This window comes from Gorilla gorilla, chromosome 23 (assembly GCF_029281585.2).
Source record: "Gorilla gorilla gorilla isolate KB3781 chromosome 23, NHGRI_mGorGor1-v2.1_pri, whole genome shotgun sequence".
In the NCBI taxonomy this organism is placed as follows: domain Eukaryota; kingdom Metazoa; phylum Chordata; class Mammalia; order Primates; family Hominidae; genus Gorilla; species Gorilla gorilla.
In genome coordinates, this window is record NC_086018.1 from 27427322 (window position 1) to 27539043 (window position 111722).

Here is a 111722-nt window from a genome sequence, read left to right on the forward strand (position 1 = left end):
CTCTGCATGCAGGTTGGGACCCTGCTTGAGTAGTGCCCACTTCTAGTTGGGTAAAGAGGCATGTGGAAGCTGAGCTTCCATCTGGGGCCGAGCTGGACTTCATGACACCCAGACTCTCCAGCCCGGGCCTTGGCTAGTTCCCAGGGGGCTCCGAGGCCATGTCCAAGGGGACAGTGATGGCCCTCAGTGTGACAGGGTGGCTGGGAAGTGGGAAGAATCCATGGAAGGGGGGGTTGGCATCTGGCTTGCCCGAGGGGTCTCCCACATTGAGCAGGGCAAATTCCCCACGCAAAGCAGCCAGCTGCACCTGTCAGAGTTCTCAGTGCTGTGGCTCATCCGCTCTACCCTGGGCAGCTGGTGGTACGAAGCTGGTTAGTGCCATCTGAGACCACCACTGGGGCTGCACTCATGGGGGTGTGGGAAGGCTGGAGATGGCAGGCCTCAGCCTCATGAAGATCTCTGTTACTCCTTTGCTAATTACCAACAGTGATCCACTGACCCCAGTTCAGGCCTCAGTTTCCCCATCTGTACAACAAGGGGACTGGACTGGATGATCACTCATTTGGCTTCCAGCTAGGACTCATAATAATGGTGATGATGGTGACGATGATGGCGGTGCCATTTGCCAAAAACTCACCACGTGCCAGACTCCATGCAAAAATCATGAAACTGGACTGGCTCCCTTAATCTGCAAAATATCCCCACGGGGCAGGCACAGTTGTTATCCCCATTTCGTAGTTGAGGGCATGCGATCCTCGTGCAGTTGGAAAGGAGCTGAGCTGGGAGGAAGATAGGACAGCCACATGGATCTAGGTCAGGACCCAGGTTCTGCTGTTTCTAGCCGTGTGACCCTGAGCAAGTCACTTGCCCTTTCTGTGCCTCTGTCTCCTCTGATGCCCATTCCTCGGGGCTGCTATGTGGCCTAAAGGAGGCAATGCACTATGCATGGTGCACAAAGAACACACCGTAGTCATCAATCATTGTGATGATTATGGTTTTTCTTTTAGTCTCCCGTGTAGCTAGGTATGGCCATATGACTAACCTTTAAGCCAATGATTTGTAAGCACTGTGCTATGTGGAACTTCCAGAAAATCTTCCTTCTTCTTCCTGTCCTCCATCCTGCTCTCTGGAACGAATATACAAAAGCTGAAGATCAACAGCCACCCTAGGCCACAAAGATAGCAGGGATGGGCCACACTGTCTCTTGACTCCCTTACTGGAAGACAAGTTACACAAGAACAGAAATCTTGTTTATCTTGGTCAAAGCGACCTCCAGAACACTTACAAAGTGTGTGTCATGTGCTAAGGGCACAGGTATTGAATGACTATTGAATGAATAGGTGAATAAATGAATTTACTCCAGACTCACCAATAAATAAGGTTTCAGCTCCCTTCACAGAATTAAAGTATTGATTAATTTAAGTCACATTACTTCTATTTGCTTTCCTTTGCTCTCCCAAATTTGCACCTGTCATAGAAGGATAGTGTTTTGTTTTTTTAAATGTGCTCCAGAATTCCCCTCAAAAAAAAAAAAGTTTTAAAATCTATTTTCATGACAATGCTTCCCAGTATAGTCCTGCTTAGCAAGTTTAAAATTCTTCAGTTTTCTTGGTCACGGATACGTATTTTTGTGCACGTCTGTTGTTAAATGGAGGCACTGATTTGGAACAAAATAGACCTCACCTCAAGTCCATAAGAATCATCCAAAATGGTATCTAATGACATTCCTGGGACCTCAGCCAATATTATTATTGACATAGAATGCAGTCACTGGGTCCTGAGGATTTCATCGGATGTTGGTTGCTGAAACTGAACTTTATCGGGTCTTTTCCCCTTCCACTGTGGTTTTCCACATTTCAACATGTCACCTAACTGTCCTCAAACTTTACTTAAATCTTTTCAACTAAATGGAATCTTTATTACCCCCACTCCTCTGCTTTTTGAAGCGACTCTTTTCTTCCTGTGATAACACTCCCTGTGGTCTCTTTTGTGGTCACAGGGTTTGTAAACATTCATACTTTTTGCAACTACATATACTTTTATTCTTATTTTTCACTCTTCTTGCAGTTGTTGCTTTTTCTTTTAACTCTTTGAGGGAGTTAATTAGCCCCCTCTTCAACTTTTCTGATGCACCTATTCATATTTGAGCCTCTGGGTTTTTGCTCAAATTGCTTTTCAATTTACTCACTGTTGAAGAAAGCCATTATTTGGGGATTGTAAGGTGTATCAAGTTTTTCTAAAATGTAGACTTCTCTATACATAATTGCCTCTTTCCTAGAGTAGTTCTCTGACAAGTCTATTCAAACAGAGAGCTGGTCATGAAAAGAGCTTTTTGTAAACCTCTCCTTTAGAAGAAATGTCTCTAGTCACACAGTGCTTTCTCCCTTCTTGATTTTGTATCAGCCCGAAGCTAATCTGTCCTCACTCTGGATTGCATGAACTTGTGCCTTCTTGGGCATCATGTGTTATTAATTCTCCCTCTCTTCCAATTGTAAACCTGTTTTCTTTATTGGTTCTTACCATTTAACATAAAAGTATACTCATCTTTATGGGGGGGGAATGAAAGCTTTCTTAACCATATATCTCCCTTTAACTATTCCCACATCTCTCTTTTCAGCCAAACTTTTAGGAGGAGAAGCCCTCAGTTGATGTCTTTACTTTCTCACCTCTAGTTCACTCTTTCCCCACTGCTGACGCTCAGCTTACTCACACACATCCCCAATCACTGAGTTGCCACAGGCAATGGCATTTGTGGCTTTTCTGCCTTCTTGGCAAAATATGACTCTGTTGATTGGGGTATTAGGTATAAAGCACCTACTGACCAGGCCCTGTGCTAGGTGAGGCCATTACAGAAATGAGAAGCAGACACCACCTCCATTCCGATGAGACCCACCAGATCAGCCATTGCTGATGAACACTCAGGTGGCTTTACTCTCACTTTTCACTTTTGCAGGCTTTACTTCATGCCACGTACATTTCCCTATTCCCCAAGCCTCCTTTCTCTCCAAACCCCTCCCCTTATTAGACACAGTTTTTAAAGCAGTCACGGTCTTACCCATGGCTTCAGTTGTTTTCTATATGCTGTTATGACAATAGAATTTAAATGTTGTTCTTATATAACTGTTTTAATTTATGTGACACCTCATTCGCTACAACCATAAATTCAAAGTTTCCCTAAGAAAGTAATCACTAAAAAACTATTATATTCTTAGTATGTAAATTTTAGGAAATTTCCTTAATGGTTTGAGTTACTGTGTGTGTGTTACTTTTGAAAACATGAGTTGGGATGTCACAGAATGCACTTAGCCTACAGAGGTTTATATCCAATTTTCAACCAGACGGTTCCATTTCAATGTGACACTTAAAGAGTTCAAAACTGTCTCATTCCCCACACCTCTTCCTCGTCCTACATTCTCTGTCTAGGGGAGAATCACTGCTATTTACACAGTCCATCAAACTAGGGCCTTAGCAGCCTGTTTTTCCTTCCCCTCTTCTTCCACGTCTAATCACCAAGCACTTCCTCTTCTATCTCCCAACTGATCACAAAACTTTTCCTTCCACTTCAGTCACTGCTGCTGCCTTTTTAGCCTTACTGTTCTCCAGATGAACATAGAGTATCTTAATTAGCCCCATTGCTTTCATCAAGCCCTCTCCATTGCACAGAATGACGTCACTGCAAACACATCGGATAGAGACTCTTCACCCCTGTGTGGTTCAGTGACTCTCGTTTCCAGAGTAAAATTCAAACTCTACCCCAGCATCTAATTTTGGGTCAGATAGATCTGCATTTTCATTCCAGGTTGATTCACTGTCCAGCAGTGTAGCCTCGGACAATTGAATCCTCTAAGCCTTTGTTTGCTCATCTGCCTGAACCCACTGAGGGTTGGGACTGTTTCACACGTGCAGTATTGGCACTTAGACTTAATGTTGAATGAAGGGGAGGCATTTTAAAATCCACATCAAAAAACTGTTATTCTTTAAAAAAAATACTAATCTACAAGGTCACTGCCCCTCCAAGCATGACGTCTACCTTTACTTTCTGATGATCATGATTGGCTTATGGGGATCAAGATTACTCAGGATTAAATCCTAGCCCCATCTTGAGCCGTCATGGAAACTTGGAGAAAGCTACTTAACTTCTCCATCTAGATTGATTCTGTAAAATCCATAAAATGGAATGGTTTCTGGGGGTTAAATTAGTATACCACAGTTGGAACACCGTCAGTCTTGCCAGATATTTACTATTCATCTTCATCAAATGAGGACAGTGGTTCCCAATTTTGTATAAGAAAAACATGCTTTATGCATTGTTAGTAAAAGAAATATCTGAATATCCCTGCCATGGAAGAAAGAAACAGAGGGAGAAAAGAGAGTTGGTAGGTCCTAGCATTTCAGAACTGGGAAGGATGAGTTCAGTCCCTATTTTATAGACAAGGAAGGGAAAGTGTGATGTGTCCTAGGGTTTCATTCAAGTCACAGTCATCACGCTTTATCGAGAGTGGGACCAGGGCTCTAGGAGTTGCTGTGGTCAAGTTGAAGACAAAAACTAACACTTGTAAGACAGGAGAGAAGCATTTACTTACAAAGCAGTCCGAAATTTGTGTAGAACTACATTTGGTGAGCAAATGAAAGCTGCCAGACTCAGAAAAACAGAGATGCTAATGGAACTGACTTTAGTAACCAGGGTTTTCTATTGATTTCATTGCCCAGGGTGACTTCCAATAACAACCCCCGCCCCCCTGCACTTTTCTCAGGACTGGAAATCTCAGGCAGCCCAGGACGAATAGTGCAGTCACCACAGAGGGACAGGGTGGCCACAAGGTGGGCAGCAGCAGGGAGGTGTGAGCCACAGGTGTGAGCCATTGGGTGGGTCTGTGGGGTCGGCCATTGTGAGCCACTAGCCTGACTTGGTTGTTTCCTGGTAACCAGGTGACACAGGAGGCTTTGTGGGTACTAGCCATTGGGCAGGGCCAGCAGCCTTCAGTCGGTAGCTGGTAGTGGAAGGAGGAGCTCTGACTACATTCTCACGACTGTTTTTGTGCCTCTTGGTTCTTGTTGTGTCCCTTTCTTTTTGAAATAAGACAGAAGGTCCCCACCTTCATAGACATAGAGAGATCTCATCTTATCTGTTTTTAAAAATAAATTGAAAAGTGAGGCGGAGCCTTGTGAGGATGATGGGAGAGGGCTTCCAGAGAGGAATTTCTTCTTTGGAATTCCTGAAATGGGAACAAACTTGTTTTGGGAAAAGGACAGAAAGACACAAAGGTGGCTGCAGCAGAGTGAAATGAATATGATGGGCTAAGGCCTTGTACACGTAGTGAGCATTGACAAAGAATATGGACTTTAGTTGAGATGGGAAACCACTGGAGGATTATAGCCTGGGGATTACTGTTAATTCTCCAAGAAAAAGACTGACCAGCGGCTCTGTGAGAATATACTGTAATGCAGGCAAGGGTGGAAGCAGGGAGACCAGCTAGGAGGCTGGTGGTGTAGTGCAGGTGAGAGTCAACAGTGAAGAGACAAACAATAATGACCTGAAATAGGCTGACTTGGGAATCTCTAGATTCAAGTGAACCTAAAACTAGGTAATAAAGTGATAAATAGAGAAGTCACAGAAAAAGAAATGCAGATGATCCTTAAACACATCTTCACACATAAGAGAAAGGCAAATGACAACTATACTGCAGTGTCTCTCCTATTAAGTGAAATTCCAAAAACGTGGCAATACATTCTTTGGTTTGGCTGTAAGGAAAGTTGCATGCATATATTGCTGGTGGAAATGCAAAATGGCTCGACTCCACGAAGGGGAATTTGGCACAATCTCACAACCTTGAAAATGCATTTAAACCGGAAATCCTACTTTGAGGCATTTTATCCCGAGGTATACTCCATAAATATGAAACAACCTATGCACAAAGTCCTTGTTGCATTATTTTCAATAGCTCAATATTGGAAATAACTGAAATGTCTAGTAAGGGACTAGTAAAATTAACTGGTACTTCCACCTAAAGGAGAACTATGGAGCTGTAAACACGGGTAAGATGTCTTTTTACTGCTATGGAGTGATTCCCCAGATAGGTTACACAGAAAAGCAAAAAGGGAGAACATGCAGTAACATACATGAAAGAAAGCAGGAGGAATAATGTGTGATTATTAAAATAAACAAAAAAACAACACTGGGGAATTCTTGATGCTGACCTGTGACTGTTTTCTCCTTAACTTCAGTGGGTAGCCAAAGTGCGTGTTTTCTCAAAATGTTATTTTGCTATGGGTTTTCCAAAGGATGTTAACTGTTTACTTTTTACCCAGAAGCTTTGCTTTGTAATTGATTGTGCATTATGTAGTAAATAGACTGCTCTTGCATTTTATTTGATCCTCTCAATGTTTTAAGTTAGGTGTAATATGGGAATTTTCCTTGTGTCACATATGAGAAGGCTGGTTCTAATAAGTATAAAGTGAGTTTTTCAAGGTTTGAAAAAATAAGAGTCAGATCAAGAATGTAAATTCTAGACATGGCATATAAAACTAGAATTTATTACAAGGTGCATATGAGCTGCTTTGGATACTACCTCTTTTAAAAAAATTTTCCTTTAGTTTATTAAAGTAGTTAAGCCTCAGGATTAAAACAGTAACATTAGATAATGAGAAATAAAATGGAGATACTTGTAACTCAGTAATGCTTTTTATTTTTAAGAGACAGGGTCTTGCTTTGTCACCCAGGCTGCAGTGCAGTGGCCTGATCATAGCTCACTGCAGCCTCAAACTCCTTGGCTCAAACAACCCTCCCACATAAGTCTTCCACGTACCTAGGTAAACAAGAGCTCACTACCACACCTGGCTAATTTTTAAAACATTTTTTATAGAGAAGAGGTCTCACTATGTTGCCCAGGCTGGTCTCAAACTTCTGACCTCAAGCAATCCTCCTGCCTTAGCCTCCAAAAATGTCAGGATTACAGCCATGTGCCAGGACACCCAGCCCAGAAATGTTCCTAAAACTCTGAAAAATGAAGTTAAATGCTATTAACAAATCTATAAATGGATAAAAATATACTATGATATATCAAATGTCACAGCTAAGTCATGGTCACAACATTGATTAAAACGTTAAACAGTTTAGGCAAGTCTGAGAACTGAGAGAGAAGGACAGGATTGCTTTGGAAGCCAGAATTAGGATTGTCGGAGCTGGGAAAGCAGAAGCAAGGCGTGAGAGTGCACAGGACTGGGGCACGCAGCAGCTCCATGGTTTGCTGTGTGTCCTCTTACATGGCAGGCCACCTCCAGGCCAGCAGATGAGAATCACCTGATGGGTGGAAAGAGTGGATTTAGGTAAAATCTCAGACTGTGCATCATAACTGAGAGACTTTAAATGTTTGTCTTATGGGTCATAAAGCTAATCAAAGTGAAAATGCAGGGATAATAGAGCAGGTAGAGTAAATGCAGAAAGCCACCTGCCACCTCTCCAGGGCATCAACCATCCCAAAGAAATACTGGGGCAGCAGGATTTGACAAAGCTTTTGAGAAGAGCTCTCAGTTCAGGGTCCAGGGCATGATTTAGAGGACTCAGATGTTCCTGGATCTCTGTCCCCAGGGAACCAACTACATTCTTGCCCCAGATCTTCATGCCTCACTGTGGTAACTCTGGGCAAGTCACTCAAAACGTCTAAGTTTTAAATCATTGAATTGGAAAATACGGGTTGTAGCCCCTGCTCTGCCCGTCCCTCGGGGCTAATGTGGGGATCAAAGAAATAACACATCTCTTTCATGAGCTGGAAAACATCATGCCCATGGAAACAGTGAAGTCACTTTCCACCCTCCCCTGCCCGGGAGCCATACACGCTCCCTCTCTGTATTCAACCACTACCAAGTATCTGGATTATTCTTCCAGACATTGAATGATTGAACACTGTTGGGCATTTACAACCCATGAGTCTTCTTAAGCCTTTATCTGTATCTCATCCTTTTTAGCCCTATAGATCTTAGTAGGTCTATAGCATAGATCTACTAACATTCCCACATCTCAGAATAGGGAACTGAGGCACAGAGGGGTTCATTTCACTCTCCCAGGTATGTGCAGATTCTAAGTAGGATTTGAACCCAGGCCATTCTTGGTGACTTGGATCTGCTGCTTTTCTATATTGTCTCATCTAAATAAAGGTATCTGCCTGCACAGTCTGTTTTAAGTGCAACGAACCTTGCAAAATCTTCCTAGAACCCAAATCTAATTTAGGTAAAGTTGAAAAGCAGACGGTGCAAACCGGGATCAAAACTTTCATCTGTGAATAAGTTTTTACTAATTTCTCTGCTATCCTCTGCCAGCAACATGTCAAGCACTGTCTTTATTATAATACATTTCCTAGAATCTATAAGAAGTCTGCTCTACCTTGCTGTTTGGATGCCTGCTCCAAGCGCTGTTTAAAAATAATATGGAGACGGCACGGAATTTGGCCTCTAGAAAATATAGGTAATGTGGAAATTAAATCATTAAGTTCATTTAAGCAAATAATTCCAGTTTCTTCATTCAGTGCTCCATATTAGAGAAACTCAGTAAATGCTATGTCATGTTCTTCATTTATTTCATTTGTGCCAATTTAAATGCATTAAATCAATGGTAGATGATACAACTACACAAGTAAAGTAATATTGACAACTTAGAGTTGTTCTTTTGTGTGTGTGTGTGTGTGTGTGTGTGTGTGCGTGCGTGTGTGTGAAAAGGTCTCATTTGTCGCCCAGGAGTGCATTGGTGCAATCACAACTCACTGCAATCTTGACCTCCCCAGGTTCAGGTGATCCTTCCACCTCAGCCTCCCAAGTAGCTGGCCATAAGGCACGTGCCACTATACCAAGCTAATTTTTTTTTTTCATAGAGATGGGATTTCACCATGTTGCCCAGGCTTAGCTCAACTTTGATAGTAAAGGACATCTCAAATATTTAGACATTTGCTTTCAGTTTGGTCAATTATGAATACAGCTATTATAAACCTTCCTGTGTCTTGTTTGGAAACACAATTTTTAAAATGTAACTGAGGAAATACTTAGGATTATGATTACTTGCTTGTATGGTAAGACTACATTTTTCTTTGTAAGAATTTCGGTAGAATTTACCAGTGAAATCATCTGAATATAGTGTTTTAGATTTTTGAAAAGATATTAATCATTGACTCAATTTCTAAAATAAATATAGGCCTATTCAGATGATCTATTTCTCCTGAGTTTTAGTCTTCTAAAATAGATTTTAACAGTCAGCCCATTTCATCTACTGTATCCAATTGTGAGCACAGATGTGTTCAGGATATCCTTTATTATTTACTATTTTTTGATTTGACTCTTCTTAAACAGATATTATTAGTATACTGTGACTTCTTTCTTTCCTTTGTGGGTAGCCAAGGTAGAGGTTTATCAATGTTACTGATCTTTTCAAACAACTGACTTTTGGTTTTGTTGATTTTCTCTGAGGATTTTCTGTTTCCTATTCCATTGTATTCTGCAATCGTTATTTATTTTTCCTCTGTTCTATATTACACTGCTGTTTTTCTCTCATTGCCCAAGTTGAAGCTTAGATTATGAATTTAGACATTTCTCATTATTGACACAGCATCCTGAATGTAACTCATTGAATGTAATCTCATTAAAATGCACACTTAATAATTAAAATGATAAATATGCATGCTTCACTACAATTTGAAAAACACAACAGGGTAAATGATCAATGTAGTGGCAGGATATGTAGATCCACAGAAGTTAAATGATCTTGTAACATTTAATAAAATTGGGGATTTGCCTGGACCTTCAAATGGGGAGGAGGTGTGATGAAATGCTGTCGCTGAACCATACAGTGCCTTTCTGTATTAAACTGTTCTTAAGGTGACATTGATGAGGTGGCCCTAGCTGGAAAGCCAAGGCTCTTTCATTTCTTTCTGCCCCTCTTCTTTGCCTTCCTTCAACACCAAGGAGAATGGTCCAGCAGCAGCTCAGTCCATGCCTGTCAACCGCCCACCTCCACACTCCAGACCCGGTCCACATCCCCCAAGGCTCCTTGTGGGATTCCTCAGCAGCACCAATGCACTGACTGTCACTCTATGTTCTCCTAGGTCCCATTGAAGATGTGCAGGCATCTGCACACGGCGGTGTGGAGGAGAATATGACATCAGATATTGTAAGATGTATTTCTTTCTCTGGAAGAGAAATGCTTTTTGTTTTTTCAGGGGCTTCCAGAATATCAAGTGAGTATCATTTTTGACTGCCATCATGATTCAGGCCTCAGTGTCATGGACTCTAGCAACCGGTCACTGGAGGTTATGACTAGCTGAGGCCTGATTGAAAATGGCAGTCAAAGGACGGCATCACTTACAAACTGTTTGGTAGTGAGTATATTTCTCAGTAGCAACCTTTTCTCCTTGAAAAATAATTTTGTATTTGCCAGCCAACATGGACACTTGCTAAATATTCCAAGAAAACCCACTGCATTTTCCACAAGCATCCTCTATGCTTTATTTGGGGGCCAGTGACTTGATCACTGTTTCACATCCGGTTTTTTATTTCACCAAGTGAATAAAGGCCTTTGCCAACAGAACCCAGCATGATCTGATCCTCATGGTGTTTTTTTTTTTCTCTTATTGCAGAGAAAGTCAAAAGCCCCGCATCAAGTCTGTATGTATACTTTTTTTTAAAACAGCTTTATTTAGACATAGTTGACATGCAAAACAACTCACCCATTTAAAGTACGTGATTCAGCGTTTTTACTATATTTACACGGTTGTGCAACAATTGTTGCAATCTAATCTTAGAACCTCTTTATTCCCCCTCAAAGAAACCCCACTAGTAGTCACTCCTCTGTTTTTCCCATCTCCCATGCCCCTGGATCTAGGCAGCCATGAATGTACTTCCTGTTTCTATAGTACAGTGCTTTTCTGTATTAACCGGTTCTTAAGGTGACTATTTCGCATTGATGAAGTTGCTCTAGCTAGAAAGCCAAGGCTCTTTCATTTCCTTCTGCCCTTCTCCTTTGCCGTCCTTCAACACCAAGGAGAATGGTCCAGCAACAGCTCAGTCCAAGCTTGTCAACCGCCCACCTCCACACACTCCAGCCCCAGTCCACATCCCCCAAGGCTCCTTGTGGGATTCCTCAGCAGCACCAATGCACTGACTGTCACTATGTTCTCCTAGATTTGGTCGAAGATCTCAGTGAACACCCATCTGTCCGTCTTGAAGACCTCATGACACCAGAGATGGTAAGATGCATTTCTCTGTCTGGAAGAGAAATGTTTTTTCTGGGTCCTCTTGCCTTATTAATGAAATGAAGATATAAAAATCTGACCATGTATATTATAGAAGACAAATACAATTTTTTTGTTGGCTGGAACATCAAGGGAATATCACATTTGATTGCTGTCATCCACCTGGTCTTAGTTGATCATGGACTCTGGCGACCGGTCACTGGAGTTTATGACCAACTGAGGCCAGTGGGATGACGGTAGTCAAAAATGAGCGCATCACTTACAAATTATTTGGTAATGAACATATTTCTCAGTAGCAACTTTTTCTTCTTGAAAAATAATTTTGTATTTGCCAGCCAACATAGACTTGCTAAATATTCCATGAAAACCCATTGCCTTTTCCACAAGCATCGTCTATGCTTCATTCGGGGGGCCAGTGACTTGATCACTGTTTGACATGTTGTTTTCTACTGTCACCAAGTGAATAATAGACCTGTGCCAACAGGGCCCAGCATGATCTGATCCTCATGGCGCTTTCCTTTCTCCTATTGCAGGCAAAGGAGAGACGCGAAGATTACCTCTGTAAGTATATATATATAGATAGATATAGATATATTGTAGATATATATATATAGATATATATTTTTTTTTTTTTTTTTGAGGCAAAGTCTTGTTCTTTTCCCCTAGGCTGGGTTAACATGGCACAATCTCGGCTCAATGAACCCATCAGCTCCCAGGTTTGAGGACTTCTCCGGCTTCCACATCCCGAGTAGCTGGGATTACGGACGCCTGCCACCACACCCAGCTAAAATCATTTTATGAATGCATATTTCCATCTGGGTGAAAAAAAAATCACAAGCCTCTCTTCCTACTGAGCACCTGTGAACAGTGACCTGCAGTTTGTGGCTGCAGCCAGTCCTCATGGAGCCTGGTGTTCTTACATTTCATTCTGAGGCTCACATTCTCAGTCACCATGCAGGAGAACACCCGCCCCATCCTGGGTCATTACAGAGTGGGCCAATCCATCTGCTGCATCTGAGGAGCTGGGTCCAGTTTCTACGGTGAATCCATATATTTCTGTATTTCCTGGATAAGGAAGAGGAAAGGAGCTGAGCTGGTGGAGGAAGAAGAGCTAATATTAACTGACTCCTTATTTTGTACCAGGTACTGTGCTAGTTACATATTTTATCTCATGTAATTCTTACCAAATAGTAAGGGGGTTGGGAGTGATGGAGACAATATTGATGTTATCTCCATTTTAGGGTGAGAAAATGAAGGCTCAGAAAGGTTATATAACTTGCCCAAGGTCACTCAGCTGCTAAGAGCCAGGATATGAAACAGAAGTTTTACATTAGAAGGGTTCAAATTTATTTTCAATTTCCCTGCTCCATTCTGAATAGGTATTGGCATTTACCCTTGGGCTATGTAGAACAAGTGCTTTGTCACCAAAACACCTATTGTGAACTCTTTCTGCCCTAGTAGGATTCATGCATTTTATCTTCTTCAAAGTAAAAACCTTTAAGAGCCAGGAATCTGCCACACTGACTCTCAACTTAAATCTCAGCCACTTTTACCTTAAAATTCAGACTTGTATAGATATCTCTAGAAGACTTGGTGGACTAATCTTTAAGAGTTAATTTGCATGAGGGAGGAAGAGGAGCCCACATTTGCACCAAAGACATGCCTAGAAGTCGGAGCAGGAGGGTCAGCAGGAAGTCTGTTTCTTAGAGTTCCTCCAGCCCAGTCTGAGTGGTAGAAATCAGGAACTGAAAATAAATCTGAAAGTGTTTGAAATGATGGTAAGACATGGGTAACATAATATATTGGGGGTTTGTGTTATAAATGAGGCTATTTTCGTATGTTTAGTATTTTGTATTTTTAGTAGAGACAGGGTTTCACCATGTTGGCCAGGCTGGTCTCAAACTCCTGATCTCAAGTGATCCCCCCACCTCAGTTGGAGTGAGCAGGACCTGGCCTTCCTGTCTGCCGAGAGTATGGTGTGAACATCATCCTAAGTGCCTCGAGAAAGCAGCTTCCTTATTGTACCATGTCTTCCCCATCTCTTTGTGTGATGATGGCAATGACACCAGCAGAAATTGGTGAGAGGGGCAGAACAGGAATCAGGTCCCCACTTTTCTGACACAGAGCAGACAGGACACGAGTCAGTAGGGATGGTCTTCAGGGTCAGGCCAGACACAAAGAGGTCCCAGACCTGATCTTCCTGGGGCTGGGACAGATAAGTTTTCATTTTTCACCTCTTCTGGAAGTCACCTGGGGAATGGTCCTTCAGTAGACACTGTTGGCCAATGGTTGTCTGGCCCAGAAATATGTTTCAACTAGACATAGCCCCCCAGTTCTTGGCCAGGGCAGTGGCAGCGCTCCCGAGTAGCAGGGGAGGTGGGGAGGGACACGAGTTCCAGTGCAGGGTGAGCTCAGCAAAGGGGTGGGGACTGACCCTAGGGTCCAGGTCATTGAATCCGCAACACCTCAGTTTCCACTTACTTTGGAGATGGTTTAACATCTTCAGTATCAAACTTGGGGTCTTCCCACAGATGGATAGAGGAGCCCTGGCCATGGGTGTTTACTGCCAGGGCAGTGACTGTCTCTTCCTCATTTGTTCTTATCCCAGAGCTCAGTCCTGGGGAAGACACGTTAGGCCCCATGGATGTTTTAATGAACACACCCCAGGGATGAGTTCTAGATCACCCCTGGGCTGGGATCTAGTGCAGGTGTGGAAAGGTTTTCTTCGCAGCCTGTCCAGCCTATTGCGCCCCACACTCATCCTGGAGCCTGCCCAGCTTATGATTCAGGGTCCCTGGAGATGAGGGTGAGTTCCTGAGGACAGCGAGTTGCCCCTACCTCTCTGCTCCTGCCGCTCTGATCTTGTCTAGACAGGGTGCGCAGGGCCATGCTCTTCCACTGGGTGCAAGAGCGCCCCCTGCTGGAATCCCTCTGGACCTGGATATTGTCCTCATGGTCATATCTCCAGCCCCACACAGTGACTGGCCCTTATGCAGATGCCCAGGAAGTAACTTTAAATGTATGCTAGGATCAGAGCAGCAAACGATTCTGCAAAAAAAAAACACCAGGATAGGGGAGTCTTGTCTTCCTCATTTCTGGATCTCTGGAGCTGTCCCGTCTAGTGTGGTTCTCAGTCATATATGTGCCTCTTCATGGTTAAATAAATTTAAATATACACAATTAAAAATTCAGAACCTCATCAACAGAGACCATGCAATGGCCCAGCAGCCACATGTTTATACAGCTCGAGTTTTCCTTCTTTCCACCCTTTGATGAGAACATGATCTTCAGGCTGGTGCTGGTTTACCGGAAATTCTAGGGGTGGTACATGTGCTAAAAGACTTTCAGTTTTGAGGGAAAGGAAAGTGGGAGATAAATCAAGTATATAATTTTTAAGAAATGGACCTTTTATTTTAAATGTAGGGACATCAGCAGTGGACTTTATAGTCCTTGGTGCCTTCTCACTGAGAAATTTCCTGTAGCACCTATTTGTATTAGTTTTTAGACCAAAGAAAGCCAAACACCATTTTATATTTGACAATGCTTCCTGTATGTTTATACCAGATAAGCTAGATTTCACCTTTATATTAGTGTTATTAATGTTAAACAGTTTTAATAAAACTTTGTAGACATATTTATTCAACGTTTAATGTCTGACCATAAGATTTTATAGGCTTTTTTAACCTTTTATAATTTTTGTCAAAGAGCAGGTTAGAGCTTTAAGAAAAACCCGTTGTGTTTTTATTTTAATGTCCAGTTCACAGAAAAACTGGATGATACCCCTTTAACTTTAGCCAATATGTTTACACACAGAATTTTGTTTACAATTAACATTTCAAAACTTGCTTAAACCTTCAAAACTATTTTTGTAACCTTTTAATGTAGGTAAAAATTCATATTCTTATGCTTCCTTATAATCCTTTTACCAAAGGCATATTTTACTTTCCTTATACACCTTGCACATAAACTGTTTCTTCAATAGTTTTACATTCAGGAGGACTAATTAATTTAAATTATACAACATTTCTTGCATAAATTTCTTTTTCTAACACTTTTTTTCATGACTTTCACAGACAATTCTTCGACATGCCTCAACTTTCTGACTTATTGGAAACATCCCTTTCTTTAAACAACTAGTTGATTTATTTCAGGACAAGAATTTTCCATACAACATTCCTTTTTATATAAATTCTGCACCCCCACTTTTTTCTTTTTTCGAAGATGATAACCATTCTTTTCCAAAGCAAACTTCCTTCATGTCTGTGGACTAGACTGTCTAAGGCCACAGATTAGAAGTTACCATAATACATGTTACACTGTTAACTTTTAGCAAAACAACTTTACTTTTGTTGAAAACCTTGTAAGTGTGGGATTTCAATTATCCTTTGCTATTAATAAGACCTTGCTTAGTCCAAATTAACTTAGAATTGGTATAGATGGCTTTTTTTTTTCCTGGTTCTGTAAGTACTTCAAGGCTTGGCTGAGTGGCAAAGTTGAGTAGACCAATTATTAGGCAATTTTCCTAACTCTGCTTCTACAAGGGTTTTCCTCAATTACGGAATACTCATTGTGTTTTTTTTTCCTTAATCACCTGGGAGGAACTATCTATCATCCTGTCCTGAAGGTAGTTCCTCCTAGGTCTGGTCAGACCTTTGTATGGTAATTAAGATTTAAATCCCCTGTTAGGAAATCTGCTGGGTTAAGGGAATTTTCAGGTGTTTATGTTAAATTTTCAGGGGTTTATGTTAAACCATCTTTTTCTAATGGAATAGCCCCATACTTTAAGATTTTTGAGTTATGAAGCTACCTTTTTGCTTTTTTTTTTTTTTTTTTTAATTAGGATACTTCTGAACTGGTAAGGTGTGCTCACAATGAGGTTTCCTCTAAAAGTTATTTTTCTACTTTCTTCTGTCAGCAAAGCAGTTGCCGCTACAGACTGAATGCATCTGGGCCATACGTGGGTTAGTGGGTTCACGGAATTCACATCAAATCAGAATCAAAACCAAAACCAAAGTGCAGATAAAGGCACGCCCGTTCATCAAGCAATTTAAGCCAAGTGAAAATCAAAACCAAAACCAAAGTGCTGATAAAGGCACTCTGTGGGTGATCAGGCCATGCTTCCACCCAAATGGAGTGGACAAGTTCCCAAGACCGGTCCTGTCAAGCAATTCAAGTCAAAATCAAAACCATAACCAAAGTGCCGATAAAGGCACGCCCATTTGTCAAGTAATTCAAACCAAGTCAAAATCAAAACCAAAATCAAAATCAAAGTGCCGATAAAGGCACACCGTGGGTGATCAGGCCACGCTTCCACCCAAATGGAGTGGACAAGTTCCCAAGACCGGTCCTGTCAAGCAGCTCAAACCAAGTCAAAATCAAAACCAAAACCAAAGTGCCGATAAAGGCACGCCCATTTGTCGAATAATTCAAACCAAGTCAAAATCAAAACCAAAACCAAAGTGCCGACAAAGGCACGCCCGTTTGCCAAGGAATTCAAACCAAGTCAAAATCAAAACCAAAACCAAAACCAAAGTGCCGATAAAGTCACGCCGTGGGTGATCAGGCCACGCTTCCACTCAAATGGAGTGGGCAAGTTCCCAAGACCAGTCCTACCATGTTCCAGATATCTGGACTCCAAGCGCCAGTTCCTTCCCGGTGTTCAGCCACTGCACTGATCCTCTGCAGGGGCCTGCCATGCACTGCTCTGACGAGGCATTCCACCTGAGCAAATGCCTACCCAGGAGCACGCTCAGGAACCGCGTAGCTCAAGCTGGCCGGAGTCCCCTGCAGGGATGCTCCACAGGGCAGGCCTAAGCCGCGTAAGAGGCTGCCTCGCTTCCCGGTCAGGGAACCAAGAAATGTAGCAGGATGAGCCACAGACAAAACTCCTCAGACACCGGGTTAAACAAGGAAGAGGCTTTATTCGGCCAGGAAGTCGGCAGACTTGCGTCTCAACAACAGAACTAAGCTCCCCGAAGAAAGAGTTCCTGGCCCTTTTAAGGGCTTACAACTCTAAGGGGTCCAGGTGACAGGGTCGTGATAGACTGAGCAAGCATGGGGTACGTGACTAGGTGGGGGTAAGCAAGGCAAGTATTTTTCCACACCATTGTCTGTGATCTATAGATAGCACAAGCGATTAGGGTGGGGGTTAATCTTCAGCCTACAGGCTAAAGCAACACCAGAGAGGATGGAAGTGAGACCCCTGGAGTTGTGGTTGTGGTCAGATTGGACCTTCCCGTGGCTGCTGAGACCCTGGGGCATTGGGGACACCTGAGGATGCCCCCCTGCTCTTACTTTGTGGTCACCAAGAGATCGGGGTTACCACAACCCTACAATGTAGAGAATCCCTGTCCCCTTCCATGCCACTTCACTCCTTAGGGAAGCAAACGCCCTCCCAGGAGCTCATTCCCATTCCTGGGCCACAGTCAAAGGGAAAACCTGATCCAGACATGAATTTCCTTGGGCCTCTGCATTTCCAGACATCCTGTCATTGCATGCATGGGGCTGACTGTCTCATCTCAGCTTCAGAAGGGCAGGCAGAGTTGTGGACACCCTGCTGAGCAAATGCCCACCGGAGTCAGGGGTTCAGCTTTCCTGCATCACTGCTGCAGGTGGGGGCTGGGGAGGGGGGCATAGGGGGTCCTAGGGAGTAGTTTTTGTATGAGCCTGTGTCACAGCGCTTGATGTTTAGCAGAGAGACCCAGCTGACCGTCCTAAAGAAAGGTGCAACTGAAACTCACTTCACAGGGCCTTTATAACTGAATGAGACAACATACTTAGGTATCTGGTCCTTGATATCTGGGAGATGCTGAGTAAATGAAAATGATCCTTTCTCCCTCTCTGATACTTAATGTGGCCCCTTACATTGGGCTGCTGGTTCTGGAGGGTCGCAGGGAAGCAGGATAGCTCACGCTGCTTTCACCACAAGCTCTGGCACCCAGTAAGAACCAGCATGGCATGCATGGAGCACACACCATACACCAGGCTTGGTGCTAAGAGCTTTACATGCTTGATCTCATTTAACTGCCCTTAGAAGTCAGGGGATGATCCCCATTTCAGAGAACACTGAGGTTCATAAATGTCAAATAACCTGCCTGGAGGAGTCAGGTCTGAGAACAAGGTCCATGCTCATGACCACTGGGTGGAACCCTTCTCAACATGGTACCCGTGGTCCCAGAGTCACAGGCCTTCTTAAGATGTGAAATTTAATTAGAGATCAATTTTCTATCTCTGAAATCATCATATCCCCTCTCAATTCTTATGTGTTTATAGGAAAGGAAGTGTCAACATAGAGACTTAAGAGGACAAAGTGAACTTCCTGAGTCCCAACAGGCAGGAGTCCTGCCAAAGCCACAATGTATGTGTCATCTTGGAAGATGACGCACCAGGAAGAATGGGGAGGAGGGAGGAGGAAAAACTGCTGATGAGGCCGACTCGCTCTTTGCGGCCCATCATATCAGCAAAGCCAGCTCTTTTGAGATGGAAGAACAAAGATGTTTCTCCTCTGTGAGGAGGTGACAGTGGTGTTCTGGGTGAAGGAGAGCAGCTTTGTCCTGGAAGGAATCTGACTTGGAAGGAGGCCCAGTTGTCCAGCAGGTACCTGTTCCCTTTCTGCTCTGGCTTCCAAAGGGCTCTCTGCAGAGCCCCTTCCCGGAGCTGCTGGCAGGAGGTCCTTTGCTGGGGGGGCGATCCATGGGGACGTCTGGAGCAGTGGGAGCCTATCTTGGGACCTGGATGGGAGCTGCTCCACCTCAGCACCCGGGTTATGAGGCACAGGGCTGGGCACCACGAGGGCATGGGTGAAAGCGGCCTGGATTTGGATTTCAGAAGAACTGGGCTTGAGTCCTAGTTCTGCCATAAACCATGTGACTCTTAGGCAGTCACTTTATGTTTTTATTTCTTTGGCAGTAAAACTGTCATTACCTACAATATGGGAATTGTAAGGAACTACTGAGAAAACAAATCTCAAAATGTTCTGTGCAGACTCTCAAATACTGTGCAAATATCAAGCTGTTTTAAAATCCAGTCTCTGCCTTTGAGATTTTACAATCTGGTGAGCAGGTAAACACAAGTACACATAACAAGAGAACAGTCTCCAATTAGTGCTGGGTGATGGGAACAGAGGCAAATGCTTTGAGTTTGGGGTAGTGGGCTGGGGTGATGAGGGAAGGCAGCAATGCGGGGAAGGCAGACCTTGAATGGTTTTTTTTTTTTTTTTTTTTTGAGAGGGAGTCTCGCTCTGTCATCCAGGCTGGAGTGCAGGCTCAGCTCACTGCAGCCTCTGCCTCCTGGGTTCCAGCAATTCTCTGTCTCAGCCTCCTGAGCAGCTGAAATTACATGTGCCCGCCACCATACCCAGCTAATTTTTGTATTTTTAGTAGAGACGGGGTTTCACCATCTTGGCCAGGTGGTCTTGAACTCCTGACCTCGTGATCCACCCTCCTCGGCCTCCCAAAGTGCTAGGATTACAGGTGTGAGCCACCGCATCCGGCCTCGAATGGGTTTTTAAAGATGGGAAGACAAGCTGGGTCACTGGGCGCTCCCACAGGGGAAGCATGAGCCAAGGTGCGGCAGCCGCTCTACACACGACCTGCTTTAGCCATCGGGTGCGACAGAGGCTGCACACCGGTGACAAATTAGAGAAATGCAATCTGCACGTGTGTTTTACTTGCACCACACAGTGTTTGTTTAATATCATCTAGCCACTTAAGACAGGGAGATTTAAAATGAAAAATCCAGATTTCCCATTCTTCTTCGTCTTTTTTTTTTTTTTTTTTTTTTTGAGACTGAGTCTCGCTCTGTCACCTGGGCTGGACTGCAGTGGCACAATCTCAGCTGAATGCACCCTCTGTCTCCCAGATTCAAGCAATTCTCCTGCCTCAGCCTCCCGAGTAGCTGAGATTACAGGCATGCACCACCATGCCTGGCTAATTTTTGTATTTTTAGTAGAGACAGGATATCACCACATTGGCCAGGCTGGTGTTGAACTCCTGACCTCGTGATCCGCCCGCCTGGGCCTCCCCCAAGTGCTAGGATTACAGGCGTGAGCCACCGCGCCTGGCCCAGATTTCCCATTCTTTTTAAAAACCAGAAGACCTGGCCACACTGGGTCCTCTTCCCCAGCCAGTACTGATCCTCTGGAGTTTCTGAGAGGGTTCATGCCACACCCACTCCATCGCCTGCTGCCTTTCCCACCTACTCCAGTTAACTCACTCCATCACCACCTGACCTGTCAGTGTCTGGGCTCGTGATTCCTGTGTAAACAAAACCTTCTATTGGGAAGAAAGTTTTATGAAGGGAGCTGTATGAGGGGAGACATGGGTCCCTAGACACCCTAAAGGAGAGACTGAAGTGGACCCAAGCTATAAACCCTCCCGTCAGCCAGCTTCCAGCTGCCACCAGGCCTACTCCTGCACACCTGACATCTTTGCCCACGGTCATCGATGCAATCACTTTCTTCACTGCCTCCTTCTTCTTCTCCTTCTTGTCACTGTTGAGCTCTGCCTTCAGCTCGAAGATCTCCCCTAAGGAAAGGAGGCAAGCATGAGTGATCCCTCCCTACCCTGGCAGGGGACAATTCCCAGTATCTAACTTCCAAAAGAACCGGAGGGAGGCACGTAAGACATCCTATGCTGTTGGCTGAGGGAAGCTTCACGCGCCTGGCCTCAGGTGGGCCAGGCAACAGTGAGGGATGACTGTTAGGACAGGAATTAACAAGATGGAAACTTGTAGGCCGGGTGCAGTCACTCACACCTGTAATCCCAGCACTTTAAGAGGCTGAGGATCAGCTGGGCACGGTGGCTCATGCCTGTAATCCCAGCGCTTTGGGAGGTCGAGGGAGGCGGATCACGAGGTCAGGAGATCAAGACCATCCTGGCCAACGTAGTGAAACCTCGTTTCTAATAAAATACAAAAAATCAGCACGGTATGGTGGTGCAAGCCTGTAATCCCAGCTACTCGGGAGGCTGAGGCAGGGGAATTGCTTGAATCCGGGAGGTGGAGGTTGCAGTGAGCTGAGATGGTGCCACTGCACTCCAGCCTGGCAACAGGGCATGACTCCATCACAAAAAAAAAAAAGAGAGACTGAGGACCACTTGAGCCCAGGAGTTCGAGATTAGCCTGGGTAACACAGAACATAGTGAGACCTCGTTTTTACAAAAAAAAAAATTTTTTTAATTAGCCGGGTGTGGTGGCATGTGCCTGTTGTGCCAGCTACTCTGGAGGCTGAGGCTGGAGGATTGTTTGAGCCCAGAGGTCGAGGCTGCCATGAGCCATGACACCACTACACTCCAGCCTGGGGGACACAAAGTGAGATCCTGTCTCCAAAAAAAAGAAAAAAAAAGAAACTTAGAGGCCACTCTGGATTGAAGCAACAGGAACCATGGAAGCTACAAAGGTTCTGAGGAAGACAAAAGCATCAAAAACATGATGGCAGGCTCTGCTCAGCCAGGGAGCTAAAAACCCAGTGGAAGGCAAAGCTGTCCTCAGCTACCCTCACTCAACAAAAGACCCTTAAAAGGCTCAGTGCAATAGAACCTGAGTACTTAAGGCTTGAGGGTGAGAGGAGGATTTGTGGATTCCCACATGGAGGCCTTTCCTATTTTCCTCAAACCTCTAAGACAGCTTGCTCAGGATTTCCCTTCCTGAGACACAAGTGGTTGCTCAGCTCTGAAAATGGGAATTCAGCTGCTCCATGAGAGCTCAAGCATGAAATCAATTGTTCTGAAGAACTTCATGACATGAAAAAAACAAATGAGGAAGCAGGGTTGTCTGGCCCTGCCATGGACAGATAGTCAGGACCCTAATAACAGGTTAGGAGGGCAGATGTCATTTCCTGACTTCTTCTCTCTCTTTTTTTGAGATGGAGTCTCGCTCTGTCACCCAGGCTGGAGTGCAGTGGCCCCATCTCAGCTCACTGCAACTTCTGCCTCCTGGGTTCCAGCAATTCTCTTGCCTCAGCATACCGGGTAGCTGGGACTACAGGCACGTGCCGTCATGCCTGGCTAATTTTTGTATTTTTAGTAGAGATGGGGTTTCACCATGTTGGCCAGGCTGGTCTTGAAATCCTGACTTCGTGGTCTGCCCTCCTCGGCCTCCCAAAGCCTTGGGATTACAGGCATGAGCCACCGCACACGGTTTTTTTGTTTGTTTGTTTGAGACGAAGTCTCACTCTGTCACCCGGACTGGAGTGCAACTGTGCGATCTCGGCTCACCACAACCTCCGCGTCCCGGGTTCAAGCAATTCTCCTGCCTCAACCTCCCAGGTAGCTGGAACTACAGGCGGGCACCATCATACCCTCCTAATTTTTGTATTTTTAGTAGAGACGGGGTTTCACCACGTTGGCCCAGGTGGTCTTAAACTCCTGACCTCAGGTGATCCACCTGCCTCGGCCTCCCAAAGTGCTGGGGTTACAGGCGTGATCCACCATGCCCAGCCCCCCTGAGCCCTTCTCTAAGCCCAGTCCCATACTAACTTGTTCCCACACATTTTCTTATTTCATCCTCACAACTCTGCATTTCCCTCCATTTCGCAGTGAGCAAATGGAGGCTGTGAGAGGCTCAGTAACGTAAACCCAATGCCAGCAGGTGGTAGGACTGAAACTCAAAACCAGGTCTGCTAGCTCCAAAGCCCATGCTCTCAATCCCTATGCTTGGGCCTACCCAAGATACTCACTTTGCTTTCCTGAACCTGTTTCCTTGTCTCTTTGGCTGGAGCATTGAACCCAGGCATGTCTGTCCACACATCTCTCTTCCCAAAAGAAATCCACTAAAATACCCCACCCCCAAAATAAAAAAATTAGTTGGGCATAGTGGCACGTGCCTGTAGTCCCAGCTACTTGGGAGAATGGCTTGAACCCAGGAGGCTGCAGTGAGCAGAGATCTTCCCATTGCACTCCAGCCTGGGTGACAGAGTGAGACTCTGTCTCAAAAAACAAAAACAAAAAAACCAACAAACAAAACAACATAAACCCACCCCTGTGGCTCACCAGCCTCCACAAGACTGATCCCTGCGTACCTCTCCAATTGCTTTCTCTCTTTTTCAATTAGTTGCCCAGGCTAGACTCGAACTCCTGGGTTCAAGCAAGTAATCCTCCCACCCAAGCCACCACCTGGGGCGCCACTGTGCCTGGCTCTAACCTCTTCTTGTATTACCCTCCTCGGTAGCTCATGCCCACTACCTTCCTTTCCCCAAATGTGTCACAGGCACAGCACTCACTCCTTCCCCTTCCTATCCCCCATCGATCTGGCCAGCTCCACCCAGAGATCTCCCACAGTCCCCCCTGGACCCACTACACTTCAGTGTGGTTACTACTCTACAGACTGTCTTCCCTGCTCAACCTTGAGCAACACCAGGTCAGAGGCTCTGTTTCTCTTCCACTGCACATGGTAGGTTCTCAGTAAAAACCAGCTAGACCAATACATGAAATGCCTGATGAGGGGCAGACTTTGGGTCCTGGATCAGCTGATCCAACAACAGACTCTTTTCTTTTTTTTTTTTTTTGAGACGGAGTCTCGCTCTGTGGCCCAGGCTGGAGTGCAGTGGCGCGATCTCGGCTCACTGCAAGCTCCGCCTCCTGGGTTCACGCCATTCTCCTGCCTCAGCCTCCCAGTAGCTGGGATTACAGGCGCCCGCCACTGCGCCCGGCTAATTTTTTGTGTTTTTAGTAGAGACGGGGTTTCACCGTGTTAGCCAGGATGGTCTTGATCTCCTGACCTCGTGATCCACCCGCCTCGGCCTCCCAAAGTGCTGGGATTACAGGCGTGAGCCACCGCGCCCGGCCCAACAGACTCTTTTCATCTGGTCAGCAGGCATGTGTCAGTATCACTTGGAAGGAAGGAGGGAGGAAGGAAGGGCTGGCCAGAAAGATGCTTACAGGGTTAAAGCACATTTGTCAGCCACGACAACATCCTCCATTTCCTTAAAAGCAGAAACAACCAAAATATCCAACGATATAAGCCTAGCTTAGCAAATTTCAGTGTAGCTACTCAATAGACTCAATCCAAGGTGGGTGGATCACTTGAGGTCAGGAGTTTGAGACCAGCCTGGCCAACATGGTGAAACCCCATCTCTACTAAAAATACAAAAAACTGCCAGGTGCAGTGGCTCACACCTGTAATCCTAGCACTTTGGGAGGCTGAGGCTGGTGGATCACCTGAGGTTGGGAGTCTGAGACCAGCCTGACAAATATGGAGAAACCCCATCTCTACCAAAAATACAAAATTAGCCGGGCATGGTGGTGCATGCCTGTCATCCCATGACTTGGGAGGCTGAGGCAGAAGAAACGCTTGAACCCAGGAGGCAGAGGTTGCAGTGAGCCAAGATCGGTGCCATTGTACTCGTGCCTGGGCAACAAGAGCAAAACTCAGTCTCAAATAAATAAATAAATTAGCTGGGCATAGTGGCAGGCACATGTAATCCCAGCTATTCCAGAAACTGAGGCAGGAGAATAACTTGAACCTGGGAGGCAGAGGTTGCAGTAAGCCAAGATCGCGCCACTGCACTCCAGCTTGGGCGACAAGAGTGAAACTCCACCTCAAACAAAAGAAAAACATGTGCCCTTGGATAAGGACACACAGATACATGGACGGAAACACACACATACACACACACACACACACACACTCTCTCTCTCTGCTGTGAGGGTGCTGATAAGATTGTGTGTTTTCTTTCCCCTGGAAACAAAAACATAATTATTTTAGCACTTGGAGCTAATGTTCTTCCCTTTCTGAGCTCTAAAAGGAGTGGTCAATTTCTTACATCATCAACAGTTCAATTTTCTACATCTACCACAAGCTCTAGGCCATTCCTGCCACATGTTTCCAGGCCTTCATTCCCACCCCTACTCCCTACCGCCATAGGAGGAAAACAGAAGGGATAGCCAGAGAAAGCGTAGGACAAGGCCTATTATTAAACAAGTAATACCTTTCTTGGTCGTGGTGAAATGTTTTGAGTCAGTCATTTTGGTCCCTTATCTGTAGCCAGGCTTCTGCAAGACAGAGAAGAGAGGGGTGACTTTCAGTTATGCTCCATCCCATCTTCAGTTATGGTGCAGAGGGAGGAGGAGAAGGATCCAGAACACATGTGGTACAGGAAAACAGCTGCTTATCTGTTTTGATAAGCAGTCTCAAATAAATAAATAAATTTATTTTCTGGAGAAATAAATTTATAAATCTGGAGAAATGAACTTTAGATCATGGCAGATTAGATTTTGAAAAGTAATTCTGAGGAATCTATCAACTTTTTTTTTTTTTTTCTTCAGAGATGGGATCTCACCATGTTGCCTAGGCTGGTCTCAAACTCCTGGGCTCAGCCAATCCTCCTGCCTCGGCCTCCCAAAGTGCTGGGATTACAGGCGTGAGCCACCACACCTGATCCCATCAAATTTTTGAATGTGCCTCTTCTAGAAATCTTTCCCACAAAAATATCTGCACAAGGATGGACGGGCTTACAGCAGCCCCTTTGTGGGACCCACTTTGCTCAGCACTGTCCTAAATGCTTGGCACACATTAACTCATTAGAAGCCTCATCACAGCATCATCAAGGCACGATGTTACCCTATACAGTCAAATGAGATTAGAAAATACCAAGCTTAAAAGGCTAGGGAGACTTCTCCCCACGACTTCTCTAAGCTGCTAAAACAGTAACATGTATGATTCATCTGTGGAAAGGGCTAGAATCTATAGCAGTTCCCAAATCTACCTGGCCAAATTTCTTACAGGCTCTCTCAGGACATCTCCTAGAGCAAAGCTCACGGTGTAAAGTACTATTGTAAGACAATAAGGGCCGGGTGCTATAGCTCATGCCTATAATCCCAGCCAAGGCACGTGGATCACCTGAGGTCAGGAGATCGAGACCAGATGAAACCCATCTCTACTAAAAATACAAAAAATTAGCTGGGCGTGGTGGTGCGTGCCTGTAATCCCAGTTACTCAGGAGGCTGAGGCGGAAAAATCACTGGAACCCGGGAGACGGAGGCTGCAGTGAGCCAAGATCGCACCACTGCACTTCAGCCTGGGAGACAGAGTCCTGCTTTGTCTCAGAAAAAAAAAAGACCGTAGGACAAAGAAAGTAGTGAAGCTCCGCCATTCATTCAGCAAAAATTTACTGAGCATCTACTATGTACCTCAATAGTTCTTCTGGGCAACAGATGAAAGAAAAGAAGTTACACAGGAACCAAGATACCCTGGATACATGGCCAAGGCTTCTAGGATGGTTCTAAGATTTATTAAGAATCTATCATTTACCGAGCCCCTATTAAAGGCAGGGGCTTCACCCACATTACCTCATTTAATCTTGTCAGTAATATAACTGCTTTGAATCCCATTTTACAGAAAATGAAAAGGACTCAGGGATGTTGCATAATTTGCCCAAGGTCTAATGGCTTGTAAGTGGCTGGGCTGGGAGACCATCTCAGGTCTACCTGAGCTTAGTTCCTATGCTCTATAGATGAAGGAATTCTGCTTCCCGCTTCTGACAAGGAGGACAATTCCTTGATAGTGGCTAAGGACTCAGTTAAAAAAAAAAAAAAAAATTGAGGCTGGATGCAGTGGTGCACACCTGTAGTCCCATCTACTCGGGAGGCTGAATCACTTGAACCCAGGAGGCGGAGGTTGCAGTGAGCCAAGATGGAGCCACAGCACTCCAGCGTGGTGACAGAGGAAGACTCTGTCTCCCTGTCCCTCCCACCCCCCCCCCCCCAAATTGAGACTTTCAAGTACAGCCTTCCAATCCTTTTTTTTTTTTTTTTTTTGAGACGGAGTCTCGCTCTGTCGCCCAGGCTGGAGTGCAGTGGTGCAATCTGGGCTCACTGCAAGCTCCGCCTCCCGGGTTCACGCCATTCTCCTGCCTCAGCCTCCCGAGTAGCTGGGACTACAGGCGCCCGCCACTACGCCCAGCTAATTTTTTGTATTTTTAGTAGAGACGGGGTTTCACCGCCTTAGCGAGGATGGTCTCGATCTCCTGACCTCGTGATCCACCCGCCTTGGCCTCCCAAAGTGCTGGGATTACAGGCGTGAGCCACCGCGCCCGGCTTTCCAATCCTATCTGTAGTTTTATATGTTATAGAAAACCACACAACTCCAGGCCAGGCGCGGTGGCTCACGCCTGTAATCCCAGCACTTTGGGAGGCCCAGGCGGGCGGATCACGAGGTCAGGAGATCGAGACCATCCTGGCTAACACAGTGAAACCCCGTGTCTACTAAAAATACAAAAAATTAGCCGGGCGTGGTGGTAGGCGCCTGTAGTTCCAGCTACTTGGGAGGCTGAGGCAGGAGAATGGCGTGTACCCGGGAGGCGGAGCTTGCAGTGAGGCGAGATTGCGCCACTGCACTCTAGCCTGGGCGTCGGGGCGAGACTCCGTCTCAAAAAAAAAAAAAAAGAAAACCACACAACTGCAAAAAATAAAATAGGCATTTGAATGGAGAAAACCCACTTCACTTTGTCCCTTTTTTTGCATCTATGGAAGTCACACTGAACCTTGGTAAACCTTTCTGTTTAAGAAACGCCTTTGCAGGGAACACAGAAGCACAGAGAAGCACTCAGTTCCAGCTTGGGGAGGCCGTGGGCTGCATCTTGACCATGGAAAGGTCCTGGAACCAGCCCTTAGCTCCTCAGTTTCTGCCTTGCAAGGAAATTAAAAACCTATTAGGAAGATACCTGCAGATGGAGCAGGCCTAAAAACACAGCCACCAGTCAGAATTTCAAACCATATTGAATTCTCATAGAAATGAAATGCAAAAGCACAAAATGACAACAGCTCAAACTAGTGAAAAAAAATGCAGGACATTTGTGAAGCATTTGATGGGAAACATTCTTTTTTAATAGGAAATAATTATTGATATGGCTGGGTGTGGTGGCTCACACCTGTAATCTCAGCACTTTGGGAGGCCGCGGTGGGTGGATCACTTGAGATGGTGGCAGGTGCCTGTAATCCCAGCTACTTGGGAGGCTGAGGCAGGAGAATTGCTTGAATCTGGGAGGTGAGGGTTGAGGTGATCTGAGATCATGCCACTGCACTCCATCCTGGGCCACAGAGCAAGACTTCATGTCAAAAAAAGAAAATTATTGATAATTTTTATTTAGGTTTGTTATGATGTATTTTTTGTCCATATTTTTAGAGACACGAATGGAATATATGGACTAATAGGATATCTGCAATTTGTTTCAGACAACTGTGTAAAAGAAGTTATTTGAGGCCGGGTACGGTGGCTTATGTCTGTAATCCCAGTACTTTGGGAGGCCAAGGCGGGCAGATCGCCTGAGGTCAGGAGTTTGAGAGCAGCCTGGCTAACATGGCCAAACCCCTTCTCTACTAAAAATACAAAAATTAGCCAGACGTGGTGGCGAGTGCCTGTAATCCCAGCTATTTGGGAGGCTGAGGCAGGAGAATCGCTTGAATCCGGGAGATGAGGGTTATGGTGATCTGAGATCATGCCACTGCACTCTAGCCTGGGCGACAGAGCAAAACTTCATGTCAAAAAAAAAATTATTGATAATCTTTATTTAGGTTTGTAATGATGTATTTTTTGTCCATATTTTTAGAGACACGAATGGAATATATAGACTAATAGATATGATATCTGCAATTTGTTTCAGACAACCATATAAAAGAAGTTATTTGAGGCTGGGTGCAGTGGCTCACACCTGTAATCTCAGTACTTTGGGAGGCCGAAGTGGGAGGATCGCCTGAGGTCAGGAGTTCAAGACCAGCCTGACCAATATGGTGAAACACTCTCTCTCCTAAAAATAGAAAACTTAGCTGGGCATGGTGGGTGCCTGTAATCCCAACTACTCGGGAGGCTAAGGCAGGAGAATTGCTTCAACCCGGAGGCAGAGATTGCGGTGAGCCGAGATCGTGCCATTGCACTCCAGCCAGGGTGATAGAGCAGACTCTGTATCAAAAAAAAAAAAAAGTTATTTGATTGTGGGTGGGTCAACATTAGCTGTATTATCCTCCTGTTTCCTTATTTTTGTCCTGTCAGTTTTCTGTAATATCTTACAAGGCAGTAAAGAGAGGGCTTAGTCTTGGGACAGCACCCAGGGGGACATCGAGAGAGGAGTCTGGCGTTCTATCCAGCAGGGCCATTGAGAAGGTGGAGACAAACGTGGTTCTCTTTGCTGCAGAGGCTCAGCCTTTACATCCATGAAATGGGGCCAGAAAGAGTGGTGAGAATCAGGACCCTTAAGTTTCCTTCCAACTTGTAGGTTGTGATTTGGGGTTGGGGTGGCTGTGATTAAGTTCCAAAAGAACACATTTATCTGCCACCAGGTAGTTCTGTCCAGGCCTGGCCTGGCCACCCAGCAGCTCTGGTGAAGGCATCGGTGCTGGAAACACTGAGGGGGGGCCTGACAGTGCCCAGGACTGATGAGGAGGGCTGGGAAGTACATCCCCCAAAGCCACCTCACCTGCTGACTGGTACCCTAGGATGAATGTGTCTCTGACCTCAGGCTGTAGGGGCACAAGGTGGGGGCTGAGCCACATGAGTGAGGGAGAAAGTGGGGCCTGGTGAGATGGGGTCTAGGGTAGCTGAGTCCTGTGAAAGCCTGTTCCTGCCTGTAGCCCTCAAGTCACGTTTACCCTGCCTTGACCTAGTGTCACCTGGCCCCGATTCCTAACTGAATAGCATTCTGACACAGCCTCCATCAGACAACCAATGAATGCCCATTCTGTGCTGGGGATGGTGCCTTTCTCATTCCAAGACTAGAGATGATTCAACAGCTTGTGATTCTCCCTTATTTGGAATCCCACTGGGCCCAATCTGTTTTCCATTGCCAATGCCCTGCTGCTAAAAGTATACCATATCAAGCATCCTCCCTAAAGACTGAGGGCCCATCGTGGAAGAGGAGGGCACATGAGATTGTAAGAGCTGGACTGGGGGTGGGGGTGAAGGGTGGAGGCCAAAGCAACTCTATCTTGGGTGCTGATATTTGCCGTGTTGGCCTCTGATGAACCCCTGTTCCAGGAGGCCTCTAAGAGTTCCAGTTTCCCTGTCGTTCCTGTGTAAGAGCAGGTACTTGCCATGAATCCTGCCCTTTGGTCAAACAACCTTGATGTTACTCTACTTCAATTATCCTACACATCCCTTGTAATTCACCCTTTCTATATGGTATATAAGCCCTAGAGGGTCTGGGGGATAATGGTGCAGGGATTCACTATCTTCTCTTACCACAACCGGAGACATAGACAGGGCTTCTGTTCATAAGTCCATATTAAATGTTTCTAAGAAAGTGGATTTGTCAGCTTTCTTCAGCCTCTCAGCCTCCTGGGACTTTTAGGGATACGTTTTCACAGCCCTGTCCCCTAAGAAACAGGGATTCATTGCTAATGTTGAAAAACGAAAGGTTCACCAAAAGCATGCAGGAGTAGCTACACTTGTGTCAGACAAAATAGACATTAAGTCAAAAAACATAAAAAGAGACATAGCAGGTCATTATATAACGATGAAGAGATCAAAGCAGCAAGAGGATATAACAATTATATATGCACCTAACTCAGGAGCACCCAGATATAGAAAGCAAATATTATTAGAGCTAATGAGACCCTAATACAATAATAATTAGGGAGTTCAACACCCCAGTTTTAGAAATGCCTAGATCATCTAGGTAAAATAAAATAAAATAACATAAAATAAGTCAGACTGAAGCTGCATTATAGGCTAAGTAGACCTAACAGATGAACAGTTGCAGAATCTACGTTCTTCTCCTCAGCACATGGGATCCTCTCCAGGATGGACCACATGTTAGGTCACAAAGCAAGTCTCAAAAATATTTAAAAATTGAAATCATATTAAGTAATCTTCTCAGACCACAATGAAATAGAACAAAAAATCAATAACAAACAGAGTTTTGGAGCCTACGAAAAGATATAAATTAAGTCACATGCTGCTGAACCATTGGGTCAATGAAGAAATGAAGATGGAAATTGAAAAATGTATTGAAACAGATGAAAATGAAAATGAAAACATAATATACCAAAATCTATGGTGTATAATAAAAGCAGTACTGACAGGGAAGTTAATAGCAATAAATGCTGACAGCAAAAAAGTAGAATGCTTTCAAATAAACAAGCTAACAATGTACCTCATAGAACTTGAAAAGCAAGAACAAACCAAACCCAAAATGAGAAGAAAAGAGATAAAAAAAGATCAGAGCAGAACTAAACAAAATAGAGACTTAAAAAACTCACAGTGAAAGGAAAAGTTGGGTTTTTTGTCTTTAGTTTTTTTGTTTTAGATAGGGTCTCGCTCTGTCACCCAGTCTGGAGTGCAGTGGCATGATCATGGCTCACTGCAGCCTTGGACTCCAGGCTCAAGCAATCCTCCCACCCCAGCCTCTAAAGTAGCTGAGACTATAGGTGCACACCATCATGCCCTGTGAATTTTTCTATTTTTTGTAGAGACGAGGGTCTTACTATGTTGCCCGGGCTGGTCCTGTACTCCTGCTGCAAGCAATCCTCCTATCTCAGCCTCCCAAGTGCTGAGATTACAGGCATTAGCCACTGTGCTCAGCCAAGAAGTTGATTTTTTGAAAAGATTAACAAAATTGACAAACTGTGAGCTAGGCTAACTAAGAAAAAAGAAGAAGAAGAAGACCCAAATAAATTAAGAAATCAGAAATGAAAAAGGAGACATTACAACTGGAAACCCAGAAATACAAAGGATCATTAGAAACTATTATGAGTGACTATATTTTAATACTGACAAATTGGGAAGCCTAGAGGAAATGCACAGATTCCTGGGCACATATAACCTACCAAGATTGAATCAGAAAGAAACAAAAAACCTGAACAGACCAATCGCAAATAATAAGATTGAAGGCTCTCAAATTGGAAAAGAAGTCTTACTGGCCTTACTTGTAAATGATATGATCTTATATTTAGAAAAACCTAAAGACCGCACCAAAAAACTGTTAGAAATGACAAACTTAGTGAAGTTTTAGGATATAAAATCAACACATAAAAATCAGTAGCAACTCTATATGCCAACAGAGAACAACCTGAAAATGGTGAAATCCCACTCTTTGCCTGTTCCCACATTTATTCCCAGTATGGTAGCCAGAGGTCGTCCAAGGAGAGCTCAGGGTGCAAATTGACTTGGTGAATCTCTCCGGTCTCTCTTTTATTTCTATTTTGAATGCCCACTTTGGACATTCCTGAGGTTATCAGAAACAATGTTTCCAGCACGTTGGATGTATCAGTATACTATAGAAATATGATGTGACTCATCTATGTAATTGCATGTTTTCCAGTAGCCACGTTGAAGAAAGTGAAAAAAAATCAAGTCACAATTATTTTAATTGGCAAAATGTTTTGCCATTTAAACATGGGTTTACATGATGCAGTTTTCAAAGATGATTTTTGGGGGGCAGTGGGGTGGTCTCACTATGATACCCAGGCTGGGCATGAACTCCACGGCTCAAGCAATCACCCCATCTCAGCCTCTCAAGTAGTTGGGACTGCAGGTGTCTGACACTCAAATATCTTAATGAGATAATTTAATTCTTTTTCAGCCTTTCAAATCCAGTGTGCATTTAAACAAATGTATCCACACATTTGTTTATAAATGTATATATACGCATTTAAATATGTATACTTTTATGTTTATATATATTGTGATGTAATGGAAACAGTAAAATTATCAAAGTTTTTAAAAATCTTAGTATTAATACTGTAACTAACAAAACAACAAAAACAGGATCTTGTAAGGCTCTGCTTGATTGTATGTGAACAGTTTTAGGGTTTCTTTTAAACCAAACTTCTAAATGTGCATTTTCACAATCTTGGAGAAAAAGTCCCTTTAAATAAATGGTCACATGAGTGTGATTTTAGCAAAAACATCTTAGTAAGTTTGATAGACTTCTTTGATCAAAACATGAGGAGATATTATTCTCATGAGAAAACTACTTGAAACTAGCCCTATTCATAGATTAATCTTAATGCCAGATATTTCGTTGTAACAGTTTCAGCCCTAATCCTGGATCTTTTTATTTTTCCTAAGCAGATAGCTACAGAAATCCCAAATCTTATCAACACCCATAATATACATGGCCTAATTTAGAATGAGGTGGCAATATTAGTCTATATCAATTTTTAAAACCCTTAAGTTAAAATAATCTTTACTTGGGGTAACCTGTTTACAACCTCAGTTAAAATTACGGCATAATTAAATCAAAATCTGATTGGGTTAAGGAAGATAAGCAGGATGTAAATGAGGGGGGAGGAGAGGCTCTGGCAATAAAAACCCCTTGTAAGTGGAGCTCACTCACAACTGAGCTGTCGGTGGAAGCTGCTGGAGGCCAGGGGAGAACCTAATGGAGGAGACACACATCCAGGCTTATGTAGTTTTTCTCGACTTACTAGATTCCTACCAAGGGCAGGTATTAGAGAGCAAGGGCTGCAGGATGGAGTCACTATGAATTCGGCAACATTGTTTGAGGGCAGCTCAATGCCAGGCACAGTGTGTGCACTTAGAGAGACCCTGGCTCCTCTTCTAGAAGCAGACAGCAGAACTTAAATCTTCAGTACCCAGTCTGGAGAAATGACAGTCTTCATTTTCCTTAATCATAGTGTGGCCAACTCGATGAGATGATGATGGAGTTTCTCTCTTTGACCTATTCAACCTTTCAGCTACTTAGGAGGGGCTTTTGCCACAGCCAGATTAGAACGATTTTGCAGGGGATAGGGGTGTTGGAGGGTCTCTCAGTCTAGTACATAGCTGTCCAGTAGAAATATAATGTAATCCACATATGCAATTATAAGTTTTCTAGTAGCCACATTAAATTACAAAATGTAAATTTTAATACAAAAAAGAGTTATTTCAGCATGTAATCAATCTTTAAAAGTTCTTTTTTTTTTTTTTTTTTTGAGATGGAGTCTCACTGTGTTGCCCAGGCTGGAGTGCAGTGGTGCGATCTCAGCTCTCTGCAACCTCCGTCTCCCGGAGACAATTCAAGTGATTCTCCTGCCTCAGCCTCCTGAGTAGCTGGGATTACAGACGCGTGCCACCAAGCCCAGCTAATTTTTTTTGTATTTTTAGTAGAGATGGGGTTTCACCATGTTGGTCAGGCTGGTCTTGAACTCCTGACCACGTGATCTACCCACCTCGGCCTCCCAAAGTGCTGGGATTACAGGCGTGAGCCACTGCACCTGGCCAAAGTTCTTAACAAGATAACTTACATTCTCTTTTTCTCACACCTCTTCAAAATCCAGTGCGCATTTTACACTGAAGGTGGGATACCCTAACTCACATTAACTTGATTGACTCTCTCTTAGCTAAGAAAGCTGGATGGATTCCATTCGGCTCCTTCATTTGCAAGACATTAAGGGCTCCTTACCCACTCCCTCCCTCAAGGACTTAACTTGTGCAAGCTGACTCTCAGCGCATCAAAGAGTGCAATTAACTGATAAGATACTGTGGCAAGCTATGTCCGCAGTTCCCAGGAATTTGCCCAGGTGATAGTACTCTAAAGCCCCCCGCATTTGTGTCTGGAACCCCCCCCTCTCAACACCCTGTGATGAATTTAAAGCCCCTGCACCTGGAACTGTTTGTTTTCCTGTAACCATTTGTCTTTTCAACTTTTCTGCCTGTTTTACTTCTGTAAGATTGCTTCAGCTCAATTCCCCCTCCCCTTTCTAAACCAAAGTATAAAAGAAAATCTAGCCCCTTCTTCAGGGCCGAGAGAATTCCGAGCGTTAGCGTCTCTCGGTCGCCGGCTAATAAAGGACTCCTGAATTAGTCTCAAAGTGTGGCGTTTCTCTATAACTCGCTTGGTTACAACAAAGGCACATCTCAATTCCAATAAGCCCCATTTGGGGTGCTCAAGAACCACATGTGGCTGGACCGCTGGGCCTAGACCCTTCACGACACCAGCTTCTCAACTGAAGAATCACGTGCTTCATTCCAACTGGCATTTCCGATATTAGACGTTCAAGGCCATGACTCTTCTTATATGTATTTTATAGTGTTTTTATCACCTATCACTAGTGATTGTTTATAGCAGGCACTGATATGTCTCTATGCATGTAAAAGTGAAAGAGCCTAAAGGAGTATTGTCATTCAGTTCATTGAGCTCCAATATCATGTACCGTTTCTGCAGACATTGGCCACGGCAGAACATTTTAAAGAAGCAAGTCGATGTGTCGGCTGCCTATCTGATCCTGAAAACCCCACTTACTAGCCAGGCACATTGGCTCACGCCTGTAATCCCAGCACTTTGGGAGTCTGAGGTGGGTGGATCTCGAGGTCAGGAGTTAAAGACCAGCATGGCCAAGATGGTGAAACCCCGTCTCTTCTAAAAATACAAAAATTAGCCGGGTGCTGTGGCAGTGCCTGTAATCCCAGCTACTCATGAGGCTGAGGCAGGAGAATCACTTGAACCCAGAGGCAAAGGCTGCAGTGAGCCAAGATGGCACCACAGCACTCCAGCCTGGGCAGCAGAGAAAGACTCCGTCTCAAAAAAAAAAGGAAAAGAAAAAAGAAAATAATAAAAACCCACATACCTAGAGTGTGGATATCTCTGCTGCTTCCGCTGTATCAGTTCATTTCCAAAGGAGCCCAATGGGTATGATGTATTGTGCGCCATCTGCTCTGTGGTCACTATAAAAGACATCACGCCCCATCTCCTGCTGGGAAAACTGGTTTCCAAAATCAAGGAAGTGGAGCCCCAGCTGAGAAGAATTCTATATTAAAACCCAAGGATGCGGAAGTTTCAAGGTCAGAAATCTGTATAACCTGTGCTCGGCCCACCAACAGCCTTGGAAAAAGCAACTGTTCAAAAGGCTCTCCATTAAATAGGGGCATTAGCTGAATTCTGGCACCTAAAATGTGTATGCCCACACAACAACAGTTCTCAGCTGTGAGTATAGATTAGAGACAAGAGAAGATTTTGAAGAAAATATAACATTTAAGTCATACCCTAGACCTGTGCTGCCCAATATGGTAGCCACCAGTGGCTATGGGGCCCTTGAAACATGGGTGTACCCCATGTGGAAGTGACAATAATTCTGGATATACAAGCTTATAATATATTATTTAAAGTATTGTTGAATTTTTTTTAATGTCTACAGAAAAATTTAAAATTACCTGGAGATCTTTTATAAAATGCAAATTCTCATTCTATTGGACTAGGCTGGTTGAGAATCTGGATTTATGACACACACTCACACACACACACACACACACACACACACAAATTTTTTTGAGATGTGGTTTCATGTTGCCCAGATTGGTCTCAAATTCCTCAGCTCAAGCGATCCTCCCACCTCAATCTCCCAAATTGCTGGTATTACTGACATAAGCCGCCGTACACAGCCTGATCTAATAGTATAATAAATAGTTTTTCCATCATCTAGATATTCATTAGATATATATATTTGAACAGAGTCTGCTAACTTTTATGATTTTGAGAGTAAACAACAGACATGGTTTCTGCCTTCGTGGATCTCAAGAAATCTTAAACAATCAAAATGTAAAAAGAAGGCTTACTATGAACAAGAGGGATTTGTTACAATTCTATTTCAATTTTCTCTAAGAAATTCTACGGAATCAGGGAATGCAGGGAAGTTTCTATTTGCTGATTTACCTTTTTTCTTTCCACAGTGGATATGACGTCAGATATTGACACAGCCAACAATCGACTCATCATTTCTGAAGACCTGTGGAGTGTCCATTGTGGATTTCTTAGAACTGCAGAGAGTATGCTGAGATTCAAACAAGTCATCTGTGTCCTGGGCTCCCCTCGCTTCACCTTTGGATGCCATTACTGGGAGGTAGACATGGGGACAGGCAAATAATGGGATTTGGGTGCCTGCAAAGAATCTGTTAATCGACAAGAGAATTGTGTGGTCTTCAGAACTTGGCTTCTGGACTGTGGGTGTGAGGAAAGAAAAGCTCTTTGCAGCCAGCACTGTGCCTTTAACCACCCTCTGGGTGAGTCCGGGGCTATGCAGGGTAGGCATTTTCCTGGATATGGGTATGAGAATGATTTCCTTTTATAACATTAATGATGGGACTCATATCTTTACATTCACTAAGATTTCTGCTGCAGAGCCACTGTGCCCATTTTATGCTCTTGCAGATTCAATTATCGATGACTAAGGCTTCCTATCTGTCCTGTGATTAATCTTGGCATTGACAAATCTACAGTTTCTCCTGAGCAGGGCAAATAAACTTTTAGCCACAAAACCATTTAGACAATCACTTTATGCTCAATGCAAGAAACTTTTCTGCTTGCTACAAGATAATGGAACATCTCAGACCATGAATGTCAATTAAGTAGATTAATAAGAAATTGCCTTTTAAATACTAAAAAGTATTGTTACAGTTGTCCTTTGGGTTTTATGGGCCGTGGCTCCGTGTCCTTCCCACACCTGTCTGAGTGGCTTTTGCTGCCTCTCTGTGCCCTGGCTGCCTCACCCTGCACCGTGCCGCTGTCTCATTGACATCACATCTCTTCTGCAAATCTATCTTGTTGTCTGTTCCTTCTTCCCTAGAGCATCTGAAAGGATCATCTTGTGAATTTGACTCATTTCCTAAGTCATTCTCACACTCTTTACGTTGTATCCAGCCTGGTTTTGGCAGAAAGTTTTTCTCACATACAGGATACACCAGGGCTGGACTCTGTCTTTACATGTGGTTGTGGAGTGACCCAGAATCCAGCAAAGAGCAAACCCCAAATGATTGCTTTATGACCGGATCCAATTCATTCCAATCACGTAAAGTTAACTTGGCTCCCTACACACTGTCTCCCAAGCTTTGTTTTCTTGCTCAGACACTGAATCCCGAGGAGTGATCTCATCCCACTGTACATTATTTTTTAATAGAACTAAATGTAGGTCTTTTAAAATATATATACAAAGAAAAAAATCTTTATTTAATATGTGATACATTTTAGGAGGGGGAAATAGATTATATTCAAGTTATTTGAAATTTGAAAACAAAGCTGTTATTTTATGAATTAAGTACAAGTTAATCACTAACCTGGCCATTTCCATGATACCTGCAGATTCATCAGTTTTCTGGTCAAGACCTGAGTTTCAGCCTGGAGGACATTATGTTAAGCAAAATAAATCAGGTCCAGAAAGAGAAATACCGCATGTTCTCACTCCTATATGGGAGCTAAATGAAAAATGCTGAGCTCACAGAAGCAGAGCATAGAATTGTGGGTATAGAGGCTGGGAGGGTAAGGGGCAGGGGAGCTTGGGGAGAGGTTGGTTATTGGATACAGAATTACACCTAGATGGGAGGAATGGGCTTTAGTGGAGGCTGGGAAGGGTAAGGGGGAGGGGAGCTTGGGGAGAGGTCGGTAATTGGATATAAAATTACAGCTAGATGGGAGAAATGGGCTCTAGCACAACTGTGGGGTAAATATGGTCACTTGTTCATGACTGCATATTTTCAAAAAGCTAAGAGGATTAGGAAGGCTCCCATCACAAAGAAATAATAAATGTTGGCTGGGCGCGGTGGCTCACGCCTGTAATCCCAGCACTTTGGGAGGCCGAGGCAGGCGGGTTACCTGAGGTCAGGAGTTAGAGACTAGCCTGGCCAAAATGGTGAAACGCTGTCTCTACTAAAAATACAAAAAAATACAAAAAAAAAAAAAAAAAAAAAATTAGCCAGGCATGGTGGCACATGCCTGTAATCCCAGCTGCTCAGGAGGCTGAGGCAGGAGAATTGCTTGAGCCCAGGAGCTGGATGTTGCAGTGATCCAAGTTTGTGCCACTGCACTCCAGCCTGGCTGACAGAGCAAGAATCTGTCTCAAAAAAAAAAAAAAAGAAAGAAAGAAATGTTTAGAGTGTGCTAATTATCCTGACTTGATTATTACACACTTTATGCATGTATCAAAATATTACTGTGTGCCAGAAATATGTACAATTATTACATGTCAACTGAAGGTAAAGAGGAAAAAAAAGTAAAGCAAAACAAGACCTGAGTGTCTCAGAGTCCTCTAATCCCATGAGGAATCGTATTTAAAGCTGACCAAAATTAGGTCTTAATTTTAATTATGCAAAAAGAGAAAATTCCTTTAATATGTGCCAAAGGGGATACGGAAAATGATAAGATTATATTCAAATTATTTGAAATTTGAAAACAAAGCAGTAAAGATCCCACTACACAGAAAGGCATGAAAATGAAAACATTCGGGGTTGATTCAAATGGAAGAAAGCACAACTCACTTCACGGGTAACAATTTTTATTTGAGAACACAAGTTTCACAAGAAAATCATCTTTTTTTTTTTAAATTGTGACTTTTATCTTAACACTCTGTGAAGTACTCAAGGTCCAAAAAGCTTAATGGTCATCTGTCAAAATAGTAATTATCCAATTTTTTCCTATGAATTATGAAATTTTTTCAAAACCAGAAATAAACCAATGAAAATAAATAAAAATTCCCTAGAATTTCCTCAATGGAATGCATGCCCCTATTACCTTTGAGTCCGATGTATATGAATTTAAACCATTTTGTAAAATTGCAAATCCAGTCATACTTAATACTTTAGGTTTCCAAGCAAAGCTTGAAGCCTACAACATATTACAGGAATTATCTTTACTGACAACTGATGGAAACATCTCTAAAATAAGCTTTTGAAGTTAGTACATTAAGCCTAATTTAATATAAAGGCAATTTAATCTTATCTTCATATGAAAGAAAAATACACTGTCAGGATGAAGGATTTACTAAAGTTACAATTAACTGGAGATATATCACCAGTAAAAACCTAATTCCCTGTTATAATTAAATCAAAGTCTCATTAGGTTAGAGGGTGTGGAAGGGCGTGACCCAGTGGGAGGTGGGAATCTCACCAATAAAAGGCCCTCATGTGCCCCTTCCCCACAAGACCTGAGCTCCCAGTGGAAGCAGCTGGAGGACAGAGGAGCTTCCAGCAGAAGAGGTGAGCCCATGCCTGTGTGTGTGTTTTTCCTCCTTAGATGCCTAGAAATGGGGGTTATGCCTTGGGGGATGAATGAGAGAAATTCGTAATTAATGAATTCAACAAAGGCTGTCTGAGTGCTGCCTCAGAGTTGAAAACCAGTCACCCTGGATCCCCAGATCCCCAGATCCCCAGTCTAGGAGTGGTGGCAGTCAATTTGGTATTTATTTCCAAGGCTGGAGAAGGATGTGATTTTTTTTTTTTTTTTTTTTTGGTGAGACAGGGTCTTAACTCTGTTGTCCAGGTTGGAGTGACCTGGTGTGATCTCTGCTCACTGCTAATTTTTCTATTATTTGTAGAGACGGGGTCTTCCTGTGTTGCCCAGGCTGATCTCAAACTCCTCGGCTCAAGGGATCTTCCTGCCTTGGCCTCGCAAAATGCTGGGATTACAGATGTGAGCTACTGCATCCAGCCCCTCTCTGTTTTTTTTTTTTTTTTTTTTTTTTTGAGATGGTGTCTCACTCTGTTGTCCAGGCCAGAGTGCAATGGCAGGATCTTGGCTCACTGCAACCTCTGCCTCCCAGGTTCAAGCAATTCTCCTGCCTCAGCCTCCCAAGTATCTGGGATTACACGCGTGTGCCACCACGCCTGGCTAATTCTTTTGTATTTTCAGTAGAGATGGGGTTTCACCCATCAGGCTGGTCTCGAACTTTTGACGACCTCAGATGATCCACTCACCTCAGCCTCCCAAAGTGCTGGGATTATAGGCCTGAGCCACCACGCCCGGCCTCCCAGCCCCTAATTCTTATGTTCATCAATCAGTCTCTTGCTGGGGCTCCCCTAGGAGGAGGTGAAATGACCCCAGCTCGCTGTTCCTCACATGGGTGCTGCCGTGTCACTGGCTCAGGCTCAGTTGCTGGGTCGCCAGTAGAATGGACCCTTCCTCCACCTCAGCTCAGAGCACAGTGATGATTCGTGACTTTCTTTGCCAATAGAACTTCAAATCTCTGAAGACGGGGGGTGGGGGGATGTGCTTGAGTGTTTGTACTCATGGTCTTGTTCTAGAAGTGACAACGCTGGGACACAATACCTCTATGCATGAAAAGGTTGTCACTTGTCACAACTAACAGGCTTTCACCTCACAGAAATTTTCTTCCCTTGTGCACTTTTCCCCTGGCAGTGGACATGGCTGCACTCTCCCAAGAAGCAAGCAGCTGTCCCGTCTGCTCAGACTATCTAGAAAAACCAATGTCCCTGGAGTGTGGATGTGCTGTCTGCTTCAAGTGCATCAATTCACTGCAGAAGGAGCCCCATGGGGAGGATCTACTTTGCTGTTGCTGTTCCATGGTCTCTGGGAAGAACAAAATCAGGCCCAATCGGCAGCTAGAGAGGCTGGCTTCCCACATCAAGGAACTGGAGCCCAAGCTGAAGAAGATTCTGCAGATGAAACCAAGGATGCGGAAGTTCCAAAGTAAGGGATCTGTATACACTGCCCCCTTCCCACGACCAGACCAGGAAAAATCATCTGTGCAACTGGCCCCTCATTCCATATGGGGATTAGCTGCTGTCTGGCACCTAAAATTGAGATGCTTCTTCATCTTCAGATTCTCAGCCCTGACAACACATAGAATCACCTGGTGATCTCCAAAAAAAAGGCTGACTGGGCATGGTGGCTCATGCCTGTAATGCCAGCACTTTGGGAGGCCGAGGCGGGTGGATCATGAGGTCAGGAGATCGAGACCATCCTGGCTAACATGGTGAAACGCTGTCTCTACTAAAAATACAAAAAATTAGCCAGGCGTGGTGGTGGGCGCCTGTAGTCCCAGCTACTCGGCGGCTGAGGCAGGAGAATGGCATTAACCTGGGGGGGCGGAGCTTGCAGTGAGCCAAGATTGCGCCACTGCACTCCAGCCTGGGTGACAGAGTGAGACTCCGTCTCAAAAAAAAAAAAACCTGATGTCTATGTCATGGGTTAGACAAGGGATTCTCTAAACTTAGTGTGCTCAGATTACCTGGGGATCTTGTTAAAATGCAGATGCTGAACTGGGAAGTCTCAGGATTGATCCCGCTGGCTTGGGGACTTTGCTGAGTAGCAAAAACACAGAGTAACTTAATTTGAATTTGTCTCTAGCAAAGGTTCCCAGGACTCTGACATTTAAATGGGCCTGATAATTCTAATGCACGGTGAATATTGGCACCCATTGTACCAAACAACCTCACCCCAGGGTTGGGAAGAGTTGGGAATGGAGCACCTATGGTGTTTGTTTCTGTGAGTGGGGAGAGTTGCAGATATTGGTCTCCTCATCCATGAGCCATGGGCTTCAACAGGGGTCCTGGCTACAGAAAATACTATCACTCTCCATAACTCTGGGGAAAAGGGACATTTACATGAAGAGGTTATGGTCAGCCTGGGCAAAGAATTACACCTATAAATGGTGGTGGGCCCCTATTATGTCCCCGACACTGGTGGCTTCTGCCCTGACACCCATGATCTCTACTCATCCACCTACCCATACCTGACTGTGTCTCTGCTGAAATATGGAGGACAGATTCACCCTGCCTAAGTCATGTTTGGAACCCACTTCCTCCTTCCTTGTCCATGTCCACTCATCTCATTTCATTCCCTAATTCACCATCAAACAGCACAGTCTCCTCAAGTCTTACTGTAATCTATAAAATCTATATTGGTGATCATATCAGTTTTTTGACTTCAAGGATCATATGTTCTGTAGATTTTTTTTTCAGAATGCTCTGGACAATTAATTTTCTTTAGGCCAGCTCACACTGCCTCCTCCATGAGAATTGGCGGCTTCACCTATCAACCACATACCCAATGCATTAAATTGACCTTTGTATTTGCTGCCCTTATTCTCTACAATCAGTCAGTTATGACGAACAACTTTTTTTTTTTTTTTTTTGAGATGGAGTCTTGCTCTGCCGCCTAGACTGGAGGTGCAGTGGCGCGATCTCTGCTCATTGCAAGCTCCGCCTCCTGGGTTCATGCCATTCTCCTGCCTCAGTCTACCGAGTAGCTAGGACTACAGGCACCCACCACCATGTCCGGCTAATTTTTTTGTATGTTTTTTAGTAGAGACAGGGTTTCACGTGTTAGCCAGGATGGTCTCGATCTCCTGACCTCGTGATCCACCCACCTCGGCCTCCCAAAGTGCTGGGATTACAGGTGTGAGCCACCGCGCCCAGCCAACAAACAACTTTCAAATACCTTTCTCTTCGCTCCAAAATTTACCATTGTTTTGCTTAAGGTCTCACCTCCCATGTAGGATGGAAAACATTCTTTCATCTAAGGCCCCCCTCCTCCTCCTGGCCTTGGAGCCTCCTAATGTCCAGGACCGGCACCTCTGTCATCACATTGTCAGCTGCAGAGATACCCTATCTGCTGTCAGAACCGTGCACAATTAATTTGCTTACAAACATGGAAAACAAAGGCCTGGAATCATGCTCTATATACTGAGTTGAGCAATACAAGGTGGAAGCAGAAACATATTTAACATCGACCATTTGCATTGTCTTAATTATCATTTACTTGTTCACACATCACGGTGGTAGAAAGGGGGGCATGGTGTCTGCCTTCAGAGACCCTCCACTCTAAATGAAGAAAAGGCCAATGAAGCAAACACGTGACGTAAAGTAAAATAATTGCTACTGTGAATAAGAGTTGGGTATTGCCACAAAGCATAGCTACGAGAATTTGAACTAGTCAGGGAAGTTGCCTCATGAAAAGTTTTGATTTTGGGGGAAGAAGAGAATTAAAGAAACCAAAGTCAAGAGATATTTGGGCCTTTGAAGTAGAGGAGAGGCATGGGGTTGGCTTCTGTCCATTTGCTGATCAACTTGTTTTCCTTTTCACAGTGGATACGACCTTGGATGCCGACACAGCCAACAACTTCCTCCTCATTTCTGACGACCTCAGGAGCGTCTGAAGTGGGCGCATCACACAGAATCGGCAAGACCTTGCCGAGAGATTTGACGTGTCCATTTGTGTCCTGGGCTCCCCTCGCTTTACCTGTGGCTGCCACTACTGGGAGGTGGACGTGGGAACAAGCGCAGAATAGGACCTGGGAGTCTGCAGAGAATCTGTTTACCACAAAGGGAGGATCCATCTGACCACAGAGCTTGGATTCTGGACTGTGAGTTTGAGGGATGGAGGTCGCCTCTCTGCCAGCATGGTGCCGCTGACTTTCCTCTTCGTAGACCGCAAGTTACAGCGAGTGGGGATTTTTCTGGATATGGGCATGCAGAACGTTTCCTTTTTTGATGCTGAAGGTGGTTCCCATGTCTATACATTCAGGAGTGTCTCTACTGAGGAGCCACTGCGCTCGTTTTTTGCTCCTCCAAGTCCACCTAATGGTGATAAGAGTGTCTTGAGTATCTGTCCTGTGATGAACCCGGGCACTACTGATGCTCCAGTCCATCCTGGGGAGGCCAAATAAGCTCCCACTGCAAAAAAACAAACAGGTTAAGAAAATTACTTGGGTGGGCAGACTTAGGAACGCTCTACTCGGTAAAAGCATTACACAAAGTCATAGGAGAAAAATATGGGACAATTCATGATTATACTTAATCTAATTTGATTAGTTTATAAATTGAGTCCTAAGTATTAATTATTGCCACCATCCAACTCATTGAGTCTTATGGTTCACATCTTGTTTCCTATAGGAATATTCTGTATTCTGGGATCAATTTCCAAATGCTTTTTTATTTCTGTAAGTTCAAATTAATGTATTATAGAAGTTATGAGTTAAATAAACATTGGAATATCACCTAATGGATTATGTGACTTTCTTTCCTCAGCCTACTGAGTAGCTGGGATTACAGGCACCCGCCACCACACCTAGCTAATTTTTTGTATTTTTAGTAGAGACAGGATTTCACCATGTTGGCCAGGCTGGTCTCGAACCCTTGACCTCATGATTCACCCACCTCAGCCTCCCAAAGTGCCAGGATTACAGGCATGAGCCACTGCACCCAGCCAGATTATGTGATTTTCTAAATGATAGGAGTACGATAGATTTTATTCATAGTAAATGTGTGAGCGTGTGTATGTGTGTGCGTATGTATGTGTGTATTTGGACAGAGAGCTGGATAAATGCCTATGTCCTATCCAGAACTGAAAAAACAAGTTGTTGCCATCATTGCTCAGTATAGGTAACATTTTCCTGGATGTGCATTCATCTACATTAACAATGATAATTCCCCCCAATTAATTATTATAATTATTAATTATAATTGTTACAATTAATAAACCTCTGCAGGCTAACAAAGCAAAAAAAAAAAACAAAAAACACACATTACTCATATTAGAAATGAAAGAGGGGCCATGTCTACCAAACTGTTGAGCATTAAAAGGATAATCAGGGACTGTTATGGATGATTCTATTCTCACAGTTTGATAACCTAGGTGAAATGTATCAATTCCTTGAGAGACATAATCTTCCCAAGGTCACACTAGAAACAGACAATCTGAACAGCCTCTGCCTATTAAATGAATTGACATTAAGAACATTCCAAAAAGACAACCCCAGAACCAAATGATTTCTCTTATGAAATCCACCAAATTCTTATGAATCCTAACATATTTTCACAATATAATCCAAAAATTGTGCTCCTAGGTATGTACTCAGCTGAAATGAAAAGTTATGTCCACACAAAGGCTGCACAGGAATGTTTACAGCAGCTTTATCTATAACCACCCAAACTAGAAGCAAGATGTTCAAGAGGTGAATGAAAAAAAATAATCATCCATAAAACACAATATTATTCTGTGATTTAAAGGAGTTCTCCAACAAGGCATAGAAAAGACAATAGCATGTATCAGAAAGACTGTGAGGGCATGCCTTCATTGGATGAGACACACAGAAAGGCAGCAGAGCAGGGTGACTTTATGTTAATTAGTGAAGTAAGTTCATCTGAAAAAGCTACATAATACTGGGTTGGTGCAAAACTAGTTGCGGTTTCTGGCATTTAAAGAATGGGAAAACCACAATTACTTTTGCATCAACCTAATACATGACTCCAACTACATGACATTCTGGAAAAGGCAAAACCAAGGGGATGGTAAAAATATCAATAGTTGGTAAGGTTTCTGGAGAAAGAGGACAGAGATTCACAAGTAAAGAAGAGGGAAGTTTTGGAGCAGGGAGAGTATTCCTCATGAGATCAAAATGGTAAACATAACATCATAAATATTTCAAAATTCATAGAAATGTGTAACAGGAAGAAAGAACACTATGTGAATGACAGACTTTAGTTACTAATGTATCCCTTTGGCCTTTCTCTTCAAGGATCCCTGAGGAGACAAAGCCCCAGTGCCCTCAGGCATCCATGCTTAGAATGAAGCCACACCCCACCCCTGGTATCCAGAATGGTCCGGTTCCAAATGTCCCTGGGAGAACTGTGAGCAGAAGGTCCTGTGCGGCAGAACCCCAGGCCGGAGGGGTGGCAGGGCTGACCCTGCACATCCAGCAGTTCTGTTTTCCCTCCCTCCCACCCCAGGCTCTTCTCCTGTCATTTCCCTGCATCTCCCTGTTTCTTCCTGTCTGGATCTTTCTCCTTCCCTCCCTCTCTCTCTCGCGTTGAGTGTGCGTGGTCTCTGTCACTGCTGCCTTGGCCACCTGCAGACGTCTCTCTCTGATTCCACCCCTGGGTTCACTGACATCCGACATGGGATGCTCTTGGTGCTTCCTGGCACACCAGCCCAGTCCTGAGAGGGAACTGGCAGCCACAGACACACCGACTCATAGGGCACAGGAGCCTACGAATACATGGCCCCCTCTTCCGAGCTGCAAGTGGACTATTCTATTTATTTTTTTTATTTTTTGAGACGGAGTCTTGCTCTGTCACCCAGGCTGGAGTGCAGTGGCCCAGCTACTTGGGATTACAGGAGAATTGCTTGAACCTGGGAGACGGAGGTTGCAGTGAGCTGAGATCACACCACAGCACTCCACCCTGGGTGACAGAGCAAGACTTCATCTCAGAAAAAAAAAAAAAAAATTAGCCGGGCATGGTGGCCACACCTATAGTCCCAGCTACTTAGGAGGCTGAGGTTCACTTGAACCTGGAAGGCAGACGTTGCAATAAGCCAAGGTCATGCCATTGCACTTTAGCCTGGGGGACAGAGTCAGACTCATCTCAAAAAAAAAAAAAAAAAAAAGTCTCCTTTAATTCCCACAATCACCCTACAAAGTAGGTATCATTACTTCCCCCATCTTACAGAGGGAAACAGACTCAGGGAGGGAGGGGATTCACCCAAGATCACACAGCTGGCAAGAGGCAGAACCTGGCTGCCTGATTCCAAAGCCCATACCCTTAGCTGTCATGCAGTACAGCCTCTGCCTATTCTGAGCTCCTCAGGAACACAGACGACATCTTTCCTGACTGTGGGTGCCACTCCTCAGCATGAGAAGTGTTTGCCAAATGAATCCGTGAATGGTCGTGCAGAAGAAGGTGCGCTCCAAGAGGGCACAGGCTATATTGTTTTATTCCTGTGTCTCAGCAATATCCAAAAAGAGCCAGGCACGGTGAGTGCCCATTAGACATCTACTGAATGGATCAAAAAATGGTTTGGGCCAGGTGCGGTGGCTCACAGCTGTAATCCCAGCACTTTGGGAGGCTGACATGGGAGGATTATTCGAGCCTAGGGGTTCAAAACCAGCCTAGGAAAGATGGAAAGACTCCATCTCTACAGAAACATTTTTTAAAAATTAGCCAGGTACAGTGGAGTACGCCTGTAGTCCCAGCTACTCTGGAGGCTGAGGCAGGAGGATCACTTGAGCCTGGAAGTTCAAGGTTACAGTGAGCAATGATCGTGCCACTGCACTCCAACCCGGGAGACACAGTGAAACTTTGTCTCAGTAGAAAATAAAGAAATAAATAAACAAATATTTTAAAAACTTAAGAAAATAAATGGTTTGGGGGCTCAGTGAGGTGGTGAGACTTGTGGGACATCCAGATGAAAGAGCAAACCTGAAAGGTGGCCCAGAGGCCAGGACTAAGGATCAGGGAAGCCACAGGTGGATCCAGGACAGTGGATGAGACACACGAGGTGGATGGGAGTGGGGGTGGCAGAGTTGAGTGGGGGACAGGAGACCAAAAGACAACCGCAGTCCCCCCCATTGTCCTTGTGGGGATACATTCCAAGATCCCCAGAGGAGGCCTGAAACCATGGATAGTACTGAGCCCATATATACTATGTTTTCTCCTATACACCCATACCCGTGAAACAATTTCATTTATAAATTAGGCACAATAAGAGATGAACAACAAGAGTAACCAAAAAGGACAATGATAACAACATCACGTTCATAATTTCACAGATAGATTTGTTCTTACCATAGGTCTTAGCAACCTCAGCATATAATTTTTTTCTTTTCTTTTTTTTACAAATTCAACTTTTATTTAGTTTCAGGGGTACATGTGCAGGTCGGTTCTACAGATAAATTGCATGCTTGGTATACAGAGCGTTTTGTCACCCAGGTAATAAGTACCATACCCAATAGGTAGTTTGTTTTGGTTTTTGAGAAAGAGTGTCGCTCTGTCACCCAGGCTGGAGTGCAGTGGCATGATCTCAGCTCACTGCAACCTCTGCCTCCTGGATTCAAGCAATTCTCCTGCCTCAGCCTCCAGAGTAGCTGGAACTACAGGCACTCACCACCACACCCAGCTAATTTTTGTATTTTTAGTAGAGACGGGGCTTCACCATGTTGGCCAGGCTAGTCTCGAACTCCTGACCTCAGGTGATCCGCCCGCCTTGGCCTCCCAACGTGCTGGGATTACAGGTGTGAGCCACCCAGCCAGGCCTCAATAGGTAGTTTTACGGCTCTCACTCGCCACCTTCAAGTAGGCCCGTATCTATTGTTCTTTGCATCCTTCTTTGCGTCCCTGTGCACTCAATGTTTAGCTCCCAGTTCTGAGTGAGAACATGTGGTGTTTGGTTTTTTGTTCCTGCGTTAGTTTGCTTAGGATGACGGCTTCCGGCTCCATTCATGTTGCTGCAAAGGACATGATCTCATTCTCTTTTACTTTTTTCCCTAGAGCGCTCAGCAGATTTTCTTTTTTTTTCTTTTTTTTTTTTTTTTTTGAGACAGTCTTGCTCTGTTGCCCAGGCTGGAGTGCAGTGGCGTGATCTCAGCTCACTACAACCTCCGCCTCCTGGGTTTAAGCAATTCTCCTGCCTCAGCCTCCCGAGTAGCTGGGATTACAGGTGCGCACCACCACGCCTGGCTAATTTTTTTTTTTTTTTGAGACAGAGCCTCACTCTGTCGCCCAGGCTGGAGCGCAGTGGTACAATTTCGGCTCACTGCAACCTCTCCCTCCTGGGTTCAAGCAGTTCTCTGCCTCAGCCTCCCGAGTAACTGGGATTACAGTCACCCACTACCATGGCCGGCTAATTTTTTATATTTTTAGTAGAGATGGGGTTTTACCGTCTTGGCCAGGCTGGTCTTGAACTCCTGACCTCGTGATCCACCCGCCTTCACCCCAGAAAGTGCTGGGATTACAGGAGTGAGCCACCGTGCCCAGCCTAATTTTTGCATTTTTCAGTAGAGACGGGGTTTCATCATGTTGGCAAGGCTGGTCTTGAACTCCTGACCTCAGGTGATCCACCCGCCTCAGCCTCCCAAAGTGCTGGGATTATAGGCGTGAGCCACTGTACCCGGCGATTTTCTTCTTTTCTTATTGAGAACTTTTACCTTTTCATTTAAAGGAAGCACTTCACAACTTCTCTTTGGCATATCTGAATTGCCAGCATCATGAATCTTGCTCTTTGGGGCTATAGTTAAGTCAGATAAGGATTTCTTGAACACAAGCACTGCAAAACTGTGATGGTTGATTTGATAACTGGGAGGGCTACTATGTGATTATGGGGTAGTGAAAAATAGCGTGGGTACATTGGACAAAGGGAGGATTCACACCCCAGTCAGCTGGAGATTTCATCACACTGCTCACAATGGGGCACAATTTAATAATAGGTGCTTGGTAAACATTTTAATGATGGGGTTAGTAAGGGGTGGAGCAGGGACTTGAACCTGCATCTGTAAGGCTCTTTTCTGGCTTTTAACAGCCGCCCCTAAGCTATGTGTACCTGGCCCTCCCATGTCACTGTGTGCTCTTTTTTTTAGAGACAAGGTCTTACTCTGTCACCCACCCAGGCTGGAGAACAGTGGCATGGTCATAGCTCACTGCAGCCTTGAACTCCTGGGCTCGACTGATCCTCCTGCTAATTTTATCATTTTTTGTAAAGATAGGGTCTTGCTATGTTGCCCGGGCTGGTTCCTCATCTCGTGATCTGCCTGCCTCAGCCTCCCAAAGTACTGGGATCACAGGCGTGAGCTATGCTCCTGTCTTAGTGGTTGGAAGCTCAGGATCTGGTTTTGAGAACGGATAAATAATGACAGGTGAGCTGAACAAAGAAATGGTGAAAAAACAGCAGCTCAGGGTGGTCAGGACTCAGAAATGCCTGTGGTGGACCCACCGTGGGAGCTACAGGTGGACAAATGTACACACTTTGGGATGCGCTCAGACACCCCCTGGAATGCCTGCTGAGATGAATTCTGAATATACGCTTGGCTCCTGCTAGAGGGTTGAGCTGGACTTCCTGACTGCTCACCAGTCCCATGCCAGGCTCTATCTGATGCATTCCTTTTTATTTTATTTTATTTGATTATAAACCGCCTTTTGAAAATATCTAATGCATTTCAACCCCCAAAAATGTGCTGAGCTACCCAGGGCTACCCAGCGCTGCCACTGCCCCTTCAGCTCTCTCTACCCTGGCGCCCTCTCTCCTTCACTCCTGTCACTGGCTCACCTGGGCCCTGCCTCCCTGGCCTGGGTGGCATTAACAGCCTCCAACGGGCTTCTTTGCCACCAGCCTCCCCATCTTCCTGGCCAAAGGAGTGAGCCTTCCAGTAGAGGCCCAACCAGATGCCCCTCCTAATTACGACCCTCTCATGGCTGCTGAAATCCCTGGATAAAGTGCAAAGCCCTCTCTGAGGCCTCAAGGCCCCTCAGACACAGCCCTGTGCCCCATCTGGCTTCATATCTCCACCATCCCTCCTGGAGCCAGTCCCACCATGATGAAGACAGTTGGCCCCATCACACTGAACTGCTTGCAGTGTCCCCACACACATCACCAAGTAGAGGCAGGCCCTGCCACTCTGGAGTCCTGTGATATAGGCCCACAATACTTACTTCTCTGTGCCTCAGTTTCCCCATCTGTAAATTGGGGGTAATAACAGAACCTAGAGGCAAAGTTGCAGGGAAGGCTTCCTGGGCCGATGCATGTGAAGAGCCCAATAGGGTGTGAGCTCTCAGTACGCCTGAGCTGCTGTTATTAGTAACTCTATCATCACTGGGTTGGTGCCTACTTCTCAAGGTTTTGAGGGAGAACAATAAGAATTAGTACCAGGGGCTAGGTGCCGTGACTCGCGCCTGTAATCCCACCACTTTAGGAGGCCAAGGCAGGTGGATCACCTGAGGTCAGGAGTTCGAGACCAACCTGGCCAACATGGTGAAACCCCATCTCTACTAAAAATACAAAAATTAGGCAGGTATGGTGGTGGGTACCTGTAGTCCCAGCTACTCGGGAGGCTGAGGCAGGAGAATGGCGTGAACCTGGGAGACAGAGCTTGCAGTGAGCCAAGATCACGCCAGTGCACTCCAACCTGGGCAACAGAGCAAGACTCCATCTCAAAAAAAAAAAAAAATTAGTACCAGGATCTCCGGGTCTCCCCACATGCAGGGCACGAAGAGGTTAGCCTCAGGCAGGAAGGCGGCACAGGCTGGCTCCAGGGGATAGGTGGGCAGGCGGCCAGGTAGCTCTTACCTGAAGCCCAGGTGCTTGTGCGTGAGCTTAATGTAGTGTCCATGAGATGAAGGGGTCTACGTGGGCTTCAGACATGTTGCAGGATGGGCAGAGGGTGTGCTACCCTCTCGTGGCTAGCTGAGCAGCCATCACTCTGGCATAGATGAGTGGGATGCTGTGCAGGGTAGCCTGGCTGGGCACCACCGAGTGGGTCTGTGGGGGGAAGCGCTGGCACCGGAGCTCTGATGTCTATGGGAGAGGTGGTGCCATGAAGGCCAGCAGGGCCCATGGAGGCAGGCTCCACTGCGCATGGGATGGAGCATCCCCCTTAGCTCACGCAGGCCTCCGGAGAGTTTACCCACATGGTCCAGCCACACAGCAGATGGGTATATGCCTGAAATGCAAGGATATAAACATGGTTTACTAGCACGAAGAGATGTTCGCCACACACCGTTAAGAAAAGAAAAAAGGGCCGGGTGTGGTGGCTCATGCCTGTAATCCCAGCACTTTGGGAGGCCGAGGTGGGCAGATAATGAGGTCAGGAGTTCGAGACCAGCCTGGCCAAAATGGTGAAACCCTGTCTCTACTAAAAACACAAAAAATTAGCTGGGCGTCGTGGTGGGCACCTGTAATCCCAGCTACTCAGGAGGCTGAGGCAGGAGAATGGCTTGAACCCGGGAGGTGGAGGTTTCAGTGAGCCGAGATCGCGCCACTGCACTCCAGCCTGGGAGACAGTGAGAGACTCTGTTTCAAAAAAAGAAAAGAAAAGAACAGAAAAGAAAAAAGTAAGTTCGAAAACTTAACATACAACATCCAAAACGTGGAAACAACTCAAACACCCGTCAACTAATAAATGGACACAATGTGGTCTATCCGGACAAACGGAGGATTATTCAGCCTTGCGAAGGAATAAAGCACTGACACATGCGACAACATGGATGAGCCTGGAGGGCATTATGCAAAGCGAAAGAAGCCAGACACAAAGGACAAATATTGTGTGATCCCATTCATATGAAATGCCCGAAGTAGGTAAATCCATAGAGACAGGAAGCCCATTGCCAGGGAGTGGGGAACAGAGGGTGGGAAGTGGCTGCTAACGGGAACAGGGTTCCTTTGGGGTGATGAAAATGTTTCACAACTAGGGAGGTGATGGTTCCAAAATGTTATAAATGTCCTCAATGCCATAGAGTTGTACACTTTACAATGAGTACTTTCATGATATATGAATTGTACTTCAATTTTAAAAAATTAGTAAATAGGCTGGGTGTGGTGGCTCATGCCTGTAATCCCAGCAATTTAGGAGGCTGAGGTGGGCGGACTGCTTGAGCCCAGGAGTTCAAGACCAGCCTGGGCAACACAGGGAGACCTCATCTTCACAAAAAATTAGCTGGGCGTAGTGGCATGTGCCTGTAGTCCCAGCTACTTGGGAGGCTATGGTGGGAGGATACCTTGAGCCTGGGAGGCAGAGGCTGCAGTGAGCCGAGATCACACCACCACACTCCAGCCTGAGCAACACAGTAAGATCCTGTCTCAAAAAAAAATTAATACATAAAAGCCGAGACCATGCGGTGTAATTCCAGTTTTGTTAAGTACACACAGACAAACACAGGCCCACATGTTAGCAGGAGTGGGATCATGGATAACATCTATATTCTTTTTTTTGCTTATATACATTTCCTAAATCATCCACAATAAACACGAAGAAGGAAAAAAAAAAGTTTTTAAAATATCTGGCAGAGTGCGGTGGCTCATGCCTGTAATCCCAGCACTTTGGGAAGCTGAAGAGGGTGGATCACTTGAGGTCAGGGGTTCAAGACCAGCCTATAATCCCAGCACTTTGGGAGGCCGAGGCGGGTGGATCACTTGAGATCAGGAGTTCCAGACCAGCCTGGCCAACATGGTGAAACCCTGTCTCTACTAAAAATACACAGATTAGCTGGGCGTGGTGGCGTGCACCTGTAGTTCCAGCTACTCAGGAAGTCAAGGCAGAAGAATCTCTTGAACCTGGGAGGTGGAGGTTGCAGTAAGCTGAGACCATGCCACTGCACTCCAGCCTGGGCTATGGAGCGAGACTCTGTCTCAAAAAAAAAAACCCAAAAAAAACAAATTATAGAGTACCTACTGTATGCCCAGCTTCATGTGAATCCAAGCAATAATATCTGATATTGGCACAGCCCTTGACAGTCACAGAATACCTTCAACCCCTCAGGAAGCCATTTCTGCATCCTCAGTTTCTAGGTGAGACAATTACGGCTCCATCAAGTAAAGTCACTCTGGGCCCTAGGCCTGGACACCATGAATGCATGGACAGGTGAGAATAAAGAGACACCCCCAAGAACTACAGATGCAAAGCAAGATTGCTTTCTTTTTCTTCCTCTTTTTTTTAGAGAAAGTGTCTCACTGTGTCACCCAGGCAAGATCATAGGTCACTTTAACCTCGAACTCCTGGGCTCAAGTGACCCTCCCATCCAGACTCCTGAGTAGCTGGGACTATAGCGCATGCCATCTCTGCCATCTCACCCAGGTGCCCAGCAGTACTTCTCTTTTCTCTTTCTTTCTCTTTCTTTCTTCTTTCTCTCTTCCTTCCTTTTTTCTTTTCTTTCTTTCTTTCTTCTCTCTCTCTTCCTTCCTTTTCTTTTCTTTCTTTCCTTTTCTTTCTTTCATTCTTTTTTCTTTCTTTTCTCTCTCTCTTTTTTTTTTTTTTGACAGAGTCTTGCTCTGTTGCCCAAGCTGGAGTGCAGTGGCACGATCTCAGCTCACTGCAATCTCCGCCTCCTGGGTTCAAGCGATTCTCATGCCTCAGCCCACTGAGTAGCTGGGACTACAGGTGCGTGCCACCACGCCTGCCTAATTTTTGTATTTTTAGTAGAGACAGGGTTTCACCATGTTGGCCAGGCTGGTCTCGAACTCCTGACCTCAGGTTATCCACCCACCTCAGCCTCCCAAAGTGCTGGGATTATAGGTATGAGCCACCATGCCCGGCCTATTTCTTTTTGTTGTTGTTGTTGTTTTCTTTTTTGAGGAGTCTCACTCTGTCACCCAGGCTGGAGTGCAGCAGTGTAATCTCAGCTCACTGAAACCTCTGCCTCCTGGGTTCAAGTGATTCTCATATCTCAGCCTCCTAAATAGCTGGCATTACAGGCTCCCACCACCACGCCTGGCTAATTTTTGTATTTTTAGTAGAGACAGGATTTCACCATGTTGGCCAGGCTGGTCTCGAACTCCTGACCTCAGGTGATCTGCCCACCTTGGCCTCCCAAAGTGCTGGGATTACAGGTGCTTGCCACCACACCTGGCCCCCAGCAGTATTACTTATAAGCCTCTAGTGCATACTGGGCCCTCCTGGGACAATCTTCTTATTCCCAACAACAGCTCACACTCATGCACACTTCTGAGCCTTTTTCTAGGCTGGACAGCTGCCTGGAAGGTCTCTCTGCCGCTCCCCACCGCACCTCACCCCCACCAGCCTATGAGCTTCCCCATCTGGGAAGCCTGCCCTGCTTTAAAGCCAAGAACACTGTGGAAGGAGTTTCTCCCAGCCCTAAGAATGGGTCTAAGAAAGGAGGTGCTTAGGAGAGGTTCCCACAGGCAGGAGGCCTGCAGCACCCCAGACTCAGCTGGGCTCCTGCTAACCATTTCAGAAATACAGATTTTTAGAAAAAGTTTGTTTTTCCTCTTAACTATAAAAGTGACCCATGCTTGTGGTTTAAAAAAAAAAAAAAAAAGCCGAGCTCGATGGCTCACGCGTGTAATACCAGCACTTTGGGAGGCTGAGGTGAGTGGATCACGAGGTCAGGAGATTGAGACCATCCTGGCTAACATGGTGAAACCCCATCTCTACTAAAAATACAAAAAATTAGCCGGGTGTAGTGGTGGGCGCCTGTAGTCCCAGCTACTCAGGAGGCTGAGGCAGGAGAATCACTTGAACCCAGGAGGTGGAGGTTGCAGTGAGCTGAGATTGTGCCACTGCACTCCAGCCTAGCGACAGAGTGAGACTCCATCTCAAAAAATAATAATAAAAAAAAAAGGTTGAGGCCAGGCTCAGTGGCTCACACTTGTAATCCTAGCACTTTGGGAGGTCGAGGTGGGTGGATCACCTGAGGTCAGGAGTTTGAGACCAGCCTGGCCAACATGGTGAAACCCCATCTCTACTAAAAACACAAAAAATTAGCTGGGTATGGTGAGATGCACCTGTAATCCCAGCTACTCGGGAGGCTGAGGCAGGAGAATTGCTTAAACCCAGGAGGTGGAGGTTGCAGTGAGCTGAGATTGCGCCACTGCACTCCAGCCTGGGCAACAGAGCAAAAACTCCGTCTCAAAAACAAACAACAAAAAAGGTTGAAACAGAACAAAACCCCTCTGCTCTCATCTCACAGAGGTCATCCCTGAGTCAGGGTGGCAGTCCCTCCCCGGGGGGCAGAGGAGAGTGCCTATGGTTGAGGCTGGGGACTCTGCAACTGGGGGTACCAGTATTAAATCAACACCTGCTGATCCCATGGGCCTTGGACAGGTTTCTTGGCTTTTTGGGGGCCACTGTCAAGTGGCGAGTATAAAAGGACCTCCCCACAGCAAATTAAAATCTGGCATGTGCACATACAGTGCTTGGCGCAGGGCTCACATGAGAAACCTGCTTTCTGGGTGGTGGCCGGTGTTCTTGGTAAATCTTGCATCCTCCCATAGCAGCTAGAAAAGTCCTGGGCAGTCTGAGATCCATAAAGCCTGCTCGACTGCACAGGTAATACTCAAAGTGACAGTAACAAAATGTAGCCAAGTCCTGTGTTTGGCACCCTCCCCATGGTCTGCGTGCTAGGTGTGCCGGGGTCCTGGCCCAGAGAGTACCCTCTCTCCCCTGCCCCTCACCCGCCCTTGTGCCCCAAGCCTGTCCCTCAGAGGCTTCCCTGACCCTGGAGCAGGCCCACGGCAGGCGCGGCACTGCAGGCAGTGTCCTCCCAAGTGCTGCGAAAGGCTTTTTCTCTGTAACCTTCCCAAGCTCCCGGCGGCTGTAAGTCTCCTGGCAGGGACTGCAGAGGCTCAGCCTGGTGCTTGGGCAGGCTGCCTCTCTTGTCCTCCTTCTGGCTCTGCAGAATGCAGCTCCTCTCCAAGGCCAGGGCAGGATGCCCAGGGCCAGGCGACTGCAGCATTCTTGTCCTCATCCTTCAAGGCCAGCCCGAGGACTGAGTCCCTTCCCCATCTGAAATCAAGGGTCTTGGGTCTGAATCTTTCCTAAGATTCTGATGAGAATCGTAGTCCCTATTTCTAAAGAATGCTCACATACACACAACGCACAATTTTGCATAAAACTTTACCAGCTACTTCTCCCACCAAGTTTGTCATGAATCAGCCAGGTAAAGAATTTCCACATTTCAGGAGCTACTGCTATTTGCAAAAGCAAACTGCAAAACAGAATGTATAGTGTTAATCTTTTAAAAATATAAATTTTAACATATAAATGCATAGAAAAATCTGAAAAAAATCTGTGTAAGTGGCTCTAATGCTTATCTCTAGACAGTGGCTTTCAAGAGCTTTCATTGTATACCTCAGGCATTTTTGTATATGAATTTTTTTATTTTTGAGACAAGGTATTGTTCTGTCACCCAGGCTGGAGCACAGTGGTGTGATCACAGCTCACTGCAGCCTCACCCTTCTGTGCTCAAGCAATCCTCCCACCTCAGCCTCCCAAGTAGCTGAGACTACAAGCGCACAATGACACGCCAGCTAATTTTGTTCTTTTTTTTAGAGATGGGGTCTCACTGTGTTGCCCAGGCTAATCTGGAACTCCTAGGCTCAAGCGATCCTCCCACCTCGGCTTCCCAGAGTGCTGGGATTACAGGCAAGAGCCACCGTACCCGGCCTTAATGTAGTTTTTTTTAACATGCGTGTAACTTTTAGGAATTTCTTTCCCATTTAAAATAGAATCCTATAATGTTATCACCAACTATCTCAAATTCTCCAGGCCACTGATCCTTCTGTTGAGCAAATAGAGTCGACCATCATCCCAGAATAGTCACGAGGACTCCAGCTTCTGAAGTTCAATCTACAATTGATCAATCTGACATTTACATTTACCACTGGGTTCCTCTGGGAAAGGTATTAACCTATCTAGGCCTCCGATTAGCCTTCAACGTGGATTAGTTGCAGCTCCTAAACTTCAAAGGGTTTTTTACTTCGGTAAAAAGAAAAAAAAAAGATCAATGTGTTTTGTTAATTTTTTTTTTTTTTTGAGATGGCATCTCACGGTGTTGCCCAGGCTGGAGTGCAGTGGTGCAGTCTCGGCTCACTGCAACCTCCGCCTCCCGGGTTCACGCCATTCTCCTGCCTCAGCCTCCTGAGTAGCTGGGACTACAGGCGCCCACCACCATGCCCGATTAATTTTTTGTATTTTTAGTAGAGACGGGGTTTCACCATGTTAGCCAGGATGGGCTCAATCTCCTGACCTCGTGATCCACTCACCTCGGCCTCCCAAAGTGCCGGGATTACAGGCGTGAGCCACCGCGCCCAACCTTGTTTTTTTAATTTTTAAAGAAAAGACTCGAGTAAATCAGGCTCTCAAGGACCCTGCCTGAGTCCCCAGTGGAAATGGTTCATCTTAGGGCTGCATCATTTGCCCCAGCCAACTTCTTACCAACTGGAGGGCCTCAAGGTGGGTCCCCAGAAGGTCCTGCAGGGCTGGGAGCCCAGAGGACAAATATGGCTAATGGAATCCAGCCTGGACTCTTACATCTGGCACCAGTTCAGCAAGTGAGGATATAAAAAACCAGACATCACCTCATCTCTGTCTCATCAAAAAAGGAGACTTTCTCGCTGCACATTCCTGCAGAGGACAAATTCCTGCTCATGTATTGCTTGGGAGGGAGCAAGAAGAGCAGAGTAGGGAATCTGAGGAGTTCTCCCCTTCTTGGGAATGGGAGAGCAGCCCAGGTCATCACAGCAGCCCTGAGACTGGCCTCTTGGTAACCATGACAACCTCAGCTCCCAGGCACTGTGTGGACATCTGACATGCGGAGACCCTCCTCCACTCCTTCCTACAACTCTGAAGAAGAACCTGGTTCTACGAGGTGAGGGGGCTTGTCTGAGGTCACTGAGCTGCGGTTGGGACTTGCCCCTGTCTGACGAACTCCAGCGCCGATGCTCTCAGCTTCCCAGGAGCCAAGAGGCCTGTGGTCTAAGCGCAGCTCTTCTCAAACTGCGTGAGTGAGCTTGGGCAGGTCTAAGACCCCTCCTGAGTGCTTCAGTATCCCTCTCAGGATGTCCAGAGGAAAACTCCAGGCTGCCCCACCTCTTCCTCCAGGATAGTGTGTCATCAGTTTACACGTTGGGCTTTCCTGGAAAATTTAGAACACAGGGCCTGACAGTGTCAGAAAGATAACTAAAATGAACAAACACAACCCTTACAGTTGCGTTAAGACCAGACAGTCTCTAAAAGCTACAATAGGCGCGGTGGCTCACGCCTATAATCTCAGCACTTTGGGAGGCCGAGGCGTGTGGATCACGAGGTCAGGAGTTCAAGACCAGCCTGGCCAAGATAGTGAAACCCCGTCTCTACTAAAAATACAAAAATTAGCTGGGAGTGGTGGCACGCGCCTGTAGTCCCAGCTACTTGGGAAGCTGAGGCAACGAACTGCTTGAACCTGGGAGGCAGAGGTTGCAGTGAGCTGAGATCGCACCACTGCACTCCAGCCTGGGTGACAGAGCAAGACTCTGTCTCACACACACACACACAAAAGTGACAATAGGAAGGTCCCCACAGTTTCAGATCCCCAATGTGCTCTCTCTAGAAACTGATGGCCCCATTGGATCCCCTGGCCCTGCCTGCTCAGCCCACCTGCCTCAGGGTCCTCATGGCTTCTCCTCCTCTGATCCCACCCTGAAGGATATGGGGTTCCCTCATGCCCCTCACCCTGTAGGCTTCTCAGGACTCCTCAGCAGGGGTCCCCAAGGACAATGTAAACAGCAAAACTAGGCTAAGATAGTGGACTCAAGGGAGTGGAGCCTTTGGTGTTTCAGGAGAATCTATAAATCCAGATTTTTATGCTAAATCGCCCAGTCATTTCATGCTGACAACTATAACCCTCATTTGCCATATGATGTTTTTTCTTTTTTTTTTTTAAGAGACAGGGTCTTGCTCTGTCGCCCAGGCTGGAGTGCAGTGGTGTGATCATAGCTCACTGAAGCTTCAAATTCTGGGCTTAAGCCATTCTCCACCTCAGCCTCCTAGTAGCTGGGATTACAGGTGTGTGCCACCATGCCTGGCTAATTTTTTAAAATTTTTTGTAGAGATGAGGGTCTTGTTATATTGCCCAGGCTGGTCTCAAACTCCTGGCCTCAAGTCATCTTCCCGCCTTGGCCTCCCAAAGTGCTGGGATTTCAGGCATGAGCCACCATGCCCTGCCTGCTGTATGATTTTACAACCATTTGCTGTCCCTCCTCTGCTCACCATCTGGAAAGGTGGGGGAACTAAGCCCTGCAAACTACATTTCCCAGGCTCCTTTGCAAACCGGCGTTGATTAGGTCCAGCCAATGGGAGGCCTGAAGGGAGACTGGCAGATAGAAGAGGCCCGGGTTTTTCCAGCCTTTGGGCAGTGGCTGGGTCTTCTCCAAACTTACAATTCCCTCCAGATAGACCTCTGTGGTCCCAGGCCATGGGTTTGGGTAACCCAACTCTGTCCAGCCTCCTGTTTGGTTTTTCAAAATTTCCCCCACTAGACCCCCTAAAGTGGGTTCTGTTTTTCTGACTGATAGGGCAACTAATTCAAATCCTCTTTTTTTTTTTCCCATATTTAAAATGGCTGTGTAAAGCCGGGCATGGTGGCTTACGCCTGTAATCCCAGCACCTTGGGAGGCCGACGCCTGTGGATCACTTGAGGTCAGGAGTTCGAGACCAGCCTGGCCAACATGGCAAAACCTCATCTCTACTAAAAATACAAAAATTAGCCGGGTGTGGTGGTGCATGCCTGTGATCCCAGCTACTTGGGAGGCTAAGGCAGGAGAATTACTTGAACCCAGGAGGCAGAGGTTGCCATGAGCCAAGATCACGCCACTGCATGCCAGCCTGAGCTTACAGAGCAAGACCCTGTCTCAAAAAAAAAAAAAAAAAAAAAAAAAAAAAAAAAGATGGGCAAGGAAAAGAAAAAAAATCTATAACACAAAACTGCCCATTTTTACCATTTTAAGTGTACAGGCCAGTGGTATTAATTATATTCAAAATATTGCACAATCATTACTACTATTTCCAAATCAAATCCCTTTAATGTCCTCTGTGGTTCTGCAGGCCTGTGGATGCCTGCTTGCCACCTCTGATTTGCAGATGGCAAAGATCCCCAGCCAGGTGCAGTAGCTCATGCCTGTAATCCCAGTAATCCCTACAGTTTAAGAGGCTGAAGCAGGAGGATCACTTGAGGCCAGGAGTTCAAGGCAAAGATTCTCTCATGCATTCTCTCCCCTGAGCATCCCAAATCCCATGAGGTTAATGGGGAGATGGATGATCACCCTAATTTCATAGAGGAGGGAACTGGACTCAGGCAGACCCAGGGCTTCTATGTAAGAGGGGAACCCCAAAGGCCTGGTTCCTAGCCCTGTGCTCTGTCTGTGCCCCACCCAGCCTCCTGGTAGCCTCCTCCCCACCCTCCAAACCTGTGCACATATTCACTGCTGCCCTGCCCTCCACCAAAGCTACCCCGGGCAACAGGGTGGAGGTGGGAGTCCTGGTTTCCTATTGGACATCGTAAGACTGGACACCAATAAGAGTAACAACAACAGGGCTGGGCGTGGTGGCTCACGCCTGTAATCCCAGCACTTTGGGAGGCCAAGGTGGGCGGATCACCTGAGGTTGGGAGATCAAGACCATCCTGGCTAACATGGTGAAACACTGTCTCTATGCAAAATACAAAAAAATAGCTGGGCGTGGTGGCACGTGCCTGTAATCCCAGCTACTCAGGAGGCTGAGGCAGGAGAATTGCTTGAACCTGGGAGGCAGAAGTTGCGGTGAGACGAGATCGTGCCACTGCACCTTAACCTGGGCAACAAGAGCGAAACTCTGTCTCAAGAAAAAAAAAAAAAAAGAGTAACAACAACAATCCCCCAAATATTTATGCACACGGGAAGGGACTGGGTCAGAGCCCTGAGCACAGGCCCCAAGGGTCTTGTGTCTCTGCTTTTCAGGGGTCACAGGGAAGTCTAGGATGGTGGAAAAGCCCGGAGCCTCCCTAACTATAACACTCCAGTCACCACTTCTGGAGCGCTTACTGCATTCTCCAAGCAATTCCAGGTACTGTCTCTTAATCTTCAGAGAAAAGAGGCTGCTCAGGGAGATATTATGCCCACTCGGTTCCCAGCAGAAAGGGGTGGAGCCAGCATCCCTGCCCTGCCCTGCCGTGATGTGCCCTGTGCACCCCGCCTGCCCAGTGCCTCCTCACTCTGGCCCCTGCCTTTGCTGGGCTTGTTTCCCCACACTGGGCCCCTTCTGTGAGGAATAATGAAAGCAAGTGTCAGACTGCCTGAAGGGAGGCCCCCTCAGCCCAAAGCAGCCCTTCACCATTGTAGCCCTGCCGGGCTGTGGGCCTGAGCCCAGCCTCTGCTGCAGCCTGGGGAGCAGAGCCAGGCAGGCAGCTCTGTTGAGGAGGCACAGCAACAGCCGGAGGGGACCTGGGACAGGGAGGGGACCCAGGATGGGGAGATGGAGGCCTCTGGTGGCCCAATATCTTTGCCAGGACATGGTGGGCCCTGTCCCAAGCCCTGAGTAGCCCCGGGTGAGATGGGCATCCCACAGGCCTGGGTTTAAACCTGGTTCTAAATAACACATGCTGGTTTTGTCTGGGAACACACACACTGCTGAGAAGAACACCTGAGAATCAGATCACCCCAGCTGCTTCCCTAGGAGGATTTGGGTGGCTGGGGACAGAAGAGAAGGGAGATTTTTCACTGTCTACCATTTGCGCCTTCAGACTTTTGAACCATTAATAAATAATTCAAAAAATGTAAGCCCTGGTTTGGTAAACCCTTCCAGGAGCTTGTTCTGAAATGGAGGCCATTCCAACAAATGCCAGCTCTGTCACCACTAGCTCTGTGAGTTGCGAAAATCATGTCACCTCTCTGTGCCTCAGTTTCCTCCTCTGTGAAACAGATACTAGAACTTGTCCACTACTCACAAGGTTACGATAGATCAAGATTTGGTCATCTGACCAGGCATGGTGGCTCATGCCTGTAATCCTAGCACTTTCGGAGGCTGAGGCAGACAGATCACTTGAGGTCAGGAGTTCGAGACCAGCCTGGCCAACATGGCGAAACCCTGTCTCTACTAAAAATATAAAAAATTAGCTGGGCATGCTGGCACACATCTATGATCCCACCTACTCAGGAGGCTGAGGTGGGGGGATTGCTTGAACCCAGGAGGCAGAGGTTGCAGTGAGCCAAGATCATGCCACTCCAGCCCGGGCAACAGAGCAAGACTCCATTAAAAAAAAAAAAAAAAAAAAAAAAAAAAAAAAGGCCGGGCATGGTGGCTCACGCCTGTAATCCCACCACTTTGGGAGGCTGAGGCGGGTGGATCACCTGAGTTTGGGAGTTTGAGACCAGCCTGACCAACATGGAGAAACCTTGTCTCTACTAAAAATACAAAATTAGCCAGTTGTGGTGGCGCATGCCTGTAATCCCAGCTACTCGGGAGGCTGAGGTGGGAGAATCACTTGAACCCCGGGAGGCGGTGGTTGTGGTGAGCTGAGATTGTGCCATTGCACTCCAGCCTGGGCAACAAGAGCAAAACTCTATCTCAAAAAAAAAAAAAAAAAAAAGATTTGGCCCTTCAAAATTCCCCAGTAATCTCCTCTGTACCACAAATGGTGCCAGGCACAGTGGGTGTCAAGGTGAGGACGAGGGGCTTACAGTCTGGTAGAGGAGGTAAACACATGAACAGATGTTTGCAACAAAACGGATGAGTGCCGGACAGGGGAAACTGAGAGAGGCCAGTGGAGGAGCCTAATTCAGCCTGGGACAGGAAGGGCATCAAGGAAGGCTTCCTGGAGGAGGTGATGCCACAGCTGAGTCTTTTTAATTTTTTTATTTTTCAAGACAGGGTTTCACTGTCGCTGCCCAGGCTGGAGTACACTGGTACAATCTCGGCTCACTACAGCCTGACCTCCCAGGCTCAAGTAATCCTCCTGCCTCACCCTCCTGAGTAGCTGGGACTACAGACGCTGACCACCACACCCAGCTAATTTTTGTATTTTTTGTAGAGACAGGGTTTCAATCATGTTGCCCGGGCTGGTCTTGAACTCCTGACCTCAAGTGATTCTCCCACCTCAGGCTCCTAAAATGCTGAGATTACAGGTATGAGCCACTGCACCCGGCCATACAGCTGAGTCTTGAAGGCTATCAGTTTGTTGTTCAATCAGAGGAGAAAGGGAGTCAGGAAAGGGGGGGGTGCGGTGAGCAGCAAGAGCGAAGGCCAGAGCGGGGATGCAATGCTGCTTCCAGATGGAGCAGGAAGCAGGTTGGTGCTGAGGGCAGTGCGAAGCTGAGAAAAGGCGTTTGCCATGGACTTGACAGGATGGCCCGGCTTCAGACCCTGATTCTACCATTTATCAGCTGTGTTACCTTGAGCAAAAATGATGTGACCAGTGCTTCCCCTGTAGGGTTGTCGTGAGGATAAAAGCAAGTTAATGCATGTAAGGTGCTTACAACTGTCCTCTGCAGACCCAGGTGCAGAGTGGCCATCAGGAAGATGCTGGCTAGGCTGGGTGCGGTGGCTCACACCTGTAATCCTAGCACTTTGGGAGCCCGAGGTAGGTGTTTCACCTAAGGTCAGGAGTTCAAGACCAGCCTGGCCAACATGGTGAAACCCCATCTCTACTAAAAATACAAAATTAGCCGGGCATGGTGGCATGCACCTGTAGTCCCAGCTACTTGGGAGGCTGAGGCAGGAGAATCGCTTGAACCCAGGAGGTAGAGGTTACAATGAGCTGAGACCCAGCCTGGGTGACAAGAGTGAAACTCCGTCTCAAAACAAAAAAAAAAAAAGAAGAAGAAGATGATGCTGACTAAATATGTCTGAGTGGATGAACACATGAGCAAACAGGCCACCAAGCTCTCGACAGTTCCATGCCCTCCTTGCAGACACCCAGTGTTGGGGACCACTGTGGCCTCCCCACTTCCTGCTCATGGATCAGACAGATGACCTGGAGGCACAGTGATGACCGCCACCCCCACCCCCACGTTGGCCACAAAATGCCCACCCACAGCCCATGCTCCCACTGTCTGCAGTGGCCTGGACTTGGCAGCCCCTGGGAACCAGGCTTGAGGATGCTGAGCCAGGTCTTGAAGGGAAAAGAGACCCATATTTATTGTCACCCGCTCAAGCTGTGTCTAGCACAGGGATCCACCTGCAATAGCTCAGGTCCGACTCTCCCTATTTTATGGATGGGGCTCAGGGAGGCAAGAGAGTGGCCTGGAAAAAGCCAGCAGTCCTGCCCAAGGCTGTGGGGCTCCAAAGATGGGTGTCTCCAGCACCCATCACCCCCCCAGGCCTAGTTCTTTCTTGCTCACCTGGCCTGGTTGCTGGGGTCTCCATTTAGACACATGGAAGTCCCAGTTCCAGGCCAGACATGGTGGTTCATGCCTGTAATCCCAGCACTTTGGGAGGCTGAGGTGGGCGGATTACTTGAGGTGAGGAGTTCAAGACCAGCCTGGCCAACATGGCGAAAGCCCCTCTCTACTAAAAATACAAAAATCAGCCAGGCATGGTAGTACACGCCTGTAATCCCAGCTACTTGGTAGGCTGAGGCAGGAGAATCTCTTGAACCCAGGAGGCGGAAGTGGTAGTGAACAAAGATTGTGCCACTGCACTCCAGCCTATGCAACAAAGCAAGACGCCATCTCAAAAAAAAAAAAAAGGAGACTCAGTTCCAAGGCAAAAGACTTGGGAAGCGGTGGGGCCATGTGAAGGAAACTCGGAAGCATGGGTATCAGTGAGGATACCTTCAAGATCATTCAATGTGCAAACAGCAAACCTGAGGCCCAGAGAGGTTCCATAAGCCACTTTAGGCCATCCAGCCCACCCATGGCAGGGCTGGGATGGAACTTTGTCCTTCTTCTCAAGGCACAACCTGCCCTGATGTCCCAGGTGCCCGGTGGTTGGGGACTGGGGGTGTGGCAGGGTGGGGCTGCAGGCTGTGGCCTGAGGCAACCTGTCTGCAAACCAGGACCCAGAAAAGAACAGGCCAGGAGTGGTTTGCAAGCAGTTTTGCTGGAGAGAGCCCAGAGGGAGCCATAAATCAGGCACTGCGGCTACTGGTCGGGAGCAGGACCCAGCAGGGATGCCTGCCCCCCATCTGGGCCCTTCGCCCACCACAGTGACAGGGATGCTGCAGAGGCTGTGGAGGCCCAGGCCAGGTCCCCAGCCCTGCTGCAGCTCTGCAGGTGGAGGAATGCGGGAGGAGATTCTGAGTTGGGCTCAACTGGCTCTCGCCTCAGAGAGAGTAGAACGCCCAGAAAGGCTGGCTGGGGGTGGCCTGTTGACCTTACCCTGCAGCCAGGTGGAAGGAGAGGACAGGACAGGAGGGAGGCTTCAGTCTCGGGCTGGCCAGAGGGTCATGCCTTCTGCAGCTGGGCCTGAAGAAACGGGGGCAGGAAAGGGGCCCGAGCCTCACTGAGGAGCCTACAGCTTCTTTGGGTGCGTGGGCTGGGTCTGAAAAGGGAGCATCCAGGCTCCACCCTGGGAGTTGGTTGATGCTCTGGGGCAGGGACAGAGACAGGAGAGCTAGCCCTGACATAATTCACCATGCAACAAGTTAGCCAAGGGGAGGGGACAAAAGGCACCTGATGGCTGATGATCATATTAATGATAGCCATAGTGACGACAATGGTTCCTGTGTATTTACTATAGATGCTATGCCAGCCACTGTGAGCCTCAGCACAACCCTAGCAGGGAGGTACCATTTATTCCCCTTTTTACAGATGAGGTAACTGAGGGCCAGAGTGATGAAATGATGGCCTGCACAGCCAGTGGTGCTCCCATCAGCCCTGGCAAACCCTTGCGTGTCCCCTTCTCCGGGGCTCTGAGCTCCAGGCAGGCTGGGGCACAGGCTCTTGCGGTCCCTCCTCCATCTCCTGCATGGTGCCTTGCTCACAAAACACACTTGGTATGCAACCGTGAGCGGATGTGTGAAGTCAGCCCCTCTGGGTGCAGACGGAGAGAACATCCAATCCCCCCACTGCCCTTCTCTACACCTGACCATGTAACTATATCTAGCAAAGCCCATGGTCTGATCTGAGCGGCACAGTGTCCAAAGAGGTGGCCAAGGCCTGGAAAATCCCCCCCACCCATTTCACAGATGAGAAAACTGAGGCTCAGGGAGGTTATGTAGCTTGCTTGGGGCCCCTAGCCAGCTAGTAGCGGCCCAGGCCCCTTCCCCTTCTCCCGGAACCTATCAGCCCTCTCTGGAGGAGGGCTGGAAGCGCTGCCAGGAGTAAATAACACCAGTGACAGCCAACATTTAGGGAGCGTGGAACATGTCGTCTGAACCTCTTGGTTTTTTAATAACAGCTTTATTGAGAGATAATTCACATCCCAGACAACTCAACCATTTAAAGCAACAATGCCATGTTGTGGGGAAAAGCAAGAGAGATCAGATTGTTGCTGTGTCTGTATAGAAAGAAGTAGACATAGGAGACTCCATTTTGTTATGTACTAAGAAAAATTCCTCTGCCTTGAGATTCTGTTAATCTATAACCTTACCCCCAACCCCCTGCTCTCTGAAACATGTGCTGTGTCAACTCAGAGTTAAATGGATTAAGGGCGGTGCAAGATGTGCTTTGTTAAACAGATGCTTGAAGGCAGCATGCTCCTTAAGAGTCATCACCACTCCCTAATCTCAAGTACCCAGGGACACAAAAACTGCGGAAGGCCGCAGGGACCTCTGCCTAGGAAAGCCAGGTATTGTCCAAGGTTTCTCCCCATGTGATAGTCTGAAATATGGCCTCGTGGGAAGGGAAAGACCTGACCGTCCCCCAGCCCGACACCCGTAAAGGGTCTGTGCTGAGGAGGATTAGTATAAGAGGAAGGCATGCCTCTTGCAGTTGAGACAAGAGGAAGGCATCTGTCTCCTGCCTGTCCCTGGGCAATGGAATGTCTCGGTATAAAACCCGATTGTATGCTCCATCTACTGAGATAGGGAAAAACCGCCTTAGGGCTGGAGGTGGGACCTGCGGGCAGCAATACTGCTTTGTAAAGCATTGAGATGTTTATGTGTATGCATATCTAAAAGCACAGCACTTAATCCTTTACATTGTCTATGATGCAAAGACCTTTGTTCACGTGTTTGTCTGCTGACCCTCTCCCCACTATTGTCTTGTGACCCTGACACAACCCCCTTTTCTTTAAGCACCCAGGAATGATCAATAAATACTAAGGGAACTCAGAGGCTGGCGGGATCCTCCATATGCTGAACGCTGGTCCCCCAGGTCCCCTTATTTCTTTCTCTATACTTTGTCTCTGTGTCTTTTTCTTTCCTAAGTCTCTCGTTCCACCTTACGAGAAAGACCCACAGGTGTGTAGGGGCAACCCACCCCTACATCTGGTGCCCAACGTGGAGGCTTTTCTCTAGGGTGAAGGTACGCTCGAGCGTGGTCATTGAGGACAAGTCGACGAGAGATCCCGAGTACATCTACAGTCAGCCGTACGGTAAGCTTGTGCGCTCGGAAGAAGCTAGGGTGATAATGGGGCAAACTAAAAGTAAAATTAAAAGTAAATATGCCTCTTATCTCAGCTTTATTAAAATTCTTTTAAAAAGAGGGGGAGTTAAAGTATCTACAAAAAATCTAATCAAGCTATTTCAAATAATAGAACAATTTTGCCCATGGTTTCCAGAACAAGGAACTTTAGATCTAAAAGACTGGAAAAGAATTGGTAAGGAACTAAAACAAGCATGTAAGAAGGGTAATATCATTCCACTTACAGTATGGAATGATTGGGCCATTATTAAAGCAGCTTTAGAACCATTTCAAACAGAAGAAGATAGCGTCTCAGTTTCTGACGCCCCTGGAAGCTGTTTAATAGATTGTAATGAAAAGACAAGGAAAAAATCCCAGAAAGAAAGGGAAGGTTTACATTGCGAATATGTAGCAGAGCCGGTAATGGCTCAGTCAACGCAAAATGTTGACTATAATCAATTACAGGAGGTGATATATCCTGAAACGTTAAAATTAGAAGGAAAAGGTCCAGAATTAGTGGGGCCATCAGAGTCTAAACCACGAGGGCCAAGTCCTCTTCCAGCAGGTCAGGTGCCTGTAAGATTACAACCTCAAACGCAGGTTAAAGAAAATAAGACCCAACCGCCAGTAGCTTATCAATACTGGCCGCCGGCTGAACTTCAGTATCGGCCACCCCCAGAAAGTCAGTATGGATATCCAGGAATGCCCCCAGCACCACAGGGCAGGGTGCCGTACCCTCAGCCGCCCACTAGGAGACTTGATCCTACGGCACCACCTAGTAGACAGGGTAGTGAATTACATGAAATTATTGATAAATCAAGAAAGGAAGGAGATACTGAGGCGTGGCAATTCCCAGTAACGTTAGAACCGATGCCACCTGGAGAAGGAGCCCAAGAGGGAGAGCCTCTCACAGTTGAGGCCAGATACAAGTCTTTTTCGATAAAAATGCTAAAAGATATGAAAGAGGGAGTAAAACAGTATGGACCCAACTCCCCTTATATGAGGACATTATTAGATTCCATTGCTCATGGACATAGACTCATTCCTTATGATTGGGAGATTCTGGCAAAATCGTCTCTCTCACCCTCTCAATTTTTACAATTTAAGACTTGGTGGATTGATGGGGTACAAGAACAGGTCCGAAGAAATAGGGCTGCCAATCCTCCAGTTAACATAGATGCAGATCAACTATTAGGAACAGGTCAAAATTGGAGTACTATTAGTCAACAAGCATTAATGCAAAATGAGGCCATTGAGCAAGTTAGAGCTATCTGCCTTAGAGCCTGGGAAAAAATCCAAGACCCAGGAAGCGCCTGCCCCTCATTTAATACAGTAAGACAAGGTTCAAAAGAGCCCTACCCTGATTTTGTGGCAAGGCTCCAAGATGTTGCTCAAAAGTCAATTGCCGATGAAAAAGCCCGTAAGGTCATAGTGGAGTTGATGGCATATGAAAACGCCAATCCTGAGTGTCAATCAGCCATTAAGCCATTAAAAGGAAAGGTTCCTGCAGGATCAGATGTAATCTCAGAATATGTAAAAGCCTGTGATGGAATCGGAGGAGCTATGCATAAAGCTATGCTTATGGCTCAAGCAATAACAGGAGTTGTTTTAGGAGGACAAGTTAGAACATTTGGAGGAAAATGTTATAATTGTGGCCAAATTGGTCACTTAAAAAAGAATTGTCCAGTCTTAAATAAACAGAATATAACTATTCAAGCAACTCCAACAGGTAGAGAGCCACCTGACTTATGTCCCAGATGTAAAAAAGGAAAACATTGGGCTAGTCAATGTCGTTCTAAATTTAATAAAAATGGGCAACCATTGTCGGGAAACGAGCAAAGGGGCCAGCCTCAGGCCCCACAACAAACTGGGGCATTCCCAATTCAGCCATTTGTTCCTCAGGGTTTTCAGGGACAACAACCCCCACTGTCCCAAGTGTTTCAGGGAATAAGCCAGTTACCACAATACAACAATTGTCCCCCGCCACAAGCGGCAGTGCAGCAGTAGATTTATGTACTCTACAAGCAGTCTCTCTGCTTCCAGGGGAGCCCCCACAAAAAATCCCCACAGGGATATATGGCCCCCTGCCTGAGGGGACTGTAGGACTAATCTTGGGAAGATTAAGTCTAAATCTAAAAGGAGTTCAAATTCATACTGGCGTGGTTGATTCAGACGATAAAGGCGAAATTCAATTGGTTATTAGCTCTTCAATTCCTTGGAGTGCCAGTCCAGGAGACAGGATTGCTCAATTATTACTCCTGCCATATATTAAGGGTAAAAATAGTGAAATAAAAAGAATAGGAGGGTTTGGAAGCACTGATCCGACAGAAAAAGCTGCATATTGGGCAAGTCAGGTCTCAGAGAACAGACCTGTGTGTAAGGCCATTATTCAAGGAAAACAGTTTGAAGGGTTGGTAGACACTGGAGCAGATGTCTCTATCATTGCTTTAAATCAGTGGCCAAAAAATTGGCCTAAACAAAAGGCTGTTACAGGACTTGTCGGCATAGGCACAGCCTCAGAAGTGTATCAAAGTACTGAGATTTTACATTGCTTAGGGCCAGATAATCAAGAAAGTACTGTTCAGCCAATGATTACTTCAATTCCTCTTAATCTGTGGGGTCGAGATTTATTACAACAATGGGGTGCGGAAATCACCATGCCCGCTCCATTATATAGCCCCACGAGTCAAAAAATCATGTCCAAGATGGGATATATACCAGGAAAGGGACTAGGAAAAAATGAAGACGGCATTAAAGTTCCAGTTGAGGCTAAAATAAATCAAAAAAGAGAAGGAATAGGGTATCCTTTTTAGGGGCGGCCACTGTAGAGCCTCCTAAACCCATACCATTAACTTGGAAAACAGAAAAACCGGTGTGGGTAAATCAGTGGCCGCTACCAAAACAAAAACTGGAGGCTTTACATTTATTAGCAAATGAACAGTTAGAAAAGGGTCATATTGAGCCTTCATTCTCGCCTTGGAATTCTCCTGTGTTTGTAATTCAGAAGAAATCAGGCAAATGGCGTATGTTAACTGACTTAAGGGCCGTAAATGCTGTAATTCAACCCATGGGTCCTCTCCAACCTGGGTTGCCCTCTCCGGCCATGATCCCAAAAGACTGGCCTTTAATTATAATCGATCTAAAGGATTGCTTTTTTACCATCCCTCTGGCGGAGCAGGATTGCGAAAAATTTGCCTTTACTATACCAGCCATAAATAATAAAGAACCAGCCACCAGGTTTCAGTGGAAAGTGCTACCTCAGGGAATGCTTAATAGTCCAACTATTTGTCAGAATTTTGTAGGTCGAGCTCTTCAACCAGTTAGAGACAAGTTTTCAGACTGTTATATTATTCATTATATTGATGATATTTTATGTGCTGCAGAAACGAAAGATAAATTAATTGACTGTTATACATTTCTGCAAGCAGAGGTTGCCAACGCAGGACTGGCAATAGCATCTGATAAGATCCAAACCTCTACTCCTTTTCATTATTTAGAGATGCAGATAGAAAATAGAAAAATTAAGCCACAAAAAATAGAAATAAGAAAAGACACATTAAAAACACTAAATGATTTTCAAAAATTGCTGGGAGATATTAATTGGATTCGGCCAACTCTAGGCATTCCTACTTATGCCATGTCAAATTTGTTCTCTATCTTAAGAGGAGACTCAGACTTAAATAGTAAAAGAATGTTAACCCCAGAGGCAACAAAAAAAATTAAATTAGTGGAAGAAAAAATTCAGTCAGCGCAAATAAATAGAATAGATCCTTTAGCTCCACTCCAACTTTTGATTTTTGCCACTGCACATTCTCCAACAGGCATCATTATTCAAAATACTGATCTTGTGGAGTGGTCATTCCTTCCTCACAGTACAGTTAAGACTTTTACATTGTACTTGGATCAAATGGCTACATTAATCGGTCAGACAAGATTACGAATAATAAAATTATGTGGAAATGACCCAGACAAAATAGTTGTCCCTTTAACCAAGGAACAAGTTAGACAAGCCTTTATCAATTCTGGTGCATGGCAGATTGGTCTTGCTAATTTTGTGGGAATAATTGATAATCATTACCCAAAAACGAAAATCTTCCAGTTCTTAAAATTGACCACTTGGATTCTACCTAAAATTACCAGACATGAACCTTTAGAAAATGCTCTAACAGTATTTACTGATGGTTCCAGCAATGGAAAAGCGGCTTATACAGGGCCGAAAGAACGAGTAATCAAAACTCCATATCAATCGGCTCAAAGAGCAGAGTTGGTTGCAGTCATTACAGTGTTACAAGGTTTTGACCAACCTATCAATATTATATCAGATTCTGCATATGTAGTACAGGCTACAAGGGATGTTGAGACAGCTCTAATTAAATATAGCATGGATGATCAGTTAAACCAGCTATTCAATTTATTACAACAAACTGTAAGAAAAAGAAATTTCCCATTTTATATTACTCATATTCGAGCACACACTAATTTACCAGGGCCTTTGACTAAAGCAAATGAACAAGCTGACTTACTGGTATCATCTGCATTCATAAAAGCAAAAGAACTTCATGCTTTGACTCATGTAAATGCAGCAGGATTAAAAAACAAATTTGATGTCACATGGAAACAGGCAAAAGATATTGTACAACATTGCACCCAGTGTCAAGTTTTACACCTGCCCACTCAAGAGGCAGGAGTTAATCCCAGAGGTCTGCGTCCTAATACATTATGGCAAATGGATGTCACGCATGCACCTTCATTTGGAAGATTATCATATGTTCATGTAACAGTTGATACTTATTCACATTTCATATGGGCAACTTGCCAAACAGGAGAAAGTACTTCCCATGTTAAAAAACATTTATTGTCTTGTTTTGCTGTAATGGGAGTTCCAGAAAAAATCAAAACTGACAATGGACCAGGATATTGTAGTAAAGCTTTCCAAAAGTTCTTAAGTCAGTGGAAAATTTCACATACAACAAGAATTCCTTATAATTCCCAAGGACAGGCCATAGTTAAAAGAACTAATAGAACACTCAAAACTCAATTAGTTAAACAAAAAGAAGGGGGAGACAGTAAGGAGTGTACCACTCCTCAGATGCAACTTAATCTAGCACTCTATACTTTAAATTTTTTAAACATTTATAGAAATCAGACTACTACTTCTGCAGAACAACATCTTACTGGTAAAAAGAACAGCCCACATGAAGGAAAACTAATTTGGTGGAAAGATAATAAAAATAAGACATGGGAAATAGGGAAGGTGATAACGTGGGGGAGAGGTTTTGCTTGTGTTTCACCAGGAGAAAATCAGCTTCCTGTTTGGATACCCACTAGACATTTGAAGTTCTACAATGAACCCATCAGAGATGCAAAGAAAAGCGCCTCCACGGAGATGGTAACAGCAGTCACATGGATGGATAATCCTATAGAAGTATATGTTAATGATAGTGTATGGGTACCTGGCCCCACAGATGATTGCTGCCCTGCCAAACCTGAGGAAGAAGGGATGATGATAAATATTTCCATTGGGTATCGTTATCCTCCTATTTGCCTAGGGAGAGCACCAGGATGTTTAATGCCTGCAGTCCAAAATTGGTTGGTAGAAGTACCTACTGTCAGTCCCATCAGTAGATTCACTTATCACATGGTAAGCGGGATGTCACTCAGGCCACGGGTAAATTATTTACAAGACTTTTCTTATCAAAGATCATTAAAATTTAGACCTAAAGGGAAACCTTGCCCCAAGGAAATTCCCAAAGAATCAAAAAATACAGAAGTTTTAGTTTGGGAAGAATGTGTGGCCAATAGTGCGGTGATATTACAAAACAATGAATTCGGAACTATTATAGATTGGGCACCTCGAGGTCAATTCTACCACAATTGCTCAGGACAAACTCAGTCGTGTCCAAGTGCACAAGTGAGTCCAGCTGTTGATAGTGACTTAACAGAAAGTTTAGACAAACATAAGTATAAAAAATTACAGTCCTTCTACCCTTGGGAATGGGGAGAAAAAGGAATCTCTACCCCAAGACCAAAAATAATAAGTCCTGTTTCTGGTCCTGAACATCCAGAATTATGGAGGCTTACTGTGGCCTCACACCACATTAGAATTTGGTCTGGAAATCAAACTTTAGAAACAAGAGATCGTAAGCCATTTTATACTATCGACCTAAATTCCAGTCTAACAGTTCCTTTACAAAGTTGCGTAAAGCCCCCTTATATGCTAGTTGTAGGAAATATAGTTATTAAACCAGACTCCCAGACTATAACCTGTGAAAATTGTAGATTGTTTACTTGCATTGATTCAACTTTTAATTGGCAACACCGTATTCTGCTGGTGAGAGCAAGAGAGGGCGTGTGGATCCCTGTGTCCATGGACCGACCGTGGGAGGCCTCGCCATCCGTCCATATTTTGACTGAAGTATTAAAAGGTGTTTTAAATAGATCCAAAAGATTCATTTTTACTTTAATTGCAGTGATTATGGGATTAATTGCAGTCACAGCTACGGCTGCTGTAGCAGGAGTTGCATTGCACTCTTCTGTTCAGTCGGTAAACTTTGTTAATGATTGGCAAAAAAATTCTACAAGATTGTGGAATTCGCAATCTAGTATTGATCAAAAATTGGCAAATCAAATTAATGATCTTAGACAAACTGTCATTTGGATGGGAGACAGACTCATGAGCTTAGAACATCGTTTCCAGTTACAGTGTGACTGGAATACGTCAGACTTTTGCATTACACCCCAAATTTATAATGAGTCTGAGCATCACTGGGACATGGTTAGACGCCATCTACAGGGAAGAGAAGATAATCTCACTTTAGACATTTCCAAATTAAAAGAACAAATTTTCGAAGCATCAAAAGCCCATTTAAATCTGGTGCCAGGAACTGAGGCAATTGCAGGAGTTGCTGATGGCCTCGCAAATCTTAACCCTGTCACTTGGGTTAAGACCATCGGAAGTACTACGATTATAAATCTCATATTAATCCTTGTGTGCCTGTTTTGTCTGTTGTTAGTCTGCAGGTGTACCCAACAGCTCCGAAGAGACAGCGACCATCGAGAACGGGCCATGATGACGATGGCGGTTTTGTCGAAAAGAAAAGGGGGAAATGTGGGGAAAAGCAAGAGAGATCAGATTGTTGCTGTGTCTGTATAGAAAGAAGTAGACATAGGAGACTCCATTTTGTTATGTACTAAGAAAAATTCCTCTGCCTTGAGATTCTGTTAATCTATAACCTTACCCCCAACCCCCTGCTCTCTGAAACATGTGCTGTGTCAACTCAGAGTTAAATGGATTAAGGGCGGTGCAAGATGTGCTTTGTTAAACAGATGCTTGAAGGCAGCATGCTCCTTAAGAGTCATCACCACTCCCTAATCTCAAGTACCCAGGGACACAAAAACTGCGGAAGGCCGCAGGGACCTCTGCCTAGGAAAGCCAGGTATTGTCCAAGGTTTCTCCCCATGTGATAGTCTGAAATATGGCCTCGTGGGAAGGGAAAGACCTGACCGTCCCCCAGCCCGACACCCGTAAAGGGTCTGTGCTGAGGAGGATTAGTATAAGAGGAAGGCATGCCTCTTGCAGTTGAGACAAGAGGAAGGCATCTGTCTCCTGCCTGTCCCTGGGCAATGGAATGTCTCGGTATAAAACCCGATTGTATGCTCCATCTACTGAGATAGGGAAAAACCGCCTTAGGGCTGGAGGTGGGACCTGCGGGCAGCAATACTGCTTTGTAAAGCATTGAGATGTTTATGTGTATGCATATCTAAAAGCACAGCACTTAATCCTTTACATTGTCTATGATGCAAAGACCTTTGTTCACGTGTTTGTCTGCTGACCCTCTCCCCACTATTGTCTTGTGACCCTGACACAACCCCCTTTTCTTTAAGCACCCAGGAATGATCAATAAATACTAAGGGAACTCAGAGGCTGGCGGGATCCTCCATATGCTGAACGCTGGTCCCCCAGGTCCCCTTATTTCTTTCTCTATACTTTGTCTCTGTGTCTTTTTCTTTCCTAAGTCTCTCGTTCCACCTTACGAGAAAGACCCACAGGTGTGTAGGGGCAACCCACCCCTACACATGTTTATGGAGTTGTGCAACCATCACAATCAATTTTAGAACATTTTTATCACCCCAGGCCAGGCACAGTGGCTCACACCTGTAATCTTGGCACTTTGGGAGGCCGAAGCAGGCCGATTACTTAAGGTCAGGAGTTCGAGACCAGCCTGGCCAACATGGTGAAACTCTGTCTCTACTAAAAATACAAAATTAGACAGGCATGGTGGCATGCGCCTGTAGTTCCAGCTACTTGGGAGGCTGAGGCAGGAGAATTGCTGCAACCTGGGAGGCGGAGGCTGCAGTGAGCCAAGATTGCAACACTGCACTCCAGCCTGTGTGACAGAGTGAGCTCTGTCTCAAAAAAAAAAAAAAAAGAACAAAAGAATATTTTCATCACCCCAAAAAGAAACCTCATACTCTTTAGCTATCACTCTCCAAGTCCCTTATCCTCTCAGGTTTAGGTAGCCACTAATCTATTTTCTGTCTCTATAGATTTGCCTATTCTAGATATTTCATATAAATAAAGTCATATAATAGCCAACAACCTTTTGAATGTGGTATGATTATCACCCCGTTTCCCAGATGGAAGTAATGAAGCTTAGACAGATGAACCCTTACCTAGGGGTCCTTAATGAAGCAATGTCAAAAAGGATTCAAACCGAGGCCTTCCTGACCCCAAGGGCCTGCTCTTTGTCACCAGTTAAGAGAGCCTTGGAGCAAAGGGGCAGCTCTCCCCGACCCTCCTTCTCTCCTCCCCGAGCCCAGGGCCCCATCCCCACATTCTTCCATCACCCCCAGAGGTTCTACCAGAAACACTCCAGGACCAGGGAACCCATCCAGTTATTTCCCCACTCTTGCTCTCAATCCTTCAGGCTGCAGCTATGCCACCTCCTTTGGGAGGCTCTCCCTGGCTGCTCACCTTTCTTGGTACCCCCGCTGCTCATATGTATTTGTCCATAGAAGATCAGGCAGCCTGGCCTCCTGTGTGTGTGTGTGGGAACCTAAGGCCCTCGGTAAGGTGTCTGGGGTTGGCCAGTGAGGCCAGGCAGAGCCCTGGGGCCCAGGGCCAGATCTCTGACTTCCTCACCAGTGTTCTTCCTCTGGCCTGTTTCAAACGGGAAATGCTCCAGCTCCAACAAAGTATAGGGAGCACTGTGCTGTGAGCCTGGGTGCCCGGGTGGTGTCCTGGCTCCATGGGAGCCGACACACAGCCACATCCCCTTTGAGGAGGCTCCACCAGGCCCGCATCTCCTCCATCCTCACCCCATTCTGTCAAGTGGTCCCATCAAGGAGAGGGGGGTAAACTGAGGCTCAGCAAGGCTAGTGGCCTACCCAAGGCCACAGGCACTGAGCCAGGACTCCCTGCTGACTCCCAACTTGCCCCCCACCACATGCTGGGTCAGGAGCCCCAGTTTGAAGCTCTAACAACCCCTGGACTTGCCCCCTCTATCAGTTCTTACAAAAATCGGCCCCAAACTTGCTGAGGAGCTGGGAGCCTGTCTTCTTCATGGCTGTATTCCCAGTGCAGGGTGGGGCCTGAAACACATCTTAGGAAATGTCTGTTGAATGGAAGAGACAGAAGGAGGGAAGGGCCAGGTGCAGTGGCTCACACCTGTAATCTCAGCACTTTGAGAGGCCAAGGTGGGAGAACTGTTCGAGCCCAGGAGTTCGAGACCAGCCAGGCAACATGGTGAGATGGGGTGTCTCTACCAAAAAAATAAAATAAAATAAAATAACAAAATTAGCCAGGCATAGTGGTGTGCACCTGTTGTCCCAGCTACTTGGGAAGCTGAGGATGAAGTGGGTGGATCGCTTGAGCCCAGGGGGTCAAGGCTGCACTGAGCTGAGATTGCACCACTGCACTCCAGCCTGGGCGACACAGCAAGTCTGTCTCTAAAATGAACACAAATGAACAAATGAAAGAAAGGAAGGAAGGAAGGAAGGAAGAAGGGTGGAAGAAAGGGAGAAATGGGGATGGGATCTAGTGAGCAGGTCTTCTGACTCCTAAATCAAGAACTCTTTTGACATTTTTGGGTCTTATGCCTCTGGAGAATCACCCACACAATCCTGCACAGTTTTGGGGGTTCCTGATCCCTTGTACAGGTCCGCAGTAGTCGAATCCCTATACTGCTCGTTGAGAACCCTGTATCCTATGCCACTCAACCCTGTCCTGAGGACACAACTGATGCAAATGCACTTCATAAAAGCCCAAAGCATGGCACACACTTCAGTTAACTCATCTGGAACCACAAGGATGTGCTGAGCCATAGTCCCCGGCACACACTGCAGGACTCCTAACACCATTCCTCTGCCTCCCTATTCTCAGCGGCCGCTGCCCCTCCCCAGGAGCTGCTGCCAGCTAGGGACGTGCTAGAATGCCCATTAATGCCACTTTAGGCCAGAAGCTGGTGTTGGCAACCTCAGAGGTGGGGGCTGCCTGAGTCCTAACTCTGGATCCTCCACTGACTCAGCAGGATCCTGCCTCTCCTCCCCTAAAATCATCTTAGGGCATAGAGGATGGGTGGGGTCCAAGGCTTAGGAACTCCCCCAGTGCCCAGACTGGTGCTGCCCAGACTGGTGCTGCAGACACAACTAGTAACAGTTGTGTTTACTGAGAATTTTCTAGGCCAAAAAAATGGTGTTAGGTTTTCCCCCCATGTTTACTCACCAATTCCCAGATGAAGCAGGTACCATTAGCATCCTTTTGTTTTGTTTGTTTTTGTTTTGAGAGGGAGTCTTGCTCTGTTGCCCAGGCTGGAGTGCAGTGGAGCAATCTCAGCTCACTGCAACCTCTGCCTCCCGGGTTCAAGCGATTCTCCTGCCTCAGCCTCCCTAGTAGTTGGGACTACAGGCACCTGCCAACACACCTGGCTAATTTTTGTATTTTTAGTAGACATGGGGTTTTACCATGTTGGCCAGGCTGGTCTTTAACTCCTGACCTCAGGTGATCTGCCTGCCTCGGCCTCCCAAAGTGCTGGGAATACGGGTGTGAGCCACTGTGCCCAGCCAGCATCCCATCTTATACGGGGGAAACTGAGATACAGAAAGGAAAGGTCACTTGCCTGAGATGCCTTACCGAGAAGTGGAAGTGTTGGCGTTCAGCTGTGGGTCCGTCTGACCTTGGAGGTGACTTCTGAACTATTAGGGGACTAAGCCTCCCCAAGCAGTTACTGCTGATTGCTCGAAGGCAGCTGCTCCCCTTCACACAGGGGGTCTATCCTTGGAAACTTGTGCCAGGGACATTCTGAGTAAGGTAGCAGATTTACGTTCATTAGACTTTCTCAGAGGATGCAGTTTGCTGAACCTCAGGTTGTCTCTTCATCTGCAGTCATAAAATATTCAAGCCAGAAGGCACTCTGGTGATTGGAAATGCTAATCTCTGTAATTTTTTTTTTCTTTTTTTTTGAGACAGGGTCTCACTCTGTTGCCAAGGCTGTGGCGTGATCATGGATCACTGCAGTCTCAACCTCCTGGGCTCAGGTGATCCTTCTGCCTCCACCTCCCAGATAGCTAGATAGCTGGGACCACAGGTACATGTCACCACGCCTAGCCAGTTTTTTGTATTTTTCGTAGAGACAGGGTTTTCCCATGTTGCCCAGGCTGGTCTCAAACTCCTGGGATCAAGTGATCCTCCAACCTCAGCCACCCAAAGTGTTAGGATTACAGGTGTGAGTCACCGTGCCCAGCCCATTTTCTTTTTAGAGACGGGGCCTCGCTCTGTTGCCCAGGATAGAGCGCAGTGGCATGATTATAGCTCACTGCAGCCTCAAACTCCTGGGCTCAAGTGAGTATCCCACCTCAGCTCCCCAAGTAGCTGGGACTTCAAGCATGAGCCACTGCACCTGGCTAATTTGAACTTTTTAAATTTTTTATTGTAGAGACAGGGTCTTGTTTTGTTGCGCAGGCTGGACTCAAACTCCTGGCTTCAAGCAATCCTCCTTCCTCCTCAGCCTCTCAAAGTTCTGGGATTACAGACATGAGCCAACATGCCTGGTCTAGTCTTACCTTTTACTAATGCGGAAACTGAAGCCCAGAGACGCAGAGATGTGCCTAAATTACAGTTAATTAGGAACAAATGTAATCCTCAAATCCAGATCTCCGACATTCATGTCAAAACTCCCTAAAATCAAACAATATCGGCTCAGGAAAGAACATTCAAAGTCTCCCAGTCCAAGCCTCTCATTTCACAGTAGGAGAAAGCTTGACTCAGAGAAGAGTGGAATATGCCTAAGAGTGACATACAGGCAGGCAGAATGCACCATCAATGAATCGAAAAGTTAGTTTTTTACTATATGTGCCCTAAGGCATATAAAGTGACTTCTCCGAGCTTCACCTTTGAAATGGAAATAAAATTTACAGTATAGGGTTCACTGTCAGGAGGATAAATGATTCATGAAATGCCCTTGGGCCAGCACCCAGCACTTAGTGGGTGCTCAATGCATGGTATCTATTATTAATACTGCTAGAGCCTTGTCATTTCCCCCTTTGCCATTCTGCCTTCCAGGTCAAACCTTTCTCAGTACAGTATAGTAGGTAAGACTGGGGACTACTGCTTCAGCCACTTGTCAGCAGGGTGACTTTGGACTCGTTACTACCCAGCAACTCTGGGCCTCAAATGCCTCATCAGTAAACTGGGGACGGAATAGCAGTACCCACCAGACAAGGCTGTGGGAGGGGGAAATAACGCATGTGACTGGCCTTCACACAAAGCCAAGCACATAGTCAGTGCTCAATAAATGCGGGCTACTACTGTTACCAATTACTTCCACAGCCATGTCTCATGTCTGTCACCATCCCAGACTGCAGGGAGTCTGGTCCACCAGCAAGTGGCCGGTCCCCAACCTCCAGGGCTCTCCAGTCTCAAGAGTGCTGACGCAGCAAGGGAAGGAGCTCCCAGTACATCCACACCGGCTCTCCTGACTCAGCTCTGATTTCTCAGGTGCCTGTGTAGGGTCGAGAATTCTGAGCATACTGGACGAAATCCCGATTTTTGCATTCATGTAAGAGTCTTGGAAGAGCCCCCATTTCACACGTGCAGAAACTGAGGTCTGGGGAGGAGGAAGAGACTGCTGCCCACGGACACACAGGTGCCAGGACCAATGTCTGGGGAGGAGGAGAAGGGCGCTGCTCACGGAAACACAGGCGCCAGGGCTTGATGCACCGGTGTCCTCGCTTGTGGCTGGGTCCTTCTGGGACGATCCCCTTTCCCAGGATCCCGCCCCTACGAACAGCACCGGCCATGCCCCTACCTGAGCCCCACCCCCTGAGTTCTTTGAGAACCGCTGCCCCCAGGCCGTTACGATGAGGGAAGCCACGACAGCCAAGGCTACGGCTACGTTCCTGCAGCCCCTGGGGATGCCACTGATGCGACGCCGCGGCGACCAAGGCGGGGCTGAAGGCGGCGCGCCCCGCTTCCCTGAGCCAGGGCCTTTGGAGGAGCGCTCTTCAATCTTCCGAAGCCGGATGAAGCATTCGGGCGTTCCCACTGCGGAAGGGCGGGGATGGCTGTGACGCAGGCGTGCCCGCCGTCGCCTGCAGGGGGCGCTGTTGCTGGCGCGATTCTATCAAGCGCAGAGCCAGCCGAGGCAGTATGCCGAGGCAGAGAAACCGGTTCTGCAGTCCCAGGGCCTCGGTTTCCCCCTCTGGAAAGTGTTTGTTTGTGACAGGGTCTCGCTCTGTTGCCGAGGCTGGAGTGCAGTGGCGTGCTCTCGGCTCACTGCAACCTCCGCCTCTCCGGGTTTAAGCGATCCTCCCACCTCAGCCTCCCGAGTAGCTGGGACCACAGGCGCGCCACCACACCCAGCTATTTTTATTTTATTTTATTTTTTGTAGAAATGAGGTTTTTCTGTGTTGCCTGGGCTGGTCTCGAGCTCTTGGGCTCAAGCGATCCTCTCGCGTGGCCTCCCAAAGTGCTGGGATTAGAGGTGTGAGCCACTGCGCCGCCGAAGGTGGGTTTGATGACAAATGTTGTGAGGCTACAGTGGAACCCAGATAAATTTGTGAAAGGAACCAGAAGACACTGATAAATAACCAAATTACTTAACCTCCCTACACCTGTTGTTGATCTGTAAATGGGGATAATTGCACCTCCCTTCTCTGTGGATATGCAAACGTGGAAAAACACATAAAGGGCCTGGCACCTTATAAGCACCTAGTAAAAGGCAATGACTGTGATCACGGGCAAAGCACCCTGCCAAGCCAGAAAACAACATCCAAGTCCTGGTTCCTGTCCTCACGGAGCTCCAGTCGCAGAACCAGAGGCGAGGCAGTGAGAACCAGGCCTGCCCTCGGTTTCCTCATCTGTACCACTGATGGTCTCTTAAGGCTCTCTGAGCCCAGCTTTCTTCAATGCTGGCTTGTGAAATGCAGCCCAAGATGGATTACAGTGACATGAATAACATGGAGTAGCATCTATGGGAAGTCACCGCTGAATCGCATTTATTCATTCAACAAGCTTTACTAATACTCTGGTACCAGGCCCTAGGAATACAACATTAAATAAGAGATGGCTCTTGCCCTTACAAAGCTCCCAACAGTCCAGTTAGGAGAGAAATAAATAGCCCTTCAAATACCGTGTTGGGATTAGAACGAGCAACTGTGGGAGCCTAAAGGAAGCAGTTATCACAACCTTGGGGTTAGCAAAGCTCCTGAGGGAGCAGGTAACCTGGAACGTCTCAAGGATTAAGAGGAGTGAGCTGAAGAGTCGGAGAGTGAATACTGGGGCAGAGAAAGGATTTCAGACAGAAAGCCAGGGTGCAAGAGAATGTGGCAGAATGAATAATTTCATGGCAGTGGACCCAGAGAGTAGAAGAGGTTCAGGTAGGGAAGGACACAACTGCCCCCTCTGCCCAGCCCCTGCCCCCTCCTAAGCTGCCACCAGGGAACATTCTGTGTCCTTCTGTCTGGGCCTCAAATGTTCCCCCATTTGTTCACCCACTGTACACACCCTGAGCCCCCCAGGTGCAAGAGCCACTCTCTGTCCCCTCAGCTCATGGTCTAGGAGGGGTCAGAAGGCATGGGCACCAGGGACTCCAGTACATGTCATCCCCTGGATCCCAGGACATGTACTTAGATATGGGCAGGGCACACGGCTCCACAGAGAAAGGACATGGAGGATGAGGGAGAAAGGAATTCCCAGGAGAGGGCCAGTCCTGAGGTGGGATGGGGTGGCATTCTAGAGCCAGATTGCAAAGTTTTGAATCCTGGTTCTGTGCTTGGCAAATGATTTCACCTCTTCAGGCCTGTTTACTCGCCAAAGCTTCTTAGAGTTGTGGAGCCTAGGGCCGGGCGTGGTAGCTCACGCCTGTCATCCCAACACTTTGGGAGGCTGAGGCGGGTGGATCACGAGGTCAGGAGATCGAGACATTCCTGGTTAACACGGTGAAACCCCATCTCTACTAAAAATACAAAAAAAAAAAAAAAAAATTAGCTGGGCATGGTGGCACGTGCCTGTAGTTCTAGCTACTCGGAAGGCTGAGGCAGGAGAATCTCTTGAACCCGGGAGGCAGAGGTTGCAGTGAGCCGAGATCGCGCCACTGCACTCCAGGAAGACTCCATCTCAAAATACTAGATAGATAGATAGATAGATAGATAGATAGATAGATAGATAGATAGAGAAAGAGTTGTGGAGCTTAAATGAGATCATGTTTGTAAAAGTCTATGTGAAAGACTCTGCGGGAGCTCGAACGATGAGCCTGGAAGGTTGGCTGAGGCCAGATCCAGAGTCAGTTCTCCTGCTCTAGGGACACTGGCTCAGAATGCACATCCCCAGGCTCCATCAGAGATTCTGACTTGGATGATCTGGACGAGCCCAGGAATTTGCAATGAAATTCTGTGGTGACCACCACACAAGCAAAACGTTTAATAAAAAGTATATTTTCTCCACTAACTCCCCCTAACAGACAGCAAAGACCTCAAGCCCTGCTTCCTCTTTCCTCTGCCACTTAACCTCCCCAAATGCCAGAAGGTAGTTCAGGCGCCCAGCAGAGCTGTCCCTGCTGTGTGTGGCCAGGTCCCTGGTTCAGGTTCACTCTGGGCTCCTGCAGTTTTCCATGCACACGGAGTGCCTCGCTCGGGGCTGAGGCAGAGGTTTCAGAAACTTTCTTGGCGTGTCTCTCTCATGCTGGCATCTGCTGTCTTTGGCAGTGCCAGGCTGCACCCGAGTCCTCCACGTCCCCACACAGCTGCAGAGAGACAAGCCAGGGTGCAGCTGCCCCTGGGCAGGGGAAGCTTCATGTCCACCAAGCCTGGGGCCATGCCCACTTGCAGGGGCTTTTCTTCTTCTTTTCTTTTTTTTTTTTTTAAGAGACAGGGTCTCACTCTGTCACCTAGACTGGAGTGCAGTGGCACAATTATAGCTCACAGAAGCCTTGAACTCCTGGGCTCAATGATCCTCCCAGCTCAGCCTCCCAGGTAGCTGGATCTACAGATGCACACAACCACACCCAGCTAATTTTTAAATTGTTTTGTAGAAACAGGGTCTCACTTTGTTGCCCACGCTGGTCTCAAACTCCTAGGCTCAAGCGATCCTCCCACCCTGGCCTCCCAGTGTGCTGGGATTATAGGCGTGAGCCACCGTGCCCAGCCTGGGGGGCCTCTTTTAGGGCTCAGTAATGCCAACATTGGCCATCAGGAATGAACTTTTATCCAACTGTTAATTCTCCCTCAAGTCCCAACATCCCGTTTTTTTTGTTTTGTTTTTCAAGACAGAGTCTTGCTCTGTCACCCAGGCTGGAGTGCAATGGCGTGATCTCAGCTCACTGCAACCTCTGCCTCCTGGGTTCAAGTGATTCTCCTGCCTCAGCCTCCTGAGTAGCTGGGATTACAGGCACGCACCACCACACCCGGCTAATTTTTGTATTTTTAGTAGAGACAGGGTTTCACTATGTTGGCCAGGCATCTTGAACTCCTGACCTCAGGTGATCCGCATGCCTTGGCCTCCCAAAGTGCTGGAATTACAGGTGTGAGCCACTGCACTCGGCCCCCAACATTCCAATTTAAACTCTGGCATGAATCTTTCTCTAAAATGTACTATGGGCCCCCTCCTTCTCCCCCAGAATAAAGAGATGAAACAGCACTGAAACCTTTTCTTATTTTTTTCCTGAGAGTCAGTATGGATAGTGGCAGGTGCAAGGGTCCTGGACAAAGCCTAGATGTGAGCCACAGCCCCTCCACCACCTCACTCTGTGGCCTTGGCAGGTCACTTTCTCAGTGTCGATGTTCTACTCTGTAGAGGACAGTGACCTTGCACAGCTGACAGAGTTGTTGCAGACACCATGTATGTACGTGGAGCACAGCAGGCAGGTGCCCACCACGTAAAGGATGACAAAGCTGTTTTCTCCATTACTCAAGATTTAAACTGTGAGCCCAGGTGCAGCGGCTCACGTTAGTAATCCCAGCACTTTGGGAGGCCAAGGCGAGTGGATCACTTGAGGCCAGGAGTTCAAGACCAGACCAGGCTGGCCAACATGGCGAAACCCCACCTCTACTAAAAATGCAAAAATTAGCCAGGCATGTGGTACATGCCTGTAATTCCAGCTACTCGGGAGGCTGAGGCACGAGAATCACTTGAACCTGGGAGGCAGAGGTTGCAGTGAGCTGAGATTGTGCCACTGCACTCCAGCCTGGGCGACAGAGCAAGACTTTGAAAAAAAAAAAAAAAAAAAGATGTACACTGTAAACATCAATCACTGTCCAATGACTTCTTTCTACTTATCTATCTCTTCAGTCAGGATCATCCAGAAAGCTGAGCTAGTCATCATTTTAACTTCCTGACTGTACTGCTTGGGAAGCCTCCTTCCCTCAAGACAACCAGAGAGAGTATAAAAACCTGGGGGAAAAGAAACAAATTTTGATTGAGCCAATTTTCAATCCCCCTTGCTTCCACCAAGGCACCAGAAGGAAGCCCTAGAGCAAAGACCCTGGCCAGCTGTGATGGAATCAGGGAAGTGCTGGGTCCAGTTGGGCCTGCCTTGAATGCGAGATGTACAGTCTTGTAGTTCAGTATTCCTCCTGCAGAGCCCATCAGACCTGAGTTCAAATCCCAGCTCCACCAGTTATCAGATGTATAACCTGGGGCACGTTATTCAACCTGAGCCATCATTTTTAAAAAAACTTATTTATTATTATTATTGAGATGGAGTCTTGCTATGTTGCCCAGCCTGGTCTCAAGCTCCTGGGCTCAAGTGATCCTCCCACCTTGGCCTTCCAAAGTGCTGGGATTACAGGCATAAGCTACCATGACCAGCCTCTCTTCATTTCTCAAACCATGACATGGGGATAGTAATGATATCTATTTCATAGGATTGCAAGAATAAGAGAGGCCAGGCATCTCCTCCTTTCCTTAGATGACAGCCTTCATTCCCATTGCTACTTAGCCTCTTGCTCTAGGTAAGAAGAGTAATGACAGCCCTGGGGCACTTGTAACTTGGCAAGCCCCAGTTACTAGATGAAAGTCCAATAAACCATCTCACTCTCCATCTTGGGAACCACAGCCCAAGAATCATTCATCCATAATCTCCCACAGCAGGAACTAGAGCAGGGGAGATAGGGTGGACCTGTGACCCCATCCACCAGTTCCTGGCCTTTGGGGTAGAATCCAGCTTCCCACCTGGTGCAGTCGCAGGGCGGCAGATGGGCGGGCAGGCAGGCAGGCAGACCTGCTGCAGGCCTGAGTCTGCGGTGGCTGGTCCCTGGGGGTTAAGGCTGTGGGTGGAAGCTAGGAGGGGGAGGCTTATGCAAAACTGCATACAGTTTAGTTTTTTGCTGTCTGTGTCCTAAAGGGAGTAGACATGGGGAGACTGCCACCCTTTTATTATAAATCAGATTCAAACGTGGCAAAAAGAGGGCATCTCTAAGGAGGGAGAGGAGAAAAAAGGAGGGAGAGGAAGGAAAAGGGGAGGAATAAAGAGGACAGAGAAATTGGGGGGAAAGAGGGAGGGATATAATAGAGGGAGAGGGAAGGGAATGCAGTGGAGAGAGGGGCAAGAGGAGAGGGAGAATGTGGGACATGACGGACATTCACGGGGAAAGGAAGTAAGAAGAAAGGCTCAGCACTTCCTAAAAGGAATTGCTGAACATAAAAAGGAACAGGCTGTGCAGGAGCGGGGTGAGTCTGCAGACAACAAAGCCAGCAAGGTTGAGCCTCAGCAAAGGGGACTACACAGCTCGGGCTGGGAGGCTTCAGGCCCCAGGATGGGGCCACACTTTCAAGACCTCCTTCTCCAGTCAACCTGCGGGCAGCCTCCCTAGGGCCTGGAACTGTCCAGACGCCCAGTGCTAAAATGTCTGGGTGATCACGGGCCTCTCAGGCAGAGCCTCGCAGTCATCCTGAAACTACTTGCTACGCACCCACTATATGCCAGACAATATTCCGAGCACTGGAGATGTCAGCAGTGAATAAAACAAACAAAAATCCCTGTCCTGATGAAGTTCTATTTAGTGGAGAAGATGCATAGTAGCATGTCAGAAAACGTCAAGTCCCATGGAGAAAAAACAAGCAGGAAAAGAGAACGAGGAATTTAGCATCTGCACCTCAAACAGTGGTCACATGTAGCTCCCACAGAGGTGACACAGTGTCAGAGGGTAGCCAGGCCGGGAAGTAGGTTCTCACATACAGGCTATGCTGATGTTGGGTCATGGGCCACAGAGACTCACAGATGGGTGATCTGTCAGAGGCCAGACCCCAACCCCAGCCCCAGAAAGCTGCCCATCCCCTCTCTGAAGGCCTCTCAATCCTCTACCCTCAGACCATCTAGGCCTCTACTATGCAAGAGAAACAAGTTTCCACCCTGTGTCCTGTGCCAGCTCAGGTCTGGATGAGTTGAGACACTGGGCTCTGCTGTGTCACTGAGTCAACTCAGGCAACCCACTTCCTCACTCCGGTCTCAGTCTACTTGCCTATAAAATAGGGACAATGATCCCTGCCGAGTGAACAGTGAGTAACAGCGAGGCTGGTGGCTGTTTAAGCGCCTACTGCTTTATCCTTCACCCTGCAAGTATGTTCCTGAAGAGCACCAGCCTTGGAGTCCACAAAAGCCCAGGGACAGCAGGGGCTGAGACCCAAATCTCAGTGTGCCTTTCAGTGTGAGCCACTGGACCCTTGTCCTGGAGACACTTGGGGACAAGAAGGGCCCAAGAGCAGTTAAGTTTGGGAAACTCAGCACACTCTACTTGCCTCTGGGAGATTCACAATGCTCACTGCCAAGTCCAGGCTTTGGGAAGATAACTCCAAGAACTGCGGATGGATGGATGGATGGATAGATAGATGAATATATCGTTCTACTCACTTCCAAATGGTAAGAATCACAGGGAGGAAAGTGAAAGCGATTCGAGCCCCAAGGACTCAGGGCAGAACCATTCACAGCCCCTCCAGACCACAAGTTTGGCTGGAAAACAGACGGAACTTATTCATTCATTGATTCATTTACACAACACAGAGTGGTAAGAGCAGCATTAGAGATTAGCACTGGGAACCATGGGAACCATCAGGAGGGGACAATTAACTAAACGTTGGGGTGAAGGCAGCCAGGGATGGCTTTCTGGAGGTGAGCCTGAAGGGTCCTTTGGGGGAACTGACCTCAGGGCTCCAGCCCTCATGCCATTTTCTCCAGCCACAAGAGTCACGCCTGGGGCTTCTTGGACTACATAGGCAGCTTCAATCTGATGGCTGTGGCCCCTTGGCCTCAACAGAATACATCTTGGAGTCCCCTTTTTACCCCAAACCCCCATTCCTCCTTGCCGTCAGCTGCTTGTGAGCCTTCTCACATCCAGAGAATGTATCAGCATTGTGCAGACCGAAAAGACCCAGAGGAACAAGGCTCCAATGGCAAAATTCCAAGTAGAATGACAAATAAATGGGGAGCCATCTGAGAGCAAGGGAGTCCTGCCCAACACCCGCCCCATGCCTTTCTCAGGGACCTCAGACCAGCCACTCACCTCCATCCTCCCAGCACCACCTGCAACCAGCCCCTTGCCCTCTGCAAACTGGAGCACGACTGGATCTTTAGATGGGGGAAAAATGCTTCATCATGTTCTGCTTCTTCATGCAAAACCAGAAACTCCCTCCCCCTCTTCCCTCCGCCCAGCGCACTCTCCTTCCAGTAAAACGTGGTTAAAGGGACAGCGCCATCAATTTCCCAGCTCTGAGGGTCTGCTTAGAACTAGGGGGCTGGAAGGAGACAGAGGGCAAAGAGGAACTGGCAGAGGTCTTTCCTGGGGGATATGTCTGATCTGTCCTGGGGATCCTGGAGCAGGAAAACCCGGGTAAAGTAGGGGTATAGTGGGTGTTGAGATAACTGCCTGGGGGAGGTTCAGAGTGGAAGTACGAGTCTACAGACTCTCAAGGGGGTCTCAGGGCTCCCAGCATCCCCAGGGGTCCTTTCGCAGGGGTCCCTAAGCAGGAGGGGAACAGCCCAGAAAACACGGAACTGGACCCCCGACAGGAAGTCCAGGGAGGGGTCCCTGGCTCACTATGTGACCCTGCTGGATCACTTGCCTCCCCTCTCGGGTCCCCTCAGCACAGTGTCCCTCCCTTCCTTCCCCTAAGGTAAAAGCAGAGGGTTAATCTCTTTCCCCGCCCCACGCCCAACAAAGAGCAGGCCCTGTCCCCGGTGCTGAAGAGCCAGCCGCAGCACCACCCCCACTCCCACGGCATAAAACATGAGCCAAAACCAATAAAGAGCCAAATGTCACAGCCGTTGCAGGGCCCCCTAAATCCTGGGGACCCCTTCTTCTACCTGACATCCTATTGGGGTGAGGGACTTTGGTACTCAGAAAGCATCTCATCACTTCCCTGTAAGAGAGAAGGGATGCCGACTCAGGCGCCTGCTTGTCTGTTACAGGGGTGGGGGAAGAGAGGACAAGTTGAGGCTGAGAAGATGGAGAGGGGGAGGGAGAAAAGAGGACTTCCTAGTGTTGACAGAACGGCAAGATGTGGGTTCCCCATCCCCAGTTCAGCCAGAGACCCCTCAAAGTGGAACTTCCTGGGGCAGTCGGGGGTCAGGAGTTGGAGCTTGTCTCTGGGGCAAGACCCCTTCGTTGTACAGATGGAAAAACAAGGGTGGGAGGACACAGCTTGTCCAAGGTCATTCGACCAGCAAACTGCCTAGCTGACCCCAGTGTGCAGAAGCTGGCTCGGGTGACACCCATCATTTCCCCCCACCCCACACAGGGGCCAGCTCTCTCAACTTCATGCCCAAGCCCTCCTACGGTACCTCCACTGTAGGTTCTCTGCCCCTCAAACTCAGCCCAGCTTTCTCCTGCCTGTTCAGGGGACCTTCTGCCCGCTTCGCTGAGGGTCCGTCCCCTTTACTGGGGCTGGCAGCAGGGTCTCCGATCTCCTCTCTCGGGGGCCACTGCAGACTTTTTAGAGAACCCTTTGCCTCCCCCCAACCCCACCCATCCGGGGTTCCCTCTCTCCATCCTCTGCAGTGTCTCCCATACCCCCATTCAGGGTAGCCTTGCTATTCTCCCCAACTCCAGGTCCCCCTTCATCTATTCCGGGGCTGGCCGCGGAGTTTCCTGAGCGCTCTCCAAGTGGGTCCTCTAGATGTTAGGAGAACACTGTACCTCCCCCGGTCAGGGGTCTCCTGTCTCCGTTCTATGGAGCGTCCATGCTCCCATTCAGGACTGCCTTGCTCCCTCCTCTGTTCCGGGGCTGGCTGCACAGTCTCTGCACCCCCTATCCTGAAAGCCTCTCTTAACTATTTGGAAAGCCTCGTGTCCTGTCTCATACAGGGATCCCCTCATCCTAATGACTGCAATCTTCCATTGCTCCATCCCGAGGGCATCCTGCCCCTATTCCCATCAGGTTTCTCCTTGTCCTCTCCCTGTTTCAAGTCCCCTTTCTTATTCCGAACACACTCGCAGGCTCTTCCGACGCGCACCCGGGGGTCCTCACTGGCCCACTCCAGGAGTCCTCTGCCCGCTTCCCCGACCTCGAGGGTCTCCTCTGACGCAGCGTCGATTCCCCTTCCCTCCTCGGTCCCCTGCCCCGCCCCTCTCACTGCGGCGGAGCCGGTCGGCCGGGGGGCCGCAGGGGAGGAGGCGGAGAGGGCGGGGCCCTCCTCCCCACCCTCTCACTGCCAAGGGGTTGGACCCGGCCGCGGCGGCTATAAAAGGGCCGGCGCCCTGGTGCTGCCGCAGTGCCTCCCGCCCCGTCCCGGCCTCGCGCACCTGCTCAGGCCATGATGAGCTTCGGCGGCGCGGACGCGCTGCTGGGCGCCCCGTTCGCGCCGCTGCATGGCGGCGGCAGCCTCCACTACGCGCTAGCCCGAAAGGGTGGCGCAGGCGGGACGCGCTCCGCCGCCGGCTCCTCCAGCGGCTTCCACTCGTGGACACGGACGTCCGTGAGCTCCGTGTCCGCCTCGCCCAGCCGCTTCCGTGGCGCAGGCGCCGCCTCAAGCACCGACTCGCTGGACACGCTGAGCAACGGGCCGGAGGGCTGCATGGTGGCGGTGGCCACCTCGCGCAGTGAGAAGGAGCAGCTGCAGGCGCTGAACGACCGCTTCGCCGGGTACATCGACAAGGTGCGGCAGCTGGAGGCGCACAACCGCAGCCTGGAGGGCGAGGCTGCGGCGCTGCGGCAGCAGCAGGCGGGCCGCTCCGCTATGGGCGAGCTGTACGAGCGCGAGGTCCGCGAGATGCGCGGCGCGGTGCTGCGCCTGGGCGCGGCGCGCGGTCAGCTACGCCTGGAGCAGGAGCACCTGCTCGAGGACATCGCGCACGTGCGCCAGCGCCTCGACGACGAGGCCCGGCAGCGAGAGGAGGCCGAGGCGGCGGCCCGCGCGCTGGCGCGCTTCGCGCAGGAGGCCGAGGCGGCGCGCGTGGACCTGCAGAAGAAGGCGCAGGCGCTGCAGGAGGAGTGCGGCTACCTGCGGCGCCACCACCAGGAAGAGGTGGGCGAGCTGCTCGGCCAGATCCAGGGCTCCGGCGCCGCGCAGGCGCAGATGCAGGCCGAGACGCGCGACGCCCTGAAGTGCGACGTGACGTCGGCGCTGCGCGAGATTCGCGCGCAGCTTGAAGGCCACGCGGTGCAGAGCACGCTGCAGTCCGAGGAGTGGTTCCGAGGTACGCAGGCGCACGGGTGGGGGGAGGGGCGCCCCTGCTGACCCCGCAGCGAACTTCTGGGCTGCGTGACCCAAGGGGGCGCTGCCGGACTGCGCGTGGAGTGGCGCGCTGCTCACCTTCCCTCTGCAAAGTGCATGCCCCTAGTTAAATCGCAGTTTTACTCTGGGTCTCTTGTGGGACGCCCCAACTCTGGGTTGTCCTTCGGTTCCCCCTTTCCAGGTTCTTTATGGCTGTACTTCAACTCTGGGCCCCCTGCTGCTCTCTACCCCAAGCTTAGGCGACCCCACTCTGAGATCCCTCCCCCGTCAAGAACAAAACAAGTTTCCTCTACAGGAAAAAAGTGGTGCAGGATTCTGGTCTGCAAGCGCTGGAGACTCTTAGCCCTTCTAAGTAGCAAGGCTCCCCCGCCAATGCTGCCATGCCCTCTCCTGCACCCCGCAAGAAACTCTATTCCTCTCACCCCTACCAGGCTCCTTCCCACTACCTGCTCAGTGCTTAACGTCCCTACCTTAATCTTCCACGTGGGGTGGGTCAGGACCTTTTCGCATCCTTTCTTCCTAGAGGGAACCATTACCACAGTCAGTTGTTGCCTGTGGCGGAGGTGGCTGGTGGGCCCTTTCATGTTTTAATGTCCCCTTTCTCCTTTAGGGAAGCTGGGAGCCTCCCAAGTCTGCCCCTCCCCCAACTCCTTGCAGCCCTGAGTCAGCTAGATTGCGCTGCCCTGAGGCTGTGCCCAGCAGCTGCAGGGTGACCTTGACCAACACTTGCCCTCTTTGGTTTTCATTTCTTTTTGAGTTGAAAGAGGAGGGTAGATCAACTGGGCTGCTTAATCCGGGGAGTTCCATGATGTCTCATGAAACTGTCTATAAAACTTTGCGTTGTTTTTGAGAGAGAGGGCAGAGGCTTCAGTGATTTTCCAAAAGCATCTGTGATCGACAATAGTTGAGAATCTCCAGCCACCTGGATGGTTTCTAAGTCTTTGCCAGCACTAGCAGGAAAAGCTGGGATTTTGATGCATAGCTTTTTCTGTTCCTTTTCCACTCCTCTGCAGAGCACAACCATCCCCTCCTCCATCTCCGCAGCAAGGCCCCTCCCTGCGCAAACCTCTTTTGGGTTTGCCGGTCGTAGGGGCAGACGTCCCAGGTTTGTACTGGCCCACTCAGCTGGCTTCCTTCCTCCCCACCAAGACTCGTGCCCTGAGTGCCACTTTCTGGGGATTCAGGATGTTCACTTTTATGAGCTAAAGACCAGTCTCCAGACCTCCACTGCCCCTGGAAGGTTTCCTGGGAACCACGAGCGGGTTGCTGGCAGGGGCCAGGGTGTGGCTACCAATGCTCAGGGGCAATGCTCAGCTAGGTGGAGAAAGGGACGGGGGTTGGCACCCAGGCCACGGGCTCTGCACTGACCTTGGACTGTGCGCAGAAACCTGTAAGGAAGGGACCATGGCTACAAGGTGACCTGATTGCTCACGGTACCTTCATGCCTCCTAAAGGTCACAAGCTCATTAACTTGTTCAGCCACAAACCTCCAGCCTCCAGCTCAGTGTTAAGCCCCATGGGCCAGGTATCACATCTGAACCACCAGCACTGCCAGGCCCTTGCTAGGGAGCTGGACCAGGCATTAGGACAAGCGTTTCCTCTGCCCTGCAGGGTTTTTGGATCCCACATTGGGGGAGACACAGCATGATCTTTGGGGATTTGAGTCCCAGCTCTGCCACTCACTAGCTGGGTGGCCTTGGGGAGTAGTCACTTGCCTTTATCTCACAGGACAGAGTGAGTCAAGCATACAGGATGGTGTCTGGCACACGCAGTAGGTCAATCCACATGTGTCACCTTCAAAATCTGGGCATTAGGCCGGGCGTGGTGGCTCACACCTGTAATTCCAGCTCTTTGGGAGGCCGAGGTGGGCGAATCATGAGGTCAGGAGTTCAAGACCAGCCTGGCCAATGTGGCAAAACCCCATCTCTACTAAAAATACAAAAAATTAGCTGGGCGTAGTGGCAGGTGCCTGTAATCCCAGCTACTCGGGAGGCTGAGGCAGGAGAATCGCTTGAACCCAGGAGGCGGAGCTTGCAGTGAGCTGAGAGTGGGCCACTGCACTCCAGCCTGGGCGACAGAGCGAGAATCCGTCTCAAAAAAAAAAAAAAAAGAAAAAAAAAAGAACAAAGAAAAAAAATCTGGGCATTAGAACCCAATCCAGGTGTGTCTAACCCTTTGCCCTGCTACCTTCTCCCCCAGTGAGGCTGGACCGACTGTCGGAGGCAGCCAAGGTGAACACAGACGCTATGCGCTCAGCGCAGGAGGAGATAACTGAGTACCGGCGTCAGCTGCAGGCCAGGACCACAGAGCTGGAGGCACTGAAAAGCACCAAGGACTCACTGGAGAGGCAGCGCTCTGAGCTGGAGGACCGTCATCAGGCCGACATTGCCTCCTACCAGGTGGGCAGGGGCAAGGCAGACAGCCAGACTGCCTTACCTGATTGGGTAGCCCTGGACAAGTTACTGTCCCTCACTGAGTGGGGTTGTAGTGGTTAAGATTGTGGCCCTTGGAGTCAGACATACCAGCACTTTCCAGCTGTGTGACCCTAGGAAAGTTATCTAATTCTCTGAATCTGAGTTCCTTTCCAGCCATGGGGGAAAAAAAAAAAAAAAAGCCTGCTTTGCAGAGCTGGAAAGATTAAAGAGATAGACTTTTATTTATTTATTTATTTATTTATTTATTTATTTATTTATTTATTTATTTTGAGATGGAGTCTCACTCTGTTGCCCAGGCTGGAGTGCAGTGGCATGATCTCAGCTCACTGCAACCTCTGCCTCCTGGGCTCGAGATTCTCGTGCCTCAGCCTCCCGAGTAGCGGGGACTACAGGTGCATGCCACCACGCCTGGCTAACTTTTGTATTTTTAGTATTGACAGGGTTTCACCATGTTGGCCAGGCTGGTCTCAAACTCCTGGGCTCAGGCAATCCTCCCACTTCAACCTCCCAAAGTGCTGGGATTACAGGTGTGAGGCACCGTGCCTGGCCTAAAGAGATAGACTTTAAATGAGATTAGTGTGAACTTGTGCATGAGCTCGGCAAGGTCTTCAACATTCGAATCTTTCTAGATTTGAATCCCAGCTCTGCCACTCACTAGGTTGGTCTTGGTCGCAGTGGACATTCGGTAAACAGCAACCAGTGTCTTGGGTGGCCAGGGGAAGGCCTTAGCAGATGCCTTCTTTTAAAGATAACTGGCGGCTGGGCCTAGTGGCTCATGCCTGTAATCCCAGCACTTTAGGAGGCCAAGGCGGGTGGATCACTTGAGGTCAGGAGTTTGAGACCAGCCTGGCCAACATGGTGAAACCCTGTCTCTACTAAAAAGATACAAAAATTAACTGGGCATGGTGGTGCGTGCCTGTAATCCCAGCTACTTGGGAGGCTGAGACAGGAGAATCGCTTCAACTGAACCTGGGAGATGGGGGTTACAGTGAGCCCAGATCGTGCCACTGCACCCAGCCTGGGCGACAGAGCGACAGAGCAAGACTCTGTCTCAAGAAAATTTAAAAAAATTAAAAAAAATTAGCTGGGTATGGTGGTGTGTGCCTACAGTCCTAGCTACTCAGAAGGCTGAGGCAGTCATCAATGCCTACCAAACCCTGACTGTGTGGTGGACACTGTGGCACACTGGAGAAAGACAGGAGCAAAAGCAGGCAAGGCCCTGCTCCCACTGGGTTTTTTTTTTTCTTTTTTGAGACACAGTCTCATGCTGTTGCCCAAGCCAGAATGTGACAGCGAGATCATAGCTCACTAAAGTCTTGTACTCTTGGGCTCAAGTAATCCTCCTCCCTCAGCCTCCTGAGTAGCTGGGACTGCAGGTGCACATCACCATGCCCAGCTAATTATTTAATTGTTTTGAGGAAATGAGGTCTCACTGTGTTGCCCAGGCTGGTCTCAGACTCCTGGGCTGAAGTGATCCTCCTTCCTCAGCCTTCCAAAATGCTGGGATTACAGGCATGAACCACCAGAGTCTCGCTATGTCTCCCAGGCTGGAGTACAGTGGTATGATCTCGGCTCACTGTAACCTCCGCCTCCTGGGTTCAAGCGATTCTCCTGTCTCAGCCTCCCAAGTAGCTGGGATTACAGGTATGTGCCACCACATCCGGCTAATTTTTGTATTTTTAGTAGAGACAGGGTTTTACCATGTTGGCCAGGCTAGTCTCAAACTCCTGACCTCAAGTGATCCACCTTCCTCGGCTTCCCAAAGTGTTGGGAATACAGGCTTGAGCCACCACTCCCAGCCTCACTGAGCACTTTCTAAGCTTAAGATCTCTAAACGTTATCCCATTATCCTGCCAGCCAAACCAGCAGGAACAACTGTTGATGTCTGATGAATTTCATTTCAGACCTTCTCCAGTCTGAGGTCACTATACAGCAGGATTTTTGCTCCAGATTGTTCCATGTGCACTAATGAGGACCCTACAACTCTGGCAGGGTTGGGGTTGGCCCCAGTGAGCCTGGCTGGATGGGCCTGCTCTGGGGTCGCACAGCCCGCCGCAGCTTCTCTGGTACTGAGGGCCAGACACTGGCTGGCATGTGATGTGTGTCACCTCTCCTTCCCAGGAAGCCATTCAGCAGCTGGACGCTGAGCTGAGGAACACCAAGTGGGAGATGGCCGCCCAGCTGCGAGAATACCAGGACCTGCTCAATGTCAAGATGGCTCTGGATATAGAGATAGCCGCTTACAGGTGAGACGCACAGGGGCTGTCACATGGTGAAGAAAGCTTGTGTTCCTACGAGACGCTAAGCCTTGGGTGTCAAGACCCCGTTTAGGCAGCCTACCTGTCTTAGGGACAAAATTCTTTTTAAATTGCGGCAAAATAGACAAAACATACAATTTACCATTGAACCAATTTATTTTATTTTTTATTTATTTTTTTGAGACAGACTTACTGTGTTGCCCAGGCTGAAGTATGGTGGTGCGATCTCTGCCCACTGCAACCTCTCCCTCCTGGGTTCAAGCGATTCCCATGCCTCAGCCTCCTGAGTAACTGGGATTACAGGTGCCCGCCACCACGCCTGGCTAATTTTTATTTTTATTTTTTTAGTAGAAACAGGGTTTCACCATGTTGGCCAGGCTGGTCTCAAACTCCTGAACTCAAGCCCTCTGCCCACCTCAGCCTCCCAAAGTCCTGGGATTACAGGCGATAGCCACCATGACCAGCCCCATTCAACAATGTTAAGTAGGCAGTTCAGTGATATTAAGTACTTTCACATTACTATGCAGCCATAACCACTGTCTGTCTCCAGAACTGTTTTCATCATCGCAAACTGAAACTCCATACCCAAGAAACCGTCATTATCATTCTCTCCTTCCTTCAGCCCCTGGCAGCCACTCTTTTACTCTGTGAGAGACATGAGTCTTTTTTTTTTTTTTTTTTTTGAGATGAAATCTCACTCTGTTGCCCAGGCTGGAGTGCAGCAGCATTATCTCGGCTGACTGCAACCTGTGTGTCCTGGGTTCAAGTGATTCTCCTGCCTCAGCCTCCCGAGTAGCTGGGATTACAGGCATATGCCACCACACCCGGCTATTTTTTGTATTTTTAGTAGAGACTGGGTCTCACTATGTTGGCCAGGCTGGTCTCGAACTCCTGACCTCAGGTGATCCGCCTACCTCGGCCTCCCAAAGTGCTGGGATTACAGGCGTGAGCCACTGTGCCCAGCCAATTAGTCTTGAGAGTGACTTACTTTCATTCTGAAATGATTTAGAGGGTGGAAGTTCCTTATCCCCTCCCCAAATCCAGCCAGCCAGAGGCCTGCTTTGAAGGGAAAAGAGGTGCTTGAGTCAGGGACCTTTAAAACTCTGTCCTTTAGAGTTTCTTAGCTCTGCAAGCATTCATTTCTTGGGGAAATAAAGTGGAGATGATAATAAGGGCACCCATGTCATAGGGTTGTCAGGAAGATGAGCTAATCCCATTCCCAAGCTAATCCAGGAAGCACAGGTACCACTGGGCTGCTACAGAGGGAACCCTTAGTCAATGGCAGCCTTGAGAAATCCAGTCTGAGGAATAAGACCTGGGGGAGCAGGGCTAGGGAGCAGGACTGATTCCCTGAGGACTTGTCCCAGTTCTGACTGGTGACCCGTGGCTTCCTACCTCTTGGCTCTCGTCTGTAATCTTGCTACTCAAAGCATGGCACATGAACCAGCGGAATTGGCATCATTCAAGAGCTTATCAGAAAGATAGTCTCTTGGTTGGGTGTCGTGACTCATGCCTGTAATCCCAGCACTTTGGGAGACCAAGGCAGACAGATCGTTTCAGTTCAGAGACCAAGCTGGGCAGCATGGCAAAACCCCATCTCTACAAAAAAAAAAAAAAAAAAAAAGCTGGGCATGGTGGCACATGCCTTTAGTCTCAGCTACTCAGGAGGCTGACGTGGGAGGATCACCTGAGCCTGGGAGTTGGAGGCTTCAGTGAGCTATGATCGTGCCACTACACTCCAGCCTGTCATCACAGAGTGAGACACTGTCTCAAAAATAACAACAACACAACAACAACAACAAAAGACAGACGCTCAGCCCCTCCCCAGACCTGCCGAATCAGAATCTGCATTTTGATAAGATCCCCGGTCATCTGTGTGCTGCTAAATTTGGGAAGTACTAGTCTGAGGGGTAACCCCCACACTTACTCTGAGACAAGCATTCTGCTAAGTCTTTTCCATTCATTGTCTCACTGAAACAACCCTCTGACATAGGGACTCTAATGACCCTCTTTTTCCAGTGAGGAAATTGAGGCTCAAAGAGTTTGTGTGTCTTGGCCAAGGTCACCCATCTAGTGAGGAGCAAAGCCAAGAGGAGAAACTGCGGCCTCTACCCTATTCCTGAAACTCAAAAGATGGTAATACATGGTGATGAGAGACACTCGCGATTCAAATGGGAGCATTCTAAGACCTCTTAAACCCAAATTTATAAAAGTAGAATTGTGGTCGGGTGCGGTGGCTCACACCTGTAATCCCAGCACTTTGGGAAGCCTAGGCAGGTGGATTGCCTGAGGTCAGGAGTTCGAGACCAGCCTGACCAATATGGTGAAACCCCCGTCTCTACTAAAAATACAAAAATTAACTGGGCGTGGTGGCATGCGCCTGTACTCCCAGCTACTCAGTAGGCTGAGACAGGAGAATTGCTTGAAGCTGGGGGAATTGCTTGAATCTGGGAGGCAGAGGTTGCAGTGAACTGAGATTGTACCACTGGACTCCAGCCTAGGTGACAGAGCAAGACTCCGTCTCAAAAAAAGGAAAAAAAAAGTGGAATTGTTTGCTCAGGCTCCCAGGGTTCTCTTGAATAATATTTTAGTTTGAGGGACAATAAATTTAACTTTTGTTAAATTTATTTAGGAGCTTTCCCTTGAGGGCCATTTTTTATGGGGCAAAAGTTGTTTTATTTCAAAAGTTTCAGGCTTAGCTGTGTTGAAGAAGACCAGTTGCTCCAGCCTGGGCAACACAGTGAGACCCTCTCAAAAACAACAACAACAACAAAAGACCAGTCCCACCGGGGTACACATTCTGGGTGGTCACTGGAATGATTTGCCAAGTGACTTTCTCTAGTCTCATAATGCCCACCATTCACATTCCTGTTCCATCAAAACCCATATCATTCGATGTCAGTGACCTTCAGGATAGTCTAGGAAGAACCCAAATAGTGAATTTGCTCTGAGTTTATACTAATGTGTTCCGTGATCCATCCTGCAGAAAACTCCTGGAAGGTGAAGAGTGTCGGATTGGCTTTGGCCCAATTCCTTTCTCACTTCCAGAAGGACTCCCCAAAATTCCCTCTGTGTCCACTCACATAAAGGTGAAAAGCGAAGAGAAGATCAAAGTGGTGGAGAAGTCAGAGAAAGAAACTGTGATTGTGGAGGAACAGACAGAGGAGACCCAAGTGACTGAAGAAGTGACTGAAGAAGAGGAGAAAGAGGCCAAAGAGGAGGAGGGCAAGGAGGAAGAAGGGGGAGAAGAAGAAACAAAGTCTCCCCCAGCAGAAGAGGCTGCATCCCCAGAGAAGGAAGCCAAGTCACCAGCAAAGGAAGAGGCAAAGTCACCGGCTGAGGCCAAGTCCCCAGAGAAGGAGGAAGCAAAATCCCCAGCCGAAGTCAAATCCCCTGAGAAGGCCAAGTCTCCAGCAAAGGAAGAGGCAAAGTCACCGGCTGAGGCCAAGTCCCCAGAGAAGGAGGAAGCAAAATCTCCAGCTGAGGTCAAGTCCCCCGAGAAGGCCAAGTCCCCAGCAAAGGAAGAGGCAAAGTCACCGGCTGAGGCCAAGTCTCCAGAGAAGGCCAAGTCCCCAGTGAAGGAAGAAGCAAAATCTCCAGCTGAGGTCAAGTCCCCGGAAAAGGCCAAGTCTCCAACGAAGGAGGAAGCAAAGTCCCCTGAGAAGGCCAAGTCCCCAGAGAAGGAAGAGGCCAAGTCCCCAGTGAAGGCAGAAGCAAAGTCCCCTGAGAAGGCCAAGTCCCCAGAGAAGGAAGAGGCCAAGTCCCCAGTGAAGGCCAAGTCCCCAGTGAAGGAAGAAGCAAAGTCCCCTGAGAAGGCCAAGTCCCCAGTGAAGGAAGAAGCAAAGTCCCCCGAGAAGGCCAAGTCCCCAGTGAAGGAAGAAGCAAAGACCCCCGAGAAGGCCAAGTCCCCAGTGAAGGAAGAAGCAAAGTCCCCTGAGAAGGCCAAGTCCCCAGTGAAGGAAGAAGCAAAGACCCCTGAGAAGGCCAAGTCCCCAGAGAAGGCCAAGTCCCCAGAGAAGGCCAAGACTCTTGATGTGAAGTCTCCAGAAGCCAAGACTCCAGCGAAGGAGGAAGCAAGGTCCCCTGCAGACAAATCCCCTGAAAAGGCCAAAAGCCCTGTCAAGGAGGAGGTCAAGTCCCCAGAGAAGGCGAAATCTCCCCTGAAGGAGGATGCCAAGGCCCCTGAGAAGGAGATCCCAAAAAAGGAAGAGGTGAAGTCCCCAGTGAAGGAGGAGAAGAAGCCCCAGGAGGTGAAAGTCAAAGAGCCCCCAAAGAAGGCGGAGGAAGAGAAAGCCCCTGCCACACCAAAAACAGAGGAGAAGAAGGACAGCAAGAAAGAGGAGGCACCCAAGAAGGAGGCTCCAAAGCCCAAGGTGGAGGAGAAGAAGGAACCTGCTGTCGAAAAGCCCAAAGAATCCAAAGTTGAAGCCAAGAAGGAAGAGGCTGAAGATAAGAGAAAAGTCCCCACCCCAGAGAAGGAGGCTCCTGCCAAGGTGGAGGTGAAGGAAGACGCTAAACCCAAAGAAAAGACAGAGGTGGCCAAGAAGGAACCAGATGATGCCAAGGCCAAGGAACCCAGCAAACCAGCAGAGAAGAAGGAGGCAGCACCAGAGAAAAAAGACACCAAGGAGGAGAAGGCCAAGAAGCCTGAGGAGAAACCCAAGACAGAGGCCAAAGCCAAGGAAGATGACAAGACCCTCCCAAAAGAGCCTAGCAAGCCTAAGGCAGAAAAGGCTGAAAAATCCTCCAGCACAGACCAAAAAGACAGCAGGCCTCCAGAGAAGGCCACAGAAGACAAGGCCGCCAAGGGGAAGTAAGGCAGGGAGAAAGGAACATCCGGAACAGCCAAAGAAACTCAGAAGAGTCCCGGAGCTCAAGGATCGAAGTAACACAATTTTCACTTTTTCTGTCTTTATGTAAGAAGAAACTGCTTAGACGACGGGGCCTCCTTCTTCAAACAGGAATTTCTGTTAGCAATATGTTAGCAAGAGAGGGCACTCCCAGGCCCCTGCCCCCATGCCCTCCCCAGGCGATGGACAATTATGTTATGATAGCTTATGTAGCTGAATGTGATACATGCCGAATGCCACACGTAAACACTTGACTATAAAAACTGCCCCCCCCTTTCCAAATAAGTGCATTTATTGCCTCTATGTGCAACTGACAGATGACCGCAATAATGAATGAGCAGTTAGAAATACATTATGCTTGAGATGTCTTAACCTATTCCCAAATGCCTTCTGTTTTCCAAAGGAGTGGTCAAGCCCTTGCCCAGAGCTCTCTATTCTGGAAGAGCGGTCCAGGTGGGGCCGGGCACTGGCCACTGAATTATGCCAGGGCGCACTTTCCACTGGAGTTCACTTTCAATTGCTTCTGTGCAATAAAACCAAGTGCTTATAAAATGAAAATGTTGCTGCTGTTATTCTCTTTCCCTGGGAAGGCTGGGGGCAGGGCAGGGGAGGTCTGGATGTGACACCCAAGACTGCATGGGACTGAGCAAGCATCAGTTCCCTCGTGGGTCTAGAGCGACTTGCATGGTCTCTCTAGTGCTGTTTCCTGGGCACAAACCATGTGCCAGGCAGTGTGCTAGGGGCTTTATTTTTATGATCTGTACAGGTGGCCTGGTATGTGGTTTCTCAGTGTGGACTGTGGACTGTCTTCAGCAGCATCACCTGGGAGTACTATAAAAATGCATGCTTGGCTGGGCGCGGTGGCTCACGCCTGTAATCCCAGCACTTTGGGAGGCCCAGGCGGGTGGATCACGAGGTCAGGAGATCGAGACCATCCTGGCTAACATGGTAAAACCCTGTCTCTACTAAAAATACAAAAAATTAGCCGGGCGTGGTGGTGGGCACCTGTAGTCCCAGCTACTCGGGAGGCTGAGGCAGGAGAATGGCGTGAACCTGGGAGGCGGAGCTTGCAGTGAGCGGAGATCGCGCCACTACACTCCAGCCTGGGTGACAGAGCAAGACTCCGTCTCAAAAAAAAAGATAAATAAATAAAAATGCACGGCTTGCCCAGGTGTGGTGGCTCACACCTGTAATCCCAGCTTTGGGAGGCCAGGGTGGGCATATCACAAGGTCAGGAGTTCAAGACCAGCCTGGCCAACATGATGAAACCCCATCTCTACTAAAAATACAAAAATTAGCCAGAGATGGTGGCGTGCGCCTGTAGTTCCAGCTATTCAGGAGGCTGAGGCAGGGGAATCGCTTAAACTCGGGAGGTGGAGCTTGCAGTGAGCTGAGATCCAGCCTGGCGACAGAGTGAGACTGCGTCTCAAAAAAAAAACAAAAAACAAACACTCCAGCAGGACATGATGGCTCATGCCAATGAGCCCAACACTTTGGGAGGCCAAAGTGGGAGGATCACTTGAGCCCAGGAGTTTGAGATCAGCCTGGGCAACATAGACCCCATCTCTTAAAAAGTTTTTTGTTTTTTGTGTTTTTTTTCAGTTAGCTGGAGCTGGGCATGGTGGCTTATGTCTGTAATCCTAGCACTTTGGGAGGCCAAGGCGGGTGGATCACTTGAGGTCAGGAGTTCGAGACCAGCCTGGCCAACATGGTGAAAGCCCATCTTTACTGAAAATACAAAAATTGGCTGGGCGTGGTGGCTCACACCTGTAATCCCAGCACTTTCGGAGGCTGAGGCAGGCAGATCACTTGAGGTCAGGAGTTCGAGACCAGCCTGCCCAACATGGTGAAACCCCATCTCTACTAAAAAAACAAAAATTAGCTGGGTGTGGTGGTGCACGTCTGTAATCCCAGCTACTTGGGAGGCTGAGGCAGGAGAATCGCTTGAACCCAGAAGGGCAGAGATTGTAGTGAGCCAAGATTGTGTCACTGCACTCCAGCCTGGGTGGTAGAGAAAGACTCCATCTCAAAAAACAAAACAAAAAAGCTAACTGGGCATGGTGGCAGGCGCCTGTAATCCCAGCCACTCAGGAGGCTGAGGCATGAGAATTGCTTGAACCTGGGAGGCAGAGGTTGCGGTGAGCCGAGATTGCGCCGCTGCACTCCAGCCTGGGTGATTGATAGAGAAAAAAAAGAAAAAGAAAATAAAATTAGCTGGGTATGGGGCACACACCTGTGGTCCCAGCTACTGGGGGGCTGAGGTAGGAGGATTGTTTTAACCCAGGAGTTCAAGGCTGTAGTGAGCTATGATCACACACTGCACTCCAGTCTGGGTGAAAGGGTAAGACCTTTTCTCCAAAAAACAGAGAGAGAAGGGCTTTGATTGATTGGCTCTTGATTATCAAACATGCCCAAGGACTCTATGAAAACCTAAGCATTAATTTTCTGAGCAGTTCTGCCCTAGGGAAATCAGACAGACCTCCACAGGCCCAGGCACACAGTATAGCATCTGAATATCAAACTGGGATCTAAGACCCAGGAAATTCCCATGTGTCTTGTCTGAAAAAAGTTACAGTTGGTTGAGAACCTCAAAATACTTATAATGATGACGGTACCATTTGTTGAGATAACCATGTTGTGTTTTTGTTTTTGTGTTTGAGACAGAGTCTTGCTCTGTCACCCAGGCTGGAGTGCAGTGGCGCCATCTTGGCTCACTACAACCTCCGCCTCCTGGGTTCAAGCAATTCTCCTGCCTCAGCCTCCCAAGTAGCTGGGACTACAGGCGCATGCCACCACGCCTGGCTAATTTTTGTATTCTTTAGCAGAGACGAGGTTTCGCCATGTTGGCCAGGCTGGTCTCAAACTCCTGACCTCAGGTGATCCACCTGCCTCAGACTCCCAAAGTGCTGGGATTACAGGTGTGAGCCACCATGTCTGGCAGAGATAATCATGTTTTTACATAAATTCTCTCCAATCCACATGGGCATTTTTCAATGTAGAGATTCTGATGCCTATTTTAATGGTGAGAAAACAGGCGAGGTGAGTTGCCCAGAGCCACACAGCTAGTAAATGATAGTGCCAGAATCTGAATCCAAAACTTAACTCCAGAGTCCATGTTTTCTGTACTACCATGCCACAGAATCCTGAGCAAGCTGCATTGGTTTAATTTTGGTCATCAAATAACTGCTATGTCAGGTGTCAACTGTCCCAATTCACCTGGGATGTAGGAGTTTCCCAAGATATAGGACTTTTAGTGTTAAAACCAGGAAAGTCCTGGGCAAATGGGGATGAATTGTTCCCCCTAATGTTTGGGCAGCCATTCTAGCACATTTCAGAATATTGCATATGACAAAACCTAATGGCAACATTCAAGGGCTGAAGTGAAGTCACTGGACTCAGTCACTTCTTGGCTTTCAGGTCTGTTTCCCTCAATATTGGCTTTTGTGATAGGCTTCCTCTAAAATGGCTCCAATGGCCAAGTGCCTATAATCCCAGCACTTTGGGAAGCTGAGGCAGGAGGATTGTGTGAGGCCAGGAGTTTGAATCCAGCCTGGGCAACAAAGCCCCTGTCTACCAAAAATTAAACAAACAAACTACTGGGCATGGTGGTGCATGCCTGTAGTTTTAGCTACTTGGGAGGCTGAGGCAGGAGGATTGCTTGAGCCCAGGAGTTCAAGGTTACAGTGAGCTATGATTGCTACCACTGTACTCCAGCCTGGGTGACAGAGTAAAACCCTGTCTCTAAGAGATAAATTAAAAATTAATAAAATTGTTCCCAACAATTCCCACCTCCTGTTATTCATGCTGTTTTGTAATCCCCTCCCCTTCAATGTAGGCCTGACCTAGTAATTCGTTCTAATGACTAGCATATGGCAAAGTGGTGGAATGTCATTTCCGTGAGTAGTTTACAAGAAGATTCTGGCGTCTGTTTTGCTTGCTCTCACTCTGATGGAAGCCAGCTACCATGTTGTGAGTTGCCCTAAGGAGAGGCCTACATGGTAAGGAACTGAAGGAACCCTTTGGCCAATAGCCAGTAAGGAACTGAGGTCCTAAATTCAATGAGAAACTGAATTCTACTAATAACCACATGAGTGAGAATGGAAGCAGATCCTCCCCAGTTGAGCCATCAAATGAGACTGCAGCCCCATCCAACACCCTGATTGCAGCCTTATGAGAGGCTTTAAGGAAGAGCCACCCAGCTAAGCTGTGCCTGGATAATAAATGTTTGTTGTTTGAAGTCACCAAGTTTTCGGGTAATTTGTTACACAGAAATAGATGTAACGAAGCTTCTCTTTCAGAAAGGCCTTCTCTTCATGGAGATCCTCAGCTATGATAGGCTTATATTATTCCAGGTACAAATCACAGGAAAGAGATTCTGTTCCTACCAGTTCAAATCAAAGTGTGAGAAGTGAGTCTCATGGAAGACTGGGTCATGCACCCATCCTGAAATTAATTACTGTGGCCAGGGAGGATGGAACACACTGACTGGACCTGCTGGGTCACATACCCAACTCTAGATCCAGGGATGGAGTCAGCCCATCTGAACCTATCTGAACCACATAAACTAGACCTGACATTTCAGAACCCAAGGATAGAGAGAATCCTAAGAGCTTCCAGAGAGAGAGAAGAAAAAGCAGGGTCAAGAATCAAATGGCACAGCCAGATGCAGTGGCTCATGCCTGTAATCCCAACACTTTGGGAGGCTGAGGCAGGTGGATCACCTGAGGTCAGGAGTTCGAGACCAGCCTGGCCAACATGGTGAAACCCTGTCTCTACTAAAAATACAAAAATTAGCCAGGCATGGTGGTGCACACCTGTAGTCCCAGCTGCTTGGGAGGCTGAGGCAGGGAGAATCACTTGAACCCGGGACAGGGAGGTTTCAGTGAGCCAAGATTGCACCACTGCACTCCAGCTTGGGCAACAGAGCAAGACTCCATCTGGAAAAAAAGAAAAGAAAAGAAAGTCTTTTATTGAACTACTGGAGACTGCGGGAATATTTAGTCAATTTCAAAGACAAAACAAGTAATAAAAGGGAGGAAAACATTAACTCCAGGAGAAGTAAAAAATTGTGTGTAAGAAGAAGTTGTAGTTATTATATACTCGCCAATTCAACAGGTAACAATATTTACCTAATAGTAACAAAAGCAATGAATATGGATTATACCAAAAAGTAAGCTAAATAAATGGGAAAGATGGGGAAAGGGGCAAAGGGATGTGTGACTGATAAAAAATAGTCATCTCAGCTGGATGTGGTGGCTCATGCCTATAATCCCAGCACTTTGGGAGACTGAGGTGGGCGGAATGCTTGAGCCCAGGAGTTTGAGACCAGCCTGGGCAACATAGCGAGACCTCATCTCTACTAAAAAAAAAAAAAAAAAAAGTTAGCTGGCCATGGTGGCCTGTGCCTGTAGTCCCAGAGGCTAAGATGGGAGGATAGCTTGAGTCTGAGAGTTTGAAGCTGCAGCAAACTATGATGAAGCCACTGCACTCCACCCTGGGCAACAGAGGGAGACTCTGTCTCAAATAAAATAAAATAAAGCTTCCCTGGGTGACCCTTACTTAGAAAAACCTACATTCATTCATTCATTCATTTATTTATCGAGATAGAGTCTTGCTGTCGCCCAGGTTGGAGTGCAGTAGCACCATCTTGGCTCACTGCAACCTACACCTCTCAGGTTCAAGTGATTCTCCTGCCTCAGCCTCCCGAGTAGTTGGGACCACAGTTGCGTGCCATCACGCCTAGCTAATTTTTTATATTTTGGTAGAGATGTAGTTTCGCCATGTTGTCTAGGCAGGTCTCAATCTCCTGAGCTCAAGCAATCCACTAACCTCAGCCTCCCAAAGTGCTGGGATTACAGGTGTGAACCACAGTGCCCAGCATCATCAGCATTATTTCTGTTGCAAGTGACGAAAACAGAATTAAACTAGTTTGCACAAAATACTTACTAATGCTGCTGCTGCTGATAAATATATTAGCTTGCATAACCCCAAGGAGTTCAAGAAGGTTGAATCGTAGCTGGGCGTGGTGGCTCATGCCTGTAATCCTAGCACTTTGGGAGGCCGAGGTGGATGGATCGCCTGAGGTCAGGAGTTCGAGACCACCCTGGCCAGCACGGTGAAACCCCGTCTCTACTTAAAATACAAAAATTAGCTGAGTGTGATGGTGCATGACTGTAATCCCAGCTACTTAGGAGGCTGAGGCAGGAGAATCACTTGAACCTGGGAGGTGGAGGTTGCAGCAAGCTGAGATTGTGCCACTGCACTCCAGCCTGGGGGACAGAGTGAGACACTGTCTCAAAAAAAAAAAAAAAAAAAAAAAAAGAAGCTTGAATTGCTTCAGGAATGGCTGGATCCAGGGGAACTCTCAAATGATGTTCCCCAGGAAGCTGTCACTCATTTCTCCATCTCTCAGCTGCTTCCTTTTGTGTCAGCTTTACCGTCAGGCAGAACATCTCCATGTGGTCTCCAGAAGCTTTGGGCTTATATCCTACCAGGTTAGCAAACTCAGGGGAGAAAAAAGAACTCTTGTTCAATATTCTAGTAAAAGTCCAGGGTTTGGTTCTCACTGGGCTGGTAGGGCCATATGATCCTCCTTGAGCCAATGCATGAGACACTGATGAGCTAGACAGAGTTCACCTGCTCATCCCTGGAGCTAGGGAATATGTCAGACCCCTCAGTCTGAAATTGAGAGTTTGAGAGGGGAGTTTCCCAAAGGAAAATAGAAGTACTCTCAGCAGGAGAAAAAGGAGTGGATGCTGGACATTGGTAATGATAAATGTCCACAGTGGATGGAGTGCAGGTAGCAGAAGATCCAAAAGAATGATAATACCCAGTGTTAGCAGCTATGTAGAGAAATCTGAATTTTCTGGAGCTAATGCTTGGAATGAAAATCTTCCAGGAAGGCAATCTAACAAAATATATCAAAAGCCTTAAAAGCTTAGTCTTTTTTTTTTTTTTGAGATGGAATCTCACTCTATTGCCCAGCCTGGAGCGCAGTAATGCGATCTTGGCTCACTGCAACCTCCACCGCCTGGGTTCAGGCAATTCTCCTGCCTCAGCCTCCCAAGTAGCTGGGATTACAGGCACCTGCCACCGTGCCCAGCTAATTTTTGTGTTTTTAGTAGAGATGGGGTTTCACCGTCTTGGCCAGGCTGGTCTTGAACTCCTGACCTCGTGATCCACCCACCTCAGCCTCCCAAAGTGCTGGGATTACAGGCTTGAGCCACTGTGCCTGGCCTCAAGCTTAGATAGTCTTTAACCAAGGTATGCCACTTTGAAGAATGTATCCTAAATAAATACTTAGGTATATACAGAAATATTCAAATATGAAATATATGTACCTCAGTTTTGGTTATAATTTGGAACAACAGAAAATATACTGAATATACACTAATAGGAGACTGGCTAAATAAATTACATCTATATTAGTAAACATGTTAAAGCAAAAAATAAAACTAGTTTGTTTTTAATTTTTATTACTTTATTTTTCCGTAAGTTATTGGGGAACAGGTGGTGTTTGGTTACATGAGTACATTTTTTAGTGGTGATTTGGGAGACTTTGTGCACCCATCACCCAAGCAGTGTACACTGCACCATATTTGGAGTCTTTTATCCCTCACCCCCCTCCCACTCTTCCTTCCAAGTCCCCAAAGTCCATTGTATCATTCTTACGCCTTTGCGTCCTCATAGCTTAGCTCCCACATATCAGTGAGAACATACAATGTTTAGTTTTCCATTCCTGAGTTACTTCCCTTAGAATAATAGTCTCCAATTTCATCCAGGTCACTGCAAATGCTGTTAATACATTCCTTTTTATGGTTGAGTAGTATACCATCATATATATATATATATTCACACCTGTAATCCCAGCACTTTGGGAGGCTGAGGCAGGCGGATCACCTGAGGTCAGGAGTTCAAGACCAGCCTGGCAAACACGGAGAAACCCTGTCTCTACCAAAAATACAAAATTTAGCCAGGCATGGTGGCACACACCTGTAATCCCAGTTACCTGGGAGGCTGAGGCAGGAGAATCACTTGAACCCGGGAGGCAGAAGTTGCAATGAGTGGAGATCACGCCACTGCACTCCAGCCTCGGCAACAGAGTGAGACTCCGTCTCAAAAAGTAATAATAATAAATGAATTAAAAATAAATAAAAATAAAAAAATAAAAAAGCCTCAATTAGGGCTGGGCACAGTGGGTCATGCCTATAATCCTAGCACTTGGGAGGCTGAGGCAGGTGGATCACTTGAGGTCAGGAGTTCAAGACCAGCCTGACAAACATGGTGAAACCCTGTCTCTACCAAAAAATTTATAAATTAGCCAGATGTGGTAATGCACACCGGTACCAGGTCCCAGCTATTCAGGAGGTTGAGGCAGGAGAATCACTTGAAGTCGGGTGGCGGAGGTTGCAGTGAGCCGAGATGGTGCCACTGCACTCCAGCCTGAGCAACAGAGCAAGACTCCATCTTTAAAAAAAAAAAAGCCTCAATTAAAAAAAAATAGCTTCCATAAATTTAAAAGAATTGAAATCGTACAAAGTACGTTCTCTGATCACACTAGAGTAAAAGTTAATAACTAATCCGGGAAAGTCACAAATATGTGAAAACCAAACACTCCTAAATAACAAATGGGTCAAAGATGAAATCAGAGGGGAAATCAGAATATTTTTAGATGAATGAAAATGAAGATATAACATATGAAAACTTATGGTATGCAACTAAAACAATGCTTAGAGGGAAATTTAAAGTTGTAAATGTCTACATTTAAAAAGAAGAATGAGGCCAGGCACAGTGGCTGACGCCTGTAATCCCAGCACTTTGGGAGGCCAAGGCTGGAGGATCACTTGAGCCCAGGAGTTCTTGACCAGCTTGGGGAACATAGTGAGATCCCGTCACTACAAAATAAAAATTAAAAAATTAACCAGGCACAGTGGCGTGTGCCTGTAGTCCCAGCTACTTGGGAGGCCAAGGCAGGAGGGTTGCCAGAGCCCAGGAGTTCAAGACTGCAGTGAGCTACGATCGCACCACTGCACTCCAGCCTGGGTGACAGAGCAAGACCCTGTCTCTAAATAAATAAATAAAGGAAAAGAAGAATGATCTCAAATCAATAAGCTAAATTTCTACCTTAAGACATTGAAAAAAGAAGAGCAAAGTAAACCCAAAGAAGGATTAGAGTGGAAATTAATGAAATAGAGAATATAAAAATGACACAGAAAATCAATGAAATTAAAAGTTAGGTCTTGGCCGGGCGCAGTGGCTCACACCTATAATCCCAGCACTTTGGGAGGCTGAGGAGGGCGGATCACCTGAGGTCAGGAGTTCGAGACCAGCCTGGCCAACATGGTGAAACTCCATCTCTACTAAAAATACAAAAATTAGCCAGGCATGGTGGCGAGC

At 47.2% G+C, this 111722-nt stretch overlaps 2 protein-coding genes and 1 long non-coding RNA gene across 3 annotated transcripts; 2 read left to right on the forward strand and 1 right to left on the reverse strand.

Moving 5' to 3' along the window:
• The first annotated feature begins 18545 nt into the window (after positions 1–18545).
• On the forward strand, positions 18546–44703 carry RFPL1 (ret finger protein like 1). The gene is given in 4 exon segments (XM_063704867.1): positions 18546–18830; positions 36831–37000; positions 41284–41574; positions 43974–44703. Coding segments are annotated over 3 exon segments (888 nt in total). The 5' UTR covers positions 18546–18830; positions 36831–36984; the 3' UTR covers positions 44555–44703.
• On the reverse strand, positions 43628–89757 carry LOC134758217 (uncharacterized). The gene is made up of 3 exons (XR_010133149.1): positions 89614–89757; positions 51943–52315; positions 43628–44561 (listed from the first exon to the last, which is right to left on the reverse strand). It is a non-coding gene; the product is annotated as an uncharacterized lncRNA (long non-coding RNA).
• Positions 89758–91567: 1810 nt separating this feature from the next.
• On the forward strand, positions 91568–102884 carry NEFH (neurofilament heavy chain). The gene is made up of 4 exons (XM_031005517.2): positions 91568–92745; positions 94983–95182; positions 97340–97464; positions 100463–102884. Exons 1-4 carry the CDS (start codon positions 91863–91865, stop codon positions 102291–102293), a joined length of 3039 nt encoding a protein of 1012 aa, XP_030861377.2. The 5' UTR covers positions 91568–91862; the 3' UTR covers positions 102294–102884.
• The last annotated feature ends 8838 nt before the right edge of the window (positions 102885–111722 follow it).

Bases quoted from the DNA above. Each gene is read 5' to 3' on its own strand.
- NEFH (XM_031005517.2), top strand. From the start codon at position 91,863: ATGATGAGCTTCGGCGGCGCGGACGCGCTGCTGGGCGCCCCGTTCGCG. The intron at 92,746-94,982 runs GTACGCAGGCGC...CTTCTCCCCCAG, and splicing joins GTCCGAGGAGTGGTTCCGAG to TGAGGCTGGACCGACTGTCG. The intron at 97,465-100,462 runs GTGAGACGCACA...TCCATCCTGCAG, and splicing joins ATAGAGATAGCCGCTTACAG to AAAACTCCTGGAAGGTGAAG.